Below are 144,179 nucleotides of genomic sequence, written 5' to 3' on the forward strand. Positions count from 1 at the left end.
AAGATCAAACAAAATTCGGGTGACTGGGCAGAGCACTGGCAAAAGGTGCACAGTATGATAAAGCGGAAATCAAGGCTCTAAGAGAAACATGAGCTACCATCAGGAGACCTCAAAGAACAGTGTAAGATAATACGAAAAGTACCCAGCATGCTTGTATTTCACTTCATTTGTACTTATTTGTGTATTAAATAAACTAGTGAAAGTGCTGAGTCTTACACACAAGCTTACAGAAAGCTCAAAAGACCTCATGAACCTGGAAACACCCTCCGCTTGGATGATGGGTTAAAAAGGAATCTCTTAAAAGGCTGTCACGGGAACTGAATCACAACATTATCAAAATTTTAACATATGTAATTGGAAGAAATATTTTTTTATACAAGAGAAGATGGAAATTATAAATAAACAATGTCACAAAGTATTGCACCATTGTGTTTTTAAGCCAGTCTGTGTTCTGGTTTACACCCTCCCAGTGGCTTCATTAAGGGGCAACAACTGAAGCACTTTTAATAGGTATTGGAAGTAGTGGTCCCATCTCATCTCGCAAGACCTCCATCAGGGAACAGAGTTAATCCTTGCGCTCTCTCCACGTTCTCTTGCTTGCTACTCTGTCATTCTCCTGGCTATAAACTGTTGCCTAGCAACAACATACTGGGATTTCACTGGACATTCTTGTTCATGAATACCAGCTGTGCAGCGGTGCCTGGAAGTAACAGAAGAAATATGTGTGGCTACTTTTACCATGCGGTTTATTAAAAATCAATGGAGTCCTTTCATGTAAGCCAGGCTGAGATAGGCATGGACCGCACAAGGCAACACCCAGCAATGTACTTACAGAAGGAAAACTCTTTTCTCTGTGTTATCTTTGACAAGCAGCTGTCTTTGTACATGAGTACTATCTAAAAATATCTTGGGCACTGCCACCACAGTGGATCTATAAACTTCTCCAAAGATACATCTTATAGTTATCACTAAAAGTTAAGTCAAAAGATAAATAATATTTTCTATAAAATTGAAGTTTTTATTATAAGGTTTCTTCAAGTTAATAGATATTTGTAGCATAATTTGAAATCCGTGTCACTATTCACTAATTCTTTGGTGTTGATACATTATAAATATACATCTTTATGGGGTAGCATTTAGTAATTAAACACAGGTATATACTGTCCAATGATCAAACCAGAATAAATAGACTTTCCTTCTCCTATTATGTCCTTTCCATGAATGCTTTATAATTTCCAGTGTTGGAGATCTTTGACTTCCTTTCCTCTAGTGTTTTATAAAATATATAATAAATAGATGAAAACTGTACTCACCTTAACGTGCAACAAAACTGGCAATTTATTTTTTCTTTCTAGTTATGTTTTTTAACCCATCTCCCAGCAACCTTCCTGGCCTTTGAAAATCACTGTTTTCTCTGCTGCTGGGTCAACTATTTTCTTTTTTTAAAAGCAATTTCTTTATCTTCATTTTCTGTGTGTTGGTGTTTTGCCCACACGTATGTCTGTGTAAGGGCGTCAGATTCCCTGGAACTGGAGTTACAGCCATGTGGGTGCTGAGATTTAAACCCTGATCCTCTCAGAGAGAAGCCAGTGTTCTTAGCCACTGAGCCATTTCTCCAGCCCTGCTAGGTCAGCTATCTTCAATCCCATGAATGAGTGAAATTGTGTGATATTTGTCTTTCTGAGATTCTTCTATCACATTAAATTATGATCCATACCTGCAAGGTAAAAAACCAAACAATAAAGAGCTGTAATAAATACTGGGAACTCGGTGAGTGTGAGGAAGAAAGAAGGAAAGTGTCTTAGACAGGTGGGTCTACCCCAGTCTGCAAAGCCAGAGGTGATTTCTAGAAAGCAGTGATAGTCAAAGTGTTGGTGTTTGAAGCGTCAAGAAAAGAGTCACCAGAAAAAAAGATAAGTAGATAAGCAAACCCCTGAGGTGCTGAGCAGAAATGACATCACTTGCTTGAAGATAATTGAGTGCATGAGAGTTAGCAAAAGGTGCTAATTTGAATGTAATTGGCTTCTATAAGCTCATAAGCACTATTAGAAGGAGTGGCTATGTTAGAGGAGGTGTGGCCTTTTTGGAAAAAGTGTGTGACTGTGAGAGTGGGCTTTGGGGTCTCCTATCTGCTCAAGCCATGTCCAGTGTCTAGTTTACTTCTTGTTGCCTCCAGATCAAGACACAGAACTCTCATCTCTTTCTCCAGCATCATTTGTCTGAATACTATCATGTCCCACCATGATGAGAATGGACTCAACCTTTGAACTGTAAGCAAGCCACGCCAATTAAATGTCTTCCTTTTTAAGAGTTGCCATGGTCATGGTGTCTCTTCATAGCAATTGAAACCTAACTAAGTTAAGTTAGTACCAGGGACTGCAGTGTTGCTACGAAAGGCCAGAGCATGCTTTTATTTGGAGGAATGTGGACTTTCGGACTTTGGATTAGAAAAGCAGTTGAGCCAGGCTGTGGTGGTACATACCTTTAATCCCACCACTAGGGAGGCAAATTCAGGTGGATCTCTATAAGTATAAGGTCAACATGTTCTACAGAGTGAGTTCCAGATCAGTCAGGATTGTTACACTGAGAAATGCTGTCCCAAAACAAAACAGAAAAAGGGAAGAATTTGAATGCTTTAAATGTGGCTTTGATGGGCCATACTAGTAGAAGCATGGAAGACAGTGGTGCTGAGGGTGATTTGAACTGTGCAGGGCTGGTTCAAGAGGTTTCAAAGGTAAGGAATGTTAGTACACGGTCTAGAGACTGTTTTTGTAATATTTTGATAAAGAATGTGGTTGACTTTTGTTCTTGTCTAAAGAGTCTGCCTAAGGCTAAATTGAAGAGTTTTGGATTAATTCTGTTAGCAAAAGAAATCTCAAAACATCCTAGTATTGACTCTGTTGTATGGTTATTAGTAATCACTCTTAGATCTTAGATCTATAATGAAAAGGAGCAAGTTGATCATGGAAAAATACAAAATGTACAATTTGGGGGAAAAGGGAGCATCAGGAAATAGACTAAGTCTTGTGTTTAAGAAGATAAAAAGGTTAAATAAAAACCTGATATTAAATGGAATAAAGGTAGTTGTGATCTCAGGGCATGAATCCCACCCAACTAGGCTTCCAAGTTGTGAAAAGGAATTAAAGAATAGTTTAGACCTAGGCATGGTAGTGCATGCCTTTAATCCCAACACTATGAGACAGAGATAACAGATCTCTGAGTTGAAGGCTAGTCTGGCCTACAGAGAGAGATCCAAGATAGTCAAGCTTAGGCAATAAAGGAAATTTCTGAAAACAGGAAGCTGGTGATGATATAATTGAATAAGAAAGACGTTTTGCAGTTCCAATAAGCAGTAGAACTTGACAACCTCAGCCGTGTGGTTCTTGCTTTAGAGTCAAAGGTAAAAGAAAGGAGTTACGGACTCTCCCTCCAAGACGAAGGAAAGCCACTGAGGCCAGGCATGTGCCACGAGCATCCCTGAAAGGAGGTCAGAAGAGGTCATTGTGTAAAGCCTGGATTGCCTTGGAGACCTCAAAAGATGTTAGAGATGCCAGAGATGTGGGATACCTGCTGAGAAAAGTTGCTAACAGGGAACAGAACCAGCCTAAAAGAAGGAAGCGTGTTGCAGTCACAAAAGCTCAACAGAATTAGTGATCTGGAGAACATTTTGAAATCAGACATGGAGATACAGAGTTTGGAGTTTGCCCAGCTGGTGTTTCATCTTACTTTGGTCCAGTATTTCCTCACTGTGCTTCCTTCCCTGTGTTTTAGAATGGTAATGTATATCCTGTGCCATTATATGTTGGGAGTGTGTGATCTGCTATTTTTTTTATTTTGACTTTACAGGAGAGATTAAGAGACTGTCTCAAAAGAGACATTGGACTTCAAAACATGGTTGAGACTGTGATAGACTATGGGGACTTTTGAAGTTGGACTAATGCATATTGCATTACGACATTGTTACAAGCTAATGGGAGCCAGGAAGTGGAATGTGGTAGTTTGAATACAATTGGCCCCCACAAACTCATAGGGAGAGGCACTATTAGGAAGTGGGGCTTTGTTGGAGTAGGTATGGCCTTTTGGAGGAAGAGTGTCACTATGGGGGTGGGCTTTGAGTTCTCACATGAGACCATGCTCAGTGTCTCAGTTGACTTCCTGTTGCTTTCAGATAAAATATAGAACTCTCAGCTCCTCCAGCACCATGTCTGCTTGCATGCCACTATGTTTCACCATGATGATAATGGACTAAACCTCTGAACTGTAAGGAGCTACCCCAACTAAATGTTTCCCTTTAAAAGAATTCTCATGCTAATTGTGTCTCTTACAGCAATAGAAACCCCAAGACACAAGAGCTACCTCTCAGAAGCAAACTATATTTCAATTGCAGTGAGGACATTTGAATTTATGCAGATGGAAGGGAGAAACAGTGGGAGGAAGGGGTGGAGGGGAGACCCCCCCATCAGGTAACATGGGGTCTCTTTGGTGGTGGGTAAAAATTGCCTTGGAGGAGAGGAAGGAGAGGTGGGTTACTGGCGATCTGCTGCAGCTGGTAGCTGTGAGGGAGGGATGCAGTGTGACTTCCTATGTCGTAGGCTCTGAAGATCACATCTTAGCTTCCAGAGTAAGGTATCTCCACCCTGGAAACATCCCTGGCTCCAAACCACATCTGTTATACACTTGCCCCTCTCTGCAATTAAAAAAAAAAAAAAAAAAAAAAAAAAAAAAAAAAAAAAAAGAGGAAACAAATCTCCTCTGCATATTCTGGATTTTTGGGGATCCAGTCTGTTTGGATACTCACCTTCCTGGACCTGGAGGGAGCGGGGAGGAACTTGAACTACCCACAGGGCAGGAAACCCGGACTGCTCTTAGGGATGGAGAGGGAAGAGGAGAGGGAGTGGGGGGAGTGGGAGGGTGTTGGGAGGAGGGGCGAAAATGGAAACTTTTATATTTTAATAAACTTTAAAAAAAAAGAAAGAAAGAAAGAAAAGAAAAGAAAAGAAAAGAAAAGAAAAGAAAAGAAAAAAAAAGAAAAGAAAAGAAAAGAAAAATCCTACCTGGTACCAGAAAGCACAGCTACAGATCAGAAAGAGAGGGGTATAGCCTCAGCCACACCTACCAAAGGAAATGGAAGCCAAGCAAACCTAGCAAAACCTATGGGAATGGGGTGTGTGACTTACTGTGGAATCGGAAAGGAGGTGACAGCAGGGGAAGACGACATCCTTGGAACAAAGACTCATCAGGATCCCAGTCAGTCCTTAATCTGGCCCTGAACCACGGTGGGAAGAGTACTCTTTTAATCAGTGAGCACCCATAAGCCCTACAAAGCCCAGGCTCCTTCCGCAAGGAAGACCTTAAAGCCTGGTTGTATTTGATTACCTAAAAGGCACTCTCTACCACAAAGATCTAAGAAACAGCAGAAATGCAAATCAAAGCGTAGCTAAACATCTTCTAGGTGGCCTCTATCCCAGCACAGCTGGTATCCGGGGAGTCCCACGAAGAAGCCAAAGTCCTTCCATCTGAGGCCAGTGAAAACCCACCACGTGATGAGGACACCTAGACTCAAGACTTTCATGGCGTCCCGTGAACAGCACTGATTAACACCAAATGATTAAACAAAATTATTCCCAGCAGTCCTGACAATGCAGACTACCTTCAAGGACAGGAGCCATGGTACCCTGACATAGTTCTCCTTGATGAGACAGGTGAATGCTGGCTGCCAGCAGGATGCCACGCACGTGTTTCAAAGTTGAACCGGGCTGTTGCCAAACCAGAATATTCTGAATGTTAAATGAAACAGTATCAAAGGAGCCAACTTCTCTGTTACGCTGCATGAAAAATCCAAAGCTCTATCAAGCTTATGCAATGTTCAGGGAAACTGGAGGATATTTATTCACAGAGGATCATTCATCGCTGTTTTAAGAAAAAATCAGCCTGACACTAAACACAGCCAGCCGAAAAAGCTTCATTAAACCAACCGCGCTGAAGCTGGCAGGTGAGATAGATACTTCAGCGGGCGAGGGTGCTTGCTGCCGAACCTGATGAAATCTGAGTGTGACTGCAGGGACTCACCTCACGAAAAGAGAGAGCTGACTCCTGAAAGTTATCCTCTGAGGGTCACACGGATGCCAGGGCACACACACATCAATAAATGAATAAGTATAATAAAACTTTTGTAAATAAGGTGGAAAGAGAAAGAGGAATTATGTGACTGTCTCTCCTGGCCTCGTCATACACTACACCATGCTCACACACACACACACAATGCACACACACACACAAATACACATATATGCCCAGGGAGAGAAAAAAACCAAAACACTGAAGCTTTATCATCCAAACAAATAATTATAAATATATGTAATTATATTCACAAATATACATGTGCATTTGTATACATGAACTGTGGGGAGGTCTTGTAGTCAGAATTTGATTTCCCAATAATTTGAAAATGACCCGAATCCAGTGACATTTGCTTCTCTCATAGTGATCACTGGCATTTTAGGGGGAAAAATCGATTTGTACTCACTCTGACACCCCCTGTTCCATTTATATATCATTGAAACCCCCATGAGGACAGCAGAATTCGTTGTTCTTACCATTTCTCAACCCCCAGCTAAGTAACTGAACTCATTCAACTGGCCACTAGAGTAGGGAAGTCTATTATTTTGCTTTTATGTTTTCTTCTGCTTGTACTTAGGGGAACATATCATTACAATGAGACTGTGAAAACTAAACACAAACACAGTCATTTGTCCCTTTCCTATACAAAGGTTCAGGCCACTTCCTCCTAAACTCCGGCCCTGCTCTGAGCAGTACGTCACAGATGTGATGCTAGGCCATTCTGCATGCCTGGAGAACATGACATCATAGCTCCCCAACTCTTCAAACGTGAACACTGGGGAAGCTAGGCATTTGATAAGAACCTTAACGTTCTAGGTTTTCCATGCTATGAGAAAAATCAGAGTAGTCACACACAGGAGTTCCCTGAAGACAGGGATGTTAGGGTGTCCCAACCTGGTCCAGATACCTCAGTCCAGGACCCTGAATATGATGTCCAAGTAAGATGGCAGACTGAGGGCAGACAGAGTCAGCCCCACCTGACATTTGATTGCCACATATCACAGGCCTAAAGTGACACCTGAGCATTGCCAGTCCACAAATATTCTAATAACAAGCAACAAAATATGGTTTACAGCTATTAGGTCGTTTGTTAATAGTAGTAGATACTGAAAGTCATGCATTTTGCCAAAAATCCCTGCCCAGTTTTCAAGATTTAAACCCTACACTCTTGGGATGTGAAACAGAGTGATCTCTACCCATGCACCTACTTAAATCAGAATTAAGTGTATTTAAATCGTATTTAAAAGTCAGTTTCTCAGTCATACAAGACCCATTTCCCAGGCTAAACAGCCAAAGCACTGGTGGTTCCTGCTACACATTCCCAACTGCTGTACAAAGTTCTAGCAGAGATTAATTACAGACAGCCCAGAGTTCTGCCCGCATTTCTAAAGAGAACGTTAAAGATGAAAGGAAACATCGACCGTGTATTCTACCTTCTCATGCAGAAAATGAATCAAATCACACCCAGAAGCCTGAACTGAGAAAAGACATGGTACGGTAGGCTCCAACTAGACAGAAAGCTGGTAAATTTACCCAGGGACACGTTAAGCCTGAGACTTACGAAGAAAAACTCTCCGTTACTGCTGTTGTTGCTAATTATGTTCCCCGCACCCAGCTACAACTACTCTCAGTATGTCACCGAATATGAGGTGGGGTCCAAGAGGAAAAGTTACACAGAACTGAGCCCTGCCAAGCCGAAGCAGACGCGATAATCGGAGGAGACGTGCAGAACTCGCAGAGGTTTTGCCTGACAGCGAATCGTCATGATACATCAACTGGAGAAGAACAAGGCCCTGGTACCTTGGCACAGAGCCACAGAAAATGTTGCTTTTCATTATAAGGTTCTTTGTTCCTTGTGGGAAATTCTGAACCTACGCGGACGTGTATGCGGATGTCTACATGGGGGACCCACAGGAGGAGACTAGACAGACACGCAAACCAGCTACTCAGATACACACGTGACTATCTATCCCTTCAGCAGGACACAAGTGAGAAGCCATCTTTTCAAAAGCCCTAGGGCAAGTTGATAGTTGCTTTTTTAAAGTAATTACTAAGCTACATACTTTCAAAGGTGATGATGCTTTAATGGCACATGATAAAATAATGTTTAAATCAAGTATAAGGTAAAGATCCATGACACACGGGGAAATGTAAGATAGAGAGGACTATCATTTCTCTTGTGTGGGAAAACAATCAGAAAGAGATGAACCCATGGCTTCTTTCCTCTGGTTCTTCTTGTCTCTCCTAACTCAGCAGCAGGCATGAGCAAGCAAAGGCCTTCATGAGGTACACGTGTTTATTCTGTCCCTACCAAGGGAGGCTTGCACTATAACTATACATGTAGATAGATATCCGAGGTCAAAAGTAGAACCTACGGGTCAGCTCTGAGACCTCTGTGGCAATATTGCTCCACAGCTAACACCAGAAGTGTCTTTTTTCAATAATAAAAAAAAAACTAAAAAGTCTATGATCGCCCATATTTTATAATAGTAAGATACTTGAGAATTTTAAAAGTTGTTTTGTTTGCTCTGTGGGGGAAGGAGAGAAGAGAGGGGCATAACGGAGGCCTGAGCTATGACCCTGTGGTTCGTCACAATTACCGGCTGACTAGCTGTATTTCAGTGTCATGGGCATCTAATCTCTAAAGACCTTTGTAACTTCCGTTTCCACGTAAAAGACTAACTGTACAATGGTCCAGGCACATCAGATCTCAGGCAGCCTGTCTAGTTACTTTAGGGAATGAGCGCAATGCTGTGACTGTAGGTATGGGCTGCGTGGGATTCAGGGATCTAGTTTTGAAGCACAAAATGCCATACCACGATACTCTAATTCTCGAAAACGTCTCTTACCTTTACTGAAGTTAGAAGAGGTTTCTACGATAGGTAAAGTAATTGCCTTGAGGCTTTAAAAAATCATTTTTAAATAACTTTGAGCTTAAATCGGGCATGGAAAATTTCAACCTAAAAAAAAATTTAATTTGGAGAAAGTTACTAGCAGATGAGGAATATAATGGAAACCACATTGCAGACACTATTATACGTGAGTCATTACTAACTATGCTGCTTTATACATGCATATATGGTGAACTTTATAGACTGTCCCATAAATTTATTGAGATCAGATATAAGTACTATCTTGAAAATGTCCACTCGTGTTTTCCAAGCATTTTAATCTTCATAAGTGAAAGATCCTATCCTTCCTCATCAAAGACATGTACCACAAATTTGTCGAATTAAATTGGGTTTGGATTGCATTGCTTTAGATTTGGGGATAGTCTTACCAGTGCTGTGATTAGAGCTATCGGTTCCAGCCATAAAGAAAACCCCTGGCTCCCCTAAATAGTGCCAGCAAGATGTTAGATACAAAGTCAGCACCCTTCTGCTGAAACCAAGTCTTTTTAATTTCATGTCATTTGCATAAAAAGAAATGTTACTGATAACAATAACCATGCTGTCAACACAGAGAATTCACCTATATTTAGAGAATTAAGTCCCGTGCTCTTTATGTTTTGGAGTTTAAACATCCCTCCTCATCATAAGGAAAGGCCCTGAAAGGAGGCATGGGAGAGCCGTAAGGGCAGGATATCAGTTGCTTCTCATTTGGCCAGACATCACTGGCTCCCAATAACGAGAACTGTTGGCACCTTACTATGGAGGCCCTGTTAGCATTAATTAGAAGCAGCAAGACCCCATAAAGCTCCACAGCATGAGAACAGAGTGAAGTCTATTCCTTTACTTACCATTACCCCTCAGTCACCATAACGATGGTATTTAGTGAATATTGATTGGATTTTTCCATAAAACACCATAAACAACACCAACGTTGTCATATCACAAGGGGGAGGCCTAAAGAGAGAGTTTTAACAGTAGTACTTGACCTTAATGTCTGTGAGACACGCGTTGATCCTTAAGTAACTGGTGATCCTTAAGTAACTTTCTCAGCACTTGCTGCTGAGAAAGTTTAACTAACCAGAAGCCACACCCAGAAAGGACTTCTCATTTGTTTGTAGGACCCAGACAAGGATGCTAGCAATCCATCCAAAGATGCCAGAACACACGGACTATGGTCACCATGGAGACACGGGTCAGAGGGAAGTGGAAGGGCTAGGGTTGTAGCTCAGTGGTAGAGCTAGTGCCTGCTTTGTATGGTAGGGACCTGGGTTCAGAATGGGGTGGGGGACCAAGGAAGAGGAAGGGAAGGGGGAGGAAACAGAGCAGCAAGAACTGGAAGGGGCTTCCAGGATCTGGCCTTTTGTTAAGTGGGTTAAGTGGTTGTGAAGGGAATTTAAGGAAGTTAGGTGGGGTTGGGTGCTGTCTATGGCTGCTGTCATGGTTCTCACCTATAGGTGAGAGCGGAGTGGAAGCTAAGCTGTGTGAAGTCTCTCACAATAACTAGAGGAGTAGCTTAGGGTTACTATTACTGTGATGAAACACCTTGACTAGAAGCAGCTTGGGAGGAAAGGGTTTATTGGGCTTACACTTCCTCATTATAGTCCATCACTGAAGGAAGTCAGGACAGGAACTCAAACGGCAGGATCCTGGTGGCAGGAGCTGATGCAGAGGCCATGGAGGGGTGCTGCTTACTGGATTGCTCCCTACGTTTGTTCAGCCTGCTTTCTCCCAGTACTCAGGACCTCCAGTCCAAGAACAGCACCACCCACAATGAGCTGGGCCTGCCCCCATCAATCACTAATTAAACAAATGCCCTACAGGCTTGCCTACAGCCTGCTCTTATGAAGACATTTTGCTAATTGAGATTCCCTCTTCTCGGATAACTCTAGCCTGTGTCAAGTTGACATAAAGCTATCCAGCAGAAAGAGACAAGAAATGTGTTTCCGCATTATTGGATCTGGAAAAGGTTCTTCTGCTCGGATCATCACTCCAGAGAGTTTCTGTCTTGCTGCTCACAGTCACGCAGCAGATTTATCCTGGTGTTGCTCCGTGAAGCTGCCTGTGGTCCCTGGACACCACTAAGTCAGCTGCTGGCAGCCTGAGGGCCACGCTGAGACGAAGTCAGCTCCTTGTTAAAGGACAAACACTTCCGGAGCGAGGACACTGAAAAGGCCCAAGAAAGCTATGGTTTTTATCACCACCAAAAGCTGCCGAGATATTTTTAAAGGCCTGAATCTAATTACTATTCCTCCTATCTGGATTTTCTACCCCTAGATCAGTGAGATTTGTATAAGCACCATGCTGCTGGAGTAAAGATTTTTTAATGGAATCTGAGACCTACAGATAGTCATGATCTGATAGCTAAAAACTAAAACATAATCATATCCATGAGATATAAAACTGGAAATATTTTCATCCAAAGTAGGAAATAGTTAAAATACTACATAGTTTTAAAAGCTATTGCTTTTTCTAAATGTCAAAATTGTCTAGAAATCAAAAGGTAAAATAAAAGCATTGCTTAATATCAGAGTAGCAAATTGGAAATTATCAAAAAAAATTACATAAATGAAAAATCTAATTGAATTTTTTTTTAATTATGGCTTGAGTTGGATACCGTGGGTGGCATGTACCAACCATCCCAAGCTACTCAGGAGACTGAAGGAGAAAGTGAAATCATTCGAGCTCACAAGTTCAAGACCAGCTTAGTCAACATAGGAACACTATTCATCCAAACACGGTCGAGTAGAAATTAAGTACAAGTATGTCTTCTAAAACAGTTTCTAAAAGTCAAGCTATTTGTGGCTCTGTGTGCAAGACCCACGACTGCTGCCCTTCAGGAGCACTACATCTGGGCCTACGAGCTTAAAATGTGACAAAAACTTTAATTGAAGCAAAAGGTGGGAACGGAAGCCTGTCCTCACCAGTCATGCGCCAACTGTTAGAGCGACACGGCTCTTTTCACAAACTGAACAGAGAAAGTGGGTTCTCAGACCTAATAGGAAATTATTCCTTGCCCAAGAGATCATTACCCTTGTTCCTCTGAAAGGGGGCGGGATGATGAGTTGATTAATCTGCCTTGTCTTACCTAAGTGCATTGACCATTCAGATTCTTCCGACAAGCTGACCTAGCTTTCACCTCAGCTGTTGGCAGCAGGACAGCCACATGGGCTACAGACAGAGGCATTTTTTGCTAGTGGATGGCGGATAAGCCATGTGGGAAGCATTTCACTGAAGCGTGAACTGCGCTAGTCACGAAAGTAAAGATCTGTGGTCAGGGGTCACGCTATAACCTCCAGAATGGGGGAGGGGCAAAGTGGCCCATGTGCCCTTTAATATGTTGACTTTATATATCTGTGATAAACCAGGTCTCCACAACATGGGGCTTCCTGTGGGTTTTCCTATTGCTCACACCTAAGGGATGGAGCTTCCTCTGGTCTTTCAAAATCTCCCAGTTTAACTGAAGGACAGCACCCATGGGGACCTAGCCGAAGGCAGAATCTGCAAAGCACTCTAAAGATGGAAGAAGTTTCTCAGAGGAAAGGAAACAGAAGGATTTGGGAGCTGGAAATCAGGGGTCACAGAAAATCAATCAGGAAAGAGTGAAAGGCAGACCGCAAGAACCACTCCTCTTTCCAGCTGACTGTGTGTGGCTGCGAGGCACAGAGCACTTGGTAAGACGCAGGCACAGTTCCCTCTTCGCTGAGTTGCTGTTTTCAAGGGACAGCTGATCCTTGAGTAAGTAACTTTTTTTATTCGCCTTATAGACTGGTGAGTTTTGGTATGGAAAATTTAAAACCCATTCATTCTTCCCCAAATACATACAATTTTACATTCTTAAAGATGCTGACATTTTAGAGAATTTTTTTTTTAAGTTTTTGAAGTCATTGACTGTTCAACTTCCATGAGTTTGTTGACTTCCTGGGGGTAGCGTTGTTGTTGAATTCTAATTTTAATGCATGGTGGTCTGACAAGACACAGGTGGTTACTAATATTTTTTTGTATCTGTGGGAGCTTGCTTTGTTACCGAGTATGTGGTCAATCTTCGAGAAGGTTCCATGAACTGCAGAGAAGAAGGTATATTCTTTCCTATTTGGGTGGAGTGTTCTATAGATGTCTGTTAAGTCCATTTGATTCAATACCTCCAATAAATCTCTTAATTCTCTGTTTGGTTTCTGTCTGATTGACCTGTCCATTGGTGAGAGAGGAGTGTTGAAGTCTCCTACTATTAGCGTGTGTGGTTTGATGACTGTCTTGAGTTCTAGAAGAGTTTCTTTTACATATGTGGGTGCCTTTACATTAGGGGCATAGATATTCAGGATTGAGACTTCTTCCTGATGAGTTGTTCCTGTTATGAGTATGAAATGTCCATCTCCATCCCTTCTGATTGATTTTAGTTTGAAGTCGATTTTGTTAGATATTAGAATGGCCACACCCGCTTGTTTCTTAGGTCCATTTGCTTGGAAAACCTTTTCCCAACCCTTTACTCTGAGTAGGTGTCTGTCTTTGTGGTTGAGGTGTGTTTCTTGTAAACAGCAGAATGTTGAATCCTGTTTTCGTAACCAATCTCTAAGTCTGTGCCTCTTTATAGGTGAATTGAGTCCATTGATATTAAGAGATATTAATGACCATTGGTTGTTGACTCCAGTCATTTTGGGGGGGGGGTAATAGAGTGTATGTGTTTGAAGTCAGGGTTTCTCTGTGTAGCCCTGGATGTCCTGAAACTCACTCTGTGGTGGTACACACCTTTAATCCTATCACTCAGGAGGCAGAAGCAGGTGGATCTCTGTGAATTCAAGGTCAACCTGGTCTAGGGAGTTAGTTCAAGGACAGCTAGGGTTGTTGCACAGAAAAATTCTGTCTAGAAAAACCAGAAGGAGAAGGAAGGGGGGGAGAAGAAGGAGGAGGAGGAGGAGAAGGATGCTGACATTGTGGATTTTGAACAGGCATTCTTGGACTGTGAAGTAGCTCAGACCACAGTAGATAAAATGGATGAAGGGTCTCTCCTCCCTGGTACCATTGTTGTCTGGTAACTTCCTCTCCCTCCAGAAGTCTAAAATCTCCTTAATAAATTTCAAAATATGTAGGACAGAATCCTCAAGATCAGACGTTGTTACAAAGGGGATATAACAGTGTTTCTTCTCAGAGTTCACCAGAAACTCCCTCAGAATACCTTTCTCTAGATACTAAGATTTTGCGTTCTTAGAACCCATGGTGTTTATATAGTGCTAAATGGGCCTAGTACTGCGTTCTGTAGAATGTATCTGCATTGTGAAACAATGCGTACTGTGATTTCTATTGAGAGACTTTGAGACTAGTTTCCAGTCACACTAATCTCACAGAATCATAAGTTTCAGAAATGAATGATGGATGTTGAGGTTCTATGAAATTTTATTTTAAGAACTTCAAGGATCTCCTGGAGATTGCCTAGTCTTGAAAAAAAATTCCAAAGTTTCTAGATATCAGCATGTGTTGATGTTTTATTTTTAACTGTTGGTACTTTGTTTCATAAAAATCACAGTAGTCAAAAAACAAAAGATTTCTGCTTTTTCTTTTTGAGTGAGTAAGCAGACAAGACACTGTGTCGATTCAGTAGACAAGGAAGTGTTTGTCACATTGCCCATATTTCCAAGGATGCCAGTGGCTGGTGCAACGAATGCTGTCACAGCTATGGGCTGGCAGGAACAGGGAATTCAGTGGTTGTAACATGAAGGCTGGCTAGCTTGTTGGGATATCTGTCCCGCCCAGTACCCCACAACTGGCAAGCCCCAAAGAAAACCATACAGAGGACTCCATAAGATTATAAAACTGATTGGCCCATTAGCTCAGGCTTCTTATTAACTCTTGTAGTTTATATTAACCCATTATTCTGATCTATGTTAGTCATATGGCTTGGTACCATTTTCAGCTGTCAGCTCACATGCTGCTTCTTTGATGGTCTGGGCAGGAATGCCAGAGGGAGCTTCCTGCTTCCCAGAATATTCCTGTTCTCATCGCCCCGCCTCCACTTCCTGTCTGGTTAACCCACCTATACTTCCTGCCTGGCCAATCAGCATTTTATTAAAATACATGATTGACAAAATACAGATAATTCTCCCTCACCAAGTGGTGATTCGGGCCCATCCTGTTTGCCTGTGTTGAGTCCTTGTTTGAACACAGTTCTAAGCAGAGAACCCCACCACACCTTTTCAGTTACAAGTGGACAGACATTAACACATGCTATGGGTAGCATTTAGAACAGAACAAAGTAGTCAACTGAAGGTCCCATTTGCCAGATTACCACAGAAGAGGACAGAAAGTTTCTACCCTTGTTAGGTGACACTTCTAATTTAGATTTTGAGGCTGCTGAAGAAACACACAAATAGCAAGAATCACTCTTCAGTCAAAGCAGAATGAGGGAAAAGACCCTGTAACATGAAGGAAGATAAGTCAACTTTTACATAAATCAGTTCATAAAGACAGAGTTGTCTAAGTCACTGAAAAATAGAAGTGCTTACTTAAAACTCACTATAGTTTGTAAAGGGAAGCTTTTAAATTATATGTGTATGTATGTATATCCTGATGAGTTGAGCAAGAATCATATCTTTCATTGCTATTTGCAGCAAGGAAACAGAATGAGGGAGTGCACAAGTTTATAATCACAGCAAAGTCAATTCCTGCATACCCTTTCCCTTCATTTGGGTACCAAATACACCAACCTCAGTCGCGTTGCAGTAAGTCAGTGGCAATCTACCCTGAGAAATATTTCTTTCTTTTTCTCACCATAAGAAAAACTTCTTGTAGATATGTAAACAAACACACACACATATACTCATGTGAGAACTTTGTCTTCAAAATATGGAACATGTAAGCCAGACATAGTGGCCCATGCCTTTAATCCCAGCACTTGGAAGGCAGAGGCAGGCAGTTCTCTGTGAGTCTGAGGCCAGACTGGTCTACAGAGCAGTCCAGGACAGCCAGAACTGCATAGTGATACCCTGTCTCTAAATAAATAAATAATAAAAGTAAAGAACATATATTTGTAGCATCGATTATCTTACATATGTTGTATATTAATTACTTTCCCTATCACACACTCCACACATAAAAGCCAAAGCACATATACAAAACACACTTGCTTTTTTTTTCCTTACACATTCAGATTAATGGTGTCCAAATGCAAGTTGTTCTTTTTTATGAGCTCCTAAGTTTAACAACTGCTTTAGGCATAACAGTGAGATGAGAGTGGACCCAGGGTATAATGTCACCCACATTTGGAGACACCAAAAGCTTGCCAGCTACATGAAACATCAATGGATCTCACAGATATAAAATCAAACATTAAAAGTCAGACCAAAGGACGCATGCCGTGCGACTGTGTTTATATAAAGTTTTACAAGCAGGCGAAACTTAGCTAGTATTTGGGGGTGTATGCTTCAATGATAAAACTATAAATAACAGCAATACTGTGGTTTCTTCTGCAGGGAACGGGGAAAAGACTGACTGGCAGGAGTGTGAGGGCAGATCTCCAGCAATGGCAACAGAAGTAAACTGGGTTTTGCTTTGTTATTAAAAAATAAATGAAAAAGAAACAAGCTGTTTTTGTGGCTATGTGTAATTCTCTACTTGTGTAAAATCTGACGGCATAATGTGAAAGTCAGAGAAAACAATTTGCAATTGTGTGTCTTTTAAAGACAGTCTAATGTTCTCTGTTACACTAATTCTTCCTTTAAGAATCTGCCCTATAGGCATTTATACTCTTTAAAACATTTTATCCCAATCAGGCATAAAGGCTGGCTTATATCTGTAATCCTGGCACTCAGAATGCTGAATCAGGAGGATCACCTTAAATTCAAGGATAGGTGGTTGACAGCAGGAGACACTATTTCAGAAGAAAACTCTTATCTATAACGATCAATGAGAAATCACTAACATTTTGAAAATGAACATACTTAAAACCCAACAATAAGGGAAGAGTTAAAGTGTGTTCACAAGCTGTCAGAACTAAGGGGAAACACACTGTAATCATGACTACCTATTTTAAAAACCTTTTCATGAACACAAGATTTAAAGGCATACATCAGACAGCAGAGGTGCATGTGTCATGAGACTGTAACTGATGTCTTCTTGCCTTACCAGAGTTCTCTACTTTCTCTTAATCAGCACTTTCTAAAATTGTAAATTTCAAAAAATTTACAATGCGCTGCTATGTGCTTTTAGCAGAATTTTCACACAAAACTGTGAGTTATCAAAATCTGTTTAGAGTTCAGCATAGAGTTTGTTACTCAGTATGCTAATCACAAATTTAAAATGTATTAAAACCTCATTTAAATAGAAAGTAAAGGTTGGGTGGGCATTTCTTTCAAGCTTCCTGTGAAACACAAAGGGAAGGATTCCTCAAGCAATTGAAGAAGTGGAAGCGTGGTGTTTAAGTAGTTTGTCCCAAGTCACATGATCACAAAGCCTATGGGTCAGAATCTGAACCCATTCTTGTCAGTTCTAAATTCCACAACTCAGTGAATTCTACCATTCGCCTGTATGGAGCTACGTAACAATATCAGCTGCAAATAGCAATTACCCTCTTTTAGAAAATACAGTATGGACGCCCAATGGTGCAGCCCAACACAGCAAGGCTGATGTCATGCTATCCAGTGATTCCCAACATTTTAGGGGGAACAATACAGATGTGTGTGAGAATCTATTAGGAAAATGCACACAAAAATATGCATGCAAATATATGAATGGGTTGGGTTCTTTAGATAATATGAAAGCGGCATACAATTCCTACAGCTTATTCATGTTGTCCAGGTTTTAAACTCTGACCTGTAGGAACATGAAGGCAGAAAACGCTAGACTAATGTTGAGTCGGAAAGGCTAGAAAAATACTGTTTAGGTACCCAGAGAGTCACCAAAGCAAATGGTTTCCCCTCCACAAACTTCCCTAAAGCCCTACGATGAAGAGAATGGAAAAGGCCATGTTGGCTGACCACCATGAACTTCTCAGAAATGGCAGACTTAGGAGTCTTACAAAGAACTCCTGGGGATCAATGGGTAAATTCTGACCGTCTTCCACACTGGCGAAAGAGGAGGTTGTCAGTGCTCTTTGATATTACTTCTTCTCTACACTGAGTCTGGACCCAGATGGATGAAAATAGAAATATAGAATAAAAAGCTGATGAGACAGCTCCAGGCACAAGACCAAGCTTCCTCGCTCAGATCTTCCTTGGCAAGTGGATCTGAGAGAACAAAGGAGACCCCCAAAGCCCTGACATGCTCCTTGCCAAGGAGCTCCTAATACCACTCAGAGCCAGATCATCATTCTTGCTTTAGATTGATCTCTCCATCCCAACTCCTAATCCCAAAATAGACTCCATGGATTATGACAATAGGCCTCCCACCCATGAGCTTTATCTCCATAAGACTCAAAGACTGGCTTAAAATTGATGGTATTTAGGGTTATAAATATCCCTAGAATCCCATGTGTTCAGAATGAGTCACCTGCTTGGTGTTAGAGCACAGAAATGAGAGATCAGGTTGCTGTCCCTCAGCTGATGTTCCTTGTGTGTTCGTGGTCTCGGTCACCTTTCCCCAGCATGGCGTCACATGAGAGGGGGCCACAGGTGCTGACTAGGAAACATAGAACAATTATGGGAGAATTCAGTGAATATTTGCGGGTCCTTTCTGATGTGACAGAAACTATGAACGAACTACTTCCACATACTTTTGTCTTAGCAAACTACCAATCTCTCATGAACTAGGCAAGGCAACTGAGAAATAAAGAGACTGATATCAAAACACATTTGGCTTTGCCCCTTATTAGGGAGATAGAGCATCTAATTTGGGGTCTTGTTGATGTAAGTTTCCTACTATAACCCACTCCATCTTAACAATCTGGGACACTGTCGAGGTATGAGCTTTAAAGCAGGATCCCTTCGCACCACTTTACTGGGTGAGCCCTTTCAGATTGCTCTCCATGTGTCCTGAGGACCCAAGTACTATGACAATAGCAGGTATGACAGTCATAGCTTTCTGTGAATTGTTTTATATAAAATAGAGGGTTTTGTGCTTAGGTTATATAAACTGGTAACGCCACTCTGAGAGTAACAATTGTATATAGTATAGATCAGACTAAATAAGAATTCCAACTTCAACACCTGGTGTGGCCCAAGCACAGAAAAATTGATTTGGATCATGAATTCTGAGCTGGTAGATTAAGGAACACAATGTCTTTAGTTGTATGGTACTAAAAAATAACTTTATATAAAGTATAAAATATCTATCACTATCATTTTCACATTAACCAAATTTCTATATTTACATATTTTGTCACTTCTTAAGGGAACCTTATATTTTAAAATATTTTCAGAAAATCAGGAAACTATTTAAATATTGTGATAGAGGCTGACTGATGCTCACTGATCCCTTTACCCCTTCCTGAGAACTTAGTGAAACCTTGCTTCCTAAGCTTCTCTGTGGTTAGGTTGGAGTCATGTGACTGACAATGACCAGTGAAACAGGCGGGAAGTGAGGTCAGCCACTCTCCAGTCGGGCCATAAAGCCCCAAATGAGCATTCCAATTGTCACATTTCTTCCCCAGCTATTGAGGGAACCAAGAACTGGCGGAATTTTGTTGTTTGTTTACTGAGATCAGGGACTGAACCTGGGACCTGCACTCTGCTACTGAACAAATCCCCAGTAAGATCTATGTAGTGAAGGCAGCAGAACAAAAAGAGAAACTGTTTTTCTATCAAGCCACTAAGATGGAAATGAGTATGTTAGTATTGTCTATCCTGATAATAAAGGAATAATATTCATTTTGTTGTACTGTTCAAGGGTGGCAAGAAAGACAGGAGAGTAAACCATTTTTTTTTAAATCTAGCAAAGAATAATCCCCAATTTTTGGACTATTGAGCCTCAAGACTCAGGCAGATTTCCCAATACGACTCTTTATTATCCATTTGTGTTTCTGTACACTTAGCTTTTTCTTTACTTTTTTAAGTTTTAATTTTTATTTTAATAAATTTATTTATTTTACATTTCAGTCACAGTTTCCCCTCCCACCTCTCCTCTAAGTCCCTCCCCGATCCCCCTCTGTTACCACGCCCCCCAACCCACTCCTCCTCCATTTCTGTTTGAGAAAAGATGGGTCTCCCATGAGTATCAACCAAACAGGGCATATCAAGCTTCAGTAAGGCTGAGTACCTCCCCATTAAACCTGGGCAAGCAACCCAGCATGAAGAGTAGGGTCCCCAAAGCCTGTAAGAGTCAGAGACAACTCCTGATCCCAGTGTTACCAGTTCTGTTAGAAGGCTCTGCTGCGAGACCCACATCAGAGCACTGGACTGAGTTCCCAAGGTGGAAGGAGTGAGAATATGAGCAAGGAGGTCAAAACCATGAGGGGCTCACCCACTGAGACAGTTTGCCTGAGCTAATGGGAGCTCACCAACTCCAGCTGGACTGGGAGTGAACGAGCATGGGATCAAACTAGTCCCTCTGAATGTGTTTGACAGTTGGGGCAGATAGAGGGGCCACTGATAGTGACACTGGGATTTGTCTCTACTGCATGTACTGACTTTTGGGGATCCTATTCTCTTTGGATGTATGCCTTGCTCAGCCTGGATATAGTAGGGAAGATCTTGGACTTGTCACAGGGCAGGGTGCCTTGTCCTCACTTAGGATTGGAGGTGGAGGGTGGGTGGAGGAGGGGAGGAAGTGGGAATTTGGATTGGTATTTTTAAATTTATCCATAAAAGAAAAAAAAAGGCTCTACTGCTTAAGTTTGCAGCCTACCATGTCTGGACAGCTCTCCAAACTTGGTGCAAAACAGTGGACTCCCTTCTCGTGATGGAATTTCTTTTACCATTTATTGATTATAAAGCCCAAGGACCAATATAAGAACCTGAGACAGTACCAAGGCTGTGATGCACCTGCCACCCTGCCTTCCAGCTCCAAAAGGACCTTGCAACCTTCCAGCCTCACCTATGCTTCCCACACAGACCACTCCTTCTCTCATTCTGGGTCCTCCAAACACTTATTGATCCATTCAGGACACATGAACATGAACTCTGCCTCTTGAGCCAAATGCTTTATTCAATTGGATACTAGGCCACAACATAAACAGAATTCCCCCAGTAGGGGCTTCCTACTGTCTGTGTGGCCTTATTTCGAAAGCTGTTCCTTAGTGTGGATGTGACCTTTGACACCGTTTCTGAATTGCCCGTATGATAATTAGGTGTTGTGTTCCCATCTGCATGATGGGCCGGTGCTGCCAAATGCAATTAAAGCATACTATGAGCGACGATTAGGTGATGCCCCGGTTGCTGTCCCTGTCCTATACATTCCCCTCACTCTGGAATACAGTTGAGCTGTCCCACTGAAGCTGATTACCAGAAGGTTATCTCCACCATACCCACAGCCAACCAAGCCCTGCCAGCCACCTCTGCTTTTTTTGTCCTCTTAGCCTGGTGGCCAACAGACCATGAGGAAAAGAGCATCCCCACGAAGACCCACAAGAGGACCAAGCTACACAACTGTAACATATATGTAGAACACCTGCATCAGTCCCATGCAGGCTCCCTGGTTGTTGGTTCCGTTTCTACGAGCTCTTGAGTCCAAGTTAGTTGATTCTGTGAATTTTCTTGTGGTGTCCTTGACCCCTCTGGCTACTGCAATCCTTTTTTCCCTTTTTCTGTAGGGAAATGATTGGCTGTGGGTCTGCATCTGTTTCCATCAGTTTCTGGATGACACCTCGCTGATGACAATGGAGCTCGGCGGCCAATCTGGTCACAGGAGACGGCCAGTTCAGGTGACATAGTCACTATTTCTAGGAGTCTTAGCTGAGAATCATCCTTGGAGATTCCTGGAGATTCCCTTGTGCCAGGTTTTTACCTGGCCCCCAAAATGCCCCCTTTCCAGTACCCTTCCCCTCCTTCCCCCAACCTAGTAGTTCATGTTTCCAACCCCACCATCAGTAGTCCATCCATAGTCTGTTTCTCATTCCCAGGTAGATCCGGGCACACCCCATGAACCCTCCTTGTTACCTAGTCTCTCTGGGTCTGTGGATTGGAGCATGGTTATCCTTTATTTTACAGTCAGTACCCACTTATAAGTGGGTACATACCATGTTTGTCTCTCTTGGTCTAGGTTACATCACTCAGGATGTTTTTTTTCTAGTTCCATCCATTTACATTCAAATTTCCTGGTGTCCTTGTTTTTAAAAACTGAGTGATACTCCATTATAGAAATAGCTTTTTCTATGGAAAAGATGCCTATCCTTTTAACATCCAGGAGTTTGTTGAATGGACCCTCTTCTTAAAGAGGGAGGGAGCAGATATCCTTGTGGCCTAATTCCCAGAACCTGTGAGTGTGACTTCTTGGAGCGGGGGGAAGGGCTTTGTAGATGTAATTATGGTTAAGATCTTACGAAGATCATCTTGTGTTGTCCATGTGAGTCCTTAAATTCAATAGAGTGTGTCCTTAGGAGAGACAGAAGAGAAAAGACAGCTTGTGGAAAAAAAGGAGGCAGATAATTGATTCGGGCAATGAACCCTGAAACTACCAGTACCTGGAAGTTAGCTGGAGGTCCTTCAGGGAGGACAACCCCACCTCCACCTTGACCTCACCTTGCGGCATACAGAACCAAGAGAAGCACCTCCCCATCTGACTCAGTGAGGGTCAGTTTGCCATTGACAGCCACTTGTCAGCACAGAAAAGGATAGAAACTCTGGAAAGGCATTTGTGGGAAGTTTCGTTTGCTTGAAAAAAAATGGAAACTGCATCTCTACAGAGGACAGGTAGTTGGTACTTCAGTGTGAGGAAGGAGGTGAAACTTCCACCATGTCGGAGCCTCATTCTCTGTTAACCTCACTGCAAACTGCACCATGCACTTTCTATACAGCCAAGTCCACCAGTGCCCTGGACCGTGGAAAGAGGGAAGGACTAGGAGATTACTAGGATTCCAGTAAATGAAAGAAATAAGGAACCTTTCTCTGGCCTCTTGGCCTGTGGGGTTCCTGCCTAAGTGAAAAACAATTACCACAAATTACCTCCCTCCTTCTTGCCTTTGCAATGTGATTGACTTTTATGTGGCTGTTCGGTTCCTGCCATCAAGAGAGAGAGAGAGACCACTTCCTCTACCCTTGATTCTGGGGTGGCCCGTGTCTTATTTCAGCCAACAAGTCTGACGGAGTCAACCATCTCTGACTCCAGTTCCAGGGAATTTGACGGCTTCCTCTGGCCTCTGTGGGCACTTCATGCATATGGTGCTTACTCTGTCCTCTTTACTGAAGCTCTTTGTTCTCTTTTGGTTGTTTCTGCCATTAGAAGGAAAGACAGTATATAAACTTTGAGCATATTTTTAATTCATACAAATATGTAGATCAAAGTTTCTATCCCGCCTGGTCCTACAGCCACTCACTCCCAAAGAAACACACAAAGGCTTATATTATTTATAAACTGACCTATTGCTCTGGCTTATTATTAACTAGCTCTTACACTTAACTCATAACTCTTATCTATGTTTAGCCATGTGGCTCGGTACTTTTCCTCGGTGTAGCATTTTCTGCATCTGGCTGGCAACTGCATCTCTGCCTTTCCTCCTTCCCAGAATTCTCTTAGCCTGGTTGCCCTGCCTATACTTCCTGCCTGGCTACTGGCCAGTCAGCATTTTATTAAACTAATACGAGTGACAAATCTTTACAGTGTACAAGAGCATTATCCCACAGTAAAAATGTGAATAAACAAAGAATAACCCTTTTTTCTTCTTCCAAAGTCGAAAGAATAAAATACTTTGAGTGACTTTCCACCCCACAACACACTGGGTATATGGCGTCCAGTAATTTCCCTCAGAGACTGGCATTTAGGTGTTTCAGGTTGTTCATGTTTTCAAGGGAACTAAATATAAGGAAAATATTAATATAGCATACAAACTACAAAATTACAGCATGGAACTCATGAAATCCAGAAGCGCATGCTCCTATCCTGTTCACAGGCTTGGCAACCTGTCACACAACCTCTACATTCTTGCTGCTTCTGATGATTGTTAACTTGTATAAAGCAATAGTTTCCTAAACAAACATCATAAGTGTAAAAGAAAAAAAACTCCTACTAGTATCATCGTGTACTAAAACTTATATTTAGTTTTATTCTTCATATTTCGTTGTTACAAGTTTCAGTTCCCATTGCAGTAATGGTTGCTGTAGTAACACGATGCTTTAAAAACCCTAGTTAATTCAGTAAACAGATTCATTCACATGGACTGAAATGGCAGCTCTTCATTGATGTCATGACCTTAACTAACTGTTGGACAGGCTCACTATCATTAGCATCCAATTACAGAACAGGAGAAACCTGTGACTTTGGGAGGGAAACCCCGTGGGAAGGTTTTGATTTCTTCTCCTTCTCCACCCCCACCCCCAAATTCCCAGCTCCTCAATACATTGAAGAAAGGAATAGAAAGGTGGACCCTACACACTAACAACCACATTATTTTGTCATTCTCTGGGTCTGATCTTTCCTTTTGGGGGAGAAGTCTGATGTGAGGATCCACACTATAGAAGTAATTCTTGGTCCAGAAGAGAAGTCAGCAAACTTCCTGTCAAGGGCCAGATACCTAAGTCCCAGTTCTCAGGGCCTGAGGTCTCTATCTAAACTGCTCAACTCTGCCTTTAGATACACTGTATGAACAAAGGATGTTGACAGTGACACTGTAAATTGCAAAGCCAAGCAGCTGCTGGTCAGGTTTACTTTAGTAACTTGGCTCTAGAACAGTGGTTCTCATCCTGTGGGTCATGACCCCTTTGGGAGTCTAATGACCCTTTCACAGGGGTCGTATATCAGATATTTATAAACAATTCATAACCGAAGCAAAAATTACTTACGAAGTAGCAACTAAAATAATTTTATGGTTGGGTGTCACCACAATATGAGAAACTGTATTAAAGAGTCGCAGTGTTAGGAAGGCTGAGAACCACTGAAGGTTGAGAATTATTCTTGCTAGTCTATTTTGGGTTTTCCTTTGTGTACTGAGGACATATTCCATTTTGTAGGTTCCTAGCTGCTTGATTTGAAACACTCTTGCTCAATGTCAATTTATCTATTAATCTAAGTGTACTGGCTTTCTCTTGCTCTGACTTCAAATTATTTGGCTTTACCTTTATCAAATTTCCCAACCTTGACTAGCTGGTGAGCAGTTATACCGGGTCACATGAACCCTACTCAGTGTTCTCAGGGTGGAGAACAAGAACACGTCACCCCCATGTACAAAACTGTCAAACAGATCACCTTGCGCTGCGATACAAAGAGAACCAACAGAGGCAGAAGGAAGCCTTCCCAGGGCTTCTCTTACATGAAGGAAACAGAGCTCCCTGAGACACAAGTGTCTGAGTGCCCTGTCCTTGACAGGCAAGACGAGAATCGAGTGCCCCTCAGAGAGGGCTCTGCCCAGATTTCACTCCGGCTCCAGCACTCAGTACGCCAGCTACGACTTATTTATAAGGCCACATTCTGGCCTCCAATTACTCTTAAGTGCTGGGTCCTAAATCCTGATGCCATTTTCCCTGGGAACCTGGAGAGGCAGGAAGTGAAGAGGAGGAGAATTACAGTTCACAAATACGTAGTTGTAAGGAAGCCAGATTTCACTTCGTCCCAGGAAAATACCGTGTTTTGTGGGCAGGGTGGTCTTTGCAAGACATCTCTAATCATATTTGGAACAAGACTGTGTAGAATCAGAAATGGCATCTAGCAGCAACACAAGCAAAGAGGCCTGGAGGCTCGTATATGCTACATGTCAGAGGTCCAGTGGGCAAACACCTCCTTACTTTGTGAGCCAACCCATTCTTGAACGCATATGTGCTCCTAAAGATAGGCCATCTGTGGAAACACAACTTCCGAATCTTTCCTGATTAAGCATCTGAAGGCTGGCTTCCAAGAGATAGGTATAATTGCTCCCTTCTTGGATGAAAATGAAACTCAAATATGTGGTCTTGATTATCACAGTGGAAGAGAGAACTGACAGATTTAAGACTCTCTCTTTCTGCCAAGACCATGACACTGTCCTTTAAAAAATCATTTTTCCGTTCCCTTCTCCAGCTGATGAATAGATTAAAAGACACTTAGATTTCTGAAACCACTTGGCAGCAGGCATTCCTCAGAAGGGTTGGATGTTTTAAAGATTGGTTTGGTCTCTTTTTATAAACTTAGGAAGGGGAAAAATAAAATTTCCACATCTATCAGTTTTAGAAGCACATGCCAGTCTAGGAAATGATAGAAGTTACTGGCTGCTTTTATTTCTTCAATGTTTTTATAAAACCCAAGTAGGTGGCTAATCCCAGGGGGCTGGGGCCTGGAGCCATGTTTTCACCACATGCGTTTTAGTGGGCAGGAGCCCAGGCCAGCTACCTGATAAAATGCAAGGTGACTTTTTAAACTCTAATTTATCCCTGCTAGTCTCATTTCTGCCACATCTGAATTCTGTAAAAACTGTGATTACAAATGGAAAGAGTACCATGAAATGATTAGAATTAAAATGGACTGACTTATTAAGCCCTGAGAAAATGAATTAATGAGCTATGAAGTGCCGATTGAGAGGGTAGTCTTCACACATATTTGGCTGATATCAAAAATGTCCGTGACAAGATTCTGCCAAACCACAGCTTGGCACAAAACTAGTTCTACAAAGATGCTTAACCAGCTTGCCCCAGATGGTGTCCATCCCCAAAGTCACTTTATTTCAATAAAAATTTACATCATCTTCCCAGTTTACATTTTGTGGTGGTTTGAATAGATATGGCCCTTTTAGACTCATGTGTTTGAATGCCTGGCCCAAAGAAAGTGGGGCTATTAAAAGGTGTGGCCTTATTAAAGGAAGTGTGTCACTGTGGGGGCGGGCTTTGAGGTCTTATATGCTCAAGCTAGGTCCTAGTGTAGCAGTCTCCTTCTGCTACCTGTAGATCAAGATGTAGAGCCCTCAGCTCCTTCTCCAGCATCATGTCTGCCGGCATGCCACCATGCATTCTGACATAACAATAATGGACTAACCCTCTGAAACTGTAGGCCAGCCCCAGCTCAATGTTTTCCTTTCTAAGAGTCGCCGTGGTCATGGCGTCTCTTCACAGCAATAGAAACCCTAAGACAGCATCATATCCCAGGATGCAACCTTGTTATCCCTAAGAAGGATCAATGCTTTGGGAAGCCAGTCTTTCTGCCCTAGGTTAAAAATGCTAAGGCTTCTTTGGTTTGGTTTAACAGGGTCTTTGGACAACCCCAAACTGGAACTTGCTATGTAAGCCAGGTTGACCTTGAACTCAAAATATTCCTGCTTCCACCAACTAAGGTCAATGCTATTTTATGAACGACATTTTTGAAATACCTTTGTCCTGAATTTTAATTTTTAAAACGTGTTAAGAGGAAACATTACTTTGAAGTTTGGCAGTTCTGTTGGCCTTTCTAATAGAAGTCTTTCCCAACTCACATGAGTGGAGCTGTGAAATCAGTTTTGCTCTACTGACCTAGCAAGTAACACTGACTCTTCTGAACCCAAATACTTCAGAGTCTGCGTGTGATCATTTTCGAGGCAAGGCCTAGCTTTGGTTTAGGTTCACTGGCTACTCTTGCAAACCTGCCTCGGTCTCCTAAAAGTCTGGAGCTACAGGCATGTGGCACCAGGGCTAGATGTGTGCACCATTTTTATGCTGTTTTCCTCTGAAATCTCTCACTGGCATAGACACACAAAGTGGCAGAGATGGATGCACGGATGTGAGCTTCTCTAAGGGAGTTCAGAAGGACATATCCAAGTGTGGGGTGGGCTCAAGCGACACACACTGTTCATTACCAGATGGGCCATTTTGGGGGCTCTCAAATCTCTAAAGGCTACTAAACATCCCCTCATTGTTTTTTTCTCTTTTGATAAGTGAGATTATAGGGTGCCTCTGGAGATGTCGTTGACAAAGTTTTAATTTTATAAGGTAAAACCAGAAGCCATTAGGTTTGTGCAAAGGGTTTGGAACATGTCCTTTCCCTACAAAATGGTTTTCTTGTAAAATTCCTAGAAAACTGTAGGTTTGCAACTGAGCAGGGGTGTGGTCTTTGGTAGTTGTCCACTGTGCTGCAATTCTTGCTTTGCTTCTGGTAAGAGGCTTCAATCGGATTGTGAAGAGCTTCTCTTTTCATGTTCCCAGAATTTCTTTCTAGTCTGCCTCAGTCACAACGTGAATGATCACAGTAGGCAAAGCAGATGTCTGCCCAACTGGATGGAACAGCATAAAGCACATGTCTGCCCACGTGGATGGAACAGCATACAGCACATGTCTGCCCATGAGGATGGGAGAGCACACAGCACATGTCTGCCCACGAGGATGGGACAGCAGAAAGCACGTGCCTGCCCTCGTGGATGAAACAGATAGAGCAGGAGCGAGCCTTCCTGACTTCAAACAGCTATGACCTACACTGTGGCTACAGTTTAGAAAGCAGTGACACTCTGTTGCCATCCTGATCCTGGTGTTTAAGAATATTAAGGATATACATGGCAAAACTGAGATTTCAAATCGACCAAGAATTCTTTATAATTTTCCTACATAATTCAGAGTACAGGTTTCTGTTTTGCAGAACTTCAGCAAACACCATGGTACTAGGAGCTATCTATCAGACCCCAGAAATTAAAAATGCTTTCTCAGTCCCCCTTTGCCAGGGATTTTTACAAGGAAAGGGTATAATGTACACAAAACATAAAGGAGAAGCCCCCCAAAATTAATTTTATTGAATCAAGGCATTCATTCAACACCGAACACAGATTACAAGAATACCTCAGCATATTGGGTTGCAAAGGAAGGAGCAGTTCACATTTTTTAATGTAAAATAAAAAACTCGAATTGCTACAGATATCTTGTAAAATTTGTAAAATTCTCCAAACAAGCCAAGTTTACTGTTTAGCGATCCCCCCCCCTTTCTTAGAAAATTAAAAGTTAGATGATGTGTGTATTATTGGTTATAACTAATAAATCAGCTTGGAAAATCCTAGGACAGAAGTATAAATACAATATAAAAAGGCAAGATTTTTCAATCTTATCATAAGAATGTTAACAGTAAGTGGAAAAGACACATTACGAGCAGAGATGTTACATAGTTCAAAACAGAACCCAAAGGCAGACCAAAACGGATGCACACGGAGGAAACGGTCTGTTTTCAGGAAGTGTGACCAGATGGACCCGCCCACAGAGAAACACTGTCGCTGACTGCGAGGTCCCCTCCGTCACTCAGTCTTGCATCCCAGGTGAGTGGCTGGCTCAGCGGCTACGCTTTCTCTAGGGACTTGTAGTACTCCACCAAAACAGTCCAGGCCTTGGGAGCCATGAAGCCCTCGGGAGGCTTCTGACCTTCACGCGCCAGCTTGCGCATGCGTGTTCCTGAAATAAAATCAAAGTCTTCGTGGCTGAAAGAGAGAGAAGAGCCGGTCACTGTACTGTTTAACAGAGTTACTAAGAAAATTTTAAGGGGCATTTGTTCCTCAGTTCATGTTAGGTTACTAGTGAGAAAACGCATCAATCTAATGTCCAATCTGTCACTGAGAAAACCACCACACAATTGAACATTCTTCAGTGTTACAGCTAGTACCAAAAAAAAAAAAAAATCAACTGAAATTATTACAGAGATCAATCAGTGCCTTACGAAAATTATAAAATAATCGCACAGCACGACTCAGTGTCCTCGATAACTCGTCCCTCCCAACAGGGACATCCTGCCCAGTACAGCACACTGTTACAATGATGTAATGGCACAGAAATGAACTGCCACGACCCTCAGGCCTCCTCAGCTGTCCTCCTCTTTTCTGAGTGACCACTGAGGTCCAGATAATTACCCGCCCAGGTTCAGGTAACTGCCACTGCGAGGTCCCTGGGCAGTTCTCGAGCCCATTCTTGGCCTCACCCTGCATCCCTGTCTCACTCACGTCTTTCCCAGGCCTTGGGAAATGCTGTTGTGTAGCGCCTGCACGACAGGATGGTACATCCTACGGTTTGCAAGTCTCGGGCACTAGGCTGGAGACTTAAAAACACACGCACACACACACATAGCGACAGAGAGACAGTGCACAGGTCATCCTTGATACAAGAATGCCAACTTTACGGTGCTCCAGGGAAGCTTATAAGGGGATCCTTAACTGATAGCCACGCCCCAGCTCTTAAATTTCCAGTTGTAAAAGCCACCAGAATTCACTTTCCTGCCATTAGGAAGTCATGAGGGTCTCGTGCTCAGAGCAGCTGCAGGCACAGGAAAACAAGTTGTTGACTCCAAGATGCAAAGGGTCTGAGGCAGGCAGAGAAAGTCAAGGGGGCAGGGGCCTGCAGCCCCCAACACTGTTAGAATTAGCATTTCTTTTAGTATTTAATGCGTCTGTGTGAGTGCCCAAGTATACCTCCATGCACCACATCTATGCTATGCCTGCAGATGCCAGAAGAAGAAAGCACTGATGTAGGGGCTGGGAAACAAACTCAGGTCTTCCGGAAGAGCAGCGAGTGCTCTGAAACACAGCTATGGCTCTAGCCCTGGATCCATTTATTATTTATTTTTAAGAAGCAGGAAGTCGAATCTGCCTGGCACAGATAGAACATTTTTGAAAGCTTTAATCTGAAGTCTAAATGCCTCTGGGACATGATGCAACATGCACAGTAACCACCCACACTGCCCCTTCGATGAGATCCCGAAGAGAAAATAGGCTTCCTCGTCTTTAAACATACAATACACATTAAAGTCTTTAGACCATAAGCTCCGAGCATCTACGGCTATAACACATGCTGTCTATCTGTAATTCACCTGCTTCCTTCAAACATGGCACCAACTTAGCAAGCAGATTAGACCTAGCAAGAGCCCCAGATCTCTTCTGCCAACACATCCTAAATAAGCTAGCACCTCCTCTGACTAGCCTATTATAGTAAGCAACAGGTAAAATATTTAAGACGTAATCAAAGTGATAAATGAAATCGCAGGCTATTACACATTATGAACAATACTTATACAGAATGAATATTTGTGCCCCTCCAAGTTCACACTGAAGGCCTAATTCCCAATGAGATGGCACTAGGGTGTGGGACTTTTGGGAGAAGACAAGAGTTAGCAGAGGTCACAAGAGCCGGATCCCTGGTGGGACTGACCCACTTATCAACAAAAGCCAAAAGACTCAGGATCTCCCACAGCCATTCAAAGACACAGAAAGAAAAAGGCTGGCTACCTGCAAACAGCTCAGGGCCCTCAGACCCTAATATTCTCAACTCCGACCTGGACTTCCCAGCATCGACGTCTATGAGAAATAACCACCATGTAAGCCATTCGGACTAGGGTATTTTGTTAAAGAGGCTCAAGTTCAGACAGATACAGTAATTCTGTCAAAATGCAGAGAAAGAAAAGAGATGGGTCCTGAAGCAACAGAGGTCTAGGAAATGACTCGGGTGCTTTATCTTCTGCATTTGGCTTCCTGCAGTGGTTATCAACCGTCAATATTATCAAAATCAAGTAATGTTCAAAATTATCAGTAGTAAGAAACTTTCCAGCTCTGACCATGAGATAAAAAGCAGCTGCTCATTCCTCCCAACACCCCAAGGCTAAAAGCTGGAAGATGGCTACAAGTTCAAGGTCAACCATGGCTACAAAAGGAGAACCTATTTCAAAGAAATAGATACATTACAGATAAATAATCAGTAATGATTTCCATAGTGAAGAAAACTTACTGCTAAAATTTCTAAAGTTCTTTTACATCATTTCAAATACTGTAACCTTAAATTAAGGGGCTAGAGAGATGGCTCAGCAGTTAATAGCACTGCCTGCTCTTCCAAAGGTCCTGAGTTCAATTCCCAGCAACCCCATGGTGGCTCACAACCATCTGTAATGAGACACGATGAAGGGGCAAATCACAGAAATGGCACATACGGGCACTAGGCATAATCCGCTCTGAGGAAGACCGGGAAGTCTTAACATATATCCAGAAAGAAAATAAATCAAGAAAAAGGAAAGGAGTGGCGCAACGACAGAAAAATGGAAGCAAGAGATGGAGAGGAGGAGCGGAAGCGCCAGGATAAGGCTTTACCGAGGCGGAGGAACAGGAGTGAAGCTTGGGATCTAGAGGATGACGGCCTTGACCCTCTCCTCTCGGGGAGCTGCCAAGCTGCCCTCCGAGGGCCACAAGCACCTGTGCATCTGAATCTGTCAGCAGCCAGCTGGATCATCTTCAGGCCAGAGAGTACCTTCCAATACAATCTAAGCGATGGAAGGCGAGTGCAGCTGAGAGTCAGTCGGCAAAGGGCTGTCTCCATTCCCTGGAAGCGGTACTCACGGTACTCACGTCCCCTAAAGAAACCTCCCGGAGGAGAGCCATGGCCCTGGAGCTTCTGCCTGTGTAAAACTGAAGTTTCACTTCCAGGAATGAGAATTTCTGGTTCTGGAGGTGGTAAGTAAGTGAGCAAGGTGCTCCTGGAAGATTTGCCTGAAGGCTGTGATTAAAGGGAAAAAGCCAGACCAATTAAGTCCTTTCCTTCTCCCAGAACACTAAACTGTCTGAACTCCGACTTGCTTGCATTCCTTCTGAAAGTGCACTTCTAAGCCAAGGGCGCTGGGCACCTCTTCCTGAAGCCATTCCCCGCCATCTGCCCTGCACGCCCCAGGCATCCCTTCTTCTCCTGAGATGGGAATTTCTGTTTCCACACAGTGGTGCTTCTCCACCCTGACTATGGGAAATGCATTGCCCTAGGCCCATTCCTGCATGTCTATCTCTGCTACATATGGATCTTACATTTTATCAGAAGCCAGGTTCACGTCACAGTCTATAATTAAATTACAGTTGCACAATAGAATGGTTTTACAGAAATAGTTGCATAAAATAGAATCTGAGCAATTTCTAGAATGATCTAAAATTAGCTCTAAAACTTTACCTCTGAGTAATCAGGAATCTGCCAGAAAAGGAAAAAGCCCTTCCTTCACTTTCACTACAGAGCAGTTTAAATTCAGGTCATTTCCTAACAGCGGAAAGCTAATCCTCCATGGCAACCTGGAAAAAAGAAATCCCAAGTATGTTTGCCTTTTTCTTCTTCGTCTTCTTTTCAAAGCCACTGGATTACAGATTCTTTATAGATTACCACAGACAGAATGCCAACTCTTAAAAAACAAAATGAAGAGTTGGGACGTCAGGGAGGGTAGAGCGAACCCAAGAGCCAGCAGCCTACATGAGGCCACGAATGCACTAACCAAGCACATGTGGCCAGCAGCTTGAAGACCTCCAAGGCAGGATGACTTCTGGCCACTTGCTGACGACTGTAAATCTGTACAGCCATCTGCTGTCCCTCAGTCAACACATGCAGCCTTCAGAGCTACCAGGACAAGCTAGTCACTTGGACAAGAGCTGGGGTCAGCAGATGGCCTTCACGTCTGTCTTCTGAAGGCTCACAGTCAAACCCCCAGCGTTCCCAGGATGCAAACTAGATAAGCCATTCAGACGAGCAAAAGAGAAGTTCTCTTGACAGAAACAAAACTAATGGCGGTGACTTGTAAATGGATCTAATTATTTTTACTCTAATTAATGGTTCATCCAACTTGAAAGCCGGTCATTTATAACACATCAAAACACTAAGAATTCTTAAGAGTATGATTTAAAATGATCTTTTCAAAACCAGATAAACAGTTACTTGTGGCTTTCTTTCAGAGACTAAAATGCACTGGACAGCATCATATATGACAATTTTATTATTTTTCTTATTATTGCAAACCAAAGACCAAATGAAATAGATGAAAAGTTTAATCGGAGGCTGGGGAGGTGGCTCAGTGGGGAAGTGTCTGCTGCACAACTGAGAGGACCTCGTTGTGAACTCCTAGATCCCTCACAGATCCCGCTCCTAGATACCGCCAGGTGCAGCAGACCGCGTCTGTAATGCCAGAGCTCCTGCAGCAAGATGGGAAGCAGACAAACGACTCCATGGAAGCTCCTGAGAGCCAGCCTGGCTCTGCAGTGCTGACCAGAACAGCAAAGGGACCCTGTCTCGGACAAGGTTCTAGGCAACTGTGCCTCGGTTTCTTTTCCTGTTACTGTCATGAAAGACCCTGACCAATGTGACTTAAGTGGGGAGGGCTGGTTGTGGCTCATAAGTCAAGGTACAGTCCATCCAGGAAGAGAAGTCAGGAAGCAGGAGCTTGAAGCAGGTGCTCACACTGCATCCGCACACAGTGCGCTGAAATAGTCTTGAGTCAACCAGACACAGCAAAAGTCATCTGAGAGGTGGGAACCTCAGTTAAGAAAATGCCTCCACGGGATCATGCTGTAGACAAGCCGGAAAGGCATTTCTTTTTAAATTGGTAGTCGATGTGGAGGATCCAGCCCATGGTGGGCAGCGCCATCCCTGGGCTGGTGGTTCTCGATTCTATAAGGAAACAGACTAAGCAAGCCATGGGAGCAAGCCAGTAAAGCAGCGCCCCTCCACAGCCTCTGCATCAGCGCCTGCCTCCAGGCTCCTGCCCTGTTTGAGCTCCCGCCCTAACTCCCTTCAGTGATGAACGATGCTGCGGAAGTGTAAGCCAAAGAAACCCACTCCTCCCCAGCTTGCTTTTGGTCACGGTGTTTCACTGCAGCAACAGAAACACTGACTGGGACAGTGGAAACAGAGCTAGATCTTCCTGCCTCTCAGCTTACTTTCTCGACTTGCACAGTACGAGATCCCACCTAGGGAAGGGTGCTACCCACAGTGCACAGGTCTTCACCTCAGTCAATGCAAATCCCAAAGGCATTTCCCATGGACATGGTCCCAGATGATTCTATCACATGTAACAGAAGAAGGCCATATTGCTGAATGGAGATGTTGCAGGGAAGGGCTTACTGGGGCCTCTAGGAGCAGGGTGCAATCATCAGTCAACAGCTGGAAGACAAGGACCCCAATCCTACATTAGCAAGAAAATGAATTCTGCTAGCAAGGATCACCGTGGGAGGGCACTCCAGAGACTTCACACAAGAGCCTGGCCTGGCAGGAGGACAGGCAACCTGGTTTTATGATCTGTGGATAAATGTGCTGTTTTGTACAAAAAATATTATTTTAATAACAGAAAACTGATAGTAATAGAGGAGCATTGCCATACAGGTTTAATAGTCATAGCTCAAAAACTATCGTACTAGGTAGGTTCACCAGTCAAAGTACACAAAAGCAAAGAGATCCAAAAACACCTTGAACGAGGTGTACAGTCATTGTTTCCAAAGCCAACAGCCAAACTGTGTCTTCCAGATGGTAAGGGGCATCTTCCACATGGAAGGGGGGCATCTTCCAGATGGTAAGGGATCATGGCATCTTCTACATGGTAAGGGGCATCTTCTACATGGTAAGGGGCCATGGCATCTTCTACATGGTAAGGGAATTCTTCTAGATGGTAATGGGTATCCCCTAGATGGTGAGAGAGGCACCTTTAATGGCTGAGTGCTCTCTAGCAGTACACAAGTTCAAGTACACTCTGTCACTAACACAGGAAGAAACCTGTTACGATGCAAAGATGCCAGAGCGGACACACTACCCTTCCATCACTTCATTTACTCAGCCCCATGGGCACTTTTCGCTCACGTACTTCCCTTTCAGCGAGCATGTTGGCCCTATAATCTAAATAATTTTGCATTTGTCTACCCAGAATACAAATATTTACCCTTTAAAAGAGAAAAAAAAAAGATATCCTAATCGTTGTTACTATCTGCAATGGGACTGAACTCCTACAGCTGAGTCACTTCTAAAGCTCACACGGCTTTCTTGACTTCCTAAATGTAAACAGATGACTCTATCATAATTCCTATTAATAATTATCTTGCCTGAAGTCTTTGGGGAATTTCCCTCCCTAAGCCTTGTCTTACACTAGCATTCAATCAGACCAAAAGCTACAAAATCATTAATTACATAAAAGCTGGCATTGAGTAATGTCCATTAATCAAACATGAACAGGCTCATATGTGCATAATTAATAACTGTTTTCTCGCACATCAAAGACGATCGCCTTTCCACAAAATTTTAATCACTTTCCAACATATTCCCATCAACTTAATTATATTTGAACACAAATACCGAAAATTTTAAAACTAAGGCATTTTTAAAGCTTCCCGAGTTACAACTTATTAAGATTTGGTAACCCCCCCCCCCCAAAAAAAGAAAATTCCAAGGAAATGAGCCACTCATGTGACTAACATAAAATTCATCTCTGGAAAATCTTATGAGAAATGATGTAATTATTTAGCTTTTAAATGATTAAAAGAGAGACTTAAAGCAGCACTACACAGATTTAGCTAAACATCAAAGTTATCAAGGGTCTTAGAAGCACATTAATCAACTGCACACAGATGGTTCTAGGGTTCTAAGTATGAGGAAAGCAGCTGGCCACGCAGAGGGACCGCAGGGACGAAACACATCGGCCCAGGAGCTGGAAAGAAAAACTGCACTTTATTTTGCTTGGTTTTCTTCATGTGCATACATTTGTCTGTGTGTGTGTGCAGCGTGTATGCACGTGTGTGTGTGTGTGTGTGTGTGTGTGTGTGTGATGTGCCATGTCGGGGACACTCATGTGCAGGCAGCTGTAGGTGCAGACACACATGGATGTGCCCATGGCTGCAGAGGCCAGAGATCAAACTCAGATGTCACTCCTCAGGAGTCCTCCACCTTGCTTATTGAGATAAGGACTCTTGCTGGGCTGGGATTGACTGAAGAGAAGGTAGAGCTGGTCAGGGAACACAAGGGATCTGACTGCATCTGCCTCCAAGGCTGAGGTTGCAAGAACATACCACCATACCAAACTTTTCTTATTTTTTATTTTTAATTATGTATGTGATTATATATCTGTGTATGCATATATGCTTGGAATGCAGGTGCCTACAGAAGCCCGAGGTCTCAGACATCCCCTGAAGCTGGAGTTACAGATGGTTATGAGCCACCTGATGTAGACGCTGAGAACCATAGTTAAGTCCTTTGCCATAGTACCAGTCCTTAAAAACGCTGAGCCATCTGTGTGCTTCCACCACACCAGGCTTTCCACATGGGTGTTGGGGATCAAAGTCCAGTTCTCGAGTTTGCACAGCAAGCCCTTCACCCACGAAACTATCTCTGCAGGCCCTTGCTCAGTTTTCTTAATGCCACAACATGGAAACTCTTCTACAGTAAAAGCAAAGAGATGGGGAGAATGGCTCTGCTTCTCTCTTCTTGCTCACCCTTGCCTCTACGTAACTCACTCAGAAAATGAAGGTCAAGAATACTGTACACAAACTAAATAAATTGCGCTCAGGGTAAAAAGCAAAAAGTACCACCCCCCAGCACCTACCTCTGACACCGTGTGTGGCTTACAGGTTCGTAGGAGGCCTTTCTCCTTCAGGAGCTTGACGCAGGGGTGACAGGCAGGTCTCCCCACAGACTAAGTCTGGTTCTTTGATGGTGGGCTACATAAATTTAACCACAAAAGGGCAGGGCTGTACCCAAGTTGCTTTCACTTTCCTTTATCATTTCTACTTAGATTCCATACCTTTTGAGGTGATACAGTTTATCATAATTGATAACATTCTTTTAACAGACTCTGCCCCATCTCCTTGGAGTCATACTTCAGGATGGGGCAATTTATACGTACATGTGTGTGTATGTGTGTATATGTGCACACACAGACATCTCAAAGGTTAAAGAATAAGTCCACGTGGTTAGGAACATAATTGTGTGACAACGGTAAGGAGTTCAGAGTATCCTCAGTCATCACAGTTGAAGTCTTCAGCAAACAGGCAGGGACAGCTCCCATCCTGACTTCACACATGGCCACTGGCAGCCATTAGGCATCCTTCTATTCTTCCTTGTGCCTATAGGAAAACCTTTTTGCCCACAGGCTTTGAGGTTCTCCTGGGTTTCAGCTAGAGATCATCATGCAGTGAAGGTGCAATGGCTCTATGAAAACAGGGGTGAAGCCAAGACATCTTCCGGTCTCCAGTGGCAACAACAGCTTTTCAAAGGAATTCAAAGTTTCATATCCTTTGAAATTTTTTTTAATCACATTTTATTTCTTTGTGTGTCCGCACACATGTGGAGATCAGAAGAGAACTTGAAGGAATCTAATCTCTTTTTCCATTATGTGGGTTCCAGGGATTGAACTCAGATCTGCAGACTTAGTGGCAAGCACCGTTACTTCTTGAGCTATTTCATGGCCTTTCTACTTATTTACTTTATCTGCTTATTGCTTTGCTTTAATTTTTTGAGACAGGGTATCATGTAGCCCAGGCTGGTCTCCAGTTCCCTAGGCAGCAAGGATGAGCCTGAACCACTGCTCCTCCTGTCTCGACCTTCCACGTGCTAGGGTTGCAGGTGTGTGCTAGTATGCCTTTTAGAAACAGAACGTGGTTAAATTTTTCATAAGATTTCTTTTTCCATTCCTGTCCCCTCTGTGACAAAATGAGTCACACTAAATGAGGGTACTGGGTCAGGCTCAGCATTATTCCTCAGCACGGAGCCAATGTTAAAGGCCATGGAAAAGGAGCACTATTGCTCAGACTGGATGTGTCTAAGCCTCCATCAGTTTCCAGTCAGTGCTGTCAGTAGAACTAAAACTGATAAAACATAAATTAAAAATGATTATGTTCTACATGAATCATCTGTTTTCACTGCTGAATATGAATTATAACTTGTCCTAAAAAGCAGATAAATAAACCAAGAGTTGGTCAACAAAACAATTCCTATGTATACATTATATACAAAAAAAATCAGCCAATGGCACATGTCTTTAATCCCAGCACTCAGGAGGCAGAGGTAAATGGATCTCTGAGTTCAAGGCCAACTGACCCACACAGTGAGTACCAGGCCAGCTGGGGCTGCAGAATGAGACCCTATCTTAAGAAAATAACTAGGCGTTGCAGATCATGGGGAAACTATAGAAAGACCTGGGGGGAGGGAAATTCCTCATCCTCTGTGATCATTCCAGAGATGGGAAAATATGGACAGAAAAGATTTCAAATTCAGGTCATCCATGACTAGACTTTGTAACTGAGTTTCACACTGCCTCTATAAACTAGCACAGATATCATAGTCCTGTTCGTTAAAAAGAAATAGACATGTACTTAATATTACTATGTATGTATGTATTGGCAATATCAGAAAGTGAGCCAAAGCCTTGTGTGCGCTAAGAAACTATCATTGAACTATAGCCCTAGCCCACTCTACTTTTCATTCTGAGACATGGTCTCCCTGCCTTGCCCAATCTATTCTTGAACTTGTAATCCTGCTGCCTCAGTTTTCTAACAAGCTGGGACTACCAGCCCCTGCCACCAACCCGGGCACTCCAATCATTTATTCTGAAAGTTGACAGCAGTCATACAGACATACAAATATTAACACTGCCCCTAAGGATCACACAACAGCACTCCCCAAACCACTAACTCTGAATCCAGTGTGTACGTGTGGGGGAGGTTGTTGTTGCTGCTTGTTTGCTTGGCCTGGAACTCGCTATGTAGACCGGGTGGCCTCAAGTCATAGAGCTCTATCTGCCTCTGCCTCCCAAGTGCTTCAGTTCAAAGAGGACATGACCACATTCCGCTCGGATCCAATTTTTACTTTCACTTCTGACTCTAGAATAATGACAGTTAGGTGTCTTGACTTTTCCTGAGATGGATCCAATAAAGCCTCGCATCAGAACTGATATGGACCAGATGATTTGCTGAACCCGGAGACACAGCTCAGACAACACAGTGCGGCTCAGTGGGGGCCGTGAGACACTTACTGCTCGGAGTCATAGTAGTCCATCCGCTTCTTCTTCTTGTTGTAAGCTGCAACTCGGAAGGGCACTATTTCCAGGGTGATGAGGCCGGGGGCCATCGTCAGCACTTTGGCTCCGTGGGTTGGCTCATAGAGGTCCTTCCCCGTCTCCGGATGAGGCATGCCAGCAGGGTCTCGTCCAACAATATAAAAATTGGCTCCTGCCACCATCCGCGCTCTGCAATGCCACTGGACCTAGAAAGATGTCTGTGTATTAGATAACTAGACTCTGATGACTGGCTGGTGAAAAAGAGCAAATGGATAAAAAAAAAAAATGCATTGAGTTTAACCCTTTCCCACCAAGCTGCACCTCCATCTACGGCTCACCTCATCACCACATAATAGGAGGAAGTCCCAACAAACTTAACTCAGTTAGAATCAAAATCAGGCCCACAAACCAAGATCATAAATGGGAATGAATACACAGGAGTATATATTTATGGATTATCTGTGTATGAGGTATAAGGATGTGCACATATTCATGTGTAAGATTTTCACATACACATAAGCAGTCATTCATGGAGCTCAAACTCCAGTCTGCAAAGGGCTGACCCTGAACAGAAGTAAGGCTATGGGGTCCTTCCGAAGGGATCAATAGGGCAGGTTCACGTCCCAATAGATACTGGTCTAAAAACATAACCCAATTAAGGAAATGCACAGGGATCCGTGGAGTAGCATGTTTCAACTGCTCCTGTCTGCACGCCTCTGCTCACTTACACAGAATCTGTGTCTAACACAGAGGCATTGAACAACTGGAGAGTAACTGTCCTGGCAGAGGGAAGTTGCCACCCCCAACCGTGCATTATGCTCATCCCTTCTCCAACAAAGAAAGGAACTAAATGGTAATCCTCACTACAACTTCACATGCTCGGGATAAGGCTGCTGGCCACACGTTCTCAAACCCATCTTGTTTTTGACACTTTCACATAACAGCTCTTAGGAAGCATTAATTATTCTTTAGGAACTAGATTGAGTGCTTAATGACAAGCCAAACATTTTCAATTTCCCAACTAATTATTCATATAGATAATAAAATTAAGCATTCCCAACACCAGTTCAAGCATTAGAAAGTAAACTCTTCCAGGCACAGTTCCAACTCTGTTCCTAGGATGGAATTTCGGAATCGAGCCATTAAGTCTTTATAGACTGGAGAACGAGGAACATCCTGTTGATAACCACACAGTCTTAACAGCTGCTCATTGTTCTGAAATGCATCTGTGCAAAGGAAACAAATCTGGTACCAATGCCTTCTAAATAACCAGAGAACGACCAAAGAAGAATCATTGTTTGTATTCTATTAAGACAATTTGGCAAATATGTGTTTTTGGAAGACTTGGTCCTGATGTCACTGGAAAAACTACAAAAATGAGGTGGGTTTTGTTGGTTATTATTATTTTTTAAAAAATCTTCATCAAAAGGCTGTAAAAAAGAAAGAAAGAAAGAAAGAAAGAGAGAGAGAGAGAGAGAGAGAGAGAGAGAGAGAGAGAGAGAAAGAAAGAAAGAAAGCCAAACACGTAAATTAGGTACCTACAGAGAAAGAAATGGACAGAGCCAGGCATGGTATACACTCTTACGATCACAGTCCTTGGGAGACAGAGGAAGGAAGACTGTACAACCTGGGCTACACAGCAAGACCCCATATCTCAAAAAGTAAGAGGCAGGGGGAGAAGAGAGCAAGAAGAATGGACAGTTTTTCATAAGTCACTTAAATCATGTCAGATGATAAACATTGAAATGCTTAACTACTTAAAATATTAAAACAATTGCTAGAACTTTTAGTTTATTCATCAAAGGATGGGAAGTTAAAAACTGTTCTTCCGCTCTAGCTTTCTCAGACACACAGACTTAGGCAGCTAAGTAACAGAGTTAGCTTCAGAAACCTCACCAGAGTAGTGGGAATTAAATCTGTATCTCAGGGAGCTGCGGGTTGCCTAATACATGCAAGGCATCAACCCAGTGTGTGAATCACACACAGGCTCCCAAAGACTGCTATTTCTATCATCCTTGTGTTACTAGCATTATACAGTCAGACACCAAGGACATCCCAAATCAGGCTAAGGACGTGTGCTCTGACAGGAAGTCTACGAACGACAAGTCATCCCAAGCTCTCTGCCATATTTCCCAGTTCTAGGATTCTTACACAAATCTACAGAGCACCATTATGAGACACAGACAGCGCCTTTATGTGGACTCAGGACAGTGAGAACTTGAGGCAAAGCAATGACACGCTTTAGCCAGCCAGTAGCACAAACTTTTACATACAGTACCAGCCAGACAGTGAGGTACAAACCCAGTAACAAAAACACAGGCAGGGCCAGGTGTGGTGGCACACACCGTTAATCCCAGCACTGTGGAGGCTAATGCAAACTGTGAGTTCAAGACCAGCCTGGATGACATAGCAACACTGGAGTCCGAAGCTAAGTCAAAGCTACATAGAGAGACCTTGTCTAAAAACAAAACAAATAAAACCCACAAGAAGGTATTACTAATAATAAGAGGATGATATTCCTAGAATAGAAAGAATAAAGATTACACAGAGAAAGTACAAAACACCACTTTGGATTGTAATGAGCAGGTATGTAAGCTGATCAGTGGGAGAGTCCATCTCTACGGACGTCTGCCAGAGCCATGCCAACTCACTACTGCAGAACTCTATGAATGTGCTTCAAGTCTGCCTTCAAAACACACACACTTGCACAGCTTGCAGCTACTGTAACGTTAACTGACACCAGAGACTGGAACTGCAAGGCATGGCTGCAGGATCAGATGCGCAGATGCAAACTCTATCTCCATCACTTACTGCCTGACCTCAGCAACTGTTTAACATCCACCGTGGGCTTCATCTGTAAACTGTGAATTATAACAGTGCCTGCCCACATAGCATTATTATAAAGACTAAATTAACATACGTAAATCACTTAGAATATTATCTGGAAAAATATAGCGAGAGCTCAGTCAAAATGAGCTGCCAGGGGCTAGAGAAATGGTTCAATGGTTAAGAGCACTGGCTGCTCTTCCACAGGACCCAGGTTCTACTCCCAGAACCTGCACGGTAACTTAGAACCACTGGCAACTCTAGTTCCAGGGGATTGGACACCCTCTTCTGGTCTCTGTGAACAACAATCACACATGTGGTACACACACACAGATGCAGACAAAGCACCCATACACATTAAAAAAAATTTAGTGAGTTATAACATTTTATTTCTTAATCACTACCTACAACTATACTAATTTAATCAATCTCTACTCCCTTTTCAGTGAAACTGATCCAATAAGAAGATCCTGAAGATTGGTTAAGAAATGGCAGTATTATACAGCATGTGGCCAAAGAGTTGGGATCAGAAGGCACAAATGGTGACCACACAAGACAACCCAGAACTGGTGGGCACACAATGCTGTGCAGTGTGAATCAGCACATCTTCATTAGAAAGGACTGGAAATCTTGCCAGACATCAAACAGATGCACACCCAAATGCAGCCCTTCTACTCAGCAACAACCAGCAGACACATTCACATAAGGAGGTATTGAAACCCGCAGCAGCACACCGCTCACAGCCCAAATGGCCCTCAGCAGTGATGCTGAAGTCACACAGGGGAACATAGACTGAGAATGAGCAGTCTACCACTGGCTGAAGGGTAGCAGGCTTTCTCGGACTACCAGCCCCCAAATCATGACACAGAGACTTATTATTAATTATGAAGGCTCAGCCTTAGCTTAGGTTGTTTCTAGCTTTTTTTTTTAACTTAAATTAACCCATTTCTATTAATCTATGTGCTGCCCCAAGGCTCATTTACCTCATCTTTGTACTGTCATGTTCCTTCCTGCTTCCTCAGTGGCTGGCTGGTTGACCCTGGCGAGCTGGCCCTTTTCTTTTTCTGCCCGCTAGCCCTGCCCATCCCTCCTCTGCCTAGCGATTGGCCGTTCGGCTTTTTATTAGACCAATCAGGTGCCTAAGGCAGGCACAGTGCAACAGCAACACATACTTACATAGATAAACAAATGCAGGATAAACAAAAGCAACACATCTTTACCCAATTGAACAATTATTCTGCAAAACAAACAAATGCAACACATCTTTACATAGTTGACCAAATATTCTATTCCACACCACCAAAGTAAAGTGAGAGAAGACAGGCATGAGAGACCACGATGTCGGATTCTAGCTGCCAGGTGTCACACCACGCTGGCTTAATGCTGTGGCAGTCAACGTTGCTTCAGGAAGATGAGATAAGCATCGGTTTCTGGGAGCACAGCCAGCAGGCACCCACAGCTGCACAGCCAGCAGGCACCCACAGCTGCACAGCCAGCAGACACCCACAGCTGCACAGCCAGCAGGCACCCACAGCTGCACAGCCAGCAGGCACCCACAGCTGCACAGCCAGCAGACACCCACAGAGGGTGTTGGCTTACCGAAGCTTGCTCATCCTGCTTTCTTGTAACACACAGGACCACTAGTACATGGTGAGCTAGACCCTCCCGCATCAATCATAAATCAAGAAACTGCCCCACAGGTTTGCCCACAGGCCAATCTTGTAGCGGCATTTTCTTAAGCAAGTGTGCCTCTTCCCAAAGGACGACAGCTTGTGTCAAGTTGACAAAAGAGTAGCCAGCTCCCTGCCGAACACCATTTGGGTCATTCTCACACTGACAACACCCTAGAGAAACTCAGATCACAGGACTTGTTTAAAGTGGTGAGGTTAGTGTCATCAGCACTATCGGAACGTGGTGCAGAAACAAAGCGGTCCACGGAGAACTCTGAGCGCTTGTGGAAGCACTCCAAGAAAACAAGACAAGGGCTGTGGGATCTCAGTTTCTTCAAAACAAGGGAACGCTCTTGGAATACGTTTCCGTGCTCCTCCCAGGTGTAGTGGATAACAGTGAGTTTACTTCCGATTGCTCATTACTGCTTGCTGTTATTATTCAATTAAATGTTTGACTATCCTTTCATGTCTCTATGGAAAAACATGTTTTTGCCACGTGTGGCTTGTCCTTGTGACTGTACACAGCTTGAACTCGTGAGAACTTTACTCAGGTGACCTTTCTTAACCCTCAGCGTACAAACTATCTGGGGCTCTGAATAAAGCTGCTACCGCGTGAGACTTCAGCCTCATTTATCGGTTCCATTCTCCCAGGCCCCACAGACTCTAGAGCAGTGGTAAGTACCAACTAAAGGAACTGCTGAACAAAACGTGAAACGCAAAAACTAGATAGAGGTCATGGAAGAAGACAATCAACACCAAGGCCATCGCTGGCCGATCCTAACCAACATCTTACTCCAACAGAAAGGCGAGCAACAGGGCTGTTTACTCATACACTGCAACACTGTATTGGTGAACAGGGCCCCAAATGAAGAGGCAATCACATTTTCATCTTCTAGCCTGAGGTTTTGTCTGCTTTTCTTGCATAAAGAGGTATCAGAGAATTCAGCCCCATAAACGAAGCTCCAATAAAGATTCATAAGCTCCATCCTAAATAGTAAAATGCTTGGATTCTCTTTTAAAATGGTGGAAAGAGTTTGTTTCACTAAATTACTTGGATCTTTTTAAAAATGAGTTTGACTCTCAGATAAATCTAAGTGCATTCATCTTCCTCCATGGGAAGGATGAAATGGTGTGGAAATAATGTGCATTCCATTTTTATCTTGAAAACACAAGAAGCTGGCTAGGAATTCCCCCCTCACAACTTCTGAGGTCACTCAGCTGATTTATTAACTCATTCAGCAAATATATTTTGAAAACCTACTCTACTCTGCCCTGAAACTGAAACCTAATTTCCGTCATCTTTACGGACGGATATAAAAAGACCTAACATTCCATTTGACCACAGGCAGAATTCCAAAACCCTGCCCTCCTATCAGGAAGCAATTTTACTTCCTCATTCAATCATGTTCTAGTCCTTCACAAAAGAACCATGAAGATCAACTCCATGAAGGTCAGAAGGTAAGATCCAATACGGCTCTTCTAGGAGACTCAAAGATCTAAGTCTGGTTTCCAGAATCCATGTTGGGTGGCTGACTACTGCCTCTAACACCACCTCCTAGGGGATCCAATGCCACTGGCCTCCACAGATGCCTGTACTCACGTGCACACACACAACCTCACAGACACATGCAGATACACAGCTAAAAATATAATTAATCTTTTTAGGAAATGACTGTCTTGCTGGACACTTTTCGAAAATAAAGAATGCATTTCACACTCAGACACATGTGCGAGAATGCCATTGGGACAAGGGACAAAGCAATCATCTGGTTCTGCAAAGTTATCCTGAAGGTACACGTACTGGAGCTCCTGGGAGGTGGTGAGAGCTAAGAGATGGGACTGAAGGGAGGTCATAGGGTCCTGTCCTTGACAGAAAGTGGAACTCCGGCCCCTTCTTTTTTCCACTGTCAGACCACAATGTAAACACTCTGTTCTGCTATTCACTCCTACCTGATGTGCCATCTTTGTTACAAGCCCAAAAGCAACAAAAACACCCAGTTCTGGACTGAAGCACTCAAATCATGAGCCAAATAAACCTTGTCTCTTCATAAGCTGATTAATTACCTCAGGTGTTCGCTACAGTAAAACGCTGGAGCCTCTTCAGCTCTTGAAATTTTTAGAAAAAGCAAATGTCACACTGCTCTGTCCCCTGCTGAAAGAACAAAATCAGCGTTGTTCTAGCCATGTCTGGACCTTGGCTGGTGGACACAAATCAGCCGTGTGCTGCTCCACTGTTCTCGCTTCCGCTTCCATGTCTTCCTCGCAGCTGGGATCAAGAACCATAAAGAGCCAAAGAAACCTCTCCCAACCTTCCTGATTACTGGAAGCCCAAAGGGGGCAGCAGTTAGAGGATATTCCCAACAGCAGAGGAGTACTCTACTCAATGTTTGGAACACACCTAGTCATCAAAGAAAGGTCAATAGGTCGACTGGTGACGTTATAGTGTTCCCAAGAGTGACTTTGGCACTGCACTGACATCCTAAAAGCAGCCTACCTCGGTTGGCCCAGCATACATCATAGGAGATGGAAAGATGGCCACCACGGTTGTCTCAGGATTCAAGATGCCCTCCTCCAGCACTGCAGCATGCTGCTTCATACGCCACATCAAAGGGACATCGTCATCCTTCGTCCAGCCACCAAGGGGATGGAGGAGCAGGACGGGGCGCCGGTAGCCCCTCTCTAGAAGCTGCTTGTGGGTGTCCTGCATTAACAAGGCATGCCCGTTGTGCACTGGGTTGCGCAACTGAAATGCAAAGACAGCATCTGAAAAGAGAATTTCCAGGGTTAGGACAAGCCATTCTTTCCTGACAAGGGGTGCAAGTAACAAACATGCAAGCTCAGAATCAGAAATGGGTAAAGCCACGAACTGCTGACTGCTTATTCCAAGACAGTCAACATCTGGACCATCCGTGCTACTCTATACACTGTAATGTGGCGCCTGCACTGTGGGACAGTTAGCGAGTCTCGGGCAAGGGCCTGGAGATTTAATCACACAATGAGACATGGGTCATCCTTGAAACATGAATGCCCCCTTTACTGTGTTCAGGGACAGCTTATATAGTGCTCTGGCCACGCCCCAGCTCTCAGAATCTTTCAGCTGCAGGCCCACCAGAAATCACTTCCCTGCCATCAGGGTCTCATGCTCAGAGCAGCTGCAGGATGCTCAGAGCAGAGGAAAGCAGGTTGTTTACAGGAAATTCACGGTCTGGTGGTCTGCAGTCCCCAACAGACATCTATCTACAGCTATTATTCAGTATTACCAGCCCTCATTCACCTGAGGATGGGTGAGACGGGAACCACAGACAAAAAGCAGTTACTTCTGTGTGCAGGGGGAATGAGAGCAACTGTCAGGCTCTCTTTCCAGTCCTCATAGTCAGCTGTTTACAACAAATACAAGTTAGTGGTCAGTGTGCCAATGGCATTCCTCACTCAAATCCTTCAAAGACCCTAAGACTTGAGTTGGTAACGAAACCCAGGTCATTCCCAGGGCTTTAACAAGAGACAGCAAGGATGTGAAAAGAGCTATGGCCACAGTTTTCATTTGCTACCCAAATTCATGCAGATTACTCTGAGAACAAAGCCACTGTGTTGTCATCTGAGGTCTGGGCTTAGGACTGCAATGCAGCAACAGTATCTCTGATGAGGAAATGGGCTAATATTCAGATGGTGACAACTACAAGCTTCATTGAACTGTGTAGCCATCGTGTGCTACAATCCTGGATTCATTCTTCCATGCTTGTACCAGGAGACCTGTCAGAAGCCATAGTTCCAAGACAAAGTTGTCCACTCTCTTCATATCTATTCAATATAGTTCTTGAGGTCCTCGCTAGAGCAATAAGACACAAAAAGGAGATCAAGGGGATACAAATCGGAAAAGAAGAAGTCAAACTCTCACTATTTGCTGATGATATGATAGTTTACATAAGCGACCCCAAAAATTCTACCAAGGAACTTCTACAACTCATAAACACTTTCAGTAATATAGAAGGATACAAGGTTAACTCAAAAAAGTAAGTAGCCCTCTTTACACAGATGATAAATAGGTTGAGAAATAAACCACAAAAACAAAACCCTTCACTATAGCCACAAATAGCATAACATATCTCTGAGTAACTCTAACCAAACAAGTGGAAGACTTCTATGACAAGAGCTTTAAATCTTTGAAGAAAGAAATTAAAGAAGACACAAGAAAGTGGAAAGATCTCCCATGCTCTTGGGTAGGTAGAAGTAACATAGTAAAAATGGCAATCTTACCAAAAGCAATCTACACATTCAATGTAATGCCCCAGCAAAATCCCAGTAAAATTCTTCACAGACCTCAAAAGAACGGTACTCAACTTCATATGGAAAAGCAAAAAACAAACAAACAAAACAAAACAAAACAAAACAAAATAGGATACCCAAAACAATCTTGTAGAATAAAAGAACTTCTGGAGGCATCATAATCCCTGACTTCAAACTCTACTAGAGAACTGAATCGAAGACCTGAATATTAATCCACACACCTTCAAACACCTGATTTTTGACAAGAAAGCAAAAAATATCAAATGTCAAAAAGAAAACATATTTAACAAATGGTGTTGGCGTAACTTAATATCAACATGTAGAAGAATGAAAATAGATCCATATCTATCACCATGCACAAAACTCAAGTCCAAATGGATCAAAGACTTAAACATAAAGCCAGCTACACTGAACCTCATAGAAGAGAAAGTGAGAAGTACACTTGAACGCATTGACACAGGGAACCACTTCCTAAATTGAACCCCAGTAGCACAGACACTGAGAGAAAAAATTAATAAATGGGACCTCCTGAAACTGAGAAGCTTGCTGTAAAGCAAAGGACACTGTCAACAAGACAAAATGACAGCCTACAGAATGGGAAAAGATCTTCACTAACCCCACATTGGAGAGAGGACAGATCTCCAAAATATACAAAGAACTCAAGAAATTGGTCATCAAAAGAACAAATAATCCAATAAAAAAAAATGAAGTACAGACCTAAACAGAGAACTCTCAACAGAGGAATCTAAAAGTGGCTGAAGGACATTTAAGGAAATGTTCAACTGTAGGGCCCAGTCTACCCTTGCTCCTTGGAGTGCATATTGAGGACAGTTTCTGGTCAGCTAGCTAACATCCTGCTTGCTCCTGTGCTCCCTCTGCTATAGCCTGGTGATTAGCTGTAGGGCATTGTTTCATCTTTGGTATGGTAATTTCCCACCTGCCCAGGAGGAAATCCTATGCAGCAGTCAGAACCCCCCTGCCTGGGAGGTAATCCTTTTGCAGCAGCCAAAGTATATTAGTTTTGCAAAAAGCTAAATAAAGTGGCATTCGGCTGATCTCCTTTCGAATGACCATGGTCTCTTGTGTGTTTCTTTCTATCTCCAGGCCTTTGCCCAAACGTGCGAACTGTATCAAGAGGGTAACACAAAATCAGGTGTTACAACTGGAGGCCCTACTGGGATCAGCAGCTACAGTCGGAGACCCATCTGTGAGATTTGGAAAGTAGGGATCCCTGGATATCAGTGTAGAGATTTCTCAGAAAACTATGAAACAACCTTCCTCAAGATCCAGTAATACCACTTTTGGGTATATAGCCATAGGATGCTGAATTGTGCCATAAGGACATGTGCTCAACGATGTTCATAGCAGCTTTGTTTGTCAGAGCCAGAACCTGGAAACAATCTAAATGCCCCTCCAACAAAGAATGGATAAGAAAAATGTGATACATTCACACAATGGAGTACTACACAGCAGAAAAAAATAACAACATCTTGAATTTTGCAGGGAAATGGACGGACCTAGAAAACATTATTTTGAGTGAGGTAACCCAGACACAGAAGGACAATTACACATGTACTCACTCATAAGTGGTTTCTAAACATAAAGCAAAGAAAACCAGCCTACAATCACAATCCCAGAGAACTCAGACAACAAGGAGAACACTAAGAGAGACAAACATGGATCTAATCTACATGGGAAATAAGAAAAGACAGGATCTCCTGAGTAAATTGGGAGCATGGGGACCATGGGAGAGGGTTGAAGGGGAGGGGAGAGGAAGGGAGGGGAGCAGAGAAAAATGTATAGCTCAATAAAATAAAAGAAAGAAAGGAAGGAAGGAAGGAAGGAAGGAAGGAAGGAAGGAAGGAAGGAAGGAAGGAAAGGAAGAAAGAAACCATGGTTCCTTGGGTTATAGAGTAATTTCATCGAACAGAAGAACTGCCCTGGCACAGGAGCTGTTTTCACAGTTCTCTGAACACCTGCCACACCATCTACCACCTGCCCCATCACTACCACCTGCCCCATCACTACCACCTGCCCCATCACTACCACCTGCCCCATCGCCCCGCCACCTGACACATCACCTGCCATGATGACTTGACTCATAAACTCCAATTTGTTTACTTTTATTTATTTTTACTTTTACTAAAAATAATAAATGATTTACCTTTATAATTTTTAAGTATGTGCATCATGTAGTATGTCTGTGTAGGGGATATGCACATGAATACAGATGCCCTCAGAGGCCAGAGGTGCTGGATCTCCTTAGAGCTGAAGTTAAGGCAATTGTGAACTATTCTCTGAACACCTGACCTGGGTGCTGGGCACCAAACACAAGTCATTTTGGAGAGCAGTATAACTCACTTCTGCAAAGTTTACTATGAGACTCCTGATCGTATATGAAAGCAAATTTGACCGCTAAGAAGCCTTGAAGGCATTCACGGCTTTGTAAGACACAGGGCTCTACTGTAACCACTCGACCCAAATGCCACAGTGCAAAAGTATCTGGGGACAGCACTTGGACCCTTAGCCTGGTTATCTCTGGCGATCAACCAGTACACGTGACTGCCAGATTTAGTGTGCCAGCTAGTTCGCAGAATAAGACAGGAGAGGAAGAAGTAAAGTAAAATTCCAACTAGGAGGAAACATGTGGAGGCATTTCTGCTCTCCAGAGGGATGTGAACATAAAATCATCTATTCTGTCAAAGATGGAGGGCACATAGCTGGATGTAAACCCTGGCATAGGATAATCACATTATATTCTGAATGCTTCTTGGAAAGGATGCTGGTACCAAACAAGGGCTAGGGATGAAACGTGAAGTAGTCTGTGACAGTCTGTAGAGAACTGGCCCAGTGAGACTGTACAGGTCTGACACAGGAGAGGACAGGAAGGAAGGGGGTACAGACACTAGAGATAAAACTGCTGGGCGCATTTCCACATAAAACAGAACTCTGCCAACGGTTCCATTTTATCTCCTTCCTTAATCAATGTATCCCCAGGGCCGGTTCATCTGATAGACCATACATACCCTGCAGACAGTTATGAGGTCACAAGCACCAAGGGTACTAGGCTGGGCTCTGTAGCACTGACTTGCAAGTTGGTTATTTCAGCAAAACTTGGCCCCAAGCTCAGATCACCTCTCCACCTGCCTCTTAGTGCCCCAATATCACCCAAGATTCAACTCCTGCTACCTCGTGCCCATCCCCCGTCCTGCCCCCTAGCTTTGGAGAATGATACCTAATTCCGCATCCAGAACACTCCAGCTCACCTTCTCCCACGTATGTGCTCAGACACCCAGCATCTGTCCACGGGCGTCTGCACTGACTGTTCTCCCCCTGCAGTCTGACCTTGCAGCGGACAGGGACAGGGAGGGTGCGAACAGATGAAAGCGCCAGTTCAGACAAGCGCTGAACAGTGGGGTAACTGGGGGGCTCCCGTGCCTCGGGAGTCTGCAGTTTATTCGGAGAAGGAATGAGCAAGCGTGTGGTTAAAGGAACCCAGTTCTTTCGAGTCCTGCAGGGAAGGATTAGAACTGCTTGGAAAGACTGGCGCTGACTGTGTGGAGCGGCCATGATGAAGGAGCAGAACATGGCCTCTTCTCTTCACTTCCACGTGGGACTGCTGGGCTGAGGTCACCCAGCCAACTGGTTTCTTTCTGCTCTGACACCCAGTGAGCATGAGCATCTTGCCATATCCCAACGGTGCCCTGCTTTCTGTCTCTGTGTGAGCATCTACCACGGCCTTCGCAGCCCAAACGTCACACAGGGCCCTGGGCTTCTAAACTCACCAGCCTCTTACCTAAGCCCTCTTTAAAATAAAAAGCAGGAGCCACGGCAGAGAACTTAAGGCGAGACTGTCTGTAGATAGACTATTTTGGCATCGCTGTCTTTGGGGTTCATGCTTGGTTTGGCCTAGTCTCCTAATTTTCGTGCATATATTTTACACAACCATAATCAAACATGAAATGTCAGGCTCCGCTGGGCCTAACCCCCTGCTTCTCACTGCACCTGGAGCAGCAGGGCTCACTGCTGGGCTGTGTGCCACCCTACTGCTATGCTCACTCAGGAACTGCCCAAACCCCACCATCAGCGATACTCCATTACTATGTGGTATCTCAGCCATATCTCTATGGCCCGATTCCCAGCTCATCACTATAGACATCGCTAAACCATCTCAGTACTCACTTCACATTCTGTCTTCCTACTGTGGGCATCACTGTCTCAACCCCAGCCCCACTCACTCTATTCCTCCCCTCCTTCCCAACCTCCTACGTAAAGCTGTCTGGGTAAAAGGACGGCCCAGTGTGGCAAGCTCTCCTTCCCTGCACTCCGGACGCCCCCACCAGGCCAAAAGGCAACATGGTAAGAAGCAAGGTAAACTGGAGCCCTTTCCTTTCACAAGTGAAGGGGAAGAGGAGTAGAGAAGGCCGTTTCGGAACTGTGTTTCACTGCTAAGAAATTAAAGGACAGTGTCAGCATTTCCTGACGGTGAAAACAGCAACAGCTCCCTGGATGTGTATAGCACAGGTTACATGATAACCCATCAATTGGCATGGGCAGCGGGAACTGGCATCAAGCTCCTGGGTCAAAGACAGAAGGCTACAGCTGGCAACCAGAGGAATAGGAGGAAACTTCTGGAGGAGCCTTGCCAACCTGTAAAGCCTCCACACTATGCCCTCAGCAGCCCTCACAGGGCCTCCGCACAAGGCGATCTCACTGCCAAACCCAAAGCACCATGCCCACAGCACCTCCTGACAGAACTATGACCTATGCGCCTCCACACAGAGCACCCACACAGCATCTCACTGTATCGCCCTACAGCACCATCTCACAGCACTGTCTCCTATGCAAATCCCTGCTGGGCACAGGGCTCATACCTGGAATCTCAGTACGCAGGAGGCTGAGGCAGAAGAATACCATCCCAAAGCCAGCCTAGCTATAGAGTGAGAGCATCTCAGGAAATGGAAGAGAGGGAGAGAGGAAGGGAGGGAGAGAGAGAGGAAGGGAGGGAGGGAGGGAGGGAGGGAGGGAGGGAGGGAGGGAGGGAGGGAGGGGAAGGCATTGCTTCCTGCCCCTACCTAATGTTGCCAGTTCAATGCCCAGCACTACTTGTGGGCTCCCATAACTGCACCCATCTCTCCTTCCATCCAAGCTTATTTCATTAACTTTAGACTCTATCCGAGGGTGCTGCTGCTTGCAGCCTGCTGCGGGAGTATCTTTCGCTGCCTCAGCCAATAGTCGCTGAAGCACGAGCCCACTGGGGCATGGTATATTTCTCTTTTAAAAAGAGACACAGATCCCGGATCAGGCTCTCTTGGTTCCGGCGCTTGGTCCCGGCTCCTGCTCCCGGCTCCTGCTCCAGCGACTAGGCTCCCTTTTTGACGGTTTATGGTGTATGTAAGTTTTACCCCCCAAAATAAATAACCCCTTAAAACATAACTGGTGTGGGATTGATTCGCCGATAGCAGCCAGAATCTGCCAGACAGGGATTCTCCTCATCTGGTTTCTGGCTGCAACATCTCTAGCTCACTGCCTTTAGCATAAGGAAACACACTAACTTCACTCCCTCACCAACCTGCTCTATTGCCCCCGACTTTGCCTGAGATGTCCTTCTAACATCTCTACACATTCCTTTAAATAGCCGGTACTTCAACAGCTCAACAAAAGCCCTCGTGGACAGACCAGAACTGTGCAGCACCACGCCAGCCTGAAGAAAATATTCACTTTGCAACCAGCAGGACACCAACGTTCTGTGTAGAACAACTAGGCTGCTCAGTGAAATCCCTCCTTCTCTCTAGCCTATCAGTCAATTATCTGGATTCCAAGAACCTACTGTCAGTAAACAGCTCCCCTCCTGATTAGCAATTCAGGCAACAGGGAAATCTCAGTCCTCTCAGCTACAGAAGAAACTCCAACACCAAACTGTCCCATCCATGTTCACAGGACAACACTCTATACCAGGTCACAGACACACTTAAGATGAGGTGGGAAGGAGCAAACAGAGGCACGACCACACTGGAGATAAAAATGGGGACTATTCCTGTTTTCTCTCTCTTGAACACATGGGTAGGCCGTTGTCACTGGCTTCCTAATGAGTGAACAAGAGCTGCCGAGTAAACTCCTCGGTCTGTTGCTTATTTGCCTTGGTCTAAAATGGAAAAGGAAACAAAATAACACCACAAATCTTCCTCGTTTGATGTAAGGCTAATAACTGGCTCTCAGCTACTTTAAACAAAGTCGCAATCATTCATTATGCAACAAGTTCCCTAAATGACTTAAAATGTTTGGCTCACAAAGAGCACAAAACAGATGGAGTAGTAAAGTCTCTAATTATGAACAATAATCCCATGATAAGATGTCTCAACAGAGCCAAATAATTGACTAACATCGATTCAAGATATGAATTCAGATTTTGGCAAAAACAAATTAAGGAGGTCTCAAAAAGTCCTAAATGTGTTTCTGCTCACCACCAGAATCGGAAGGGGAGAAGGGAGAAAGGGATGGATGGAGGAAGGGAAGAAATGAAATGCCCTACCTATAAATAAATAAAAGACCCGACTAGAAATGTCTTAAATAATTTAAATATGTAGTATCTCTTTAATATGAAGTCTGGAGATAAATGACAAAGTCACCAAAGCACCTTCTGGGAAGCATGGGCAGAAATGTCTGGTGCACATGGAAGCACATCATTTACCAACACCCATGCAGTGCACATGGTGAGAAGATGCTGTCCTGGAGCGCTCGGAGCACAAGGCTGCAGAGAACAGCACCTCGGTCTTCCTGAACACACTGCTCCTCTTCACCCCAACCCAGAATGATGAGAACATTGTAAGTGCTCCTTCACCCCAACCCAGAATGATGAGAGCATTGTAGGTGCTTCCTTTCACCCCAACCCAGAATGATGAGAGCATTGTAAGTGCTCCTTCACCCCAACCCAGAATGATGAGAGCATTGTAAGTGCTCCTTCACCCCAACCCAGAATGATGAGAGCATTGTAAGTGCTCCTTCACCCCAACCCAGAATGATGAGAGCATTGTAGATGCTCCCTTTCACCCCAACCCAGAATGATGAGAGCATTGTAGATGCTCCCTTTCACCCCAACCCAGAATGATGAGAGCATTGTAGGTGCTCCCTTTCACCCCAACCCAGAATGATGAGAGCATTGTAGGTGCTCCCTTTCACCCCAACCCAGAATGATGAGAGCATTGTAGATGCTCCCCTTCATCCCAGCCCAGAATGATGAGAGCTCTGGAGCTCCCAGACTACTCTTGAAGCAACTTCATCCTGCTGTTGCTCAATGTCTTCTTTACCCGGAAAAGCCCCTTCTTGTGTTTACTTTTGAACCTCAGCACTTGGCACACGAGCAGACAGATACACAACAAATGCAGGTTAATGGAATAGACACGGTAAGGTGGTATTGCTCCATCATTTGTTCCATGAGACACCCCTGGTGTGAGAGCAGTTCTGACAAACTCTCTTACATAGTTCTGCTCAGCTTTAACATGTGAGTTTTATAATAAACAGCCAATTTGCTATGAACATCCATCTTTCACACCATATGCAAAATGTTACATCAAATTCTAAGAAACGCGGGCAGTGGTGGCACACGCCTTCAATCCCAGCACTTGGGAGGCAGAGGAAGGTGGACCTCTGTGAGTTCAAGGTCAACCTGGTCTACAGAGCAAGTTCTAGGACAGGCTCCAAAGCTACAGGGAAACCCTATCTTGAAAAACAGAAAACAAAAATAAAATCAAAAAATTCTAAAAAGGTATCAAAATACAAAAAAAAAAACAAAACCCTACAGAGGCATGGCTGACTACTGCTTTTCTCTGTCTAGTCCATTGCCTCAAGCACCTTTAGCTATCACCCCTTTCTATACATGATAGTGTCAGGAAACCTCTGGAGCGCCAAGGGGCCTCATACTAGGCGAGTCGGCCAGCTTCTTACCAGCATTCATATCTTTAAACTTCTGCTTGAGCTCGGTAGGAGTAAGACGATACTGGTCAAGGCCATCGTTCCAGTAAATTCGGTCGAGGACCTGCAGATCTCCTCCAATCAGCCAATCGCCTTGTTCCATAACCATCTAACAGGAAGCAAAAGGAAATTATTTGCCACAACAGAAGCAGGACCATTACTCTCACACGAGCTAAGCGCAGCTTCTGCAAGCTGGTCTCCATCCTAAAGGCCAAGCTAGGCCTATGACCATCATTGGAATGAAAGACGCTGCAGAAACACCATGATACAATGTTTGAAGGAATTTCTGAAAAGCGACCAAAACCTAAGTGAATGATTATTATAACTTTTCAGTTAAAAAAAAGAAAAAAGAAAAAAGGCATTTTTCCCTGCTGTTATTAGATGTTGGTTAACAGAATGACTTATAACCTATGGGTATCCCATCTTGTGTGGGACACCCTCAGGACCCGCGTTTACAGGCCGCACCTGAAGCCTACCATTTCCCTACACTGCACTGCGTGATGCCTGCATACACTTCATTTTTTCTAAAATTTTTTCTTCAAGTTTTCTAAAATTCAGCCTCTACTTTAAAACACTAGACAACTGACAGATACTTGCCTTCAATACTGACATTTCCACACTCAACACACAAATGAAGCACTCTGATTTTCCACAAGAATGTGATGTTAAGATGCTGGAAATATTAAGCCGCCCTGGTGGGGGCCCCCACTGCACCCCCTCGTATCTTTCTTGTAAGAACACATTTGATATCTTTCCCTACCACTACATTCCAAGAGAACAAACCTTTGCCCAAGACGTCCAAGTCCTGAGTTCTGAGCCAGCCCTGAGCTCAGCACCTGGTGCACAGTAAACACTGTAAGCTATGTGTTACAAGCTGGAGTATACATACAGCTACGCACAGGCTTAGCATGCACAGGGCTCTGGATTTAATCCCCAGCATCAACAATTTCAAAAAAAACTACAAAGAGTTACTGAATAAATATTTATATGAGTCAAAACAACAAGGCCATCTGCTCATTACTCTCATCTAAGAGCTGGTCTCGATTCTGCAAAACTTCACAGCCCAGAGGCACAATTAACACACAGCCAACGGCCACATTTCAACACAAATGTTACTGTCGGATGAGTCAAGACCTTAATGTAGGGGTGGTTCTTGCATGTTGTTCCCCACTGTCTGGCACAACGCTCCTCTTTCCGGTGCTCAAAAAATTCAGGATTTCGAAGAATGGCTACACGGCGGCCCTCATACATCAGAGCAAACGCTGTACAGCCATCCAGCCTCTCTTTGTCCTCATGCGTAGCTGTCAGAACTATTGGCACTGACAAGTTGATGACCCCTCCTGCAGGACACAAAAGAGCACAAAGTACACAGCTTACTCAGTGGCTCTTAGTGTAGTCACCTTCATCTTCAGTGACACAATTCAAAACAACAACAACAACAACAACAACAACAAAATTGTTTAAAGAAGCAGGGCCAGTGAGAACGCTCAGCAATCGAGGGCACTCGCTACCACACCTGACAAACAAGAGTTCGATCCCTGGAATCCACATGGTAAAATGGATGACCTGACAGCCACAAGATTTCCTCTGTCCTCAACGTGTGTGCTGTGGCGTGAATGATTACACAAGCACACACATGAACACACACACAATGAATTATTGATGAATTAATGCAAACATTTTTAAAGAACCAGTGACAGTCTCTAGAGTACCTGGCACAAAAGAAGCAACTAATTTATTCAGAAAGTTAAAAAGACAGAGACGAAGAGAAGAAAGGGGGGATGATGCTGGACGCTCTTCTGGATGCTGCACACATGTGCTGCTTTCATTGCTTGAGGAATAAAACTGTTTCGGTCAATGGCCAGGAAAAATATAGATAGGCGGGAAATCCAAACTAAGAGACAAAGAGAAGGAAGGCAGAGTCAGGGAGATGCCATGTAGTCACTGAAGGAGTAACATGCTGGAGTATCACCAGTAAGGCACAGCCTCGTGGCAATACACAGATTATAGAAATGAGTTGACTTAGTTGTGAGAGCTAGTCAGTAATATGTCTGAGCTATTGGCTGAACAACTACAATTGATATTAAACCTCTGAGTGTTATCTTATACGCGGCTGTGGGGACCCACGAGTGGGGAAGAAATCGGTCCAGGGGCACCAGGGGGACAGAGAAAAAATATTTGACTACGGGGAAGGAAGAGGAAGGGAAGCAAAGAGATGGGATAGGGAAAAAGGGAAGAGGGGGTTGGAAGAGAAGGGAGAAAAAGAAGGAAGAGGAAGAGGGAGGGGAGAGAAGATGGGATGGGAAAGAAGGAGGAAGGGAATGGGAGAGGAGAGAGGGAGGAATGGGGGAGGTAGGGAGGGGATAGAGAGGGAAAAGGAGTGGGGGAGAGGAGAGAAGAATAAAAGAAAAGTGAAGGAACCAACACATATCACATACTAATTCTCACAAGTCATCCAGCTGTCCTTGGGGAGAAATTCTATACAGAACTGTGGCAGTAAAGGAACTCATCTACAAAAGACACATCAGAAGGCTATGACTATTGAAAAACACTGCACATCCCACTATATGAATGAGACCAAGAACTCTATCTCATTTCCAAGAAAAAGTTAAATCCTTCTTGAAAGGGGAATGACACAAACAACTACATTTCAAGTGGCAAACTGGTCAAGTATCTTTGAGCATATTTACATAACAAAGATAATCTATTTTTTTTCTTTTTATTTACTTGGGGTGTGTGTGTGTGTGTGTGTGTGTGTGTGTGTGTGTGTGTAGGTGTATACATAGGCCAGGGGAGGGCGATATGTCTTCCTCTATCACCCTACACCTTGCTCCCTTGAGATAGGTCTCTCACTAAACTGACAGCTCAGGAAGACTGCCTGGCCACCAAACTCCCAGGAGCCACCTGTCAACACTGAGGTCACAGTTACTCATGGCCATGTCTAGCTTTTACATAGGACCTGGGAATCTGGACTCAGGTCCCTCTTCTTTCAAAGCAAATGCTCTTACCCACCTAGACATTTGCCCAGCCCTCCCCCTTTAAATTACATTTTTAATATAGTCAGAATCAAACCAATGGCAGGTGTACCTGGCCAAGAAACAAAAACAGTAATCAGTGGTTCCAATTACTCCAAACTGGGGTACCAGTGAGCCCAAAGCACACTCTCAGTTCCCAGCCTGTGGTGCTCTACGTTTTTTGCTTTGCATTGCTTTCTGAGACAGACTCTCTACAGTCCTGGCGATCCTGGAACTGGCTATATAGACAAGGTTAGCCTCAGACTCACTGAGATCTACCTTTCTCAGTATTAAAGGTATGCACCATCACACCCAGAGGTAAGTGTGTGTGTGTGTGTGTGTGTGTGTGTGTGTGTGTGTAAGTTACTATAACATATACAAGCTAGAAAATTGGAGTAGGCTCTTAAATTCCTACTGGGATTTCTATACAGAAGAAATCCTACTGTGTAGGGAATCATGGACAAAGCTGTCAGCCATCAACAAATTCAGATACACTTCTAAAATGACCAGGAACAGGTTAAGATGGAAAACTAATAAGTCAATGTGCACTAAACTTCAAGTTAAGTCATTCCTGAGCAGGCAAGTAAAGACGACCACTGACTCAAAAGAGGAAACTAAAAATACAGTATTTAATCTTTACAGAAAACAAACACACAAACAAACAGGCTTCGTAGAGGAATGGTTCAGGGTGTACGGGCCCCAGGGGGGACAAGCACTCCATAGTGAACCGGCTGGCATGGCACAGGGAATGACTGGCTTTCATGACTCTCTTTCTGTCCTGATCCCAGGTTTTCCTCCTTCCTCCACAACGAACAACAAGTACAGGAAGGAAAAGGAAGAGTGGGAATAAGATCCCATAGTTCACTTAAAGTGTCCCAGTAGAGCTTAGCTTTCCTGACTACTAGTGAAGGGCCACGACTGCCTCTGTGGAAAGTGTCAAAACCCTGAAGCCATGCCGTGCCTTCTCACACCCAGGTGGATTTCAGATGTAGACCGTCTTACCGTCCAGAAGGCAATCGAAATGAAGGCACTGCAAGTATTCCCTCTCTCTCATGAAGCCATTCAGAGGAGTCGCCCAACCTTCCGCCAAAACCTGCACCCACTGCATATCCACCTAGGAAATTAGACCATAAATTAAAAAAAAAACACTTATTTCATGTACTTACAAGCCCAAGCAGCAAAAAGTGTTATGTGTTTGATTTCGAAAGCAATGGTAACAAACATGACAGCAGCGGCTGTGGATCCTACAAACTGAAGAAAGAACAGGAACTCCTGGAGGACACACTTTTCTTCTATTCCATCTGTAACACATGACCCTCCACTACTTCCATCGGGGACAGCCTCCCCTAAGCCAGTGGTTCTCCAATGTTACTGTGTTTCAGACAACCTCTGGGAGGTGTGCTACAGTGCTGACTGCCAGATGGGCCTGGTGGGGCGAACTTAATCCTAACACTTGGGAGGCAGACATAGACTAGCAGATCTCTGTTTAAGGGCAGCCTGGGGTAGACAGCAAGCTTCAAGTAAGGCCAGGCTGTACGGTGAGAGCCTGCCACAGAGCAAGCAGACAAATAAATGCAGACTGCTTCCCATTCAATTTCCAAGGCGGTGGGAATCTTCTAACTCTGTCAAGTTCCTAGAACTGCTAACAGATGCGAGAAGATCTGAAGCCGCACGCCGATAGTCACTATCCACCTTGCCTCCTTGCTCGTTTTGTTTGTTTTTCAAAGCAGGGATTTGCTTTGTAGCCCTGGCTGTTCTGCAACTTTGTAGACCAAAGTCTCAAACTCACAGCGATCCGCCTGCCTCTGCCTCCTGAGTGCTGGGATTAAAGGCATGCACCACCACTGCCCGACTGACAGTCACCATCCTAAACCAAAAAGATACTTTACACAAAATATTTACCAAGAAGTCTCTTCTCCAGACAGTAACTTCATCTTACAAAGACCACTATTGCTTAAACTTCCAGACTTGTGGTTACATCCCAACAGAACAGTAAAAAAACAGGTGAACTGCATACCTCATACAGCAATGGATCCCCAATGAGAAAAGACTACGCCCATGGACCATGGTGTGCAGTAAAATGGAGTCTCCCATTCATTCCTAAAGCACAATGGCCATGTGTGCAAGGAAACAGCCAACAACATGGGGAATTATACAGCCTCAATTCATATAGGTTTAGTGGTCGCTGCTTATCTCAGTCTAGACGGCATCGGTTAGGCGCTGAACGCCTGTACTCCTGCAGGCTTCCTTACTTGAAGCCTTGGCCTTCCACATGACTAAAGAAATTTGTGAGGAAGCTGGGAATGGGCGACCAGCAGTGTGGGTGGGTGCCAGACACTGAATCCACACGCTCCCGGACTGAAGGAAGCTCTCCTTCAGGGTTCTGCAGTGCCGTCCACCTCCAGACAGATCTCTTTCCCTCTCTGTGCAAACTACAGTCCTTCTCCATGGCCACTGCCACAGCCCTGCTTTACACCATCCCTCCGACACTCGTCCACCTCACACCAGGACACACGCAGCCCATTTAAAGCAACTCTGACCAAAGAAGTGAACAACTACGGAGGAGCCTTTGTCCAGGCCAAGCTCAGTTCTCCACCCTCAGTACCGAGAGGTGACGCTTCCTCACGTGTTCTAGATTTTTCTTGGTGTAAATGAAGAGTTGAAGGGAAAGCCAACTGCCACTCCATACTCTTATTCCTTACCCTTTGCGGGATTTTGCTTGCTTTTTTTTTTTCTGTTTTTATAATATGTATAAATTATACAGCTTGAAGTTTCCTAAGATTTGAGACTAGGCCACAGTTCCTACTCTCATCCTGCTTAGTCTAACTCAGTAACTGCTAATTGAGAAAGGCACCTAATGGTAGCATCAGACACAGATAGATATACAACAGAACTATTCCTAATGTGTCTATTTTTCTTAATATAAGGGAGAGTCAAGTGTTGGACAGGAAATTGGGAAACATGGTTAAAGCAGTAAAAGTTCATTCTAATTATTATGGGTTAGCATTTCTTAATGTCTTAGAAACATTCCTTTCTCTCTTACGCCCCCAAATCTCACATAATCTTTGTCCTTTGATATTTCAAAATAAACAAATGTGACTAAAAGCAAATCAAAGTCACGGTACTGTGGGAATACTGTTCCCCATGAAACACATTCTCCATCCCTGGGAACTGTGATATATACCACAGCACCCTGACCTGCTACTGCCACCCCGACTTCAAACACGGCCACTAAGCCCCACATTCATCAAGCTAACCGCTCCTCGGCCGGCTGAACCACTTGGTCTGAAAAGCAGCGGAGAACTTACTTTATTGATTTTCAGTGCTGGTAATGCTTCTGCGTCCGTTTTTGCCAAATGCAGTTTGTTCTCTGGCACATAGAGTTCTTTCACCTCATAGGAGGCGTCCACAGGTACAATATCCTGCACAGCAACAAGAGGGCAATTAGACAGCAGATCCGACAGTGCGGGCATCCCCAAACGGCATCTCAGGGAAGAGAAACCAGCATTTCTAGCAGAAAAGGGGGCTTTAGCACCATGTCCCCTCCTCAGTTTCCCTAATGTTAGTTGGTCTGCTCCCGAATAACATCTCACACTCACGAAATCAGCATTATGCCCCATCATCTAACAGAAAAGAAAACATTCCTAGAATCTTAGGTGCCTGTACATAGAATGCCCTCAGATACACAGCAATGAAAATGTTAAACACAAACAATCCATGTGAGACACCACCACTTTTCCCTATGTACCTTCTCCTCGGTGTCACTGAAGCCACCATTTTGCTCATAAAATTCATATTTCAGAATGTGTTCACTTCCTTCCCACAACCATTGAAAACTACTTTTTAAAAATGTTTTTGTTCTTACACCCCAAGGTTTCCTCTCCCTACCTTCCTCCAGTTCCCCACCCACACCCCACCCCATCCACGGCTCCTCCACTGTTCTCTTCAGATGCAGGCAAGCCTTCCAGGAATATCCGCCGAAAAGTAGTACTTTTTGATCCCACATGAAATAGAACTGCAGTCAAAATCCTACGTGCTCACCAACGACACTAAGACATGCTTTCTTCCTGTTTGGTCTCACACGTACTGCACACGTGGGCACGGAGTGGAGGGAGGTGGTGCAGGCTGTGTGTGTGTGTGTGTGTGTGTGTGTGACAACACTACCACTTACACTGCCAGTAGGAGAGCTTCACAAGACTGGCTCCCAGGGCACTACCATGCCCTAACGAATTCTAAATGGGTTCAAGCACATTAACTCTTTTTAATATCAAATCTGCCGGGTCATCTCTCTCAGCACACAATATGGAACTAATTGTGGGTTTTCATACATGTGTACAGGCAACACTTTGTTATTCGAAATAAAACAGTTCTCAAGAGAATAAAAAGATACAGCCAAAGCCTAGGGGAAAGTGTTGCCAAATACACAAAGAACCTGAAAATACATAGGAAAAAAAAAAACCATATTGAGGCTGGAATGCAGTCATCACAGAACCACTGATATCCTCCACAGAGCTAAGAAAACAAACCTAAAAACATTCAGAACCAGAAACCTCACCAACAGCCAGAGAGAAAGTCCTGAACCAACACCTCACCAAAGACACACGGATGGTATAGAGGCCTGTGAAAACACTCAGCATCACATTGTCCCTGCCAAATGATCAAATCCACAGCACAGACGGCAGAGCAAGAACTTCTCCCCACTGTGTAAACCTAAGCCTGTCAAGCCAGGACAACAGACGGAGGCGGCCTGCAAACAGTCACCTAAAAGAAGGCATGCTCAAAGGCATGATGCACACAGCATCAGTGTTACAGGAAGCTAAAACTTCTACTAAAAGATGTATTTTTTTAAAGCATGAAGCAACAAAGACCAAGGTAATGCAAAGTAAAATATTAACAGAAGAACCAAATTCTCTTTGTGGGCATATGCATGTGGGTACACGTTCATGTATGTACGCACGTGTGTGAGAGTACACCTGGAAGCCAGAGGCCAACATCAGATGTCTTTTTCAGTCACTCTCCATGTGACTCTCGTGTGTGTGTGTGTGTGTGTGTGTGTGTGTGTACGTGTACACACGCATGCACACATGCTCACCTATGAGCACGCTGAGGTCCACACTGTCCCCACCTTATTTTCTGAGACAGGCTCTCTCACTGAACAGGGAGCTCGCCATTTTGCCAGACTGCCTATCAGATAACACCCAGCAGCCTCCTCTTTCTGCCTGCCAAGGCCTCCATTACAAACATGTCCTGCTGTGCCAGCTTTTCATGTGGATACTGAAGGTCTAAGCACAGGTCTTCACACTTGCACGGCACGCGCTTTTCTGACTGAGCCCAAAAATCAAAACTTTAAGGACATACCCTACTTACAGTTAGTTACCTGCCACATAGCAGGTAACTTAATCCACTCAGCTAACGGTGGACTAAACATACACAGCATTGCTGTAGGTATCTGTGACCCAGTGGCTCCCCAGCCATTTTAGTTTGAGTAGCACCACCTCTAGATGTTTGTACAACATGCCTTGTCTAAGGGAAGAGCTCAAAGTGGCAGCTGACCGTGATTGGCTCACAGCAAAAGAGGAATATACTATTAATAAGGCTAAGTTACATGTCTATGCCAAAAGAGGTTCATGAAGACCAGGGGTAGCTGTTCACACAATCCCAACGGGGATCTGAGAATCCAGAACCAGTGGCCTACAGCGCCATCTTCTCAGATACTCTGCTCCCACAATGGGGAAAAAGGAGAAACACAGTTCAGCACAGCATAAAAGCAGGCAGAAAAACCAGATTTCTCCTATGGTAATATTCAAGGCCTCCAACTTCGCAGAATAAACCCAAGAGTAAGTAAGACTACACATACAGGAAAAGAAATAATAAAATCAAAACCCACAATGAGGGACCACGGCCAGCCAGGCCCCACAGCCCACTCCTGGAGCAGAGCAACATTTCTGAGAGACGTCTGCCCCTCGAGCACCCCTCTGCCCCTCGAGCGCCCCACTAATCAAGGAGGAAACAGGAAGGCAGCACATAAGGCACAAACTGCCCAGCACAAGTGTCCATAAATCTCCCAGACATTCCATATTTCATAGCAGAAAGTTATTGCTGCATTTACTAAGGAAAAAGACTACCTGAAGCCATTAAAGAAAAAAGTGAACCAAGGCGGCCCAGCTGCTCCAGCTGCTCCAGCTGTTCCAGTTGCTCCAGTCTGACTTGGTGGATGTCACTGCAATCATGTTCTCACAAGGTAGACTTCCCCACACACATGAACCCACACCAAAGTAGGTTTGTGTCAGCTTTATGAAGGGAGGGGGAGCAACAGGTCAGCAGTCAGTTTATATGGAATGGTGGACTTTAAGAATGTGTCGAAGAGGAAAATCACACACAGAAGGAAAAGAAAAATCTTGCCAGATAAGCAGCTTAGGCGTAGCTCCCTGCATTTACTTTAAATGTGGAAAGGGCCTTGGTAGGCAGATGGCCTATATCCTTCTGTGTGTGTGTCACTGTCATTTGCCTAGTGTCCCGTCTAAGTGTTCTCCGCCGTGGATGCGCTACAGAGCAAATGGCCTGTCTGTAGTCGCTGCCAAGCTTCAACTGGAAAGGGAAAGCCCAGAATCCACTTTCTCTGAGAGACAGTGGAGCATGCACGAAGCAGCTGCACACACCCCACACGCTCAGCCGGACACACAAGACACCAAAGGCACACTCAAGCATCATATTCTTGCCAGCTGCACAATAAAAAACTGAAATCCTACACAGGAAAAGATGCTAAGAGTGACCAATTAAGGCCAGGTACTCGTTAGGCTTCTAGAAGGGAGAGGACAGGGAGGCTCACAGAAAGGATAGGAGGTCAGTAAACTAGTCACAAAATTTAAGGGACACATTTTCAAACCAAGAAGAGACAGAAGGTGGCAGGAGCCCGTACGTCAGTTATTTCTCATGTTCTTACTGTTGTTACGAAAGAGAGGAAGACATGAACATTCTTTGCCTAGCAGTCAGTGATCTGTTTCTTCAGTTCTAAATACACAGCCCTGACGGGCTTCCTCACCTCACCTCCTGGTTTCTCCTTTTCCTCAACCACTTAAAAAACATCCAGACACCCATTCCCCAGGGCTGTTACAAGAATCAGACATCATGGTGTCTGAACTATAGGGCTAACACAGGGATATGCCCTCAACACACTGTTCTAAAGGCTTTATGGCCTAACACCTACCTGTCAAGGCAGAAGAAACTATGCTATCTGCCCCCTCCACAAAGAAGGGAGCTAAGGTCTAAGAGATGAACAAACCCCACTAGACTGTTTTCCATTGCACTTAGCACACGGGCAATAAAAGATGATGATGATAAAACTCACTAGATTCATACACAAGAAACCACCCCCAAGTTCCAGCTGTCAGCCCATTAACTCAGACAGAGTCCTCAGCAAACTCTAAGGTGGGCTCTATTATCAGTTCTATTTCATGCAGAAAAGCAGTGAGGCCAGAAATAAAGTTATTTTCCCAAGGCCATAAAATTGAATTGATAGGTGCTAGACCTGGAATTCAACTTTAAAGGTATCCTTCAGTGTTCCCCCATAGAAACTAAGTCAGGATACTTTGTCACACACATTGTTTCAGCAAACATGCAAGTTTAATCATGTACTGCTTTCAAATATTAACATGGGATTATAATCATTTTTTTCAAGATCAAGAAGAAATAGTGTCATGTTTTATTTTTAAGTCAAAATAACTTTTCATCACAAACATTCAACAAAATCCCTCCCTTTGCAGATTCATATCTAACAATATTCATAAGATGAATTTTAGCCTTTCAATATGGGTGTGCAATTCTTCTGGTGGATAACCAATGTTAAATAAAAGGTCAAGAGCCTGCCATTGTTTTCTTCTGGAAAGATAAAGTTAATATTTCTGGAATTAGCACAAGCACAATGGCATGAGTCAAGGGGAAGACGGAACATCTGCTCAGTGGAAGACAGCTCTGTGTAGACTGTGGGTAGAGATGAGGCAACCGATTATCAGAAACACAAAGAGAACCTTAAAAATGCAGACACAGGGCTGGAGGAATGGCTCAAAACTTAAGAGCACTGGCTGCTCTTCCAGAAGATCTGGATTCAATTCCCAGCACCCACATGGCAGCTCACAGCCATCTGTAACTCCAGTTCCAGAGGATCCAATGCCTTCTTCTGGCACCGGGCACACACATGCCGCACAGACATACAAGCAGACGAAACACCCATACATATTTTCTTATGTTGAATGCAGACACAGCCAGTTTCTAGTACATTCTAGTGACAAACCTCAGTCTCCAAAACCACCACTAAACACCCGAAAGGACCAATACCACCACCTCAAAGTACGTGTGGATACTGAGAGAGCAGAAGGCGGAGCCCCTGCCACATGGTGACTGCTTATTTGGGACTCCAAAGGACTTCCGTAGCCTCACCAAGCAATCAGAAACACTGTGCATCGGTACCATTCATATAATCACCCTTAGTTCAGCAAACTGACTTTCAAACAAAAGACAGAGCACAAGGCTGGCCAGAGAAAGTCTTCCCATGACTGGACACCTCACCCCTTCTGAGAGGCTCCAGAGTTCCAGGGGAGACTAATAGGGTCCTGGGCAGCTCATGTGTCCTGAGCAGAGGTCGGTGAACAGTTTACATATTACACATTACCCTGCATGAGGGCTGAGTTCCAGACCTCCAAGGACAGAAATACTAGATGTTATGAATGTAAATGCTGATTTGACGTAAAATGTAAGATGGATACAAAACTTTGTTTTAATTGACTCAACACTATATATGACCGATGTATGCAGCATCTACATCCTTGTCTGGGCAACTGTGATCAGGACAAAAAAAAAAATCACCATTTAACACTAGCAATTCTTGTCCTCTCATTTGGATCCTCCCATATCTGCCGAGCCTATTAATAAACGGTGATTCAGCACTTCACATTTTGTCCTCGACATATTTGCTCCACTTCTCCTGGAGCCAGACCTGCTCGGCAGACTGAATGCTGGGGCTCACTCACATTTTCTTGCAGCTATTAAGTTTCTATTATCTCAACTCCATGCATCTACAGCCCGAGCAAACGACATGCTGGCCACACTTTAAAACTGAGCTACAAAGTCTGGTTTTTATGTGCAGTATAAAATCCATTTAGAGCACTAAACCACCATTTTGTAAGAAGACAAACCTTTAAATAATTTATAGCACTAGTAAATCCAGAGTTCCTGGTAGATTTAAAAACAGCATTTAAAATATCACTTCAGATTAAAACCAGCGGCAAGAAGCCTACTCCCTTGTGTTCTAAAAGACCAAGTTAGAACGCAATGCGAGCAGGCCATCTAGTGACCACTTGAGGGTTAGTGAAGAGAAAAGACGAAGTCTCACGCTTGCTTGTCCTCTGTATTCTTGAGTAAATGCAAATGAAATGAAGCAGGTTAAGAAAGCAACGGTCCTTTGACTAAATGCTGTGGCATGTATTCTTTATCTGAACGACTATATCACACAGACAGACTGAAAGAGAAATCATGATCTTAAGCACTCATGTAACCAAAAGCCTCAGAGGTAGCATCCACTTTTCTTGAACATAAAAAATGAATATTTATTTTCCTTGTTGACAGTGAGTTAAGAATATCAGGCAGAGTTCATCTCAGAAAAGTCTCCCCAAATCACTGCTGCTAAGAGAATGCCATCTGCCATTATTCCCACGGGCACAGCCTTCTCAAGCTCCTTCAGACCACCGGCTTCTCTCTAACACAAAGTCACACAGTGGGAAATGCACTACATACTTATTTGGTTCTTGTCCCCAGTTCCTAACAGACCTACAAGCTTCAAAACTCCTAAGTTGTGATGTCTTTCGTACGAAGAGACTCTTAGTTGATGTGTCCTTGAAACTTTTAGTTTCAAGATGGAATTTGTCACCAGAATTCTGGATTACCTCGTTACAGGTTGGTAACTTTCAGCTTCAACTCATGCCTATTTAATCAAGTACTGCCTACAGAAAGCCTCCAGAAGAACCCCTGAACAGCAGAGTTCAAAGGTATCTGGGTTTCTATACGTGTGGAGGTGCTAAGAGAGGGGCAGCCTAAAGAAGCCATGAAAACTTGGTTCCCTACACCCCACACTACCCCAGACATCTCTTTCATCAAACTGTTCCTAAACTGATAACAAACCATCAATAACTAATAAAGTACTTTGCTGAGTTATTCTGACCAATTATAAAGCTTAAGGAGAGGTGCCTTGAGTTATATAAACAGCTGGGCAGAATGGTGGGTGGCCTAGACAACCGCATTCATGACTCGTGTCTGAACAGGCAATCTTCTGAGTTTGGGTCCTTATCCTGTAAACCAAACTAACTCTAGAAAGGATAAGAATTGAGCTGAGCTGTTAGGATACTCCAATGATATCAGAGGTAAGAAAATTGGCCACTGTAAGGAAAATCAAACAAAAACCCTTAGAACTGAACCTGAAGGAGAGGTAAAATGTCCCTTAGTTTACTCCAGAAATAAAGTTGTCATTATAAAGCAGCACTGGGATTTATTAGGATCCCAACCAAGGAGGGGACCTCACACACACAAGATAACAAGAGCTGCCACAGGCAGTCGCTGAACACGGCCAGAACCTTGCAGACGAAATGCTTGTGCAATACCTGTCCGCCTTGGACTGCACACCACACGTGGGAATGATCCTTGCAGCCAAGGACAACTGTTTCAAGCTGACTTTTAAAATCTCCTCACTTAACCTTTAAAAAGCCCTGCCTTGCTGTAAGGTGTGGTGGCGCACACCTTCAATCCCAGCACACACGTCACTGCAACAGTTAAGAAGGTGAATTGCGCTTCCTGCCCCTGGCTGGACTGAGTGTGCATTATACCAAGCACCGTTCCACGGGAATGCATTGTGAGTGTGCATTATACCAAGCACCATTCCACGGGAATGCATTGTGAGTGTGCATTATACCAAGCACCATTCCACGGGAATGCAACGTGCATCCCACCAACTAACTGTGACCTGGCATCTGTTCACCAGTTTCTCCATGTGCCATAAGGCTTGTCTGAGAGTCAAGTTTACTAGGAGACAATCAACAAGAATCCACGTTAAAACAGATGGAGTGTTGTCTGTGTGTCTTCTTCTAACTATAATTCTGAATTCTACATCATGCTACAAAGAATCAGGATAAGCTAATGCATACGTGGCCATCCTGTCTACACACTATAAACTAGTAAGAGTGGCAAGGACCGAACACGCAGGTCAGTAAAGCAACCGTATGATCTGGTCGGCCGCCACGTCCCAGTGTTTGCTGTGGCGTCTACCACAGATGGCACTGAGTGGTCTCCAGTTAACACGCTTCACCACGTATCACAGAACAGTGCTCATATGCTGTCAGTGACGTCATTGGCTTAGGAAAGCATTCGTTGAAATCCCTTTCCCCAAATAAGGATGATGCCAAGACAACACATTACAGTAATGGAGCATTGGGTTTCTCCTCCATGGACATCCTGCTTTGTGATGAAAAACAACCCTCCTAAGAAAAGGTCTCTGTTCTGAGCCCATACAGTCAGAATCACTTTCTAGACATAGACTTGAGTGTAACAAGAAGACTCCTGAAAATAAAACCAAGGATACATAAAAATCACTGTGAAATACCCAAAAGCAGAATCCAACACCGCCATAAGCAAATCTAATTGCTCTGAAATACTCCCAAGGCTTTTCGTGTGTGAAATGAGACAACACGCAGGAAGAACCGAGAGCAAAGACCTCTTAGGAATGCCACAGAAATGGGGTGGGGAGGACAAAGATTCAACAGTTAAGAACACGGACTGTTCTTTCAGGACCTGGGTTTGAATCCCAGCACTCACATGGCAGCTAACAACTGTCTACAACTCTAATTCCAGGGGATTCGAGCTTCCAAGAGTATTGCACACATACGGTCCAGACATGTGTGAAGTGCTCACACCCATACACATAAAAGAAAAATAAATAAATCTTTAATTTAAAAACAGACAAAGAAGAGGGTATTAGAAGATAAACTGGGGAAAAAACATGAGCCACTGCTCCAGTTTCTAAAGGTCAGAAAGAAGCACTGTAACTCAGCGAATAGCAAAGGACGAGGAGTACTATATCCCTAGGCCTCTTTTCGAGACACCGGGTGATGAAAGTGTCCAATTATCACATTGTCTGGCAAGTATAAGATAAAAAGGGCAATTAATTCAACCTCTAATTAAGATGGAATAAATTAGGAGGGAGGCATTAACTAAGACTACAGAGATTAAGATAAATGGGAAGTGAAGGCCAAAGGAGGAATGGGAGGGAGTGAGGGCATATACACTATGGCAGAATACATGACAATATCTACAAAGGTAAGCATCTTAGAACCAAACTAGGAACAATTCTCAACACAAATCACCTTAATTCTGTGAGAAAATAAAAGGACAATCAGTAATAAAAAAGAAAATACTTAGATCAAACTTCAGAGAGATGATTCTGTGAATGATCAATCATGAAATAAAAGGCACAGAACGCAGGCGTGGTCACAAAGTCACAGAGTGGCACTGGCCCTGTCCTCTGACCAGTGGGGAAAACATGTCCATTGCATGCTTCGCGGGTCCTGCAAGTCTGTGCTCATCCTACAGAGAGATGGTGCAGCCCCAAGCAGTCCTGTGCAGAATGCACGCTTGTGTGTGGGATGCTGGGTAGAAAGGACACTAGTGGACAACGGAACAGGCAGGATTTGGCTGACGGGGGCGTGGGATTCTGCCAGTCCTAGGCTTAGAGAGGAACTGCGGGATCGTCACAGAATAAACATGTAAGGAACAACATAAATCACCAACAAGCACAAAGCGTTAAGGGGGGGGGGGGATCAGAGACAGCAGAGTAATGGGGCAGATTTACGCAGGCAAAGCATGAAATCCGAAGAATGCTTTTTCTAAATAGTGCCCCAAAGAAATGATGAGGAAATCAAAGAAAGGAGAAAAGAGGGTGATGCCAGCAGTAGTCAGCCACACACCCAGCTGAGCAGCCCCTAGGTGGATGACTTTAGTGTTATCTGTAGTCCATACAACAGTGCCTCTGCAGTTTCCTAGGATTCTGGAAAACGCTTAAGGACTGCTGATTACACAGATAAAAATCATGAAATTAGACTACATACAACCCTTTAACTTTCATCTGGCAAAATTCAAGTAAAACAAAGGAAGTTCGATGTAGACAAATGTAACCACGCCCTATACTGAGCATGAAGAATCGCTGACCCTGGAGAAACTGGAGCCTGTGGTACAATACAGGTGACTGCCGACGAAATTCAACACTACGCCAACAGCATGACAGGCACATCATGATACATCTACAACATAAGAATGTCCAGCCTTTCAACATTCCCACGTTACCTACACAGTCCACCTTTGAGGACCACATAACCAAATGATGAGACAAAATATTAACAATAATAATAATGAATCCAAAAAAAATTCAGAATGTTTTACTAAGGTTAATTTTATTTTGAGCCACACTCATAGGTACCCTGGACCAAAGGTTGGACACAGGAGACAGCTTGATGATGCAGATCTTTCGGATAAATGATTGACTATCACGCACAGAGCCCAGGTTTCAAACCCAGGACCACATAACCCAGGTTTGGTGGTGGTGCACAACCGAACATTCAGGGCTCGAGAGGCAGAGGAATATCAAGAAGTTCAAGGTTATGTATTAATTAAGTTATGTATTATCCCCAGTTATGTATTAATTAAGAAGTTCAAGGTCATCCCCAGTTATGTATTAATGCCAGCCTGAAATACAAATGAAAAACATTATCTCAGGCCAGTGAGATGGCTCAGCAGATTAAGGTGCTCACCGTCAATGCTGACAACCTGAGTTCAATCCTCAGAACCCACATAAGAGGAGGAGAGACCCAAATACAGTAAGCTGTCCTCTGACCTCCACAGTGCTCCACGGCACACACCTACCCATACATATACACACAAAATAAATAAACAAATAAATTAATTAGGGAAAAACCACTATCTCAATCTTTGTTATGTGCTCAGATCCAATATCCAGCACTTAATAAAGTTCTGAGACAACCAGAAGGGGGAGAAAACCACCCACAGTCAAGTGTCAACGCTGTCAGAGCTAGATCCAGAAAGCACCAGAGTTCAACCACCCATCAGGACCTTAAATGGTGGCTCTAACAGTAAGATAACCAATTCCCACGATCGGGTGGGATGTGGTCAGCATGCAGGAATCCCTGGAGAACTTCAGCAGAGGTGTACATGATGGGGGAAGAAAGCCAAGTGATGACAAAATTGGTTTTGGTTCTGGTTTTGTTTTCTTTGTTTGTTTGTTTTTATGTGTATGAGTGTTTTGCCCAGCATATATATCTGTGTATGATGTCTGTGCATGGTACCCTTGGGGGCCAGAAAAAGGGCATCATCCTCCCTGGCTCTGAAGTTACAAGCGGCTGTGGACCTCTGTGTGGGTGCTGGGAGTTAAACCAAGGAGCTCTAGAAGAACAATCAATGTTCTTAACCACCAAGCCAACTCTCCAACCCCAAAACTGTTAGTTAATGATTATTACAGTTTAAAAGCTTGGGCAAGGCATGGTTATGCATACCTTTAAACCCAGTACTCAGGAAGGAGGCAGATGTCTGGGAGTTTGAGGCAAGCCTGACCTACACAGGGAGCACCAGGACAGCCAGAAATAGAGAGAGACCCTGTCCCAAAATTTAAAAAAAAAAAAAATCCTTTATAAGCTTTTCAATATATTGAGTACAATTAAAAATAAGTTAATTCTATTTATCGACTGAAATAACGGGGGCATCTGTGGAACAATACCTCACTGTTTAACATATGGCTAACTGGAGTCCCCCCTGGAGAAGAGCAAAAGAAACACGAGAAAATGGCGAGACTGATGCTCACACGCCGGACACATACACTGAAGCCACAACAGCTACACATATGTAAGCTGCTCTTGTCAGTTAAAATGAAGATCCGTTTTAAAACAATGCAGTGGCCATAAATTTTCACAGATCAGTGAAGTGCTAGATGGGGTGGCACACACCCACCTGTAATCTCAGCACGGGGAAGCCAGAGGCAAGTTGGAGGCTAGCCTGGTCTACACAGTCAGTTCTAGGCCAGCCAGGGCAACACAGCAAGAGCCTGGCGCAGACAAATGAAATGACTGGAGAGGGAAGGACCAGCTACAGGACTCTACAGGACTGTGAGAGAGAAAGTCACCTGGCCAAAATGCCTTCTAAAGAGGACCAGGCAGGTGAAGACTCTCAAAGACGAACCTTCCAAACACTGCTCTCTGCCTCCCTCCAGACACACCGCGCACCACTGAATCACAGCTTCTAGCACATTTCCCAGGAGCCACGAGCTCCTCGCTCTTCTTCTCTGACCTACAATGCAAATCCCCAGGGATGGAGCCATCCCTGATTAACCTCTGCACTGCTAGTGCCTGCATTTGTTACTAACTACAGTAATGGGGTTTTAAGAGGGTTGGTGGAGATGAGAAATGACTGCTGGGACCACTGTGGAGAGACGAGAAGGACGGCAAAGGCAGAGAAATAGACATTAGTTAATAGGAAACCTAGGGACTGAAGATGAAGTAAAAAAACCCTCCTAAGATAAAGCCATTGGCCTGAGGTACTGGTCAGGGCATCAGCGCACACACGTGTATACAAAACATGTATACATAAGATGTCACAACAGTGAAGTCACTATTTCCTATTATTTCTACTTATTCAGAGAAAACACTTGAATAAGAAACATAAATTCAGAAGGAAAGCCGTATGCTAACTACATGGGAGAGATATCATAATACAGAAAACTTGGAAGTTGAAACACATATAATACATTTAGGCAGAGGAAATAAAGCTATGAGAGACTGGAGATGGAAGGGGGTTCTGGTCAGAATTCTGAGAAGAGAGTGGGGGTGCTGACACACCCACACCTGCTTCGCACACAGAAGTGGCCAGCACAGGTAGGGACACGGGCAAGCTGTTGAACACTAGCCAGCACGCAACGTCCATCACCCACACAGAGGCCGAATCCTCTCCAGATAAAACAGACAGTGAGTGAAAGACGTAATGGGTAGTTTAGAGGGGGAAGAAAATATGTCTAAAGCCAGAATAAAATCCAAAGGACCCATGTATCTGTTATTCAGTCCCATCACATCTTCTGCTTCCATATGCCAGGAGCCAGAGAGAGGAGGTACTTGAATTCAGGAAGTCTCCCTCCATAGGACCCTCCTCTAAAACCTAGCTGTGAGTGCCTCACAAAGTTGAAGCAGGAGTCAAATGTCTAAGGAAATTTAACAAGTCTGTGTGCCTCAACTTAAAGTCTAACACTAAGTCAAACAGTAGAATATTCGTGAGATTTCCACTGTAACTGGTATGGTAAAATTAATGAGAAAATTTAAGACCCAACCTTTCTGACATTTGCAAGAACTGGGGTATTTCATGCATTGTGTATGCCCCACAATGCTAAAAATAGTAGCATACAGGAAGTTCCTGGCTTTTATGAAGAATCTGAAAAACAGGCTACGCAATCAGGTCAATTTTTAGAGGTCACGTTATCAGGCAGTTTTCTCCTCCTCTCCCCGCCGGCTTCCCCTCACCCGTTCCTGGAGAAGTTCCACAACTTGCTGGACACAGTCATTGACGTCACAGGAGTCCGTTTTCAACACCAGCTCTGGGGCCTCCGGTTTCTCATACTCAGAATCGATCCCCGTGAAGCCTTTAAAGGACAGCGGACCACAGAGGGAGGAGAAACATAGAGGGTTATTCCATCCGCACCCGTCTACGCTGAAGCTAAGGCTCACGCTGCCCTGGCAAGGCATCATGGTACTGAGGGCTCGTTCTTGGAAGACTTCTAATTAAACTTGACTTCTCCTAACACATACAGTCAGTTCCCATTGTTTACTGTACCTATGTTCAATGAAGTTGTCACCACTACTGAGTCGTATCTCCTGGGTAAAATGCAAGGTCAGGCTCCTGCCAGCCTCGGGTGTCATGCGCATTTCTGTCTAAAGACACCTCATCAAACATATTGATTCCTTTACACCGACCTCACAGCCACAGTACAGTTCAGCGAAAATGACACTAATGTGAGCCTCCCCTCTGGGACCTAACCCAGCATCACTGCTCTCAGACACTACAGGGCCAGGAAGATGGCTCGATGCGTAAAGGAGCTCGCCACCAAGCCTAGTAACCTGAGCTCAAAGCCGGGACCCATGTGGTGGAAGGACAGAGTCAACTCCTACAGTCTTCTGGCCTACACACACATGCCTGATGATAAATAAGTGTAATAAAAAAATAGCAATAATACACAGCATTTTCAACACGGGGGCCATCTTAAACATCACTCAGAGTGTGAATATGAGCAAAGTGGACAAGACCATGATGGGGATACCCACTGAAACAGTTTACCTGCGCGAATGGGAGCTCACCAACTCCAGCCAGACAGGGAGGGAACCAGCATAGGTCCAAACTAGTCCCTCTAAATGTGGGTGACAGTTGTATGGCTGGGGCAGACTGTGGGATCACTGGCAGTGGCATTAGGATTTATCCCTACTGCTTGTACTGGCTTTTTGGAACCCATTCTCTTTGGATGAATACCTTGCTCAGCCTAGATACAGTAGGGAGGGCCTTGGACCTTCGCCAAAGCAATGTGCCTCACCCTCTCTGAGGAGCAGATGAAGGTGGTGTGGAGAGGGGTAGGTGGAGGGAATGGAAGGAGTGGAGGGAGTGGGAATTGGGATTGGTATTTAAAATGAAAAAGTATAGCTTGTTTTCTTTTTTTAAAAAAAAAACACTCAAAAACAGGCATGAAAATGTGAAATAACTAACCTGCTGTCCTGCCTACTGCCAATCACTCCAAGCAGCAGCCTGTCTGAGTCAAGAAGGTGCTAGCTTAGGGGACAAGAGGTATGAGAGGCCTCACCAATGAGCCGGGCCCCAAGGCAGCGAGATTCCGCACGAGCTTGGTTCACAAGCTGAGGGGGCTTATTCCCAGACCCAAATATAGATGAAAATGGGTAACAAATATTCTCCTTCCCAATTTCCTTTTCCTTTTCCTGCGTCAAAAACTGAATGCCCAAATCTAGAATTCAGAGCTCCTGCAATGATCCCAAGCTATCGTACCTTGCTGGGAAGGCAAACAAGTTACCTGCATGAATCATCCCTAAAGAATATTCTATAACCTACCTTCGATGACTCATTAACGCAATATGTCCTGTTCCCAGGAATTCCAACAGAATGAACACAACTGGGATGAAACTCAACAGCAGGCAGGCTCTGTCGTTCCCTTTCGGTGCCTAAGGTGTGGCACACTGAAAACTGTGAGCAGTCCTTAAACCCTAGGCAAGGTGTGGATGTTTTCACGGCGCCGGATATGTTAATTCAAATTCAACAGTCTTAAAACAAGGACATTCTCCTTCTACCAAAATGTTTCTACTTCAGGCATTTTCCCCAATAGTTATGGGACATCCTTCACGGTCAGGCTCCAACGAAGACTAGAGGTAGTGATGGCTAGCAACCTAATTCTAGACACCTAATTATATGAAGGGGGTTTCAGCGCCACCTCTCAAAGCCCCAGCTCTGTCCTGTGAGCAGGTTTCCAACACAGTCAGCAAAGGTCACTGGGGCACAGTCCCAGGCACTGCTGCTAAGTCTGGGAGCAGGAACAGTATAAGAATCACTTACTCTCCTCATCCAGCCCCAAGTCACCACTCACTCCCAATTTCTTAGACAAGATTATCAGTCCTGCGGGCTGGAGATGGCTCAGTGACTAAGAGCACATAATGATTGTGTAGGGAACTGGAGTCTGCCTCCTAGCCCCTATGTCAGATGGCTCTCAACTGCCTGCAACTCCAGTTCCAGAGGGTCCAATGCCTCAGATCTCCCCAGGCAACTGCACTGACACGAAAGACAGACAGACAGACAAATACAATTTAATGTAAAAGCGGGGGAGGGCATCAGACCCATACACAAAAGCATGAACTCTCTAGACAGAGAGAAACTGCGAAGAAAATGCTGCTTGCCTTTTATTTCTCCCGCGCGTGCTTTCTTGTAGAGTCCCTTGACATCTCTCTGTTCACAGACATGCAGAGGAGCATCAACAAAGACTTCAAAGAAAGGTAAGCTTGCACCCTCGTGAATCTGCCTCGCATTGTTGCGGTCCTTCAGAAAAGAAGAAAAAAAGACGCGCACAGAAACAGGAAGGAGTCAATAAAAAGTAGCAGTAAAAAGTTGGATGAACCGATACCAAAAATAAATGAAAAGGACTTTGTACCTGAGTTTGTTTACATATGACGTATATATGATTTGCATATGAGTGTGTGTGTGTCCGTGTCCACGTGTGCATGTATATGTGTGTGTGTGTGTCCGTGTCCACGTGTGCACGTATATGTGTGTGTGTGTGTCCGTGTCCACGTGTGCACGTATGTGTGTGTGTGTGTCCGTGTCCACGTGTGCATGTATATGTGTGTGTGTGTGTCCGTGTCCAAGTGTGCACGTATGTGTGTGTGTGTCCGTGTCCACGTGTGCACGTATGTGTGTGTGTGTGTCCGTGTCCACGTGTGCATGTATATGTGTGTGTGTGTGTGTCCGTGTCCACGTGTGCACGTATATGTGTGTGTGTCGGTGCATGTGTGTTAAGCTTACACAGTCAGCCAATGGCTTCACCTCAACAACTTTGTTTCACTTCAAGATGCTTTAATAGCAGGTTTGACACACACTGGACCACAGCACACAATTTTTTTTTAAGTCACTTGGATTTCAGAGAAATAGTAAAGTTGGATTTAGCCTCAAAACACAGGCCAATGTTTAATATGTGTTTTGCCTGACACCACATTTCAACTGCGTCATCGGCACCTGATGGCGGAGCAGCCACACACCTGTGTGTACGGGGATATAAAGCTGGTGATGCACACTAAGCCCGCGTCTGCAAACAGCTTCGCCACCTCCGCGATGCGCCGGACGTTCTCTTCTCTGTCCTCGGGACTGAAGCCAAGGTTCTTATTGAGACCTTGGCGAATGTTGTCACCATCCAGAGTGTAGCATGGAATGCCATGGCAAACCAGGTACTCCTCCAGAGCCATGCTCACCGTCGTCTTGCCCGCCCCAGACAGTCCTAGAGGGAACAGTCCAAACAAATTCCACCTGAGAAGTTAGAACCAAGAGTCTAAGGGCAAGATTAATGATATCCGTTACAGCACCAGGGTCGGAGAATCACCCCTGCCCATTACCTCTTTAACATTAACCCCTTATCTGCTCAAAATATCTATAAACATCTAGGGTTTCTTTATGTTTGGGGGGTATATGGGGTGTTCCTCTTAAGCATGTATCTTCGGTAACTTAAATAACCCAGAAATCACCAATAAGATTCAAAAATTATCAATTTTAGTGTCATGGTTGGGTAGGTGTATCCACTTCATCACTGTTAACACTATTGAAAGATACATGCCACATTTTTATAGTCAAATGCCAAATTATATATAATAAGGGGAAAAAAGGGAAAGGAGAAAAGTCAATGTGGAACTATAAAGCTACCTCCTTACTCCAGGGTCATGCCGCTCACGGACCGTGACAGAACTATCTGGAGTCAGTTCACTATATAATTAACCTGAGAAGAAAACCCTAGCTTCCACTCACTCTCCTCTCCATCACGTATATTCACTAAACGATCAGGAGAAAGAAAGGAAACATTTATATACTAACACTTTACCAACCTGAAGACCCCAAAGTCAAGAGAACAGTAAGGCAAGAGATGAACATGGAAGTCTAGTATGCCAGTGATCTAGAACAAAATCATGGCAGTCCAGAAAGCTAACTAAAAAGATCACGTGCTGAGAGGATCAGCAGAGAGCCAGCTGTTTTAATTCATTAGTAGGCTGTTTCCCCAAAGAAGTTAACACAATAGCTTGCCCCTACAAATTCCTTACAGTGTGACCTGCCACTGTCCCCTCAACACAAAGTACCTAATGCCACCCTCTTGAGTCTGGGCTGGCTGAGGGACACTGGAAGCCAAAAAAATATAGTGAGTGGCACTATATTTAATTTATATCTACTGGGAGTGCAGCCTTCCAAGGCTAGACCAGAAATGCATCTCTAGCTTCTCAGTGTCCACTTAACGTTGGAGAACACCGAGACCACTCAGCTACAGGAATCATTCACTTGTTCTAGTCAAGGGCGTCAATCAGCTGAGCTCCAAGATGACAAGGACACCAGTTTAGCAGCCCAAAGGACTCTGACTACAACCACATGAGATCCAGGCAAAGATAGCCCACGGAGTCCCTTGAATTCTGCTTCTGCGGTGCTAAGTAATCAGAGTTGTTGTTTCACTGGGTGAGGCTCTGGGTAATTGTGCTGCAACAACAGAGCCGGAGCCAAGACATGAGGGCTCTACCACTTTTCCATTTGTTTTGTTGTTATTGTTGCTGTTATTTGCTTGTTTGTTGTTGTAGATTTTGTTTTGAGACAGAGTTTCACTAGGTATCCCAGGATGGCCTTGAACTCATAGCCCAAACCAATACTAAATGTTGAGCAAGCCTCTTGCCTCAGCATCCCGGGTGTGGGGACTAAAAATGGCGATTATACTCAGCTTTGTTACTGGTTTTAAACACTAGTTGAGCACCAAGTGCCAGCAAGAAAAAAAGAAGTGAAAGCTGAAAGGCTACGTTTTGTGTACAGGAGAGGGAACAAAAAGTTGTAACCAGTCTGCTTACATCCCCATGGACAAACATCTATACTCTACAAATACATATAGGCATAAAGAATAAACATTGCTGAAAACTGAGAGGCTGAAACAAAGAGGCAGAAAAATCAATATACATAAGACATATCAGCTTCAACAAAGCTAAAGAAAACAAAATGTCTGTTCTGAGTTGGACAGCACCCATCCCCCATCAAATACTCTGGTCCACTAGGACCTCAGACTGTGATCTTAACTAAATACAGTCTTTGCTGGTTAGACTGGGCCCCAAACCCAGTACCTCATGTCCTTGTAAGGAGAGACTGAAGCGATGTTGTCTATAAACCACAGAATGACAGTTATTTCTAAAAGCCCCAGATGCTTTAAAAAAAAAAAATGGAGTGGACAGATGTCTCCCACCAACCGCCACCATCCCATCACCGTGCTGCAGGATGTAGCTGGCCTGCAGGCATGCCGAGAGTGCCAAGCCAGAGTTGCTGCTGTGGCTTTAAGTCAATGGTTCAGCTGATTTGCTACAACAGCTCTAGGAACTAATATACCAGACAATTTAAAAACACTTTCAAAGAAACAATATCAAAGTACAATCTGGTCAATTAAATATCTCTAGAAAAAGTAAGCTGAAAATGTAACAACATTTTCTAAGAAACAGTATCAAAGTACAACCTGGTCTATTAAATGTCTCTAGAAAAGGTTAGCTGAAAATGTAACAACATTTTCTAAGAAACAGTATCAAGGTACAACGTGGTCTATTAAATGTCTCTAGAAAAGGTAAGCTGAAGTGTTTCCCATTAGGGGCGTCTCCTAGAGGAGCCAGTAAACTGCAGAAAGGGATCTCTTTTAAATTTTGTTTCTGATGGTTCTGCAGCATCTGTACACGGGGAGAGCCATGTGACACCCTGGTATGTGGATGAACAGCCTCTGCCGGCTTCTGCCCATTGGTTTCTACACAGTGGTCTATGGACTTGGGACGGGACAGCTCTCTCCACCGACAACACTGTTAACACAATGTTTCAGGAAGAAGCCAGAAGAAATCTTGATGGCATTGGACTTCAATTTCCTAGGAAAACCAAGCAGTGCATCCCCTGCACCTCATGGGAATACTGCCAGTATTCCCACGGAAGGACACGGCTTATACTGGCACCCTACCTCACTGTTCCTGCCATTAGGTGCCCCCTTGGCACCTATGTGCCCACACCCCTGTTCTGCTGCAAGTCACCCTCAGAGGTCACGCCACCGTCATGTTGACACAGCCTTGTTACACAGTCCAGGCTGATGATGAGCTTCCCAAGACCTGGGATTCCAGGCATGCATCACCGCACCCATCCATTTCTCTCTTGACCATACCTGTCAGCCAGACTGTGCAACCGCGAAAGCCACCTCTGGTCCCCACCACCTGCCCTCTCTTGTTCCTGCTGACATGGTGAGCTTGATAAGTGACGTTAGTTGCTCTCTGCATCCCCTAGAAAAGAAAAAAAAAATCTCATTTACACAGTCCTTTAAAATGTCAATACATATCCTTGTAAACATACAATCAACACCCTGTGTTGCTGAGGAATATTTTTTTTTACACCGTGCAGATCTGTCGCTCTGACTGGTTTAATAAAAAGCGGAATGGTCAATAGCTAGGCAGGATTTTCAGGCACAGAGGATACTGGGAAGAAGAAGGCAGAGACACCAAGGGATTCAGAGCAATCAGAATAGACACTACAGCGATGAGATGATAAAGCCACGAGGCAGAAAGTAAATTAATAGAAAAGGGTTAATTTAAGTTATAACAGCTAGTTAGAAACAAGCCTAAGCTATGCCGAGCTTTCATAATTAATAAGTTTCCATGTCATTCTTGGGGAGCCTACAGTCTTGACAAAAATGTCTGACTACACTGTGTAAGATGCCAAAAGCAAGGAAAAGCTAAAACAGCTAACTCTCATTCTCTTTCACACACTCTCAGAATGTTTAGCATTCAGCATTTCACATTTACATTACCAGCCAACGAAATCCTCACAGCAACCCAGTGACACGGGTCCTCTCTCCACTGTAGCTTTATAGAAGGCTAAACCTGAGAAAAGCTACTAAATAATCTCCCCAAGATCTCAGAACTAGGGGTAGAACCTGGCATCTTCCAGCCCTCATTTTTTTCACACACTTAGTCAATCATTCATTCGATCAGTTATTACTGAAGTCTATCTAGTATGTCAAGTAAATAAAGTCTCCACCCTTGGTGAGCTTATATTTAACTGGATAATCAAGCCGATAAAATTGTATTAGACACATCACATTAAAAAGGAAGCAGAATAGGAGAGAAAGGAAAGGACAGGGTGAGGGCTTCTTCCACCAGAATGATGAAGACAGCAGCTCCGATGGAGGGTGTGGGTCTCGCTTACCTGCATGGAAAAGGTCAGATTTCCCTACAGCACCACCTGAAAACTGTCTTTCCTGGTTTATACGCTCTGGGCACCTCTGTCAAAACTCAAGAGACTGTGTGTGGGTTTTAATTCTGGACTCACTCTTCTGCCCTGTGGCTTCTATGTGTGCCTGAGTCCCTCCAGCCTTATAGTATGTTCTGAAGACAAGCAGTGTGCTATCTCCTGATCACTTCTCTCCTGCTAAGACAGCTTTGGTTATCTGAGACTTTCTGAAGTCCTTTACCAACTTTGTGATTGCTTTTTCTAACTCTGTGAGGAAAGGGGTTAGTGGAATTTTTTTATTTTATTTTGTTGTAATTTCAAGCAAGCATATGGTGTACTCAGAGCATATCCACCCTCCCCTAGTATCCCCTCCAGCCCCCCACAACTCCCAACATCCATCTTCATGACATCTTCACACATATGTGCAAATGGTACTTGGTTCTCAAACCTCCACACCTACCCTGCCACCTCACCCCCTCAGTGTGTTCCCAACGTTCCCTTTCTTCCCGCAGCTGCCATGGGCTTTGCTCTGCTGTTGCCTGGAATCACTGCTCTCCCTTAAAATCTCTTCCTTCTCTCTTAGGATCCACTTTCTAGTTTTGTAGGCTATAAACACACACATACAAACAAATGTGCTTACAATTTGGGTGGAAGAGGAAATATGCAGTATTTGTCTGAGACAGGCTTATTTTACTAAGATAATGCTTCAGTTTCATCCATTTTCCTACAAATTTAAGAGTGACATTTTTTCTACATAGCTGAATAAAATCCCTTTGATTATATGGACAACATTTTCTTTATCCATTCATCTGCTGATGAATATCTAGGTTGGTTCCATTTCCTGGCTATTGTGAATAGTGCATCCATACATACAATGCCCAACATCTATGTGGTGTCTTGACTCAGGATCCAAAACTCATACCAAGAACGGTGTGTTGACTAGTTTTGTGTCAATTTAACCCAACCTGGAGTTATTTGAGAAGGGAAAACCTCAACTGAAAAAAATGCCTCCCCTTAATATCAGACTGCAGCCATGTCTGTAGAGCATTTTCGTAAATAGTAGTGGGAGGAGGGGTCAGCCCACAGTGAGTGGTACCAAAGTAGGATGGTGGTTCTGGGTTCTATAAGAAAGCAAGGTGACAAAACAATCCTGTACAATAAAAGAACTTCTGGAGTTCTTCACAATCCCTAACTTCAAACTCTACTACAGAGCTACAGTACTGAAAACAGTCTGGTATTGGCATAAAAACAGACAGGAGGACCAATGAAACCGAACCGAGGACCTGGATATTAATCCACATACCTATGAACACCTAATTTTTGACAAAGAAGCAAAAAATATAAAATGGAAAAAAGAAAGCATATTCAACAAATAGTGCTGGCATAACTGGATATCAACATGTAGAAGAATGAAAATAGATCCGTATCTATCACCAAGCACAAAATTCAAGTCCAAATGGATCAAAGACCTCAACATAAAGATAACCACACTGAACCTCATAGAAGAGAAAGTGGGAAGCACACTTGAACACATTGGCACAGGAGACCACTGCCTAAATATAACCCCAGCAGCAGAGACACTGAGAGAAACAATTAGTAAATGGGACCTCCTGAAACTGAGAAGATTCTATAAAGCAAAGGACACGGTCAACAAGACAAAACAACAGTCTACAGAATGAGAAAAGATCTTTACCAACTCCATATCGGACAGAGGGATGATCTCCAAAATATACAAAGAACTCAAGAAATTGGTCATTGAAAGAACAAATAATCCAATTAAAAAAATGGGGTACAGACCTAAACAGAGAACTCTCAACAGAGAAATCTAAAATAGCTGAAAGACACTTAAGGAAATACTTAATTAACATCCTTAGCCATCAGAGAAATGCAAATCCAAACAATTCTGAGATTCCATCTTACACCTGTAAGAACAGCCAAGATAAAAAACACTGATGACAACTTATGCTGGAGAGGTTGTGGGGTAAAGGGAACATTCCTGCATTGCTGGTGGAAGGGCAAACTGGTACAGACCCTTTGGATATCAGTGTGGGAATTTCTCAGAAAATTAGGAAACAACCTTCCTCAAGACCCAGCAATACCAATTTTGGGTATATACCCAAAGGATGCTCAATCATACCACAAGGACATGTGCTCAACTATGTTCAAAGCAGCATTATTTGTCATAGTCAGAACCTGTAAACAACCTAAATGCTCCTCGACCAAAGAATGGATAAGGAAAATGTGGTACATTTACACAATGGAGTACTATACGGCAGAAAAAAATAATGACATCTTGCAATTTGTAGGCAAATGGATACAGCTAGAAAACATCATATTGAGTGAGGTAACATAGACCCAGAAAGACAAATATCATGTGTTCTCACTCATAAGTGGCTTTCAGACATAAAGCAAAGTCAGCCTACAATTCACAATCCCAGAGAACCTAGACAATAATGAAGACCCTAAGAGAGACATACATGGATCTAATCTACATGGGAAGTAGAAAAAGACAAGATCTCCTGAGTAAACTGAGAGCAGGGGGACCATAGGAGAGGGTTGAAGGTGAGGGGAGAGGCAAGGAGGGGAGCAGAGAAAAATGTATAGCTCAATAAAATCAATATTAAAAAAAAGAAGAAGAAAGCAGGTTAAACAAGCCAGTACGCAGCACTCCCCATGGTTCTGCATCAGTTCCTGCCTCTAAGATCCTGCCTGACTTCCTTCAATGATGGCACAGATACTCTTTCCTCCCCAGGTTACTTTTGGTCATGGCATTTCCTCACAAGTGGGATGGCGGTGCCACGTGTTAGTTCCACTCTCAGAATGCTGAGGAACGTCCATACTGACTTCCACAGTGGCCACGCACATTACCATTCCCTCTTGTGCTGAATAAAGCTCCTCTTTGTTCTGGCTTGTTTTCTTGTTTTGTTATTTGGGTGTGGGGTTTTACTTTGGGTTTCTTCTCTTTGATACAGGGGCTTAGTGAGTGTCCTGAAACTCACTACATAGACCTGATTGGTTTCAAATTTGCAGAGATTTGCCTGCCTCTGCCTCTCAAGTGCTGGGACTAAAGGTGCACACCAGCACCCTGGCTGATGGGCCGCTGGCAAAGGTTATTCTGCAGGTTCTCTTCACCCCAGGGATGTTTCCTTTGCTAAGTAGAATCTTCCTATTTTACATGTATTTATTTGAGTGGGGTGCAGGTTCCAGGGATCAAACTCAGGTCATCAGGCTTGGCACCAAGTTCCTTCAACCAGGAACCATCTGGGCAGCCCACAGAATGTTATTAATATCACCCAGTCTGTCAATTCTTACGATCGTTCCTGTGCCACTGGAGTCAGGAAACGCTTGTGTACTTTATCACAGAATGTTCTGTCTAAGTTCCCTCTAGCAGCTCCGAGGCTCCGGGTCTTCTATGAAGACCTCGAATCCATTCCGAATTTGCTTTTGTGAGGGGTCAGAGAAGGACCTCCATTCATATGGAAACAACTGTCAGAGGTGATCTTTTTCTCTAATGCATATTTCTCAGTTCTGTGCCTGAGTTTATCTCTGGGTCTCCAATTCTCTTCCACGGTTCCACGGATCTGCTCTTGTGTCAGGAGATACACTGTTACTCCGGCTCTGTAATACAACCCTCTTCCACGGCTCCACAGATCTGCTCTGTGTCAGGAGATACACTGTTACACCGGCTCTGGAATACAACCCGAGCTCGGCGCGACACCTCCAGCACAACTCTTTGCTCCGAGGATGACTTCAGTTAGTTCTGGGTCCTCTGTGCTTCCCTGTGCACTTCAGGACTGCTTCCTCCAGTTCTGTGAAGTTCACTGAGATTGTGGTAAGGACTGTACTAATTCCGTACACTGTTTTTATTGATACAGCCATCTTCACAGTACTGCCCAGCCGTGAGGACGGGAGGTATTTCCACCTTCCAGTGTCCTCTTCAATTTCCTTCTGGAGTTTCACTGTTGAGGACTTTCACCACCTTAGTCAGCTTTACTCCTACGGTTGCTTTGTTTTGAGACACTATGGTGAATGGGAATCTCCCCAATTTCTCAGTGAGTTCTTCCTTTAGTTTTTCGAGACAGGGTTCTCTGTGTAGCCCTGGCTGTCCTGGAACTCACTTTGTAGACAGGGTGGCCTCAAACCCAGGGATTGGCCTGCCTCTGCTTCCCGAGGGCTGGGACTAAAGGTGTGTGCCAGCGCGTCCAGCTGCTAGTGCATTACTGATATGTAGAAAAGATGTTGCTGCTTTAATGTTGATTTTGTATGCTGTTACTTTGCTGAAAATACTGACCTGATCTGTGTTTTCTGATGGGGTCTTTGGGGTCTTTTAAGGATTGTGTGGTCTGCAATACGAATAATTTGACTTCTTTCCTATCCCTTTTACTTGCTTTCCTTGGCTTGCTGCTCTAATAAGGTTTCAAGGGAAATGTTGTATAAGACTTGAGAGTGTGGTTACCTTTGTCTCATTCCAGATTTTACAGGAAATGTTCTCATTTTTTCTCCACCTAGTAGAATGTTGGTTACAGGTCTATTATATACTACCTTTATAAACCTCCATTCCTAATCTGAGGTCATTTATAAGGAAGGGATGCTGAGTTCAGTGACTAGAGACAACGGCCTTTTCTGTACTGATTGAACAGGTGGTTTAGGTTCTGAAGTCTCTGTGCTTGTTGCACGTCCTGATTTGTAGAAGGAAGCTATATCTCTAAAGCAAAAACAACCTGGTAATGGTATATGAATGTCTTCATAGAGGCTTTGATTGCATTTGGTAGGAATTTCATTGAGAATTTTTTCATCTGTTTATCAGATAAACTGATCTACAATTTTCTTTCTTGGTTGTGTTGTTATTGATCTTGGATTTAGGGTGACAGGAGCGTGGTGATGCCCTATTTTTTTTTTTTGACGGAACACTTTGTAGAACACTGGTCAGCTCTTTAAAGATTAAGCAGTAACTCCATCTAGACCTAGTCTTTGCTGGGAGGTTTCTTACCACTGCTTTAACCTTAGGCTGTTAAGGAGCTGCTTAGGTTGTTAATATCTTCTTCACTAGCTATCAGAAATACCTATCTGGAGACGAGAGTGGAGAACTGAAATCACCCACTATCAAGACCTATCTGCCTCTTTAAGTCCATTAGCCTTTCTGAGACTGTGAGCCCCAATGCTTGGTGCATACACATTAACAAAAGCTGCTGCGGTTAGTCTAACAATGTGGCAAGCTTAAAATCTAGGCTGCAGAATCCTATATGGTGCCAGGGCAGGCTTGGAGGTCACTTACAGGTACCAACCTGGAAACTGCAGCTGCAGGAACTTAACCAGCGCTGGATTTTACCAGCCTGAGTTCAGGGCTAATCTAAGGCTAAGTCAGGCATTCACTCCCTCTCCTTGTCCCAAGCAGATGGTGTCTCTCTCCAAGCTGTGCTACCTGAATCAGGAGACAGTGGTGTATGGTTTATGCCTTATGGATTTATCTGTTCTCATTTCTGCGCTGTGCCCATATGCTATGATACCTCACCTGGCTTCCATGGCTTTTGAAGGTAATTTGTGTACAATCTTGTTAATATTTTACCATAAAGCAAGCACTTGGAACTCCTGCTATCTTGCTGATGTCCACCAATAACCATATTTCTTATCTTTTTGAGACAGGGGATGTACACCAGGCTGGCTCTGAACTCACTAAATAACCAAGGATGACCCTGAACTCCTTGACACTCCTGCCTCCACCTCCCAAACTCTGAGATGATAGATCTAAGCCACCGCTCCTGGACTTTTTGTTTTTTATGTGTGTATATGTGAATATATCCATGTGTCTATCCCCTGTGTGTGCCGACAACCTAAAGAGACAAGAAGAGGGCTGGAGATTAGATTAGATTCCCTGGATGGAGCTGCAGGCAGCTGTGAAACAGCCATCATGGGTGCTGGGAACCAAACCAGGATCCTCTGGAATAGAACTGAGCTCTCTCAAACAGCCAAGCTATTTCTAAGGAATCAGTGTTTCCTTCCGGGCCGGCTTGGCTCCAGCCGTTTGGCTGTGAGGAAATGCCTGAGGTAGGCTGTCTTCCCACTTTCCCTTTCACCATTCTCTGGCCCAACTGACTTTTACGACTCACTGCCCTGAGGAAATGAAACCTTCAGAGGGCAAAGCCATAACCTGACAGTTCTTTTAAGAGGCACAGTACAAGAGATACACCCTTGTTCCACTAACACCACTGACGCAGGTATCTCCAATCAAATTATACTACACAGATTGAACAATTCAGAAAATCTCTACTGTGGGAAACTGGACCCATTTTGTAAGGAAGCAAAGCTTGGCGGCTGGGCATTTCAAGCCTGAAAGGGTTCCAGACACAGACACTGCTTCTTGGGAAAAGCAAAGAACCTCTCCAGAGTGCGCTCCCACCTTCCTGCACAGAAGGAAGCTAGGTGTCTGCTGGGTATCAATGAAGAGTTTTCTACAAGGTAACCAGCCTCTATTCACCAAACCTGTTCGACTTGATTATTTTGTTTGGGGATGTTTCCAGGTCACTGAGCTCCAAAACAAGAAGAAGCCTGCATCTAATGTGTTTTAGCTTGTTTTGTTCCTATGAAGTATTTCTTGTTTTTTTCTTACTAAATTAAGCTCAGCTGTATACTATAAACTGCTGAAGTTACGAATGAGAGAAAACACAGAGGCTATCTTATCTAATCACTAAAAAGGGTGTACTCTGGTGATTTCTTGCCTGCTACATTGAAAATGAATCAGGCAGAAAAGCGTGGTAAGTGTAATGATCACTTAAAATATGTGGTTAGTACAACCAAGGCACTGACTTTATTTTATTTAACGATAAAGTTGCCCTGCGTGGCTGGTGGCTACCGTACTAGACAACAAAGACCCTTCTAGGCTTTACATTAATAAGCTTCCCATGATGAGAACAAAACAGCAAGACAGACTCAGGAGTTTCAGGCCGCGGTCCCTGCCCAGCTGCCTTGGGCACTGTTGTAAGGCAAAATCTTGTGATAGTGAGGACATGAGGAACAAGATGCTCACCACACAGCAGCTGGGAAGTAACAGACGCGGGCAGGAGTCCAACCGCCCCTTCATGAACGTCCCCAAAGACCAGACTTCCTCCCACTAGAACCTTTTAAAGGTTCTACCACCTACCAACAGCACACAGGCTGGTAACCAGGCTTTACCACACGGGCCTTCGGAGGATATTTACACAAAGCCCATCAGTCAGCACTGAAAGAATGTTCCTTGGTACCATCTGAGCTTTTCCTATCTTCTGGGCACTTCCTGGAGCATCCGCTCCCAGACTTGGAGGGTAAGAGGACCAGTATCTGTCCCAGTCTTAATGGAGGATGAGGTTCTACATGTCCCACCTCAGCCTGAGTCATTCTGGACCATCTTAGTCTTCCCCCAACTGCAGACTGGGCTGCATGCCTTCTACCAAAGGAGAACAGACTGTCAGATGTAAAGGTGGTGAGAGGAGGAATTATCTCAGTCATTTATTTGGCTGTTTGTCTCCTGAGTAGAAGGTAAAATCCACCAGAGCAGAATCCCTTCCGGCATCCCTTCCTCTGCACATCCAGGCATGCATATACAAAGCAGGTGTTAAACATTTGATTAATTAATAAGTAGCCACTAGAATAGTACTCATGTGTCGGGAACCACAGAGCCTTAACTTTTAACTAACTAAACCTCTGGACCCTGACATAAGCATAATTCAACCTGACGGTGATGGTTGTTTAATGACCCTTACTACAGATGAGAATGCTGACGCACAGGGGGTTAAGGAGATGTGCCCATGATCTCGCAGATGGTTAGAGGACAGAATCGCTATCTGAATCCTACCACACACGTCGTGCATTCCCTCAAACAGACTAGGGATTTATAGTCTCACAAGCACCCAGGTTTCTCCACACTCTACCCCTCTGCCCTTCCTGCCACGTAAGAGCTCAGTGACTATGAAGCATCTCTAACGAAATATGTCCACACAGACAGGGTAGCAGTGCCGCATGAAGGGCTCGACAAGCAACTCAACCCAGGAGCAAGTGTATGTAAGAGGCATACACACTTAAGGCAAAATAGCCCAAGGCTCTGAAGAGCCCAGTCCTCGCTAAAGGGTTGTAGACAGCCCAGGCAGGAGGAAATATAAAATCCTAAGGATGTGAGGTGTAAAGAGGAAGTTGTGCTGAGTTACAGAGGTACAGGGAGAGGGAGAAGAAAACAGAAAACCCAGAATGAGACTATCTATGCTTCAGAATCTCATGCTGGGATTTCAGACTTGTCTCTGAACTAGATGGCTGCTTTGGACAACCCAGTCCACCACAGAGCTAACCCAAGCAGGGCATTCAGCTGGACATGATTCTAAGGGTGGGTGACACCTCAGTCTCAAATGAGCGACCGCAAGTGACACATTACAAAGGGCAGATGGAAAGTGACCCCATGCTAGAAAGACTGACTCAGCTAAGACCAATAGATATTCCTTACACTTCAGACTGACCCCGAAGGGGGTTCCTGTGGAAACCAGACTCTTGACTGCTCTTTCCTACACTGTGGGTAGGTGGTGACATCTAACAATGCACTTCCTGGGATCACGGAACTACATTTTCCTATCTCCTACTCGTTGTCTTCCATGAACCCACTTCTTTTACCCATCCCTCGCAGAAGACTAGAATCTACTCCAACGCGTTCATTAACGTCTTTTCTATGTCCTACTCAAGTTAGCCATTAGGTCTTTACTTCCAGCCTAACCTAACTCAACGCCTGTGACAGCGGTGTGCACAGGGCCCAGGGAGCAGGTGCAAAGTGTCTACCCTGAACTAAGATGTGTGATAAATCACTCTTTAGATCCTAGGCACAAAGAAGGCAAAACATCAGCAATTTTACATTGATTACAAACAGCACTGATGTATGTTTATTGAAAAATATATTAAATGAGCTGAGCAGTGGTGGCGCACACCTTTAATCCCAGCACTTGGAAGGCAGAGGCAGGCGGATCTCTGTGAGTTGGAGGCCAGCCTGGTCTATAGGAGCTAGTTCCAAAACAAGCACCAAAGCTACAGAAAAACCTTGTCTCAAATAAAAAAAAAAGAAGAAGAAAGAAAGAAAGAAGGAAAGAAAGAAAAGAAAAGAAAATATATTAAATGAAAATATTTGGGTTATATTTGGCATTCATTTTGTATTTTTATATTTTCCACTTATTTTAACATGGCCTTTAATTTTTGTTGTTGTTACACAGGTGGTTTGATTTCTCTTAGAATTACTCTACAACATATTTCAACTAAGGCTGTCCTTCAAATACAGGCTTAAAATCCCAACTGACAGCCTAATAACTCAGCATCTCAATTTCTACATTAATAAAACGGAGATGCTAAGTGTGCTGAGCCTGAGCTCTGGGGTGGCAGATGTTCACCATCACACTCAATCAGGGTCCTTGTGTTTACATCCCACCCAAGCAAACATCACAAAAACTCAAACGTTAACTTAGAGACAACATGTCAACCATCTCAAATCAAAGCTCCAGGACCTCCTTTGACCATTTCTCTCCTTTCCGTCTCTCGGTCTAGTCTGGTCTTCCCTGGCCTTTCTTTGCTCCTTCCAGCCTGCCGTTCATCCGTTCACACTGGATCAACCAGTGACAAAAACACCTGTGTCAAGCATGCTTCTCGTCTCCTTGATCCTCACTATCATGCAGCCAGTGCCTGCATTTCTCCTGTAAAGCAGTCTTCCTGGATTATCAGTTTTATGTAACGGGAGCAGTAACCGGATACAACTTCTTTACACATGCACCCAGCCATTGAGTTAAGTGTGTTGGAGGACGCTCTCCATTTACAGAGAGAAAAGACAAAAGTTCAGAAAGATAACAATTCTAGCTCCATTCAATCCTATAAAACCATCCTAACTCTGTAGCTAAACATTGACAGGACACGGACCTGTTCCACCCATCGCTATCTCTGTTCCCCAACAAAAACTCCCTGCAGGAGTCAAGCAAGTCTCCACTCAGAGACCTAATGGCTCCCACCCACCTCAGAAATATGAGGTCCTCCATAAACTTATAAAATCACCTGGGGCCAAACTAACATCGCTTCTAATCCTGCAATAAAACTCATATCTTGGGCCACTCACTGTGGTCCATGAAAACCTATCAGGGGATAAATGTCACTTACAATCAGTTGCCCTGGGCAACTGCACTAAGCCCCACGTGGTTTATATATATCCACCCACGTCAGGAATGGATCACTACATATAAAACACACTCATTTAGCAAACAGTGTAATATATATAAATGACTTGGGGCTGGAGAATTGGCTCAGTGCTTAAGAGGACTTGTACTTGCAGAGGATCTGTGCTCAATTCCCAGCACCCACACGTGGCTCACAACCATCTGTAATTCCAGTCTGAGGGGATCCAACACCCCCTTCTGACCTCACTGGACACCAGGCACACACATGGTGCATGTACAGACAGACAGACAAAACGCTCAGATACATAAATAATAACATAAATTTTAAGTAAATAAATGACTTGTAAACAGTGTTACTGAAATCATTTTTAAATACTCCGATTTAATCAACTTACTTCCCTGCCCATAAAATACCTGTTGAAAGGTTTCATTGCCCTTTCAAGTTCATTATCTTCTCTACTCATGAAAATAATCCTGAAAAGGTCACACTGTCACACCCTCAGTCATCCGAGATTCAAAGCAGGGTGACTCTGCTCAAGATTGTCCAGCTTACAAAAGGCAAGGCTGGGACTGGAGCCCATGCCAGAAGTCCGGGTCTCCTTCCAATACCCTCATCTCCCTTTAATCTCCCGTCCCTCTTCGCCTTCTAAGAAGTTAAGGAAAAGAATGAAGGGAGACAGTAAGAATTCTTGATCCCGACAGCAGACAGGGTAAATTAATGACTTCGAAAGAACATTCGCCTGTAACAGCGTTTTTCTTCCCCCATGACTTGCCAAGGGCAAGTGATGATTTGCAAGACTGAATTTAAACCCCGTCATCCTGTTAGCTGTGGAATAAAAAATTCCATCTAAATCTAAAACCAGTGCCCTTTGCAGCCTCCAAAGTTGGACGGTCTCCACCTTCGCGCTTACCATCTTAGCTGCTGCCACCAATGAAGAAAACAACCTTCTGAGGGTACAGTACTTGGCCAATAAGGCCAACTGGCACTCGCTGCTCCATGTTAGAACCCATTAATCTTCCCACACCTAACTGTCACCGGGAATCGAGTCTTTAAAAGTATGTCTGTGTCAGGCATTCCGATTTAAAACAGACACAAAGAACCTCAGTTCCGTGCAGTCCCGATGCATGAATGGCCACATTGTTGGATATGCTCCTAGCACACTGCAACTCAGAGATGCAAAGACGTGGACACCGACCCAAGCCGGCCCAAGCCCACGGGCAGAGCCGAGAAAATGAGGATCGTGCAGAGGCGCCTTACTCCGTCTCTGCAGCAGCCCTCGGCCTCGCCAGCCTGGCCCGGGCTAGCCTCCGCGGGCCGCCGCCGCCGCCCGGGTCCCCGCCCCCGGCTCCCACAGGATGCACTGGCTCCCACAGTCGACCCCGCTCCTCGCGCTCCCGCCCGCGGCCTCCACTCACCCAGTTCTGCGCGTTGTTGCTCAGCTTGACTTTCTTGCACAGACTCCCAGGAATCTCCATGGCCGCGAAGCGCGGATGCCCAGCTGCTGAGCGAGAGCCCCAGAACCGAGCCTGAGCCCAGAGGCTGGGGGCGGAACGGAGCAGGGGAAGGGGCGGGGCCTGCGCGCGGGGCTCCGGGCGCGCGCTGACGTGCGCCCTGGCTAGCGCTCGCCTGGGTCCGAGCTCGGCGTCTCTGCGGCGTGGAGGGCGGAGCGAAGCGGGAGGCGCGGGATCTGAAGCTCAACGTCCAATCACCAGGGGCGACGCTTGAAGCTCCGCCTTGACCCAGAGGAAGGGGCGGGGCCTGAGGGTTAATGTGGGCGGGCGGCGGGTGGCGGGAGGGACACCTCTCTGGGTGCTGGGCACGCGCACTGAGTGAGCTGGAGAGCGGCCTGCCGAGGGGCGTGGGAGATGCTCCGGGCGGAGGCTGTTTTGGGGGAAGAAGCTGACGTGGACTTGTGCTGCTCTCTAGTTTTCTTCCGCTAGCCTATGGCTTCCACACGCTCGATTTCTGCACTTATCAACCCGGCCACCTTCCAAAATGTTTCCCAGCCCAGCAAAAGGAAGAAATAGCTTAGTGACTAGCTCGTTCACATGTTGCTCATCGCTTTAAAATTCTACTCAGTGCATCAATAGTTTCTCATCCACGATTGGAAAGCATTTGTAAGGTGCCTACTCTGCCACTTGGAAACCACCCCACTCCCCGCTTCATATCAGGATGTTTCTATGCAGTGTTTGTCACCACTGGCTAACCGCAGAGGGGCTTCTCTAGTACTTGCTACTCTAGAGTGCTGGCATTCAAGTCCCCTAGTAAGCAAGCGGGAATGATCACCTATAAAGGATGCTTTCAACCTCGTCTATTCCGAGATCAGTTCATAAAAGAATGGAGGCTGGGGGCGAGAGGCCTCTTCCAGGAGTTACAGACCCTCCCTTCCCATTCCCATAACCCTCTGCTCCTGTACCACAATCACACAAACAGAAGTTCGCTCTGCCCCGATAGCCAGCCGCCAGCACACCACACACACACACACACACACACACACACACACACACGGACACACACGGACACATGCACACACCGATCAATATCTAAGGGTTAGTCTCTTGCTAAGCCAGTCAACCCCTATTACCCCACTGACAATATCTCAAATTAGCCCCTCCCCCACATCTAACCATAGTCATCATTACACACACACAAACACACATGCAATATATACTGCCCTCCACTCCCCAGCCACCCTCTCCATTCCCAATACTGAGTCAAACTGGTACCTATAAAATGCAGTTCTATTCTTGTTCCTCCACCACTTAAAATGCCAATGTTTCTCTATAGCTCTATCTGGAGAATTCTTAATGTAAGGGACTGGATGTAGGACTGAACTCCGATACAGCTCTAAATTCAGCCAGTAACAGGAAGAAGACTAACAGAGCATTCCAGAATAAGGACCACAAAGAACAGGGAAATGTGCATGAAACCCAACAGTACGGATTTATGAAAATGTCATAAATAAAGCTATTCTTTTGTATGCATCTAAAAAATATTTTCTTTTTAAAAGAGTCCAAGATTCACGTAAAGAAAAAAAAAGTGCCACCTCTGGCGCCAGCCATTACTTGGAGAGTCTCCACTCCAGCATGAGGGAAGTGGTTCTTAGATACACTCTGAGCCTCAGCCGGGGGGTGCTCATTGATTGTAAGCTGATTCTTAATGTTAAGCTCTGTTGAAACTTTCTCACGTCAAAAAGGACACAATTGGAAGACTAGTGGGACAATCACAAGATGAAGAGACTGTGAAGTGTGTTTAAGTCCCAGTGTTTCTAAACATAATTTAAGAACTGGCTATCCTTGGGAGCTGCTGCGGAACCAGCTTTGTATTTTTATGTACACGAGAGTTTTGCTAGCACGTATGATTATGCACTATATTGGTGCCTGATGTCCACAGAGCCCCAAGGAGAACATCAAATCCCTTGGAACTGGAGTTCCAGACAGTTGTAAGCTGTCATGTGGTTTCTGGGAACCAGACGCAGGCCCTCTGGAAGAGCACTAAGTACTCTTAACTGCTGAGCCATCTCTCCAGTCTGCCAATGGATTTTTAAAACTGGTAAGGGAGAAAGAAAGCATTTGCTCTCCCTTCCCTGTGCTATCCATCTACCAGGTGTCAATCTAAACTCAGAAACTGCAAAAGTAACAAAGGTTGACTTTGGGGTTTCAGAGCTCCAGGTCGGGAGACAGAGTTCTAGTTCTGAGTCCTTGCTCTGAGGGAGGCAGGTGGATGAGTTTAACGCAGGCTACTGGATGCTAAGGAGGAACAGGGGCTATGTGGCTCACGAAAGGTAGACAAAACAATGTCACGACGGGACAAAAGTGTCCATAAAGCAAGAGTCAGATAAATTCTTGATCTGTAAGTTGAACCACTGAGCACGATACAACTGTCAAATTGCGGTGGTCACTACAGGTGTCTTCCCAGGGTGGAGCTGACTGGAACTCATTGGGGCAGTAATTTGAAAATGGTGAGTCCTGCCTCCTAATGGCTTCTCAGAGGTGTGGTTGTTTTAAAAAAGAAAAAAAAAATCTCTCTCTATAGAGCTTTTGTCATGATTTCCCACTTAGCCAAAACAACACCTGAGAGAAAGTTTTCTTTTATGCTAATAAAGCATCCTGACCTGAATTTTTCCCAGTTGTTCCGAAACCCTGGTCATGCCAAGGTTTTCCACTGGCACTGGTGAGAACACAAACTCCTTCCGGGCATTTCTCCTCAGGCCCTTTTAAGGGGTATTCGCCTGACTCACTTAGGTTTGCTGGCCTGCTCTCCCTCAGGTGGACTCTGCAATCTGGATCTCACTCTGAGCATGCTCTCCCCTCCATCCCTGCTGCGCTTCCCCACCTCATGCTCCCAGCTCCCAACCTCCCTGGACAATGGTCTCTGTGGGTAATAAGCTCCGCAAGTATAAAACTTCATTGACTTTCCCATTGCTACAGGAGTTTTAAGGCAAATCCCTTGCCTTAATAATATAATAATAATAGGCCCAGCACGTGAGGATGGGCCCTCTGTCTCACCGGTCACAATACGCCAATTTAAGACATAAGAAATGCTGAGAAGCAAAGGAGATTAAATCAGTGTGACACTTTGGGAAGGGGAACACATAAAAGGTTACAGTGACCCCAAGTTTTATCTTTAGGTCAGTGATATAAGCTTCAAGATTAAGTAGAGAAAGGATTGGAGGCAGAGACGAAGATGAATTTGTAGTTCAGCAAAGTGTGGTCTGGGTGATCATTATCTCCGTTCTGGTTCTGCAAGGGGACCAGAAGCAGTTCTTGTTGCCTGAAGGGAACAGTCTGGTACCCATAAGATGATCACTCTGGCTCCCGAGTAGTGCCTACCCATCATAGATAACTTTTTGCATGTGGGATGTGACCCACCCTTTGATACTCTTCTGTTCCAACCCAGATGACTTCAGGTTTAGGGACAGTGGCACTTCACTTAACTTTGTCCCTCCAGCCTTAAAGGAAAATGGGATAGATTGTATCTCAAAGTGTTTTAAATGGGTATTCCTAGAGTGATTAACATGGATCCATGCAGAGATTAAGCAGGCTAAACTGTAAGGTGACAGACACAAAGTGACAAGAGATAATGCTAGGCTTTCAGCCTTCCTTTCGTTACCCTGTTGTCTCGTTCTTTTTAGCAAAGACAGCTTCTAATGACTGATATCACTGCTTCTCTGTCTGATATCACAGCTACCACTATCACCGCTCTCGCCTGCCCGTTACCCATGCTCAGAAAATGGCTGTTTGATACATACTGTGGTGGTTTGAAAGAAATGCCCCCCCCAAAGGGAGTGACACTACTAGGACTTTGTGGAAGTGGGCATGACCTTGTTGGAGGAAGTGTGTCTCTGTGGAAGCAGGTTTTGAGGTTTCCTATATGCTCAAACCATACCCAGTATCTCAGACGACTTCCGGTTGCCTGCATATCAAGATATAAAACTCTCAGTTCCTTCTCCAGCACGATGTCTGCCTGCATGCCACCTTGTCCTACCATGATGATAATGGACTAAACCGCTGAACTATGAGTGAGTCACCCCATTAAATGTTTTCCTTTATAGGAGTGGCCATGGTGTCTCTTCACAGCAATAGAAGCCCTAACTAAGATACATACCTTTGTTGGGTTTCCAGAGCTGTTTCAGGTGAAAACACATCTGGTCTCTGCAGCCTTATCTACATAGAGACCAAAGTGGCTTTTTAAAATTATGATGGTTGTTTTTTGATGTGTGATACTTTATGATAGTAACTGTCATTTTAAATTTCAAAATGATTTCAGTGTACTTCTATATACATTGTAGCAGTCCCCCCTTTTTGGTTGGAGGGGGAATCAAGTCTCACCAAGAGCCCAGTCTTATTTATGTCTTGCCATGAAGTGCAGGCTGATGTTGAAGTTATAATCCCCCTACCCAAATCTCCCACGTAGTAGGAGCTTGACAATAGAAGTGTGCCAATCTTCAAGTGTGCTAACCACTTTTAACGTGTAAATTCCTCCTCTAATCACTTTCATTTCTCCACAGCCTCACTAAAAGCCAGGGGAGAGGATTCCAACCTAAGTTATTATGGAAATGAATTAAATCTCTGAGATTAAAGACAAATGAAAGCTGGGTATGGTGGCACATGGCTTTAATCCCAGCACTCAGGAGACAGGCAAATGGATATCCATGTGTTCAGGACCAGCCTAGTCTATATATCAAGAGTTCCAGTGCAGTCAATGTTACATAGTACAATCCTCTTCCTTTTTTATTTATTTATTTTATTTTTAGTTTTTTGGGACAGGGTTTCTCTGTAACTTTGGAGCCTGTACTGGAACTCGCTCTGTAGATCAGGCTGGCCTCGAACTCACAAAGATTCACCTGCCTCTGCCTCCAGAGTGCTGGGATTAAAGGCCTGTGCCACCACCCCCCGGTCACATAATACAATCTTATCTGAAAACAAACTAACTAACGAAGACAGAAGGAGCTGGGTGATAAAGTCATTGGAGTACTAGCTGACAATTCTCATGTTGTGATATTAATGTGACAGAATTGAACAAGTAAGTAGATGAATGGGTGGCACTGATAGGGATTGAAACTTAAGAGGAACTCATAGTTAAATATAAATATGTCTAGAAATATGTGTGTGTGCTTTATGCATGTGTATGTTAACAGTGTATGTGTCTTACTCTGTTTTCTATTGCCGTAATAAAACACTGATCAAAAGCAAGTTGGGAAGGCGAAGGTTTATTTGGCCTGAATTGCCCAGGTCACAGTCTCTTAACAGAAGTCAAGGCAGAAACTCAAGGCAGGAACCTGGATGCAGGAACTGAAGCAGAAGCCATGGAGAAACAACCCTGCTTGTTCCTCGTGGCTGTCTCGGCCTGCTTTCTTGTACAGTCCAGAACCATCTGCCCAATGGTGACACCTCCCACAGTGAGCTAGGACCCTCCACCTCGGTCTTTAATCAAGAAGAGAATGCTCCCCGAGACTTGACTATAGGACAATCTGATGGAGGCAGTTCTTCAGTAGAGAGTCCCTCTTTCTTCCCAGGTGTGTCTAGGTTAGTGTCAAAGGTTGACAAAAACAAATCAGTACAATGTGCAAATGTATTTCTTTGTCAGCTCAGGGGCACTCAAAAGAAGTCACATCCAGCAGAACAAGTACCTAACACCCAGATATTTAATTTCCAAGGTTTATAAACAAGAAGCTGCTTTCTAATGTCATTTCCAATTAAAAAAAAATCCAGGGCTCCAGATTTTTGGATGGCAGAAACGATCTAAGATTATCTGAATCATATTTTACTCAGGAAATAAGGAAAAATGCAGGCCTGGGGATAGAGTTCAGTTGTCAGAGTACTTGGCTAGCATGCATGAAGTCCTAGATTCAGTCCCAGCATGCTGTGAATTGGGTGTGATGCTGTGGAAACCCCAAATCCCAGCTCTCAGGATGGGAAGGCAGGAGAACCAGAAATTCAAAGTCTCCCTTAGCTAACTGGTGAGTTTTAAGTCAGCCTGGGGCCCAAGAAACTTTGAAACAAGAAAGAGAGAGAAGGGATGGGAGACAAAGGAAGAGAAGGACGCTAAAAATAAATAAATGCGTTGTGTGCAAGGATCTGGCAAAGGAACACGGGAGCCAACTGAGAGAGCGCCCAGTGGTCAGTGGTGAGAACATTTGAGCCAACGGTGATGTTGGAGTATCAGCAATGTAAAATCAGCAGCTGTGAATCTGCTGATACACACACGTGACTGAGTGAATTAATGGAGAAGGAAGAGACCTCCCGTGCAGAATTTCAAATAGTTGATGTAGAGCCTGTAAAGATGCAGCCGCCCAAGCCTCTGACCCGTATTGTGGGCTGTGCATGCTTCCTTCCAAAGAGCACATTTCAGAAACAGAGCATGAAGAGCAACTTGGTTGTGACAAAAGTGGCAGAATCTCCCGGATCCAGGGCAAGTGGACAATGGGGTTGCTAGTGTGCACCCTTCATACTGTAGAGGGAACGATGCTCCACCTCTGAGAACGTCCTCTACTATCAAATCACCTTCTAAGACTTGTCATATGTACTATTAATATAATATATACATAATAATTATAAATCAAATTCCCAAGAGTGGGATATGCTACAAAATCCCAAACAAACAGTCCTCAGAATTCTCAAGGCCAACAAAAACACTGGAAAATCAGAAGCTAGCCCACTCGGAAGAAGGCTAAAGAGACAAGACCAAGAAAGAGAAAAAAGACAAAAAGAGTAAAGTCATGATCTATTTAGGATCCGGGTACATAATAAGATGCCATCATTGGGCTGGAGAAATGGTTCTGTAGTCAATAGACCTTGCTGCTCTTCCAGAGGCTCCAAGTTCAATGCTGGGCATCCCCATCAGGCACCTAACAGTTATCTGTAACTAACTCCTCCAGAGGACCCAGTACCTCTTCTGGCACACACATACACAAGCACATATGCATATACACACGTACACATAATTTAAAATAATAAATCCGTTTGGGGGTTTTGTTTTTTATTATTTTATTTTTTGAGGTTATAATATAATTGCATCATTTCCCCCTTCGCCTTTCCCCCTTCCAAACTCTCCCATAAATCCCTCCTAGCTTTCTTTCAAATTCATGGCTTCTTTCTTCATTAATTGTTGTTACGTGTGTTCTGTATGTATGTTCCAGAAAACATAAATGCAACCTGTTCAGTCTGAATAATGTTGTATGTGTGTTTTCAGGGCTGATCTTTCGGTATTGCGTAACCAGTTGTACTCTTCCCTGGGAGAGACTGCTTCTACCCATCTCGGCACTGCTTTGTTGTCAATAGTTCTTTGTGCAGGGTTGAGGCCTCCTGAGCTCTCCCCTGTCCACACTAGGGTGTCTACTGAAGTCATCCTTGTCCAGCTCATGTTTCGGCAATCATGTTAATGAGATTTTGTAGGTGTGATTTCTGACATGACATCCCTAGAAGACACAATCTCACAGCAAACTCCCTGTCCCTTTCACTCTATGGCCTTTGCTCAGTCTTTCCTGCAGTGATTCCTGAGCCGTAGGTGCAGGAGTTGTGTTGTTGAGGTGTAAGTGCCCACACTTACCAGACTAAGGTCACCTGATGTGGCCTCAAAAATTAAAATCCTGCTGTTGGAGGAACCACAGCAAAACCAAAGCTGTAACAATTTTATTGAGAGCAATCAGGCATTGTTTACCTTTATCAGAAGCGGAATATAATGTCAGTTGCCAGGATCAATACAGTTGTAGTTGCCAGGATACAGCGAAGTTTGCAAGTCATACCGGGTACCCAAGATTAATGTCTAAGACCAATTGTACTGTCAACCAGCCATGCTTCGTTGACTGCTGAGAGGACATACAGTGACCCACAAAGTGGCCTGAATGGTTGGCTGCCCAAGGGAGTGCATTGGTCTCTCAGGAACTGGAAGGTACATTGTGCCCCAGGAGCCATGGGCTCTAATCTGAAAAACCTTTGATACACGTCTCTCAAGATAGCTAGGCCAAACCAACTCCATGGTTCCCTGCATGAATGTATTCACTGGGACAGAGCTCCACAACTCTGCATTTTGATTGGTTGTGGTTTTCTGTAATTGTCTCCATCTTTTGAGACGTTTCCTCTGTGAGGTGTGGGGACGACATTCATCCATGGGTATAAGGACAAGCAGTTAGAATGTAGCTAGTGACTATGCTGGTTTAGTGAAATGGAGGTTTAGGTTCTTCTTCTCTAAGATTCATGAATACAATCCTGGGTATTGGGAAAAATTTTCCAGCATCAGGCATAATTTCCAACATGTTGAGCAGGTCTTAAGTCCAATTAGACAGCTGATAGTTACTATCAAAGTATATATGCCACTGTTGCACCTTTAGAGTATGTGATGCTGGTCCTGGATGTGGGTCATAGATGTTATAGCTGGGTAAGACTATTGGTTGCTTCTTTCCTTTAGAAGCATGCACACCACCTTCTGGTATCATGAGAGTTAGTTCTCAAGGAGAAGGCCGTTGGATCAGTTGCAGCTCAGGGAATCTCTGGGCCTTGAGTGTAAAATGCATGGAAATTCAGCTAAGGAAATAAAGACTAATAAGTTTTAGTTCGTGGTAATAAAGGGCTGGAGAGATGATACAGCTGGTAAGATTGCATGCTGTTTTTTTTTTCAGGTGACCAGTGTTTGGTTCCTGACACCCACTTCAGACTTCTCACAAGCTCCTGTGCCTCCAGCCTCAAGACATCCAGCATCGCTGGGCTCTGTGGGCACCAAACTTGCATGTGCACAGATGCACGCACACACACACACACACACACACACACACACACGCCACACTTTAAAGTTTATGTCATGATATTAATGGTCATATAGAGTACTAACTTATTCGAGGAAAAGATTTCATCTACTTTCCTGTACATGATTTCAGGTTTGAGTTTCTGTCAGTTTTCTTCAGTGAACCATAAACATGTCTAACAGTGAACTTTGAAGTCTTCAAAATGAGGAGAGGGCCTCACAATGATGAGTCATCCAGGATTATGATCACATTACTAAGCTGAAAAACAGATCACAACTTTAATTCCAGTGTTTGGGAGTCATACACCTCTAATCCCCATACTAGGGAGGTGGAGACAGAAGCAATATGGTTGGGCAGAGACAGTAATATAAAGAGGAAGAGACAGAACTCACTAGAGTGTGGAGTCTGAGGATTCACGGAGACAGGATCTCGCCCTTTTGGTCTGAAGACTTGGGAGAGGTAAAAGGTCTCTAGTGATTGGTTGCTTTGTTTTTCTGATCTTCAGCTTGAACCCCAATGCCTGTCTCTGGGTTTTTATTATTTGTGCTACAAATTTTATCAAATCATATTTCTATTATTTGTTTTATTTATTATTACTTCTATTAGCAGTTCTGTAGAACATCTAGCAGCTGTTGATTTTTCCCTTTGACCTGCATTCTCTGCAGAAGCATGCACAGGCTTTGCTCTCATAAATCTCACTATACTTCTACATATGACCACAGCCAGCTCTCCTGTGCAGAGGGTGAGCACCAGCTTCTTCAATAACAATGGTGAATTCCTTCTCTTCAACTCTTGCTTCTCTTAGTGATCACTAGCAATTTTTAAATGGGTTCCGATCCCCAGTACCCATTTAAAAGCTGAGCGCCTCTCCAGATATCTTTAACCTCAGTGCTGGGGAAGCAGAGACAGGAGGATCCCTGGAGCTTGCTGACCAGCAATAATGAACTTCAAGTTCACTGAAGAGACCCTGTCTAAAAGATAAGATGGACAATGACTAAGGAAGACATTGACATCAGCATCTGTCCTCAACACCTGCATTGTACTGCACACCTGCATACCTGTAACATGTGGGGCCGGCTTGTTGGGGTTTCTGTCCCCCCCTGACCCCACAACCGGCAAACCCCAAAGAAAATCACACACAGGACTTCATAAGGTTATAAACTGATTGGCCCATTAGGTCAGGCTTCTTGTTAACTCTTATAACATATATTACCCCCATTATCCTTATCTATGTTAGGCACATGGGCTCAGTACCTTTCTCAGTGTGACAGCTTACATGTTGCCTCTTCGGTGTTCTGCGCAGGAATGGCAGAGGAACCTCTCTGCTTCCCAGAATTCTCCCAGTCTCTTTGCTCCACCCCTACTTCCTGTCTGGCTTTCCCGCCTATACTGCCTGCCTGGCCAATCAGCGTTTTATTAAAATATGATTGACAGAATACAGATAATTCTCCCGCACCACATACCAACGTGCACATATGCTCACATACATGCCCAAACATATGCATACCGCAGAGAGAGATATAAAGGAAAAGACTGACTCCTCATGCTATGTGTTCATCCCTGAGTGTTCTGGCTATTTGGCACTTTCTCTATGTCCTCCTGCATGTTAGAGATGCACAACTTTAGTAACCTGCTATTTTCTTTTCTTGGTTTTTAAAACATCGCTCTGCTACCTTGATGGTTTCTCCCTTCAGCTAAGCTTGGCGGTGCATGCCTATAATCTTAGCATTAGTAAGATGATGGCAGGGATATCACAGCCTGGAGCCAGTCTAATCTACATAGTGAGTCCCTGTCTCCAGAAAGACAAAAGTAAGTAGGTTAGAAAGTGACAGAGATGAGAAGGGGGAGGAGAGGAACAAGGTGTGGAGGGAGGAGAAAAATGAGGGAAGGTGTTGGTGGAGACTGCTAGTTTGTTCCCAACTACTCAGACCACGAAATGATCACACAGAAACTATATTATTTGCAATACTGTTTAGCCAATCTCTTAAGCATATTGCTAGCTAGCTCTTATATCTTTGGTTAACCCATTTCTATTAATCTGTGTATTGCCACATGGCTGGGCCTTACCAGTAAGGTCCTGGCACATCTGTCTCCAGCAGAGGATACATGGCTTCTCCTGACTCTGCCTTCGTTCTCCCAGAATCCAGTTTAATTTTCCCCACCTAGATCTGTTCTGCTAAGCCACTGGCCAAAACAGATTTATTCATTAACCAATAAAAGAAACACATAGACAGAAGGATTTCCCACACCAGGAAGGGAGAAGGAGAAGAGAAGGAATGGAGGAAGAGCGAAGAGGAGAGAGGAGCAGAGGGGAGGAGAGGGGAGAAGTGGGGAGGAAATGAAAGTGTGATGGGAGGAGAGAAGAGGGAACGGAGGAGAAGAGGAAAGAAATCCTTGACCTCTGGTTCTGCTTCAAATTTCAGTCAAGAGTCTATTCACATTTTGAAATCAGTCACTTTAGATTACAAGAATCTTGCAAATAAATTCCAAAGTTGGACACTAGATGGCAATGTCTGCAAACTATGCTCTTTGCTGGGACTTGGTATCTGAGAGTGGCAAAAGTTTACTCTGTTTAGGGTTCCTATGGGGATGGGTTGTTTTTGCTTTGTTTTGGTTCTAGTGGGATGTAAAAATGAATTATTATTTAGGCTGTTCAGATTTTTTATGTTGTTTAAAAAAAAATCAAATCGTTTTAGAGAAAAGATTTTTTTTCTCTGTGTGTAGCACAAGCTAGTCTGGAGCTCACTGCATAACCCAGGTCATCCTTGAACTCACAGCAATCATTCTATTTTTTAAGGGCAAGCATCACAAGTATAAGCAACGAAACCTAGAAAACAATTGAATGTATTTTTATTATTCTCAAAAGGAGCCCTATGGCATTTCATTCTTAAAAGTAAATTCTTTCTATGTCTTGTATGATCATTAATTTTCATATTTAAATATTTTCCCACTCTTAAAAATAAACTTCACCCATCACACTTTAAGTAGATTTATTTCTTTTAAATAGCTAAGTTTTGTTATTTAAAATCACAGGGATGCAAAAGTGAAATCATATTGTATACATGATAGAAATACATTCTTTCCTTATTTAATTTAGTTATAAGAGTTTGGACACAGAGCAAATAAAATGGAATACTTCTTTGAAGCAAATTATTTTAAGTACATACAACTTTAATTCTGACCCTCCAGATGCTGAGGAAGGAGGACACCAGAGCAAGGCCAGCCTGAACTAGATAGTGAGACACTATATTAACAAAGTAATAAAGTCACTGTTCTATGAGCCTTCTATTTTTCTTAGGAAATTAAACTGCCAACTGGCTTTTAAACCATAGTAAACATGTAATCAGTTAAGTAAAGCATATTTGTAATTGTCAAAGCAATGGGTTTTCAATATGAGAAGTCATATAGAGTTCTTAGACAAATATACCAAACCCAACTCAGAAACAGATGTGAAGACCTTGGCCAGATTTTTGGCATTTCTGTAATATGGTTCTATAATATCTGAAATCATGTTGTTTTTGTCTTGTGATGACATAATAGAACACCCCCAAAGGAGGTATTTCGGCTTATAGCTTCGAAGGTCCAAGGCGCAGTGACTTCTGATGAGGAGGACGTTTGTGGCTCATAGCAACACATGCTGGACGGGGGCTTTTACAGACAATGAGGACAGGAGAAGGGGAAGGAGAAGGCAGAGGCCAGGGAGGAGTCGAGCTTGCTGTTTATAGGAGTTCATTCTCGAAGTCTAAGCCAGTCCTGAGAACTCTGTACTTAGGGATGAGCACAAGTCCCTTCCAAGGCTGGTGTCCTGTCATCAGGTCGCCTCCCGCAAAGCTCCACCTCACAAAGCTTTTCCCACGCCACGGAAAGTTTCTAGGGTCCAATCCTGTGTGGGAATGGGCAATAACAGCACAGCAGAGGTTCGTCAGGAAAACGAAGTCAAACAAACTAACACAAGCCAAGATCTTCAGAATTCGCACTGAAGCGATAGCATTTGAGGTGTACAAGTTAAAGAAAACACACTGTTGGGTATTTTTGAAAAGATTGACAGCATGTGTTTGCACAAACAGTTACTATATGTAACAGTCATGTTAACATTTTGTGAGTGCTACCTCTACAATACTACCCATCTAACGTTTTCAGTAGAAAGAAGGACCGGGTAATTGTCAGAGGAACCCACCGAATTATAAAGATAAGCACATAAAAGTCTAACAGAACAATGATCTGAAAAACAAAGGGCTTTCTAGATGCATAATTGCTTAATCTGTTTGTTTTGAGACAAGATCTCACTATGTAGCCTTAGCTAAACTGGAGATCACTGTGTAGACCAGGCTGGACTCAAACTCACAGAAATATACCTATTCCTGCCTCCCAAGTCACTGTTCATATTTTTTTTATTTTTTTAAGCAAGCAAATTAACATATTAAAGATATCTATAGATAAATCAGAAACCAATCATTATAAACACAAATGAACTAAGTTCATTAGTTAAGTGCTCAATTATCTAACTATTTCCTATTAAATCTAGATAAATATTGGATATCAGTGAAAATATATTCTTAATAGATTCTAGTTAAAAGAAATCTTGATGCATATAAATATTAAAATAATTGTTATGGCCCCAAACAAAAACAGACTTTCCCAAAACCTTATTAAGGAAATCTGAGTTCATCGAGAAGCTTTATAAATTTGGCATGGTGGTGCATGTTCATAACCCCAGCCCTTAGGAAGTGGAGGCAAGAAGACCACAGGTTCAGGGTCATCCTCAGCTACACAGGGAGTTTAAAGCTAACCGGGAACACGTGAGCTCCCAATTCAAACAAAACAAAACGAGAGCAGAAATGGAGCTACAATGGTTTTAATCTTGTATCCATTCGATGAAAGTGTTCCAAACCGTAAAGCCATTGGCTGATAGAGTTTCAGGAGAAATTGACAAATATACCATATAAACAGAATTTTCAGTATCTATTCTTACTTCCTTCATTATCTGAATGTCTCCCTGATAGGAATCATTATTAGTAATAGTATAACTGTGGATTAAATGATAAAAATTCTCACTTCTTTGAAGCTTACATTAAAATGGAGAGAAAGAGAGGGAGGGAGGGAGGGAGGGAGGGAGGGAAAGAGAGAGAGAGAGAGAGAGAGAGAGAGAGAGAGAGAGAGAGAGAGAGAGAGATACATAAGTAAAGCCTTGCTAAATACACCCAGGATATCATGAACTCTGACACAGAGAAGATGTTTATCTCCTGTCCATCACAAACCCTGATACTTGCGCTCAATTTTTCCAAACCGGGACAACAAAACTGTGTAACATGAGGGCTGGCTTGTTGGGGTTTCTGTCCCGCCCAGTACCCCAACAAGCCAGCAAGTCCCAAGGAAAATCACACACAAGACTCCATAAGATTATAAACTGATTGGCTCATTAGGTCAGGCTTCTTGTTAACTCTTATAACTTATATTAACCCATTATTCTCATCTATGTTAGCCATAATGGCTCCGTACCTTTCTCAGCTGGACATGTTACATGCTGCCTCTTCGGAGGTTTGCGCAGGAGTGGCAGAGGAACCTCTCTGCTTCCCAGAATTCTGTTCTCATTGCATCACCTCTACTTCCTGTCTGGTTGACCCACCTATACTTCCTGCCTGGCCAATCAGCGTTTTATTAAAATACATGATTGACAGAATACAGACAATTCTCCCGCACCAAAACTGTGTTAGGCATCCAAGGAATTCCCAAATAGCATTGATGCTTCCCTAAAATTCATTTAGAGAGTAGCCACCACCAGATGGCGCCAAGCCATACTTAGGACCGCGATGTCTGGTTAGTGGGAGAAAGTATTATCAAGACATCAGACTTGCTTTTAAAAGGCAAGAAAAAGATCAAAGACAAAGTTTTAGAAAGAAAAGGGAATTCTTTATTGTTTTAGGAGACATGTTCTCTCTGCGTAAACCAGGCCTGCCTCTGCCTCCCAAATGCTGAGATTAAAGGCATGTGACATCATTCCCTGCAAGGATGTTATTATTGTATAGGGAGATAATATTTCTATACATATCCTAACCTCAAGTAATAGACTCACGTTTCCCATTAAGACAACATGCAAAATTCAGTTACATTTCAAAAACGAAATAAGCACTCCATAAACATTTCTCTGATGGAATGATATCACATAGTGACCCCACTTAAATAGCTCAGAAATAAAATATCTAAAAATAAATCTAATTAATTAAAATCGAATTAAAACAGTGAAACTGTATTGTAAGATACTCATGTGGAAATGTATTTTGTTCATAGCAATGGAGGCCTAAATAAAAGGAAAAATACTAAAAAAAATCCAATTCCCTCAAAATTGGCATATAATGCAAATCAAATTATAAGCAGAAGTTCTGATTCTATAAAAATTCTTAAATTTTTCTAAAATAGAAATATCTGAGATAATTGTGTTAACTTTTTTTTATTGCTTTGACAAAACACCTGAGATAAATAACATTAAATGAAGTTATTTATTGTGAGTCATGACTTTAGAAGATTCAGTCCATGGTCACATGGCCCCATCCCTGCAGCCTGAAGTGGGATTGAGCATCATGGTGTAAAATACATAATGGAGCAAAGCCGCGCACCTTGTGGCCACCAAGAGCAGAGTAAGAACCAGGGACTGTGAATGAAATTCCCCAAAAACCCACACCCTAAGTTTTCACCACTTCTCAGAAACATCCAGCTGAGGACCAAGCCCTTCCACTCGCCCAAACTATAATAATAACAATCTCCAGCCAAAAAAGAAGAATCTTCAGCCAAGCATGCTCTCTGTCCTAGATGGGGTCTCTATTGAAGAGACACCATGACCACAGCAACTCCTAGAAAGAAAGCCATTTAACTGGGGCTGGCTTACAGCTTCAGAGCTTTAGTCCATTATCATCATGGTGGGCCATGGTGGTGTGTAGGCAGACATGGTGCTGGATAAGGAACTTAGAGTCCTACATCTTGACCAGCAGGCAACAGGAAGTGGTCCGAACTGTTCATAGTTTGAGCATAGGAGACCTCAAAGCCCTTCCCAACAGTGACACAGTTCCTCCAAGGCCACGCTCATTTCAACAAGACCACATCTCCTCATAGTGCCACTCCCTGTGAGATTATGGGGGCCAATTACTTTCAAACTACCATAGTATCTCACACCTCTAATCTCAGCACTTGAGAAACTGAGGCAAGAGGTTTGTCAACAAGGGCTACATAACCAGACCCTGTCTCCAAAAGTAAAAAATAAAGTAGGAGAGACTTGACCAATCAACATCAAAACTAATAATAAATCTATAATAAGTAACATAAGGTTCTTGAAGAGAAAAAAAATAACACCAAAACAGGAAAGATACCAGAAAGCTCAAAAAGGTGTTTGAAATGACAGGACTATTAAGGCCACCAGGGAGGAAAAGACGCACTGAGATTGGAATAGATGGGTTTCTGATTTATAAAGAATAATAATGAATCGGAAAAAGAGGTATTTCTCTTGCTTAGAGGAAAAGATAGAACATCACCATTTGGCAACCTTCATAAAAAATAATGGACTGGGACAAAGTTGCCAACTGATGCTTAAAACTATTGAGTTGAAATTTGGTGAAGAACAGGATAGTCCTAGAGTCTAAAAGACCTCTCCACAGATTATTACAGAGAAGGGAACAGAACCATGAGAGACCTGGAAAACAACCACATATCACATAAGCAAAGTTGACATCACTCAAGATAGAGGAAACTGACGCTTCACGATTCCTGGAATGTTATGCTCAAAAGAACACAAGCGCCTGTTAGATAGTGTTCTTGCTAAGTAGGACTCATCTAAATAGGAGGGAGGAGATAGCGATCTTGTGAAGAAGAACTGTATTGAGAGACAGTTCACAAAGACTGCCAAAAATATCAAAAATCATGGCAGGAGGCTAAGAAAGTATTCCAGATCGAAGGAAACAAAAGGGATGTGACTACTAAACGAGATGCCCGTGCTTAGACTGGACTCTGCTCTCGACTAGGGTAGCATAAGCCCTGGTCTGGCCTCTATCTTTGGAGGCCCCATCCCTGTGTCTGCCAAGGAGGGTCCCCTGTGCCAGGGAGGAGGGTTAAGTCAAGCCCGCCAAAATCTTGGCCACGCCCTCAGTCTATTTAAACTGCTTCCCTGGAAAGTTTCCTTGTGGTCTCTTTTCCTTCCTCCTGGTGGTCACGTTAGTGGCCTCCCAGTTCACACCCAAGAGCACAGGAATCCCACTAAACCTGGATATTTTTTAATTTGGCTTGTTATGATTTGTCTTGATTGGGATTTTTGCGTTGACAGAGAGTTCGCATTAGGAAATACTCCTGTGAAAGGGTGGGATGGGAGCATTATAAATGACATTTTATTGGGACAACTAATACATTTTAAAATTGGTCATTGATTAGATAGATATAATAATATACTACATAATAATATAGTAAGATATATTAGTATTTCCTTTTCTGACTTTAATAATTGAATATCTTTACTCTTAGACAATATATCTTAAGGGCTGGGTGGTGTGGGCACATGCTTTTCCCAGCACTGGGGAAGCAGAGACATGCGGATCTCTGTGAGTTCTAGGCCAACCTGGTCTACAGAGTTAGTTCCAGGAAATGTTCCAAAGCTACAGAGAAACACTGTCTTGAAAAACAAAAACAAACAAAAGCAAAAAAGCTTAGGGATTTGAAGCAAAATTTTATCATAACTCAAATGATTCAGAAATAACAACACACATAAAAGCGAGAATAAGATTTCGATGTGGCAAAATGATAACTAAACTCTAAGTATACTTCAAATACTTTGTAATGTAATTTAAACTTTTATAATGTCTTAAATTATTTTGAAATTAAGTGCTAAAAATAGGAAGAAAATAAATGAGAGAAAACCAAAAACAGTTACCTTTTCATTGCATAATTTTCTCCGTAGTTTGCCTCTTTTTCATACGCCAAAAGCCTAAAGGAATTGAAAAACTTCAACCAAGGGCAAGATGGCAGGGAAAGCAGGAAAAATTCATATAGATGCACCAGTAGAATCCTCTGCTTCCTGAGGTAAGTAGTGCAATTATGTACATACATATTTGTGTATACATGGAATGCTGTATCTTATGAGAGAAAGAAACTTGGCATACTGAGTGTGAGTCTGTAGCTCAGAAGCTATGTGCCCTTGAGGCATCTGGCCTTGAATATGTTTATCTCTCTGTTCTTGAGGTTCCTCAGCTGGAAAATGGAGAATAAAATGGTTCACTGTGTAGTTTTGTTGGTACACACTTGGCAAAAAGAGCTCGTTAAACGGTGGTTGTTATTGCTGTATTTCCTCCAGCAGGCAGTTTTCCAAAGAAGACATAAAGAAACACCTCCTCCTATTCACCACAGACAAAGCAGGACAGACCAAAGAAAAGAGTGTGTTCACGTGCCACTTGGTGAACTACGGTGTTGATTACAGTGATGTAAAGGAACGTGAATGACTCAATGGCGGTCAGTTACACTGTAGAAGAGTCCCACGCGTGGACATGACTCACAGAACACTCTGAGGAAATGAGGTGGCCGCGTTAGGAAAGAGTCCCCAGCCACGTGGATGACTCATGACCACGCCTGCTGCAATCACTGAAGAGGTCAGAGGGCAACTCTCGGGCACCTGCCCTCCTGGAGACTTCTACTCCAGCAGTGGTTTACCTTCTCTACAACCCCAGGGAGAAAGAGCTTGGGATCCTTGAGAAAGTTCCAGAGCATGCCTCAGGAGTCAGGAGTCCCTTGAGCAGCTGCCCTCCCTCCACAGGAGAGCATTACCAGGTCTGACCTCTTGATGGTCTTCTGTGGAAGAGCATTACTGCTCTAATTCAAGATGGCAATGGTTACAGCCAGCCCCAGTGAAAATAGCTATGCTGTACAGCCACAAAGATAGGGCTTGATGAAAGTGATAAGGGTTTGGAATAATTCTAAGACTCATTAGTAGGAAAGCTATCTAGAAATAAAGATTAATGTAATGTTTGAAATCATCAGATAGTTACAGCACCAAGAAGCTCTATGTAACATTTCCCAACTCACTTCATAGTCTGGAAGGAGGGGACTTGGAGGGAAAAAAAAATAGACATTTCTATGGTAAGGTCCAGAGGAATATCCCAGGGGATTGCATCGTCAGGGAGGTGAGCTTTCTTCATAAACATTTTGGGAATGGGACAGTTCTGAGGAGCAGTAGAAGGCATACAGTGGGGTGTAGTTGTTTGCTGGCTGGCTGGTTGGTTGGTTGGTTGGTTGGTTGGTTTTTTTTTTTTTTAACTCTTTGGGGATCCACCACCAGGATCCCAAATAAATACACTGAGACTTATTCTTACTTATGAATACCTGGCCTTAGCTTGGCTTGTTCCTAACCTACTTTTCTAACTTAAATTATCCCATTTCTCTTTAATGATGTTTTGCCTCTGGGCTTTTTACCTTCCTTTGTTCTATATATATTTCTTTCCTTCTGACTCCGTGGGTGGTTGTTTGACTGGGTGACTGGCCCCTGGTTTCCTCCTCGCCTTCTCCTTTCTCCTTTTCTTGCCCCTCCCTCTTCTCTAGACTTCTCCTCCTATTTATTTTCTCTGCATGCAAACCCCTCTTCCCCTTTCTCCTGCCCAGCTATTGGCCGCTCAGCTCTTTATTAGACCAATCAGGCATTTTAGGCAGGCAAAGTAACACAGCTTCACAGAGTTAAACAAATGCAACATAAAAGAATGTAACGCATCTTTGCATAATAAACTCTTGATAGTGGTTATCCTTAGGAAATCGTGTGGTTAGGCAGGGAGATAAATTCTTTCTTTACTTTCTCTGCTTCAGTATTGCCTGAGTGGTCACAACTATGTTGCTATTGTTAATTTTTAACAGAAAAAGTATAAGTCATAGAAGTAAAACTCTTCAGGGAATTGTTGAGCTTCTCCAAAGACACCCATGCTAGCAGCTCTAGACCATCAGGTAACTCAGCAGTGTTTGGTCAAAAGCGAGATCCCAGCCCCCTGACACCACTATACCCAAGGACTCTGGGGTGTTTGGATTGGAAGCATCACCCCAACCCCTGACATTCATTCTTGGGACACCAATGGAGTAACAATGGAGCAGAAAGCTCCATCTCAAGCCCCCTCCCCCACCCCCACCAAGGGCTGACCCCTCCCCAGGGAGGGTCAGGACCGCTCCCACAGGCTATTTAGGCTGCCCCCCGAGAAAAAGAACACGTGGTCTCCGGGTTTTGTGTGGGCTCCTCTCTTTTTCATCCCCTCGCATGCTCTGGGCCACCCAGCAGTGCTGTCTTTATTAAAAGTGGGCATCTTTTATTTTGGTCTAATTTAGTCTGAATTATTTATACGGGTGGAGAGGCTCATCTTAAGATTATTCCTAACAGGTAGCCCAGCCAGGAGCCCCCTCTTAAGGAAAAATGGAATGCAGTGCTCTCTGAGGTTGAATGCATTCTGGAATCAGTGTGTTTCTCAGGTGAACAGGAGCTGTGTGCTGTCACAGTCTGGCAGTGCTCCATGGAAGTGGGAGGGAAAAGAGCAATCAAAACTTCTCCAGCTTTTCCCTTTCTCAGATCTTAAAGGACTTTACAGATAGGCAGAAGTTTCGAAGAATGTCCTCTCAAGTTTAGATTCTGTGGGGTTTTTTTTTTTAAATCTGTTACTTTATAGAAATTAAAGCACAAACAAAGACACAATCAAAGTCCTAACTGAAATTTTTTATTGCTACTTTTAGAAGAGTATAAAACAAATTAAATGGAAGTGTTATGCCCAGATAATGAAGTTCCCCTCCCCAAAACCAACTAGTAGACCAAGTGTGTAAAAGCAAAGAGCCTTTTATATACATATACAAGCTTGCAAACTCGGACTCTCCATGTGTCCAATGTATTCAAGAGATTGGAGAGCCCAGGGCTCAGTTGGGGTTGGGTTTTTATAATAGCAAAGGTAGGGGTGAGGGATTTCTCAGGTTTAGGACCCCTGATTGGCTGACATTTGTCTAGGGGTGTCCTGGTGAAAAGCCATGGGCATGTGCTGGCAGGTGATTCTGTCTACAATGGTTGGAATGTTAGAATGTTTCCTTTGGATGATCTGTTCCTGGGTGGTGCCAGTTTATGGTTTTTCCTGGGAACTGGGTGCTGTCTACTATGGCAGCTGTGTGGCCAGGCTGCCCTGGGTCCCACAGGAAGCACATAGTAAGGTTTCTCAATATTAAACTATTGATATTGAGAGTTGAATAATAATGCTTTGTTGTAAGATTAGGTCTCTGAATTCAATGCTCCAGATGCCAGAAGCAGCTCACCATCCCACATGACAACCAAAAGGTTTCGTCTGACATTGCCTAATGCCCCTTGGAGGACAAAATGGACCACCGTTGGGAGCATATTGTAATGGAGTAATAGTCAGTTGCCAAAAATAATGGATTATTTCTATATGCATCTATAAAACAATTACCAAGATAAAACAATAAATAAACAATGAAAGATATAAAATTGCATGTACATTGTTTTATGCCAATACTACAACGATTAAAAGCCTGGGCTTTGGAGAAAGGTTACCTGGAATAAAATTTTGACTCTTTCAACCCAGTTGGGTGGGTTGTTTAGACAGTTACTAGATACCTTTGTTTTGGAAATCTCCACCACCGTGGAACCATAAAGCAAGATAACTCTGCCTTCTCCCACACAAGTTAACACCGAGCTGCTAAAAGAGTAGTAACATATGCTTGATACATAAGGTATATTTGATAATCAATATTTATAAATGCTTAAGGTCTGCTCAGGTTCATTCACGGTAATATTTGTCTAACCTTGTCCTTTAGACTTTAGTTATTTGGATAAGCTAAGCCATACAAGAGACTGCAACATTCTATAATGGAATGTTTGGTCCCTTAGACAAAAATCCCCGTTCCCGCAGGGGCTTGAAGAAAGTTTCTGCTGGCTTACAAGGGAGACATTCCTATCTCTGGTGAGAGAAACTTGTGGCCCTTCCATTAACACATGACTGGTTCCTATTCACCTGTCAAGGTCAATGCTTCCTTAATACCTGGTACCCTAGCTCACGCCCGGTTTTTTCCCCATTTAGTCCTATGTGTAACTATAGAATATAAAAAGTGTATTCTTTTTTCAATAAACACATGGGCAGTCGTCTTGATTCACACTCCGATTGTGTCAGTCTCCTCCTTCCCCAGCCAACTCCAGATGTGACCTGATCCCCTCCGGAGCACACCTCCAGCTGTGCAGCTTACTGGGACCCAGGAAAACCACCTATACGACAGCACAGAGATGACATGATCCATGCAGAAAGCCTAAAAAGGTCATCAAGAACACCTGGACCTGAGAAGCAGTAGGACAAGGGTTTAGAATATGAGGTCAATGTGTATTAGGCAATCATTTTTAGATACTAGCAATGAATAAGTAGACTTTGACATTTAAAAACCCAGTGCCATTTATATTAGTGTAGGACCCAGCCAGAATAAGTTCGATAGAGACCCGAGTCTCAGTAGTTTACCCTAAGACAATACCTGGTTCCAAGAAAGACCACAACCTGAGACCACCCAGGCACCACTCAGGAACAGACCATCTAAAGAAAATTCCTGTTGTTCCAAACACTGTAGATAGGATCACCTGCCAGCACACACCCATCACTTTTCACCAGGACACCCCTAGACAAATGTCAGCCAATCAGGGATCCTAAACCTTAGAAATTCCTCACTCCTACTTCTGCTGTTATAAAAACCTAACTCCAGCTGAGCTCTGGGCTCTCCCATCTCTAATATGTCGGACACACAGAGAGTTTGCTAACGTGTGTAAGAATAAAGGCTCTTTGCTTTTACACACAGGACTTGGTCTCCTAGTTGGTTTTGGGGGGAACTCCGTGATCTGGGCATAACATTAGCACTCCCCAAATGAGATATTTAGGTATACATTTAACAAAATTTATATACTTGTATAATGAGAAAGATGGTATCAAAGAAAAATTATTTGGAGAGGTGTTTTATAGTTTGGTTGGAAGTGAGACCCCAGCCCCCTGACACCCTTATATTTAAGGAGCCTGGGCTATTTGGTTGGAAGCGTCACCCCAGCCCCTGGAATCCATTTCAAGTCCCCTTCCCTGGGAGTTGCCTTGGTCCTGACTCCACCTCCAGGAAAGCCCACCAAGCAGTGACCCCTCCCCCAGGGAGGGTCAGGACCACTCCCACAGGCTATTTAGGCTGTCCCCCAGAGAATGAGCACGTGGTCTCTGGGTTTCGTGTGGTCTCCCCTTGGCTCTCTTCCCCTTGTCATGCTTTCCTGATACTATCCAGGAGCACTACATTAAACATGGGCATCTCTTATTCGGTCTAATTTGGTCTGATTGGAAGTATTTGCAGTGGCAGAGAGGCTCATCTTAAGAAACATTCCTAGCACTATATTCATTGAAATCAGTATTTTCCAAGATTTCAAGCTTTTCCCAACTTGATCTATAGATTCTGTTTAATCCCAGTCAGAATCCCAGTATGTAATTCTGTGGGTCTGCGGAAACTGGTGGCAAGTTTAAATACAAAGACAGAAAGCTCAGAGTAGTCAACTACTAAAGAACAAAGCCCAAGAACCAACACAATACAAACACAAGATTTATTAGAAGTCACAGTAATAGAAATTTATTTATTTCTTAAGAAGTGTCATGAACCTTGTAAGAAGGTCCCTTAGAACACTGGCTTCTTTTCCAGAGGTCCTGAGTTCAAGTCCCAGCAACCACATGGTGGCTCACAGCCATCTATAATGAGATCTGATGCCATTTTTCTGGTGTTCAGATATACATGAAGACAGAATACTGTATATGTAATACATAATTTTTTTTTAAAAAAAAAGAAGGTCATCCCTATGGACCATAGTTTTAGCATCCCCCTTCCAAATGGCTATGAGACACTGCTTATGCACAGGCATTAAGGTACCACAGGAGGGGGCTCTTAGAAGATCCCCCCTCTCCCAGGGGGTGATAATTCTCAACCCCTCATCTCTGTTACCACAGTCTTCTGCTGCGGAATAATCCTTTTATACACTGAAAAGATTTGTCATTCAAATTGGTTTAATAAAATACTGATTGGCCAGTACCCAGAAAAGAGATATAGTTGGGGCAACCAAACTAAGGATGATGGGAAGGAGAAGGACGGAGTCAGGAGACACCGGCCAAATGTGGACAGACCAAGATGGGCACGCCATACTGAGAAGAGGTACCGCCACGTGGCAGAGCATAAATAAGAAATATGAGTTAACTTTAAAAATGTAAGAGCTAGTTATAATAAGCCTGAGCTATTGGTCGAGCATTTACAAGAAATATTAAGCCTCTGTGTGGTAATTTAGGAAGTGGCTGCTGGGTATTTAGGACCAAGTGGCTCTGAGACAAGAAACTTTCACCAACAGTCTTCAGAGTCCTTCTACCATGGAGGAGTGATGTGTATTCAGGCAGCCTCCTTGATTACTATATAATCAAGGCACTCACTGGCTGTCTCAGTGAGAAGGGCAGTCTGACTTGGAAAATCCAGGCAAGCATGGCCCAAGTGTTTTAGATTGACCAGCTCCTCCACATCCCTCTACACCTATGGCACTGGGGTCTTCAGACACTAAAGAAGCATTGGTGTGTCACTGATCTCTTTGTAGCATTAAGTGTCTTTTATTAAATCTCATTTTTCTCTTCTATAGTTTGGCATAACAGTAGTCCTGGCTCATAGCTTCAAATAAACAGTAACTTCATAATCATTTTTATTGATGTTATTGCCACACTGTGATAACTCTTTGCTTACTTTCCAAATTTACAGCTAAGCCTTCCAAACTCAGAAAATTAAGTTGCTGCTATAGGAGAGAGGGCGGATCTCTCTCACTCATATTCTCACAGCGAGCACAATACGGGTGCACAAGTCAGATGCATTTTTCTCACAGTAGAAGTCATGGCATGGTGCACATAGACACACACCCACGAACAAACATGCAGAGAAATTGAAGTAACCAGCTCCATAGTCTGAAACACGGATGTTTGGAGAGGGCTTTGCGTATAGATAGCGCAGCAGTTCCCAAGCAGGATTCCTTTATCTATCTGAATAACGGTCACGGGAAATGCGAGTTGTGTAATACTAACCACCTTCTCCTGAGGGAACCATCCACAAGGACCTAGACAGGAAATTTATCTTCACTAGGCACAGATCTTTTGCCAAACCCATTTGAAAGCCGTTCATTTGGAATGGTTTTTTTGATCAATCTAATTTGCAGCCAAGGCCCCTTCCTGTCCTGTAATCAAAATCTAGAGTACAAAGCCAGCAGAACTGGACCTCAGGCAGGGGAAGACAGATAGGAAGAAACCCTTGGGGAAAACCACCGGTAAGAATACAATCGAAATGAAAATACACCCCAAATTGCGTTTAGATCAAAGGCACAGAAAACTATTTTTATCGCCCAAGCCAAGCAAGATGTTTAGTCTGTTGCCTTCTCTATAGCCAGAGAATTTCTTCGTTGTACAGGGCGGTTCAGGGGTACGCAGGTTCTGGGACCAGATCCCTGCTTTTCGATACTACTTCCAACCATTTCCAATGCTGCACTACCGGCCACGTACTAAAGCGTCTACCGGCCTTAGTCATGTTTGTAAATGAGGGAATGTAGCAATCCTAGTTTAATGGGATGGTTGTGAATACACATTAGACAATATAGATAGGATGTTATACCCGTGTCTGACACATGGAATACCTGTGCTTATCACAAGTAGTAGCAATATACCATAGTTCTTTGTTGTCATTATGGTCTTAAGACAAGACCATATGTGGCCCTGCCTGGCCTGGAACTTACTCTGTCAACCAGGATGGCCTCAGACTCACAGAGATCAGCCTACCTCTAACCTGGTGCTGGGATTAGAGGCACGTGTCACCATTCCCAGACTAAAAGTAGTTTTATAGGACAATAATAGGAAAGTAATTAAAAGCTATTAGTATCACTGTAATTCATAGTATAATAAAGTAATGATTCTCACTAGTATTGCAATTAATAACATAATAGTAGGGTAGTTAAAAGTTCTTAATACTATAATTCACACTATTAAAACTGTTCAATTAGTTTTCCAATTTTCCATCTGAGATTTCCAACTTAGGAGATAACATCAGCTCCTAATTATCCATCTATCGATCTTACAAGAGGCATCGTTGTGTGTGTGTGTGTGTGTGTGTGTGTGTGTGTATACGTGCGCATGCGTGTGTACGTGTGTTTGTGTGTGTGGGGTTGTATTTCATTTACAAGTGGATACTGGTAATGAACACTAGTGTTTTACTACAAAAAAAACACAAAAAGTCCTTTAATTCCAGGTTTCTACCCTTAGGTTATAAAAACAAGCTAAAATTATGGAAAATGAAGATTAGAGGACACTGTCTCTGGTTGTAGGCACAACTATCCCCTAAACCAGCTACAAAAATAAGACATTTTGAAAACATCACACTGAAAACTATAATTTAAGCCCCTTAATTTAACTATGTTTTGCCTTTGAAGGACAAAACCTCCTTGAACTTTAAATAGCTTGACTTTTAACTCGACTCTCTCATTGGGTTTTCCAGGTCCACCAGCCACTGTTTGACTACAGAGGGCATGGGAAAGATAGGCCCCTCACTAACCTTGCTCATGTACTGACTAGCCAGATACCATTCTGAGCTAATTGCTGCTCCAGACCAAAGGGCTCCAGGGGAGGAACAAAGGCTAAGCCAGCAAACTGCAGGCCCCCCAACCCCCACCTCCACCCCTGTCATTGTCCTTCTTTCCAGAGTTAAATTCTCCCATGTAGTAAAAGGGGAGGAAGGAAGGAAAGAGGAAAGGGCTATTTTATTTTATGATCCATGTACTTGGGGAATGTCTTCCTTCAGACCTGTACCGATCCTAAGCTATTAGCTGTTGTAGCCAGCACAAGTGAGAAAATGTAATCAGGTAAAAGCTAAAATAAGTTTCAAAACAGTTTTGCCTGTGTCCATGGTTCACAGTGCTGGTTCCTGGGCCTTGTGCCCTGAGACCCTGACTTAAGTGGTCTCCATCTGCATTTATAATCTAGCAAGGTGACTTTAATATGCAGCCATGGCTGAGGTTCACAGGTCCATTCTTTCTAAATTAATTCTTGAGAGACTTGAAACCAAAGGACCCAGTTGCTGGAGCACCAACCAGCATCTGCTCAGATCCTTGACACGGTTAGATGCCAGACTGAGCTCCAGGTGCACACAAAAACTTGAAGATTGAAGACTGCATAACATACCTGTTATTCAAATTTCTACAAACGCAATACTTTTTAAAGAAAAGTTTCCCCCATTTTTACTAGGCTAGGGATCTATAACAGCAAGTATTTCTGATGAAGCAAATAAACTCATTACAGTCACTAAGTTTGATTTGAAAATAAACCAGTACTTGAAAAATAAGGGACTAGGCATGGTGGTTCAGGCCTTTAATTCCATTGCCTGGGAAGCAGGAACAGGTGTGTAACTGGAGATTTCTCTCCCTGCCCATCAGTTCCTGAATAAACACTCTGAGGCTTATATTAATTATAATTGCTGTTTGGCCAGTGGCTCAGGCCTATTACTAACTAGCTTTTACTTTTAAATTAATCCATTTTTATTATTTCATAAATTACCACAAGGCTTGTGGCTTGTTACCTTACATCCTGCTTCTCTAGTGGCTGTTGGTATCTCCCTCGACTCTGCCTTCTTTCTCCCTGTATTCAGTTTGGCCTTCCTGCCCAGCTATATTCTGCCCTGCCATAGGCCAAAGTAACTTTATTCATTAGCCAATAAAAGCAACACATATTTGCAGCATACAGAAGGACGTCCCACATCACAAATGAATCTCTGTGAGGAGGGTCAGTACACTTCACACAGAAAGTGTGGTGGTTTGAATGAAACTGAACCCTGTAGGCCAACAGGGAGTGGCACTCGTAGGAGGTGTGGCCTTGTTGGAGTAGCTGTGGCCTTATTGGAGGAATGGTGTCACTGGGGGTGGGCTTTGAGGTTTCACATGCTCAACCCAGACCCAGTGTCTCTCTCTTCCTGCTGCCCGCCAATCCAGATGTAGAACTCTCAGCTCCTTCTCCTGCTCTGTTTGCCTGTGGTCTCCATGCTCACACCATGATGATAATTTACTAAACCTCTGGAGCTGTCAGCCAGCCCCAGTTAAATGTTTTCCATCTTGCTCAAGTGCTAGGATTATGGACGTGCACCACCATACCGGTTCTATGGAAAACTTGAGGCCAAACCCAGGGTCCAGTGCATCCTAGATAAACACTCCATTAACTGAGCTACATCCCTAAGTAGTCTTTCACAATAAAACCTCCCAGGAATAGTGTCCATCATTTAACTGTAAATATGCTTTCTAAAATCCTAAGGAAACAGAAGTCATAAATAGTAAGAAAAAAAAGCCAAAAAGACGAAAACACAGACAAACAAACGGACCGGGGCTAGAGCGGTAGTTCCCTGGTTGAGAGCACTGCTGCTCAGTTCCCGGGACCTGACAGGGCAGCTCACACCTGCCTGCAACTCTAGTTCCCTGGGACTCCATGGCCTCTTCTCAGCTCCTAGTGACTGCACCTACAACAACAGACTCCCACTCACGGATACGCAACTAAAGGCAGTAGAGCCGAGTACGGTAGTACACACCTTTAATCCCAGCACTGGAGAGGCAGAATCCTGAGGCTCTCTGTGAGTTTCAGGTTAATCTGCCTACACAGTGAGGTTTCAGGTCAGCCAGAGCTACATAGTGAGATCTTGACTCAAACAAACAAACAAACAAACAAAAATAAAATCTTTCTCTAAGCCTGGAAATTCTATGGAATACACTTAGGCCAGCGCTTTGGACAGAGGAAAGAGACAGCGAAAGAATGGATGAGGGAGGACTTCAGACAACAGGGCGTCACAAAACTGACACGCTCTCCAGCCTCCTCAGAGGAAAAGTGAGTGTGACCTTTTGCTACTCTGCTCTGCATATTTATCTATGAGAAGGAAGACCTCCAAAGTGAAATTCCCTGTAGATGTAAACATCGGAAGAGCTCGAGTTGTGCTCGGGATGGCCTGGAGATTCGAACCACAAGAGGGCGCTTTCATAAAGCTCAACCCTTCTTGGGTTCCATTTGATTATCCAAAGAATTGTTAACAGCAACAATGAATGTGGCAAGTTTTAACAAAGAGTAAAGAATCCTATGTTAGAGTAACATATTAACTACAAGCAAATAGAATTTGTCAAGGTTAAAAAAACAAACCAGCCATGTTAGTCTGGAGGAGTTTGGATCCATTATAAATTTCCAGATCAAGACGTTTTGACACTGTAGAGCGAAACTTTGTCAGAACCAAATCCGCTATAACATCAGAAGCTCAGAATTGGAAATTCAGAAATCCACTGCAGAAGCAAATGGTAGGTCCTTAACACTGGAGGAAATCTTAAATTCTGCCTGGACTCTGTAACAGGCCCACTAGGGAGCAAGCACGTATTCACGAAGCACACACTGTGTTCCAGTCCATGCTACATCCAGGGTTTCCCAAGAAAGTCTTGTTGTGGAATGTTATTTTAAGGTGTGTTGCATTTCTTCCTACTGCCTTTGTTTATAATGTGAAAACATGTTCCATTTGTTTGATTAAATAAAATTAACCTGTGGCCAGGAAGCTGCATGAACAACTGCTGGCAGGAAGTGGTAGGAGGAACCAGGTAAAGCGAGTGTTCTTAAGTGGGAGCCGAGCATAAGGCCTTGTGAGGTTTCTCGGGAGATGCAAGCAAAGAAAAATGTTAGCTACTTGCAACTCAGGCTCTCTGAGCGAGCAGAATCAGCTCAGTCTTTGAATCCTGAGTTCTATAGAGGGGTAGAGATCTAGATAAAGTTTCCCTTAGTGGCTTTGAGAGAGCCGGTGCATGAAGGAACAGAATTCCCACAGGCAGAGGTCTTTATGGAAGAACCACTGCTGGTTTAAACAGGGCTGCAGTTGCCGGATAGGACAGCAGTTGCTTAAGGGGCAGTTTCTGAATTGGGTGAAAAACAGTATTAAATGCTGTGGGAAATTATTTTAAGGTATGTTAATTTTGTTTGTGCTACGGAACATTTGTTTAACAATGTAAAGGTGTGTTGCTTTCGTTTATGCAACATTTATTTAACTCTGTGAAGCTGTGAGTCTTTGCCTGTCTAAAACACCTGGAAATCTAACAAAGAGCTGAAGGGCCAATAGCTGGAGAAAGGACAGGCGGGGCTGGGAGGCAGAGAGGATAAATAGGAGGGGAACTCTGGGAGAAGAAAGAAGCAAAAGAACAAGGAGAGGGAGGTGCCAGGGGTCAGCCATTCAGCCAGCTACGGAGTAAGAAAGAAAGTGAGATATACAGAAGAAAAGGGAAAAGCCCAGAGGCAAAAAATAGACAGGATCGTTTAAGAAAAGCTAGCAAGAAAGTGAGACTGGGCGTTCATAGGTAAGAGTCAACCTCCATGTGTGATTTATTTGGGAACTGGGTGGCTGACCACCTCCCCAAGAACAAAAAAAGCCAAAAGAGTAAGATCAAAGAATATATATATATATATATATATATATATATATATATATATATATATATATATATATATATATATATATATACCAACAACTACAAAGTTTCCCAAGGAAGGACTGCCCCATATCCCTGAACAGAACTTCCAGCAATCATTGCTGAAGTCATGATGGCCACTTCCCTTCTGCTGGCAGAAACTCTGCTCTGACCACAACCACCACTGAGCTTGCAAGCGTCAGTGATTCAGTGCCCTGTGCCACGGTTCCTTTTCCGTTGTTGTTGCTGTTTGTTTGTGTGTTTGTTTTGCTAGATAGCACAGCTGGCAATCCTCCTGCCTTAGCTGCTTGAGTACTGGGATTACAGGTGTGCACCACCATACCTGCCTCTTTTATCTCTTCTTCAATTTGTAATACATTTTATCACAGTGTGTGTGTGTGTGTGTGTGTGTGTGTGTTTAGTGTGTGTGTGTTGCGCCTGTGTGCGTGCGCATGCACAGGGACGGAAGCGCGTGCGTGCGCATGCACAGGGACGGAAGCGCGAAGCTCTATAGGAGGCGGTTCTCTTCTGCTGCATGGGTTGTGGGAATCAAACATGGCCAGCGAGCAGCTCCAGCTGCTAAACCGCTTACTTCACTGGCCTGTTTTCTCCTTCAAACGCTCCACTTTCATCCGCCATCACTTGAACTGCTTGGAACATTTGACACTAATGACGGCAACGTGTGTTTAACTTGAAGCCTAATTGAATTTCTCCTCCTTAAATGAGATCAGTTAGCCTGTCGGATGCTGTTATGACAAGCTATACTTTTCTGCAGAACACTTGCTGGAGTGTATAAACAAATACTTGAGAGTCTGGACCTTGCTGCCAAACATGTCCGCTTCAGACTTGGCACAGCATGGAGTAGATGAATGACCTTATCCACACTTTCCCTGGAGCTCAGTTTCTTCATCAATAGAGTGACAATGAAACCCATGTCATAGACTACTATAAATATCAATAAAAATATTGTCGCATTCCTTAGAACATTGTAATTGTCAAACAGTAAGTATTAGGTATAAATAACAATAGGGGAAAAAAACCTGTTCTCCACAAAGCTATTAGCTCTGTGAGGGCAAGAATCTTTTCCTCTCTGCTTAGTGTCTTATGCTTAGCTTCCCCAGCATTGAGCTGTTTGCTCACTGAGTGGTAGAATAAACGGAGAAAGGAAGGGAGAATTCAACTGTGTTGGTGAAACACACGCTGTTACTGTCTCACGCGAAGAACATACCTAGGCCAGGGAGATAGCTCAGTAGGTAGGAAGCACTGGCTGTGAAAATGAGAGGACCTGAGTTCAAATCCCCTGCACTCACATCAAAGCCAGGTGTGGCCACAGGTGTCTGTAACCCTGGCCCAGGGGAAGGGCTGGGAAGACGTATAGATCCCAGGAGCTTGATGACCAGTTAGACTACCTGATCAGCGAGCTTCAAGTTCCACAAGAGTCCTGGTCGCAAGAAACTAGCATGGATCCAGGCATGGTGGGACATTGGCTGGAAGCAGAGGCAGGTAGTTCTCTGTGAGTTCAAGGCCAGCCTGGTTCAAGGCTACCAGGGCTATCTCAGAACCCTGTCTGAAAAAATAAGTGAATGAATGAATGAATGAAGAAAGAAAGAAAGAAAGAAAGAAAGAAGAAAGAGGAGGAGGGAGAGAGAGATAGACACAGAGAGAGAGACAAACAGAGAGAGAGAGAGAGAGAGAGAGAGAGAGAGAGAGAGAGAGAGAACTAATCCTCCCACAACTAGTCCATAAGTTCCCTGGAATGGTTCCTCCTCTTCTCCTCTTCTCCTCCAGGTCAGTTCTCCTGGCTTTCACATCTCTGGCTATATAAGCTGAGTTATGAGTTTCGGGCCTTTTGGGACTGGCAACCTGAAAAATGGCTGAATGTTCAGGACAGGCGACCACCAATGCTAAATATTCTTTCCCGGCCCTCCAGGGTGCTCACTCCCTTGGTTTTGGTGCCTCACAAAACCACAGCCCACCTCTGTATATTCAGGCTGAAGCCCGGGCCTTTTTATTAGTGATGTATGGTGACGCTTTTTCTCTAGAAACTGCTATTCACAGGTGAATCAAGACACTTGGCAGTCTCCTATTCAAAGTGGTTTTCTGAGTTAAGATCTTATTTGGACTAGATCTCAAGGTGTGGTTCCCACTGGGATGCATATCCATCTACTCAGGAGCAAGTAAGGGTGGTTTCTTTTCTTTTTTTTTTATTGGTTTTTCGAACTGGGCGGTGATAGCACACGCCTTAAATCCCAGCACTCAGAAAGCAGATCTCTGTGAGTTCGAGGCTAGCCTAGTCTATAAAGTGAGTTCCAGGACCACCAGAACTGTTACACAAAGAAATCCTGTCTTAAAAAACAAACAAACAAACAAACAAAAATAGTTTTTTGAGACAGGGTTTCCATGGGTAGCTTTTAGCCTGTCCTGGAACTGGCTCTGATGGGCTCTTTATGAAGTCAGTTTGCATTCGCAGCTTTACTCTGGTCTGTACTACAGTTTCTGCCTCCTCTCCATCTCTTCAAAGGAGCCCGTTCCAGCATTTAGACTTCGCAGAACACTGGCAATGCCACATATTGTTTGAAAGGGAAGGTTACTGGTGTAGAGAAGGTCATCGCTGCTCTTAAATGGTGGGCAAGAGCTTCAGATTCTTTAGGGTATGAGATGATAGGATCCTGGAGGAAGAGGATGACAGCAAACAGGCTTTGTCTAATGATCCTGAGAGCAGCTTCCCTGTGGACCGCTCATTTACACACTAGCTTGTGGCTCTGGTGGCAACCAAAATTTGGAAGCAATAACACATCTAATGGGTAGCCAAATGGGTCCATCTGCACTTGCTTTTTCTCTTCAGGCAGAATTATTCAAGCTCCTTTGCAGAGATAATTTCTTGGCCTTTGAAAAATCAAGAGAATTAAACACAACAGATCCATGGGATGACTAGGTCAAAGGTCAAAAAAAAAGAGGCTTCAAATAAGACCTCTCTTGTTACGTAAATGCCCCTTATCACTTGTTTTTATATAAAATATAATTAATTTGCATTACATATAAATATGTGTATCACTTTTGTTTCAAAACAGGGCCTTCTCTAAACCAAAAGTAATCATAAATTCCAAATTATGTGTTTAAAGAATGTTTCAGGGTCTCAACAGGTAAGGGTACTTGCCACCAAGCTTAAGGATCTGAGTTCAATTCCCAGATCCTACGTGGTGAGAGGAGAGAACTGACTCCCAACTCCTGTGAAGTTATTGTCCTTTATTTCCACACTTGAACACTTGAACACTGGGGCATTCATGCACCAACACACACACACACACACACACACACACACACACACACACACGCTCTATATTTCTCAGCCAATATTTAAGAGTTTTTAGTGTGTTGGGTGTAGCTCAGTTGACACAACACTTACCTAGGATGAACAAGATCCGGGTTCAACGCCCGGCACTACACAATCCAGGTGTGTGGCTTACATTTATAATCCTAACACTGTGGAGGTGGAGCCAGGTAGACCAGGCATTAAAGGTCATCTTTGACAATATAGCAGGTGTGAAGCCAGCCTGGGAGGTCAGCTTCCAGGAGTCATCTCCAGCCTCCTCGAAAATTCCTGGAAGCATGTTAGATTTCATCTTACAACTTACAAACACATGGAAACATCAGTGCATAGGATATACATATGTGGCTGTCAGCTTCCCGCCACTGTGACAAAAATCAAGGACAGCCAACTTTATTTCTGTTTATGGAAAAAGGAGCTCCCCATGCAACCCTGGCTTGTCTTTAGCTCGCAGACCCCTGCATCAGCCTCCCACACCCTGGGATAACAGGCACACACTATGGTACTCATCTGAGATAACCGACCTCTAGGGAAAAGGGGATTACCTAGGCTCACTGTGTCAGAAGGTGCAACCCATGGTTGGTGGCCCATGACTTCGTGATCTAGACGTGACACATTGTGGCAGGGGAGGGCACAGAAGAGTAAAGCTGACAACTTCCTGGCAAGAAAGATGGGAAGCAGCAGGATCCTAATCCCCCTACAAGGGCACCCCAGGAATAAATGTCTATCTACCAGGCCCTACATCTTAAAGGCCCCACCTCTTCATAGGACCAGATTGGCAACCAAACGTTTTTTGTTGTTGTTTTACTTTGTTTTTCAAGACAGGGTTTCTCTGTGTAGCCCTGGCAGTCCTGAAACTCACTCTGTAGACCAGGATGGCCTCGAACTCAGAGATCCTCCTGCTTCTGTCTCCCAAGTGCTGGGATTAAAGGTGTGCGCCACATTCACTGGACCGGGAACCAAACTTTTAATCCATGGGCCTTTGGAGGAGCATTTCTTGTCCAAACTATAACAATTCACAAAGTTAATTTGTAATCAAGATCTAGTTTCTTTTCTTCTTGATAGCAAGATCCCAAGCTCTCCATTTGCTGAGAAACTAGTTCACTTGCTGCGCTCGGCATTTGTTTTCATTTCTAAAGACTTTACAGCTTATTGGGAGATTGCAAAGACTGTTTAATATGAGAATGGTAATAAGACAGAAAATTCAAAGCATGTTTCCATCTTGGTAGTATAGTAATCTACTTGAGCATGAACACCAGACATCTCTCCACAGTTTTAATTAATGTGGTGTTTGTTAGAAGCAAGGGGATCATTTTCCCCCTTTATTAGCATACTCCCCAAATATTAATAGACCCAGGAATCAACCCTCTGGGGACCATTACTTAGGAGATTAAGAGGCTTCTTAAGTGAAGCGTTAAGTTTCTTGAAACTAAAGGAACTGGGGGAAAAAAATAATTTATGTTGAAACAAAATAGGGTGAAAAGCCCTTGGAATCATTTGGATTTTAAATAGTCATCAGAATTTGGCTCACTCTTCTCTGTGCCTTCTTCACAGTTCCTAAAGAACCATGAAGGACCCCAGCAAGCTGTCTGTTTCCAAGTGTTGTCAGGTAGAGTGGAAGAGAGTTAGCTTTTACAATGTGTCAAGTCAAATCGCCACATGTTACCTAAGTCTGAACTCCGTGGAGATGGCATCATGTAGGCTCCAGTCCATTCCCTTGGCATCTGTGACGGAGCTGTAGTGCCTGTCACTACTTGGTGGCAGGGTAGCCTTTGCCTCGTGGCTTCCTTTTGCAGCTATGGGACAAATCGCTGCTAAGAATGGTCTCATGGGTAGTCTTGGATGTGGTCACTTTACTAACCCCACCTCTAGGGTGGCCCCTGCATCACATGTACTCTTCCCACAGCCAACTTCTAACCCGTGATTACTGCCACATCAGAGACAACCCTTAGTGGTCTCCAAAGCCGAGAGTATGGCTGGGAGCATGCCACAGAATTGTTGTTAGAAATTCTTCCTCTGAGCCAGCTGACTCTTCAGTTCTGGGGCCATTTCTTTTAAGTGTAGTTCCCTTACAATTCCTAAGTGGCTTTGGCCATGCATAATTTATGGCTTCTATTTTTAAAGTGCAATACGAAATCAATAAGAACATAAACACACCCTCTTGTTATAAATGTCCTCGAAACAGTTGTCATCCTGGGCCATGCTCCCCTTTTCTCAGAGGTTACCAGAGCAAATGGCACCCTCTTAATGCCAGTTACTTCACCCAGGCTGAGCTGTGTTGAATGAAATATTCAATAGCACTAAGGAAGAACGTGTTACTTTGGAACTGTAAGTTAGGATGAGCCATTTAAGGCAGCATTGGAAGGCAACAGTGCTGTAGGACAGTTGCTGGTGTGGGAAAATTGTCTGTATTCTATCAATTATATTTTAAATAAACACTGATTGGTCAGTAGTCAGGCAGGAAGTATAGGCGGGACAACCAGAAGAAGTAGAGGCGGGTCAATGAGAACAGGAGAATTCTGGGAAGAAGAAAGCTCTTTCAGCAGTTGTGACCCTAGCACAGAAGAAGCAAGATGTGTCTGCCTTGCTGAATAAGGTACCAAGCCACGTGGCTAGCATAGACAAGAATAATGGGCTAATATAAGTTATAAGAGTTAATAAGAAGCCTGAGCTAATGGGCAATCAGTTTATAACTAATGTAGACCTCTGTGTGATTTCTTTGGGACTTAACAACTGCGGGAACCAGGCAGGACAGAAAACTCCGCCAACAAGTTGCAGTTCTGATGTTAAAAAGTATCTACTCTATAGGTTATCATGGGTTGCTTTCTAGCTAGCAAAATCCTATTGAAATGCCTACCACACAACTCACAGTCTGGTATTTACTGAAATCTTTGACTACATTCTATGGATTTGAGAAGTTAACACTACAGAATGACATTGCTTTATTAACGCATGGCCAACGTCATTAAGTTATTTAATAAACAGTTGTTAAATCTCTACAATGTGCTAGCCACCGTGCTACATATTGATGATACAAAGGCAGAAAAGCCTCCGTTCCAGCCTTCAAGGTGTTCTCGATCTACTTCATCATGAGTGACTCCCCACTGAGTGCCTTGCAAACCCTGTATATCACTGAAAGGTTCCTGAGTGCGCCAATAAACAGACTAATGTGTGAGGTAAGAAACAGAAGCTTACTGAACAAGTATTTAAAGACCCAGTCAGATCAGAGGACACTGGCTCGGAAAGCAAACAGTATTCTGAGTGTCTGTCTGCACTCTCTACCTTTCTGTCTGTCTCTTGTCTGTCAGGCTCTGTGTGTGTGTGTGTGTGTGTGTGTGTGTCTGTCTGTCTGTCTGTCTGTCTGTCGGTCGGTCGGTCGGTCGGTCTGTGTCTGACTCTCTGTGCCTCTCTCTCTCTCTCTCTCTCTCTCTCTCTCTCTCTCTCTCTCTAATAAGGTTTCACTTTGTAGTCCCGGATTACCTGGAACTCACTATGTAGACAATGCTAGGTTCAGACTCACAGAGACTTGCCGGCCTCTGCCTGGGTTAGGTTAAAGGTATGTGCCGCCACCACCACCTTCACCCCTCTAGCCTTCTTTCTTTCCTCCTCTTCCTTTTTGTTATTCTAGTTCTTCCTTCCTCCCTTCCTTCCCCCTTCCCCTCCCTCCCTCCCTCCCTCCCTCCCTCCCTCCCTCCCTCCTTTCTTTCTTTCTTTCTTTCTTTCTGGCAGGTTCTTGCTCCTCAGGCCAGCATCATAAATAAGCACCATCAAACCTGGAGCACAATTATTTTATCGCTCCTCTTTGAGTTTAGGAAACAGTACATCCTTCGTTTTTGCCGCCCTTCCCACCATTTGCACCATCCAGTGTCCGGTACTTACCATTTTTCAGCTGACATATCAACCCCCTGCTCTTTCATTTGTCCTATATGGAACACAATGTCCAGAGAGACACAAGGATCAGTGATTTGCTTTAATAAAGAGCTAATTAGATAGGGCTTGTCTTCCCAGCTCCTCTAGCAGGTCACATGATCAGCTGGCATCAGATTCTAATTTAATACTCTTCTAATATATACTTTTCTTTGAGTTTAGTAGCTCATGATGATGCTTCAAGGGTCTCAGAAACAGGGCACCTTGGGAACACTATAATACAGCAGAAAGGTCATTCCCTTCTGTCTTAGGGTTATTATGGCTCCAATGAAACTTGGGGAGGAAAGGGTTTATCTCACTCACAGTTCCATTTAGCAGTTCATCATCAAGGCAGTGAGAGGAGGACCTCATGTAGGGCTGGAATCTGAAGACAAGGCTCATGCAGAGGTCATGGATGGGTGCTGCTTACTGGCTTGCTACCCATGGCTTGCTCAGCCTAATTTCTTATAGACCCTAGAACCACCAGCCCAGGGATGGCACCCCCACAATGGGCTGGGCCCTCCTCTATCAAACACTAATCAGGAAAACGCCCTACAGTCAGATTCTACGGCAGCTCCTCAGCTTTTCAATCTCCTTTCAGATGACTCTAGTTTGTATCAATTGACATTAAACTAGCCAATACACCTTCTTTATGTCTCAAGTGGGGACACCAGAGCGGTATATGGCTTCCTGTTAGCAATGGCCCAAGGAGTCACAGCAAGTCTGGAAGGAGACTTTTAGGAGACTGTTTAGCAGGTCCCAGGAAGCACTTGAGTACCTGTAAGGAGACATACTTCCATGTACAGAAGTTGAGTTTGTCAATGGAAATGATAAAGAAAGTTCCAGTCAATGAAAAAGAACAAGTTCAAGGAACTTGCCACCAAGTCTCATGACCTGAGTTCAATCCTCAGGACACACTAAGTGGGAAGAGTGAACCAACTCTTGAAGGTTGACCTCTGACCTCCACACACATGTGCCCCAACACACACATACATGCACACACACACACACACACACACATAAACAGAAAGGAATGAAGGAAGGAAGAAGAAACAAAGAAAGAGGGAAGGAAAAAAAGAAGGAAGGAAGGAAGGAGAGAGAGAGAGAGAATGGGGAAGCTGGAGAGATGGCTTGGTGGTCTGAATCACTTTTTCTCTTGCAGAGAACCTAGATTCTATTCCCTACACCCACATGGTGGCTCATAACTATCTGTAACTCCAGTTCCAGAAGATACGCAGCCCCCCTTTGAACTCCGAAGGCACCAGATACAAACATGATAAACATACATACATGCAGGTAAGATATTCATACATATAAAATAAAACAACTAAATCTAAGAGAATAATTTTATAAAGGGATAGCCAACAAGCTGTCACATCTCTGAATCCAGATGATTGGCCTGGGTAGTTTTGCTTCAGTGTTTGAAGCAATTCATGGTGCATAAGACACACAGTTTTCCAGACTGATTTGATTATGCCAGGAAAGTGATGGATTGACCCTTTGGTAGGAGTATCATCCATTCCTTAACTAAAAATCTCACCCACAAAGTCATGAACAGAAAGAAAACTAAGCAATAAAGGTGTTTGTGAACCAGTTCATGTCCTGGAAGGGTTTGTCATCCAGGACAACAGGATGCATAGTAGAGGCTAGAGATTCCAAAGGTGCTAAGTGCCAGGGGAGGACTTAGCCAATCTGCTAAGACAAAGAGGGAAAGATGACTCCCCCATCATCCCTCATGGAGCTCTGTGATTGCCAGTGTGGAAATTGAGGACACAGAAGAAATTATTCTTTCAAGTCCAAATGGATCAACATAAAGCCAGCTACACTGAACCTTATAGAAGAGAAAGTGGGAAGCACACTTGAACGCATTGGCACAGGAGACCACTTCCTAAATAGAACCTCAGGAACACAAACAAGATCAAAAACACAGATAACAACTTATGCTGGAGAGGTTGTGTGGAAAAGGGAACACTTCTGCATTGCTGGTGGGAGTGCAAGCAGGTACAACCCCTTTGGATGTCAGTGTGGCAATTTCTCAGAAAATTAGAAAACAACCTTCCTCAAGATCCAGTAATATCACTTTGGGGTAAATACCCAAGGGACGCTCAATCATGCCACAAGGACATGTAGTCAACTATGTTCATAGCAGCTTTGCTTGTCATAGCCAAAACCTGGAAACAACCTAAATGCCTCTCGACCAAAGAATGGATAAGAAAAATGTGGTACATTTACACAATGGAGTACTACACAGCAGAAAAAAATAACGACAGCTTGAATTTTGCAGGAAAATGGATGGAGCTAGAAAACATTATTTTGAGTGAGGTAACCCAGACACAGAAAGACAATTATCACATATACGCACTCATAGGTGGTTTTTAAACATAAAGCAAAGAAAGCCAACCTACAAACCACAATCCCAGAGAACTTAGACTAAAATGCGGACACTAAGAGAGATTTACATAGATCTAATCTACATGGGAAGTAGAAAGTAGAAAAAGACAATGAGTAAATTGGGAGCATAGGGACCTTGGGGGAGGTTTGAAGTGGGGGAGAGAGGAAGGGAGGGGAGCAGAGAAAAATGTAGAGCTCAATAAATATCAATAAAAATAAAAGAAGAAATTATTTTTGTCATGCCCATCAAAAACAGAGCTAAGAAGTCACAGGGGAAAAGTCACAAATGATTGTTCCAGGAACTACTAGAGCCTCTTTAATTTCAACTGTAATTTTTCTCCTTAACAACTATCAGTGAACTGCCAACTGTAGCCTTAAACTTTACACAGTCCTTGCTGCATTCCCAAATCAGTGTTTGCCAGATCCCTAAGACAACTTGCATAAGCTTCTCTGTCCTAGTAAAGTCTCCACTTGACTTTCGTTCTCCGGGCCGCGGTATGTATGTCCCACATTGCATTCTCAGTTTTTCTTTCCCAAATAAAAGTTCCTTTACTGGAAGTTCTTCTCTGTATTTGCATTTGAGAAATACACACTCTAGAGATAGATTCTCCTGCCCACAGCCCTCACCAATCAAGGTCATGTAAATGTTCAACCATGGTTAGCATTTCTCCATACGTGAAGGAATCGGGCTTGCTCAATCAGATAATGTTTCCTTCCTTCCTTCCTTTCTTCCTTCCTTCCTTCTTTCCTTCCTTCCTTTCTTTTTTCTTTCTTTCTTTCTTTATTTCTCTTTCTTTCTTTCACTTTAAGATTTATTTATTTTTATTCTATGTGTGTATATGTTTTACCTGAATGTCTGTGCAACACACGCACACCTGGTGTCTATGGAAGCCAGAAAAGGGCATTGGATCTCCTTACTGGAGTTATAGATGGTTATAAGTCATCATATGTGTGCTAGGTATTGAACCTGGATTCTCTGCAAGAGCAGACAGTGCTCTTAGCTGCTGAGTATGTGTGTGCACGTACGCACATGTGTGTGTGTGTTCATATGCCTCTGTGTGTGTGTGTGTGTGTGTGTGTGTGTTATGTGTGAGCAACTGCGCACATGGAAACCAGAAGACAACCTCAGGTGTCATCCTCAGGGATGTCATCCACTTTCTTTGAGACTTGGTCTCTCACTGGCCAAGAACTCACCAAGTAGGCTAGGCTGGCTTTTCAGCAAGCCCCACGGATCTGCCTGTCTCTGCCTCCCCAGCTCTGGGAATACAAGTATGTGTTGTTTTGCCCCCCTTATCACAGGGGTTCTGGGGATCTGAACTTGGGTCCCCATACTTGCATGATAAGCCCCTTACCAACTGAGCCATCTCTCCAGCCTCTTCCACTGCTGTTTAAAACAGTATCTTTGCTTCATGTACCTCTCCATTTTTTTCAATATTAAATATTCACTCCTTTCTCCTAAATCTTAATTAAAAATCTAAATACATGTTGTTGTTAATATATATAGTTGCAAACAGCTATTTATAAGACCAGTGAGAACATTTGGCAACAACAAAGTTCAGGCCTGAAAGGACCAACTCCCAAGGGGATGGCCAATTGGAGGTGGCCCCATGTGCCCCAAGGAGCACTTTAGTTTCTGGCGTCTAGGTAACCAGGTTTATCAGTGAACACAGGTACACATCTGGGCCCAGGAGAGACAGAACACTCCAGCAGACCATTTTAAGGCAGGACCTCGAGCAGCTCCAAAGAGATAATTGGCCCCACAGCCACCACTGGATGCTGTTTTGGGAATGGGGCAGCCTATTTCTAACTCCTCGTCTTCAAGAGGGAGGTGGGGGCAATCTTTAAATTCCAACACTTGGAGAAAAGGAAGAGCTAGACATAATCTGGACACTCCCGGCTTCTGTGTCTTCTCCCCAACAAAGTAAAAATGACGGCCTGCCTGGAGACGAGGGGAAGACAGAATGGTACTTGTCTTTGAGCCCTTTGCTCTTAATTTTAGAGGGCACATTGCCGGGATGTTAAGTCCTAACCCCCAACGTTTCAGAATGGAATGGCATTTCGAATGACATTAGGAAATAGTGTGATATAGTTTAAAGGAATTGATATGGTACCAAATACTGTATGACTGATGTCCATACAAAATGAAGAGATTTGGACCCAGGAACAGACATGAATGGAGGACAGGCAATGTGCAGAGGCAGCAAGAACACAGCACCACGGTGGAAGCAACAATTAGAGCGTGCTGCCACAAGCCAAAGGCTATCTGGGGCTACCAGAAGCAAGGCTGGAAGAGCCAGGGGAGAGCCAGTCCCCCGGAGGCTTCAGAGGGCCTGCAGCAGCTCACCTTCAGGGTTGCACCTAGCACCTAGAAGCTTGAGACCACAAATTGCTGTTACACTAAGCCCTAGCAAGCTAACTCACAAGATAAACAACCTTTCTGCTCTATCTCACCTTCCCCTGCAAAGAAATGGTAACAGTGAGACAGCCCAGCAGGTGAAAACACTCGCTGAACAAGACTAACGAACTGAGTCCTGTTCCTCTGACGTCCACAAGAGTACGTGTGTGTGTGTGTGTGTGTGTGTGTGTGTGTGTGTGTGTGTGTGTATACATGTAACCTGGTCAGAATACTCAGCTTCCCTACCTCCCCACCCCCCCCCCTTTTTTTTTATTTTGCTTTTGCTTTGTCTTTTCAGACGGGGTCTGATGTAGCTCAGGCCTTGAACTCCCCACGTATTCAAGGTTGGTCTTGATCTCCCTGCCGCCCTCTCCCACATGTTGGCCCAGAATTCCCAGCCCATCTTTGTTACTTTCCAGGCAGGGCTCTGTGTATCCATGCCTGTGGTTCACCTTCTCTCTACTGTATCGTAGACTGGGTTTATCCTCTTGTAATTTCCTCTGACATGGGGCCGCAGCCGCAGGCACTCCAGGCTCAGTCACCAGGATCTCCTGATCTGAATACTGATTATTTCTCAGAAATAGACCAATTCTTAACCAGGTCTTGCTCCAGAAGCTTCCATGATGCCTCCAGATACACCGTGTGACTATCAAAGTTCCACAGATTAACAAGACTGCAGTGTTCCTTCTAGAAGGTTAATGTTTCCCTTGCTGGAGAAAGTACAACCACTTCTCCATAAATCACAAATTACAAACTCCTTCCCACCAGATCACATGACCTTCAGCTATCTTAAAACAATCTATCAGAAACACTGGTGCTGGGGCAAGGGGAGGGGAGACACTCCCTCGTTCATGGGAACCCTACACGCTCTACCTAATTCATCGCCAGAGTTTTACAGCATGGCACGGCATACCTCTTCCAGAGGCTGTGGGATATGAAAAGTTAAATGAGTAATAAACACAGTCTTTATTCATATAAAGAGTCAATGGCGTAGCCATTCTCCTCAACTGTTTTCCTTTTGGAACATTATAGGATGTGCGGGGTGGGGGGGGGGAACAATTTTGTCATTCATTTTTTTTCTTTTGCCTTAGTAGAAGCCCTAGGTAAGTAGTCTCAAGCAAAAACTGATTACAAATAAGAGAGCTTAGCCTTTCACTTTACTAACCATTGCTTTTTTTTATTCTCAGTCTTCAGTGCACTGACCCCATAGTCTCTTTGAATAAGCAGAAAATTGAATACACTGGTTTGCAGTCAGAACTGATTGTTGTTGTATATTGGGTAAGTTTTGTTTCTTTAAGATGGGGTCTCACGAGGTTGCCTTTCTTGAACTCATGATGCTCCTGCCTCATCCTGCCCAAGAGCTGGGAGGACAGGTGTGGTCCACAGCACCCAAAAGTGGTGTTTTTTTTCATCCAGGGAAGCAAAGGTAGCCTCAGACTCTGAAGACAAGAGTCATTTCCTTGGAAATGTGGCACAGGTGTCATAAAAGGATCAGGAAAAGGTGTGAGTCAGAATGTGCTTAGCCATCTGCAGTTGTGAGCAAGTCCAACCCCAGACAACTCCAACAGTTCACTCACCCCTTTTAAAGCTTAGCATATGGTGATAACTTGTTATATGCCTGTAGGACAGATGTTTTCAAAAGTGGGGTGAAAGTCTAGATATTGAAATGTAGATATGAATAGGCTATTACTAAAGACGCTTAAATATAAAGTATGAAAATGAAAATTTTTCTTTCCTCTGAGTTCAATTAGGAGAAAAGTAAATATATCAAAGTCAGACAAAGGAAGATAACTAAAACTAAAAGAAGGACAAGATTAATTGTCCCAAAGAACCAAGGAAAGAGGCTGGGGAAATGGCTAGGGGGTAAAGAACTTGCAATGTGAACTTGAAGGCCTGAGTTTGAGGACCACAGAGTCCACATAAAGTTAGCGTTTGTGCATCTTTAATCCCAGTGCTTCTGTAGAGAGATGGGAGGTAGAAACAGAAGAATCATTGGAACCCTACGTTCCATTCCTCCTGATGTATAGCATACAGTGGCAAGCCTGGGAGACAGCAAAGATAGATACCCAATGCTGTCTTCTGACCTCTACATTCATGCCACAACACACATGCACATGTACCCACACACATGAATGTACACTACATTATAGTACATATACATAGTAAGCACATATAACTTATGCATGAATGTATATCATACATACATCACATATATAATTTATACACATATATTATATATGTGTAATTTATACAGGAATATATTGTACATGTATATATCATATGCATATGCTTAATGCACACATATATCAGATGCATGTATCACACACATGCAATTAAAAAAAACAAGGAAAATGGGATGAGGGTGAGAGAGAATATCATCTAGGAATGTGTAGTGGATGGTGTACTTCTACTTTTTAGTCTTTACTCTTTGTGGGGGACTGCCACCCAGCTCCCAAATAATCACTTGGAGACTTATTATTTCTTATGAATGTCCAGCTTTAGCTTGGCTTATTTCTAGTCAGCTTTTCTTAAATTAACCTGTGTACCTTTTGCCTCTGAGATTTCACCTTTTTGTACTTCTGTATATCTTTTCTTTCCTTCTTATTCTGTGTCTGGCTGCATGATTGGATGTCTGACCCTCGGCATCCTCCTCTCCTCTTTTTCTCCTTCTATTTATTCTCTCTGCCTGGCAGCCTTGCTTATCCTTTCTCTTGCCTCGCTATTGGCCATGCCGCTCTTTCTTAGACCAATCAGGCATTTTAGGCAGGCAAAGCAACACTGCTTCACAGAGTTAAACAAATGCAACACAAAGGAATGTAACACGTCTTTGCATCGTTAAAGTAATATTTCACAGCATGAAAGAATGTGACACAGTTTTAACTAATATTCTACAATGGGGTGGAGCATGGTATTGAGAAATTAAATTAAAAACATTGAATTTTAAGAGCATAAAAGAGAAGTTTTTTAAAAGAATGATAGACAATGACCTTCTTCTGAATCTATAAGCACTTGACAATAAGTACCTGATGCACACAAGGGAGCCACAGAAGCTTCATTCAAGATGACATGTAGAGACATGATGAATGAGTTAATGGCCCATGAAAGGCTCTGGATTCTTTTCAGCAACACCATTAGTATAAATGCAAGGTGTTGCTCCATGCTGAATTTATAGATCATATTTGTGATATATATTGTAATGGCCACTGTTGGAAGGCACAGCAAAATACTAAGAACGCTGAAGAGGCTGCAGAGAAGTCAAAGATCTAATCTGTTATTACTCATCCTTTACCAACTTTTATCTATGACCATATTTCACTGCAGTACTAGGAAGTTGTAAAGATAATTAATGGAAGATTTATTACATGCTTGAGGCCATTGGCTGGACACTTTCTTATAGGAAGCACAGCCTGTGTAATCATTACCACCCCTTCATTACAGAACAAGCGTGGAGGCACAAGCCAACTTGGTACATTTCTCGTTACGTATTTCCACTTCAGCTACCAGCTGAAAACTCGGGTCTGCCTAAGTTAGCATCTTCCTGGAATGCTACCTGTCTTTATACATTTTTTTTTTAAAGCCTGCTTTAATCCGCATCTCCAGACCATTTCGGAAATGTTAGTGGACAGAAGGTGAAATATCATCAATAGTGACTTAATAAACTATGGAGAAGGGTGTGTGTGGGGGGGTTCTAGTTGAAACAAAGCTAGGGAAACAACTAGAGACCATCTCTGAAACAAACAGGAGAGTCCTGGCAGGCTGTACTCGCGAGTCCTACAGGGATTTGCTTTCCTGGTGCATATGCCAGGATCTGGAGGCTGACTTGAGTTTATAGCTGGAGACTCTACTGTGCAGGATGACTGGCCTTCTATAAACAGACTTACAACTAGTAACGAAATCCTCTCAGAAACATGAGCTGCAAGGGATTGCCCAGTCAGTGAAACGCTTGCCTTGCAGGCACGGTAGATGCTCGAGTACGATTCCCAGAATCCGTATGTGCAAATCCAGGCATGGTGATGGACACCTGTAACCCCACTGCTGGGGAGGAGGACACAGGAGGATTGGCCCCTGGGCTCACCGGTCACCTAGTCTAGCATAGTTTCAGGCCAAGGAGAGACCCTACCTCCTAAGAGGGGCACAACACTCCTAAGGATGACAGCTGGAGTTTGCTGGCCTCTCTACAAATGTTTACCATACACACATGCACGAGTGTGCAAATATCTTGAAAAAGAACTCTCTCAAAAAAAAGAAAATAATTATTGGTTAGAGACTTATCTTCCTCTAGCCTAGAGTGTATGCCAAACAGAGAAAACAGTCAACAGTGGGGTGGTGGGGGTGACCTTCAGTCTTTAGGAGAGGCTCGGAAAGTCCCTTTCAAAACGGCACGGTCCCTGATGGAAATCTTCACTAATGTTTATTTAGCATGGTATAACTTCCCACAATGGCATAGTCCAAAAGGTAGAGGATCATTAGGCTATAACTCTCCAGGGTCATCTTAATGTGAGCGTCATCTGGGGCGCTTCTCTAGAACAGCGCTTGGACGCTCTCCTCTGCGGGCTCATTAAGGCGCGCACAGATGGACGTGGTGATAAGGAAGCAGCAAGTTCAGACAATGCTGTTTCAGATTCGCCTCCCTGGGAATCGTGTTATCGTCAACTAAGGCCTCGTTTGCTCCTGCGGAACAGAAGGTGGCATGCTCCTTCCCGCCACCCTGCAGCAGGCCTAAGCCATGAGCCATTGGGACCCCACACTCTCCCTCTGTAGTGGAAGTGAGGCCATCAAGAAAGAGCGAAGCAATCTGTTAGCCAATCACAGAGCCCTCACCTCCTCCTCAATCAGTAGGTTTCAGAGTCTTCTGAATAAGGCGACTTGTACCATCCTCTCCCCTAACTACTCCCGTTCTCTCCTCATCTATGTGTGATCTCAGTGGACCCCAAACTTCCCCTACTGATCAATAGGGAGGGGACCCCACCTTCTGCTTTACTGGAATCAATGGTGCTCACTCTCTTCTCCCCAAAGTGACACCTGATGATTCCCACGACATTTGTCCTCCGTCCCCAAGCATATCAAAGTACTAAAGGTTAGTGGCCCTTGGATCACAAGGGAACACAGAATGACAAACGGATTAGTCATAGCGTGGTGCGGGAGAATTATCTGTATTCTGTCAATCATATTTTAATAAAACGCTGATTGGCCAGGCAGGCAGTATAGGCAGGTCAACCAGACAGGAAGTAGAGGCGGGGCAATGAGAATAAGATAAGGCTAGGGAGGAGGAAACTCCTCCGGCACTCCTGCGCAGATCACTGAAGAGGCAGCATGTAACTTGCCCAGCTGAGAAAGGTACGGAGCCATGTGCTAAAGTAGATAAGGATAATGGGGTAACATAAGTTATAAGAGTTAACAAGAAGCCTGACCTAATGGGCCAATCAGTTTATAACTTTATGGAGTCCTGTGTGTAATTTCTCTTTGGGATTTGCCGGCTGTTGGGGTACCGGGCGGGACGGAAACCCCAACAAGCCGGCCCTCATGCTACAAATGGCGCCAACGTGGATAACTGAATCCACAGAAAGCTTGAGAAAGTTTGGGAAAGAATAGAGTGAAGCATGTTTTCTTGGTGGCAGCAATTTCTCGGGTCTGCTCTGCTTGCTAGAGGCAAGCAATGCTTTCATTTAAGAGAGGTTTCCTGACTCAGCTTTAGCTGCAAAACCTTGCAGCTCATTAAGAGGTCCTACCACGAAACACTTACGGTGTTGATCAAAAGCTGAATGCATGCTTTTCGGTTTTCAGCCATAGCAGTAAAAAAGCTGCGCTGTTTTAAAATGCCGGCTTTCTGGACCATCCTGCCAGGGCAAACTCTGACTCTTTCAGGCAGGCAGTCCGACTGAGTGTGGTCCGTGAGCAGAATGCTCCAGCTTGCTTGCTGGCAAGGACCTTGAAATGCCATAGAGTTGTGGCAGTGAACACAGCTCTGGCTGGTATCTCAGCCGTGAGGCTGGAAAGCTAAAAAATGAGCTGGATCTAGCCGTCAAAGCCATGGCTCTCCATATTGATTACTAAATTAAAGGCTTATGAAGTCAGAAAAAGAGAGATATACAGTAAAGAGAGATTCAAAGAGAAAAAAAAAAACCTCTAAATATTTTACACTGTGTTAAAAATATATATGCAGGCTAAAAGTTAAAGTTCTTAATGTAAGAAAAAGGAAGAAAGAGAGTAGTTGGGTGTGGTGGTACACACCTTTAATCCCAATGCCTGGGAGGCAGAGGCATATTGACCTCTGTGACTTCAAGGGGTAGAGGTAGATTGACCTCTGTGACCTCAAGGTGTGGTAGTACACGCCTTTAATCCCAATGCCTGGGAGGCAGAGACAGAAGCATCTCTGAGTTCAAGGTGTGATAGCATACACCTTTAATCCTAGCACTGGGGAGGCAGAGACAGTGGATCTCTGTGAGTTCAAGGACAGCCTGGTCTACAGTGTTATTCCAGGACAAAGATATACAGAGAACCTGTCTCAAAAAGTAAAAGTAAAAATAAAAGAAATAGAGTTTAAAATAAAGATGGAGAATACACAGAGAATCTTGATACTGTATGCAATTATGCT

The 144,179-nt window shown here is 43.8% G+C and overlaps 1 protein-coding gene and 1 long non-coding RNA gene across 2 annotated transcripts; both read right to left on the reverse strand.

The window, feature by feature from the left end:
• Positions 1-28,709: 28,709 nt before the first annotated feature.
• Positions 28,710-95,356, reverse strand: Papss1 (3'-phosphoadenosine 5'-phosphosulfate synthase 1). The gene is made up of 12 exons (XM_048456740.3): positions 95,199-95,356; positions 82,559-82,673; positions 79,398-79,633; positions 78,543-78,681; positions 76,119-76,237; positions 62,817-62,930; positions 60,511-60,622; positions 57,629-57,834; positions 56,468-56,603; positions 46,734-47,002; positions 39,720-39,949; positions 28,710-29,412 (listed from the first exon to the last, which is right to left on the reverse strand). The coding sequence occupies exons 1-12, from the start codon at positions 95,256-95,258 to the stop codon at positions 29,274-29,276; spliced, it is 1,875 nt and encodes a 624-aa protein (XP_048312697.2). The 5' UTR covers positions 95,259-95,356; the 3' UTR covers positions 28,710-29,273.
• An 11,643-nt stretch (positions 95,357-106,999) lies between these two features.
• LOC146891200 (uncharacterized) lies at positions 107,000-109,614 on the reverse strand. The gene is made up of 2 exons (XR_014997576.1): positions 109,526-109,614; positions 107,000-107,909 (listed from the first exon to the last, which is right to left on the reverse strand). It is a non-coding gene; the product is annotated as an uncharacterized LOC146891200 (long non-coding RNA).
• Positions 109,615-144,179: the final 34,565 nt, after the last annotated feature.

The sequence above is a fragment of the Myodes glareolus genome, chromosome 17, assembly GCF_982192425.1.
Source record: "Myodes glareolus chromosome 17, mMyoGla1.1, whole genome shotgun sequence".
Classification (NCBI taxonomy): Eukaryota; Metazoa; Chordata; class Mammalia; order Rodentia; family Cricetidae; genus Myodes; species Myodes glareolus.

Coding starts and splice junctions, on each gene's coding strand:
- Papss1 (XM_048456740.3), bottom strand. CDS start 95,258: ATGGAGATTCCTGGGAGTCTGTGCAAGAAAGTCAAGCTGAGCAACAAC. Junction 82,674..95,198: donor GCAACAACGCGCAGAACTGG/GTGAGTGGAGGC, acceptor TTTCTTTTCTAG/GGGATGCAGAGAGCAACTAA. Junction 47,003..56,467: donor GTTTAAAGATATGAATGCTG/GTAAGAAGCTGG, acceptor TTCTCTTTTCAG/ATGCTGTCTTTGCATTTCAG.